Source organism: Eleutherodactylus coqui, chromosome 2 (genome assembly GCF_035609145.1).
Source record: "Eleutherodactylus coqui strain aEleCoq1 chromosome 2, aEleCoq1.hap1, whole genome shotgun sequence".
NCBI lineage: Eukaryota > Metazoa > Chordata > Amphibia > Anura > Eleutherodactylidae > Eleutherodactylus > Eleutherodactylus coqui.
Window position 1 is genome coordinate 273756149 of NC_089838.1, and position 144179 is coordinate 273900327.

Sequence of the window (144179 nt, forward strand, 5' to 3'; positions counted from 1 at the left end):
ATACAGCTCGCGCACTCACTTATGGTTGCTTAATACCCCCTCTCCTCCTGGAAAGGGATGATGTGGAAATAATGTAAAGTTTAATTTTTTGCAACATCTTTATTGTATATAGTCACACGTTGTCAATCCCTGAGGGTGCATCCTTTTTAAATGTTTGTTGATAACAGGTTACAAGACTTACGGGCACAAGGGTTAAAGGGCTACTCCAGCGAAAACACATTTTTCCATCCGGTCTTCTTCACATGATTGCCTGCTATACTCTGGAGGTCTCGTCTATGTATTACAGCCACTTCCCTGCAGTGCAGCCTCCTGTATCTTCTATCTTCACACTAGCCATCTCAAGTGGATGACGCAAGCAGCAAGGGCATGTATGTGTCCGCTAACAGCATAGACACACTGCGATGGGCGCAACCACGCTCACCGGCATGTAACATCGTCGTGCCTGAACAAGGGGGATGTCTTCTCTATCACCGGCTTTTCAAACACAGGAGTTTAAGAATAACCGCGGGAAGATAGGCGCTGCGCGATCTTCTCCAAACAATGCATTCACTACATGCGGGGAATGTAGGGCAGGTCCTAGCTTTTCTTGGCCGGGAAATACCAATAGTGAAAACGAAAACACTGAACTTCTATTAAAATCCGTAGTTTTGTTTTGTCCCGTTATACAGCCATGATTATCACAGCCGTCACATTGGCAGTTCTTAGTTAAAACACTCCTGCAACCTTCTAGCCATCTACTACCCCAGCACAGCTGCATCCTCCTTATTTAGATGCAGTCCATTGCTGCAGCCCAGTTCCTCAGAACCCATATCCTTCCTTCCTACACCAACTCTTGAGCCTTTTGCTTACCTCTAGAGATGAGCGAACCTACTCGTTTTGAGTAATTACTCGATCGAGCACCGCGATTTTCGGGTACTTCCGTACTCGGGTGAAAAGATTCGGGGGGGCGGGGGGGGCGGGGAAAGGCGTGGCGGAGCGGGAGGTTGCAGTGGGGAACAGGGGGGAGCCCTCTCTCTCTCCCCCCCCCACTCCCTGCTGCAACCCCCCACTCACCCACGGCACCCCCCAAATCTTTTCACCCGAGTATGGAAGTACTCGAAAATCGCGGTGCTTGGGTGAAAAAGGGGCGTGGCCGAGTAGGTTCGCTCATCCCTACTTACCTCCCTAGTCTCCCATTGCCTTTCTGGTGTGGTACAGGTACTATTTCAGAAGACTCAGAAACTCCCTCTGCTCCCATGCACTCCGCCGGACATCTAGGCACTGCCATTGCAGCAGTCACATTAGCAGTCATCATCTCTGATCAGGCAGAAGTCTCCTCTCACTTACAGGCGCTCTGCTTCCCCTAGTAGCCAACAGGGAATGTCTTTTGCGTCCCCAAATAAAGCCAGTAGGAGGCAAACTCCCTTTCTTTTATTGGCCCACTCTCTGAATCCCTGCTTTCCATGACTATTCTGCAGCGGCCACCGCAGTAGGGTCTATTCAACTTTCATCCCCTAGTGGAGGTTGGGTTGTTTGGGGGCTTTCCATGTGGCATACGCCACAATGCTGTAATGATTTATATGTAGCTCCTTTTCAGTATAAGGAGTTGGTAGCTAGCGCCTTGTCCTTCGCTGCTTGACAGCGTATGAGGAAGAATTCTTCATATTAGGTGGTAGAGCAGTGCCATCTAGTGGTTAGCTTTGCTTTTTACACACATACTGCACCTTTTTGCATGAGATGGGAAGGACTTGTGGCGTTGGAGCAGCAGCGTTAGTTATCTTCTCTTAGCCCATAAAGGAGCAAGCACTGTAAAGATACGGCGCTTGGTCCTGGGCTTTAATACTGCCCAATAGTAAATATATGGTGCGTTGAAAGCTCCTGCAATGAAGCAGAAAAAGGTCAGGTAGAGGAAGACGAAGTGCAGTTTTCTGAATGGGACCCGGTATCCCCTGGAATGTAAGAGCTGCATAGTGTTAGCAGACCCCTGACCAGCTCTGCCAGTGGCTACTGTCACACTAGGGGCATGTTGATCTCAAATGTTGATCCAGGGATTACTCTGGTTGCCATTATGGAGTCAGGAAGGATTTTTTTCCTCCATAGGAGCTAGTTGGCTCACTGTTTTTTTTGTTTTTTTTTGCCATCCTGTGGACCAACAAGGAGGAGGTTAAAACAGGCTGAATTTGATGGACATCTTCTATGGATGCTCCAGTTGCGGTGAAAAAAGCATGAAATAAAAAACACTGTTTGATAGTAACATAGTATGTAAGGCTGAATGAAGACAATGTCCATCTAGTCCAGCCTGTCTATCCTACTGTGTTGATCCAGAGGAAGGCAAAAAACCCCAAGGCCAGAAGCCAATTAGCCCTTTTGGGGGAAAAATTCCTTCCCGACTCCCTAATGGCAATCAGACTGTTCCCTGGATCAACCCCTAATAGTTCCTACCTGCCTATATACCCAGATTGACACTTAAATATACCAGGATTGACACTTAATATACCAGGATTGACATAGACCTCCCTAAGAAAAAATACAGAATAAAGTTAAAATAATAATAATAAAAAACATTCCTATACGTTGTTTTAATGGAAATTGTTTTTTTTTTAACTTTTTGTACACATTACCCATAATAAAATAAAAAACTGAAAAAAGTGTCAGCGAAAAAAGGTATTGAAAGATAGCCCTATATGTGATGAGAAACAAAAAGACACAGCAAAAATAATTTGAACAGGTCAGGAAAAATTCTGCAGCACATCCACATCCCATTACATTCAATAGGAACCCACGCCTAAGGCCTCATGTCCACTGGGAAAATAAGAATTAAAATCCGCAGCGTTTTTCCCGCACGCAGATCCGCGCCCCATAGGAATGCATTGACCACCCGTGGGTAGATAAATACCCGCAGATGGTAATTAAAAAATTTCTGGAGCATGAAAAAAAAATGGACATGCTCCATTTTAGTGCGGATCACGTGTGCGAGAGCTCATAGAGCACATAGCTCAATTGATCTCCCGCATGAAAAATAAAAGACAATTACAGTGCATCCGCAGCCCAAATCCGCGTTACGAATCCACAGCGGATTTGATTTTCCCCGTGGACATGAGGCGTAAGTCTATATGGCGCAGATTTTTTCTGCACACAGATTTGAAATCCACATGCAGAAAAAGAGGCGACATGTAACTTCAAGATGCAGATTCTGCAGCATGTTCATGTAGAATCTGTGTTTGGAATTCTACACATAGATTTGCTCATTGAAAAGAGCTAAAGCCTCATGCGGATCTACAGCCAAATATTTCAATAGCTGCAGCAGAAATTCACAGCTCAGCTGCAGATTTTTTCTGTGGTTTTTAGAGGCAGAATCCATATAGAAATATCCTAAACAGTCTAAAAAAATACTTTATACATCCAAATGCCCTCTAAAAATGCCATAAAGTAAATAGAAGGGTCGTATCTGGGGTCTGACTCTTAGGTGATGTATTGTTTTGTTTTTTTTTTGGGGGGGGGGGGGGTTCATGCAGCTAGGCCTTATTGTAGGGGAAGCAGGAGGATTTCCTACTGTAAAAATTGCATTGCACCACACGAAAACTGCAAGGATAATGTGCGCTTGCGATTTTTCTTCTCAAATCGTTACAGGTTTTTTTCCAGACCATGTATATGGAATATAAAATACCCAGTTCCCTTGCAGAATGTTAGCAGTTTTGATGAGGATGTTGCTTTGAAATCTGTGCTGCAATCCTCAACAAATCCTCAACGTGTGCAGTGCCAATTTAATATCTGAGTGGGTCCAGTGCATGGGAATTAAAACAAGCCTCCCCCTCTACTGTTGTCCTGCCCCTCCATTGTCATCCTGTTCCCCTCTCTGTCCCCAAATGTTTTTTGTGGCTAAAAAGCCCCTAATGATACATACCTAGCCCAGGCGCAGCAGACTGGGGTCTCCGCTCACTTCAGGGTCCAGCAGTCACATATCCATCTAAGTACCTGATCACTGAGCCAATCACTGGCCTCAATGGGTACTAAGACTAGTAATTGACCACAGTGGTCATGTGCTTCAACAGGCACGTGATCACTGGACTTGGTAGTGAGTGGAGATCAGTGTAGCGGAGACACACAATACGGGACAACAGTTTTTTATTATTTTTTAAAGGGGTTGTGGGGTTACCGGACTACTCCCCTTCAATAGCACTGACTGCATTAAAACAATAAAAAGAAGTAGACTTACCCCTTTGTGGTTGCTGGGATCCAGTGCTGTAGCCCCTTACGGTCCTGGTGATTGTTATGCCTTTCATTAGCTGCAGCAGTCATCGGATTTCCTGTGACATCAAATGTCAACAATCACTGGGACCGTAAGGGGCTACAGCGCTGGATCCTGGAGGCAGTGGAGGGGTAAGTATAGTCCTGATTATTGCTTTAATGCAGTCAGTGCTATTGTAGGGGGCTGTCCAGTAACCAGACAACCCCTTTAACCTCCTCAATACATTTTAACTGTAATCCGCAACCTGAGAACACAGATACATTTGAAGCTAGAACTGCTTATTGCTATTTAACAAGAAGAAATGCAAAGTCCTACATCTAGGCAAGAAAAATGAAAAAAGCACATACAGAATGGGAGGAATTGGGCTAAGCAGCAGCACATGTGAAAAAGACTTGGGTATACTAATAGATCACAGACTGAACATGAGTCAACAATGTGATGCAGCAGCCAAAAAGGCAAACACGATTCTGAGATGTATTAAGAGAAGCATAGAGCCTAGATCACGTGAGGTAATTATCCCCCTTTACGCTTCCTTAGTCAGACCTCATCTGGAATACTGCGTCCAGTTCTGGGCACCCCACTTTAAAAAAGACGTAGACAAACTGGAGCAAGTTCAGAGAAGAGTTACCAAGATGGTGAGCGGTCTGCAAATCATGTCTTATGAGGAACGGTCAAAGGATCTGGGAATGTTTAGATTGCAAAAAAGAAGGCTGAGAGGAGACTTAATAGCGGTCTACAAATATCTGAAGGACTGTCACAGTGCAGAGGGATCGGCCCTATTCTCATTTGTACAGGGAAAGACTAGAAGCAATGGGATGAAACTGAAAGGGGGGAGACACAAATTAGATATTAGAAAAAACTTTCTGACAATGAGGGTGATCAATGAGTGGAACAGGCTACCATGGGAGGTGGTGAGTTCTCCTTCAATGGAAGCGTTCAAACAAAGGCTGGACAGACATCTGTCTGGGATGATTTAGTGCACTGAGCAGGGGGTTGGACTAGATGACCCTGGAGGTCCCTTACAACTCTATGATTCTGCTAGAGGGCCGAGTGCTACCAAGAGGCCCACTGCAGATGTACCTATGGTTAAAGCAGACCTGAATGTGTGAACTGTTGGACCCTAGGTACTCCAATTCAACACTGGGTGCACCCATACGGATTGGGGAAGCTGATGATGGTGGAGTTCATCCAATATAAACCCAGTCTTCTAGACTATAGACCATAGCATGGATGCAAAAGAAAAAAAACTGGCTTGACCAATCATCTTCTGTATTTTTAGATAGCAATAGATGTAATATTAGCAGCCAGAAGAATTGGACACAACAATAATGGGCTTCAAATAAGTAAAATCAAGGAAGATCACTATGGATGTGACACAGAATAGCAGAATCGTTCATTTAGATTGTAAATACATTTATTCTGGCCATAAATTATCATCATGGCAAGTGAACTAACAGGACAGAGACAAAACTATAGCGTTATCCAATGCAAGATACAAGGAGTTGCATGGACTTGTGTTAATAGCTGACTGCTGTAGGCTTTGTGAGTTAATACCTCCAAAATAAAATCCACCACTCAACCCCCATACACTAATCTCCCCTTCTATTATTTCATTGAAGGGAGAGAGCGAGCAAGAATAAAAGGTTGCAAAGAATCAAATAAATAAGTCAACAACAGATTTCCTATGACATCCATGATCGGTGCCGCCCTAGGCACGGGCCTCTATTATCTATACAATAAGACCAGCCATGATTGAATGATTCTGGACCACAAGTAACCAGTGGCAGAGAACACTGACTGCAGATGGAGGATTTGTTTCTGAATAAAGAATTGCATTCAACCTTTTAGGAGAAACATACATTTACAAAAGTTAATTGTCCACAGAGCCCGGTGTTAACGCCTTTTTTTGGAATGAGACCCAGATGCTCTGTGCCACATCCCAATATAGTTTCAGGATGCGGAAGGACTTGGTCGTCTGGCAGATAGGATCTGTTATGACTGCTATAAAGTGGTTTCACTGCCCCGATCTCTAGGATTCTTCTCTGTGTCGGAGTCGTCATACTCTGAATCCATCTCGATCTTCACTTGTGGGACAGCACCGACTGCAGTTCTAGGATAGCTGATAGCTGGAGATGAAGGGCAGGAGATCTTCAGGTGTAGGGTAATGCTGTAAGAAGGAAGATCAATGGTAAGATTAGGATTTGTGATTAATTTAAAGAACACTCCTGACAAAATGTATACACTTACAGTACCAGCTTTAGGTTTGATGACACCTTGTGCGGAATTCCTTTTTGGAACCCCACCCCGTCATAAGTAAAAAAAAACACAGCGACACCTCGGCACATCAGACGGGAGGAGACAGAGCCAGGAGAAGGATGACTCGTGTAGCTCCCCAAGGCAGTGCCACACAGATAAAGAAGATCATCTGGTCAGGCGGACCTAAGTGGGAGATCACTCCCATGCCGACAGGCTGGTGGTCATCACCAGGGGTGTAGCTAAAGGCTCATGGGCCTAGGTGCAAAAGTTTATCTAGGGGCCTCCCCAAGTTCTCTTAACCCCTTAATGCAGAGGCATAGCTTGAAGCTCCTGGGTCCCAATACAAAACCAGGGCCCCCAACTATAATGCTTTATTCATAGTACTGGATTCCCTATAAGGAGAAGAGAGGCCTCATGGGCCCCCTAAGGTTCCTGGGCCTGGTTGCAACCGCATCCCCTACATCCTCTATAGTTACTCCAGTGGCAATCACCCTCTGTGACTGCACAGGTCGCAACTAGCTAAAGCCAGCCATGTACGGTTTTGCCTAGCGCAAACTCTAAGGGGAATGCTGTTTGATTCAAGGATTCATTGAATCCTTCTTGGCATGCTTTGTCCTGTACTAGGCATAACACAGTGTATTACTTTAATTACACTCAATCATAATTTACAATGTACATCATAGTTTTTGTCAAATATGTACAATTCATGGTAAACTTTAGGCATTAGCTACTTTATTAATAGAAACCATTAAGGTTCAACGCAAGCCCACTCAGCTGTTTCCATAAGTCTCAACCACCCCTGGCCACTGTATACAGTCAAACCAAGGATGGTGGGGGCAACAATAGGTGCAGGATCCAGAGTTGGATCCCAGATCTACTAGACTTTTATGGCATGCTCTGTGGATATATCACAGGATATGATTGGTGGGGGTTCCACTCGTGAGACAGTTATAGGGCAGATCCGGAAGAAGGTTGTATCATTGGATAGTCCATTTCTGCTTGCTATATTTAAAAGTAGACAATTTTTGCATTCATCCAGCCAAATTTGAAAAATTATCCTGAGTGAATCATTCTCACACAGACGCATTATATGTGATTTTGACATCTTGCGCTTCTGCAATAAACAAGAATGTTTCTATCTATTGAGAGTAAACTGAGATGGTGAGAAAAGAAAAGACTGGAAGGCCGGCATTGTTTCATTGACCACAATGCATTTAGCATGAACAACGATTGTTCTCAGTAAGGGTGCATTCACATGAACGTATATCGGCTCGGTTTTCACACCGAGCCGATATACGTTGTCCTCGTGTGCAGAGGGGGGAGGCTGGAAGAGCCCAGGAGCAGGAACTGAGCTCCCGCCCCCTCTCTGCCTGCTCTCCACCCCATTGCACTATTTGCAATGAGAGGAGGCGGAACGGGGGCAGGGCTAAGTTTTTGAATTAGCCCCGCCCCTGTTCCGCCTTTCCCCATTGCAAATAGTGCAGAGGGGTGGAGAGGAGGCAGAGAGGGGGCGGGAGCTGAGTTTCTGCTCTTGGGTTCTTCCAGCCTCCCCCCCTGCACATGAGGACAACGTATATCGGCTCGGCGTGAAAACCAAGCCGATATACGTTCGTGTGACTTCACCCTCAGGGAAACAAAGTAATCTTGCAGATAGGATATGTTTTTAATGACTAATAAAAAGAGAAATGATGTTGCAGCAAGCTTTCAAAACTACTTGGGTTTCTTCATCAGGCTAGCACAAATCCAAAATTGTTTTGAAAGCTTTTTGTAACTGTGAACGACATAACAACCATGGCCTGGTGTCAGAAAAAGAGAAGCACGGTCTTCAATAGGCACCCATTTACAAAATTGTTGTCACTTTTCTTGCATAGTTTAGTATCCCTAATTTTCCTCAATAGTTGCACACTGACTCGGGGTCCCCCACCAGTCACTGGAGCAATATTCACAGCTGCTAATGGAAGATGGTACATGAGGTAGAGGCTAAGTATGTATGCAACCCAATCCGTACAGGTCTATAGGAGACCTGGAAACAGTTTATTTAATGTCTCCATGATGAGACAAGGAGTGATGAGCTATTGTATCAATACCACTGCAAAGTGTTTGCACTCAGCTTGCACCCACCTGCGATCCATGTCAGATCCATTTGCAGAAGAATCGGAATGTAGATTTCCTGGGTGGCCAGTTCTCTCCTGTACAATAATAAAATCATGCCAAGTTAGTAAATTATGTTTGAACTGAGGATTGTACAGCTGTAGACCCATGTAGACCCATGTAGTGGTACTGCCCTGTAAGGCTACATTCACACGGGCGAGCGCGATATCGGGCCAAAAAACGCAGCCTGATATCGGACTTGCCAACTTTTGTTATTCAAAGAGGCCTTGCATCACTTCTGTAAAATTGCGATCGTCAAGTGTGTATTTCACGCACGCCGGAGGATCGCAATTGTCATGCAATGATTTTTTAAAGTCCCTTAACCCCTTAATGACGCGGCCCTTTTTTTTCCATTTTTGTTTTTTCCTCCCCCTTTTAAAAAAATCATAACTCCTTCATTTATCCATTGACGTCGCTGTATGAGGGCTTGTTTTTTGCGGGACGAGTTGTATTTTTCAATGGTGCTATTTAAAGTACCATATAATGTACTGAAAACCTTTAAAAAAAATTCTAAGTGGAGTAAAAGGAAAAAAAAAAGACATTCCACCATCTTTCAGTGTGTCTTGTTTCTACGGTGCACAAACTGCAGCAAAAGCGACATGATAACTTTATTCTATGGGTCAGTAAGATTACTACAATAACAAACTTGTATAGTTTGTTTTTACTATACTACTCTTTTTTTTTCAAAGGCATTTAATTTTTTTCAATTATTTTCTGCCGTCATCTTGTGCGCGCAATAACTTTAAAATTTTTTTTTTGTCGACGATAGAACATGCTGTGATTTCTACCAAAATTGCTTATGTGAATAAGTCCATTTGTGCGAGTTTTGTGCTTCTCAGACTTACCTCATCACTATCCACTTCGTCTTTCCCTTTCTTCTTCTTGCTTTTGTCGTCCTCCTTTTTCTTTTCCTTTTCTGGTAATATATCATCCAACCAGGCGAGGTCATGTTGGCTAAACACCCAGTCCAGCATCTTTCTCACCATCATTAAACCAAGGATCTCGGAAGAAACACAACCCAAGTTACTGTAGGATTCATATATGACTTAACTCCTATAATGTACTATGCTAAACTCAACACTGCATGTCTAAATGTTATACAATATTACACAAGATATGCATGCTTGAAAGTATGATGAATATTAGAAGACACACATACCGTGTTTTGCTGAAAATAAGACACTGTCTTATATTAATTTTTGCCCCAAAAGAGGCACAGTGTCTTACTTTCAGGGGGAAGGGCAGTCTTAATACTTACCTAGCAGGTGCCGTTCAAGTCCATCTCACTGGGCTGCGGCGCTCTGGCAGTCTTCTGTGTAGTCCTCAATGCCGACAGAGAATCTCTTACTGGTGAGGGGGCTTGAATACCCCGCCTCCAGTAAGAGATTGCTGTGATTTGTTCAGGAACATTGCCTCAGCCAATCAGAGCCGGTGCTCAATTAACCTATTACAGCCATTCATTGAATGACATCCTTGAATGGCTGTGATAGGTTCATCGAGCGCTGGCTCTGATTGGCTGAGGCGGTGTTCCTGAGCCAATCACAGCAATCTCTTACTGGAGGCGGGGTATTCAAGACCTATTACCTGGGAGAGAATGCTCAGTCAGAGCTGAGTACTACACAGAAGACTGCCGGAGCGCCGCAGCCTAGCGAGAGGGACCCAAACAAGAACTGCTAGGTGAGCATTGTTTTCTTTTTTTCATGTAGAGTTGCTAGCGCTTATTTTCAAGGGAGAGCTTATATTTTAAGACTCTTCCCCCATTCCCCTCTGAAAAAAATCTGTGTAGGGCTTATTATCAGGGTAGATCTTATTTTCAGGGAAACATGGTACATGTGTATTTTTGATGAGTTTTATAGTATACAGTGAAACCTCTCCAAAAAACATCCCTTTTCTTGTGATAGATTTCCAGTATTCCCATATATTGTGTATCCTGACCATCTTCCTTTTAATGCAATATTTGTGGTCGTCTCATAGAAAGACAATGTATACGGAGGGCCCATATAATGGAGCACATAAAAATGTTTATACATAACTAGCTGATATACCTGGCTTCGCCTGAGTGAATTTGGTACAGGTGTTAACCTGTTGTTTGCACAGAAAATTTTATGAAGTCGTGATTACTTTAGAGGAACGGAGGAATAGAATATGTATACACACAGAGGAATGTTAGATTCTCCTCAGACTGCATGTAACGATGTCCCTCTGCAGAATGTGCCACCCCTCCCACTCTCCTCTCTTAGGACCTAAAGAATGCTCATGCCAAATTTCACATTTGTATCACATCGGGAAGTTACATTACATAGAGAATAATCGAGTTGTGACCCCTTTACTTTTTCTATTTAGGACCTAAAGAATGCTTGTGCCTAATTTCATCTTTGTACGATACCAGGAAGTTATAGAATTAGATTTGGTACATTACATAGGGAAGCCGAAACTTCTGCATTTAGCATTAAATAACCAAGTTGTGACCCCTTTACGTTTCCTATTTAGGACCTAAAGAATGGTCATGCCAAATTTCATGTTTGTACGACATCGGGAAGTTGGAGAATTAGATTAGGTACATTACACAGGTATGCGAATACTTTTGCAGTTAGCATTGAATAATCGAGTTGTAACCACTTTACTTTTCCTATTTAGGACCTAAAGAATGACCGTGCCATACGTTTGTACGACACCCGGAAGTTAAGAGAATTAGTGGCAAGTCAGAGAGTCAGTCAGTGAGGGCTTACACACACAATATGTATATATATGTATATGTGTGTATATATATATGTATATATAAATATGTATATATATGTATGTACATGTGTGTGTGTGTATATATATGTATATATATATATATGTATATAGGCATATGTGTGTATACTACAAAACTTGCTTTTCTGGAACACAGGCAAAGATGTGACAAATTTTTTAAGAGCTCGGCAGTTCTTAATAAATTTCTCACATTTTACTTCACACTTTGCATTAAGACCGGCGTATGAAGTGCAGGTCTTAGTAAATTCCCTTCATGCTGTGGTGGCATGGATTTGTGTTCATCTACACCAGAGGTTCCCAAACTCTTTTGCTCTTTAGACCACTTGCCTTTTTTTTTGTTTTGTGTAGACCCCCTGCCGGCCTAATATTGAATTTTCCTTAACTTATTAAAGTCAAATGAGTTCTTTCCAGCTGACACAGCGCTGCTCACTTAGATAGAGGTTTTTGTAGAATGGACAATTAAAAAAAAAAAAAACATGTATGCCAGTATGAAAGCTTGTAAGAACGTGTACATGAACACAACAGACCACAAAGCAGATGGGTATAGTTCGTGCAAAACCTCTTGGGCTCTGACGGATCATGTGAAAACGATGCGCAGTAGAAACTTTTTATAGGTAAGTTAGATTTTGCTCAGGTCTGTTTTGTCTATCCCTGGAGCCAAAGAGGTTTTGCGCAAACCCTACATAAACAATGTTATGAAATATCACAGAGGTAAGTAATTTTTTATGTCCATTATAAGTATTATGTACACAATCTGTGTAAGGTGTAACATGTCATTTACAGAACGCCTAAATGTTGATGATGACCTGCTATTGCATCCTCCAGAAAATACTTAACGGAAAACAGGTTAAATGGTGACCAAGGTTTGCCCCATTGTCTCATTTTGTCTCTTTAAAGTAAATGGTCTTGTTTGGGTTACGCTTGAATCCCATTTTTGGTTTTGCAAACAAGACACCAGGACAGAAAGGCTCAACATAGACCAAAATGCTGTGTGAACCCAGCCTTACCTGGCTTGCTGCTTTAAGTTCCATAAAAGACAACTCATACAGCTTCTGAGTGCCCACCACACTGTTTCTCTCACGATAACCCCTATTGCAGTACCAGCCTCACAGGGCACCATTAGGGCTTACTTGCCTCTGCTCCCATGCAGTGTACAACTCTTGTTCTCTCTGATATGGAAGGTATACTGCATGCGAGCAGCCACTAGGGTACTCACATGTAACTTTCACATCCTGCACTGGTATCTGTGATGTTAATCTAAAGAACACCCTTTATGTTTAAATAAGCAATACATATAGGTTTGTTCCTTACCATGACTGGGAAAATGATGGCAGCAACTGTAGACTTAAGAACCCAAAGAACAGCAAGACAGACAATCTGGACAACGGTGAAGAGGTGAACTCTACGTAGAGGAACATGCCGGAGATATGCATAGTCAGGCTGATGCTTTGCTGGCATCATAAAGAGCTTACAGCGGTCCCAGAACTGGCAAGAAATGAAACAGGATTATTTTAAACTTTTCATTATATTGCACTAGCTTATATACCCGGCTTTGCCTGGGTTACTTTGGTACAGACGTTTACCAGGTTTACCTGTTGTTCGCACTGACAATTTTATGAAGTCACAGATACTTGAGGGGAACTGAGGAATAAAATACGTATACACATAGAGGAGCGTTAGATTCTCCTCAGACTGCATGTACTGATGTCCCTCCGCAGATGTGCCACCCCCTCCCACTCTCCTCACTTTTTACCCTTAAAGGTAACGCCGCTTTTTATTCAAATTAAATCCAGACTGGAGGTTGCAGGCCCCTTCCTAACCTTAAAGGCATGCTCTGCCTGCAGTCCATTGCTGCCTCCTTATGTACTTTACAGCCTTTCAGACTATGCACACAGATGTCAGTTAGATTCTCCTCAGTAGATACACACAGAGGTCAGTTAGATTCTCCTTAGTATATACACATTGAGGTACAGTAAATTCTCCCGAGTCTCTGTACACATAGAGGTGAGGTAGATTCTCCTCAGTACATACACACAGGTCAGTTATATTCTCTTTAGTATATACACAAAGAAGTGAGGTAGATTCTTCTCAGTATATGCACAAAGAGGTGAGGTAGATTCTCCTCAGTATATATACACATAGATGTGAGGTAGATTCTCCTCAGTAAATACACACAGGTCAGTTATATTCTCCTCAGTATATACACAGAGGTGAGGTAGATTATCCTCAGTATATACACATAGAGGTCAGGTAGATTCTCCTCAGTATATACACACAGACATGAGGTAGATTCTCCTCAGTGTATACACATAGAGGTGAGGTAGATTCTCCTCCATATATACGCACACAAGTCAGTTATATTCTCCTCAGTATATACACATAGAGGTGAGGAAGATTCTCCTCAGTGTATGCACAGAGAGGTCAGTTAGATTCCCCTCAGAATATACACACAGAGATCAGTTAGATTCTCCTCGGTAAATACACATAGAGGTGAGGTAGATTCTCAGTATATACTTATAGAGGTGAGGCACATTCTTCTCAGAATATACACATAGAGACACATAGAGGTGAGTTAGATTCTCCTCAGCATATACACATAGAGTGCAGTTAGATTCTCCTCACTATATACACAGAGGTGAGGTAGATTCTCCTCAGTATATATACACAGAGGTCAGTTAGATTCTCCTCAGTACATACACATAGAGGTGAGGTACATTCTCCTCAGTATATAAACATAGAGGTGAGGTAGATTCTCTTCAGAATATACACATAGAAATCAGGTAGATTCTTCTCAGTATATACACACAGGTAAGTTAGATTCTCTTTTGTAAATACACATAAAGTTGAGGTAGATTCTCCTTAGTATATACACATAGAGGTGAGGTAGATTCTCCTCAGTAAATACACGTAGAGGTGAGGTAGATTCTCCTCAGTATATACACACAGAGGTCAGGTAGATTCTCCTCAGTATATACACACAGAGGTCAGGTAGATTCTCCTCAGTATATACACATAAAAGTCAGGTAGATTCTCCTCAATATATACACACACACAGGTCAGTTAGATTCTCCTCAGTATATACACACACAGTTCAGTTAGATTCTCCTCAATATATACACACAGAGGTCAGTTACATTCTCCTGGGTATATACACAAAGAGGTCAGTTAGATTCTCCTTAGTATATACACATAGAGGTGAGGTAGATTCTCATCAGTATACAAATCATTTCCCTAGGTTTTATGGTTTCTGAGAAAAGAACTCTCGTATGCCTGGCAGAATTTTGCACAGTTTTTTACACGTAGAATTAAATATAGATGTTGCAACTCCTTTACTTTTCCTATTTAGGACATAAAGAATGGCCATGGCAAGTTTCTCGCTTGAGCGGTACAGATGTGTGTTATTAGTTATAATGCATAGGGGTCACTTACTTTGGCACTTAGAATTGAATAATTAAGTTGCAACCCCCCTTACGAATGGTCGTGCCAAATTTTAAGTATGTGGAGTACAGATGTGTTATTAGTTACATTACATAGGAGGTCACTTTCACACTTAGAATTGAATAATTGAGTTGCGACCCCTTTACTTTTCCAATGTAGAACCTAAATAATGGTCATGCTAAATTTCAAGTTTGTATGACACCAGAAAGTTAGAGAATTAGATTAGGTACATAACATAGGAGGGGGGGGGGGGGGGTGTCACTTACTCTTGCACTTAGAATTGAATAATTAAATTGCGACCCCTTTGTTTTTCCTATTTATGACCTAAAGAATGGTTGTGCCAAATTTCACGTCTGTATGACATTGGCAAGTTACTGAATTAGTGGCAAGTCAGTCAGTCAGTCAGGGCTTTCACCTTTATATATATATAGATTTGTTCCAGAACTATTATTTTATTAGATTGTAATCAGAATCCAGTGTTACAGTTGGCATAATGGGAAGAATGGCTGCAGAATGGATGAGTACTGGACCATTTATGGCTAAGAAACAGAAAATAGCTCTTCAAAACTCATTACAGTGCAGTTTGCTAAGGCAAACTTATGAATGACGTTCTACAAGACATTGGTCATCATATACAATTGACAAGCTGTTTTACTAACTTCTATTTATATAGTGAAGAACATATCCAGACGCTCATCATAACTCAATTCAAAGTCACTAAGTAACCGAAGATAAGCTAAAAAGAAAAAAGTTTGGCCCAGCCAGTAGAACAAAAGGTTGTTTGCTCTCAGTAAGATAAAAGAAAAACCTTGTAGATATGATCTTTTAATAGCCACTAATATGATAGCTTTTAATAGCCACTAACCACTTCCTGACCGCATCACATAAATAAACGTCATGCTGTTGCAAAGTGTGTATGGGGCAGACTCAGAAGCCGAGTCCACTTCATACCCAGTGGCTTTCAACAATTTTTGACAGTTGACAGCCACCGCCAACTGTTGTGATTATGACATTTTTATGACACCTCCGATTATGACATTTTATTAATTTAGATAGCATGGTCAAAACTGATCATGTGTCTAAACTGCCATCTGGTGGTGGTGGTGGGGGGGGGGGGGGGGGGGGCTTCTGATGCCCCATCGCCCCCTCTCCCTGTGATGCAATTGCAGGGTGCCTATGGGTTAGCATGGCAGCTCGAAGCCTAGTGAAAGTTCGCAGGGCTGCCATGCATGGATGCATTGTAATAGGCAACAATGAAAATTTATATACACTGAACTACTGGTGTACTGCAGTATATAGTACAAGTGATTCAAGTTTAACTTTTAAAAGCAGTAGAACATACATGTGAACGTCCCCTTAGGGCTGTGTGTCAAATGGGAGGAGGGCAGAACCATAAGGGCCATCATGTATAATGAAAGGGAGGACAACCATAAGTGGCATCCTCTGTCATGAGGGGGAGCCATGATAAGTGGGGTACCGCAAGAGTCCTTTTGTGTGATGTTGATGGGACAGAACTATAAGGGGTTTCAGCAGTCTGTGAGTAAGGACAGTACTGTAGTGATCTGTGATAGAGAGGATGGGGAGCAGTCTCTGTGAGATTACTTATTAGGGTTCACAGCTGGTTGGCATTGTTAAAGGGGGCAGCAGGATAAGGGGTGTGTGAACAGTGTGTGCCTGAGCTGGGAAAGCATGCAGCCAAAGATGTCTGTGTTACAAATTCTGCAGAAACAAGTGGTGGCTGGAAGAAATTGTCATGTTGGACCGACTAGAGATGAAAAGCAAAAGAGAACAAGGGTAATCACCTGTGATCACTGGAGGTAACTGCACTGTAATCACTATCACTGTATAGAGCTGTTATCTGACTATTATATGCTAATTTTACTACCAGAGGTATACTAGAGCTAAGCCACTGTATTGAAAGTTATCTTATGTTGTCTCTGCCGTGTAGATTAGTATGCTGTCTCCAGTATGTGTGTATATAATATATATATATATATTTTTTTTTTTAATAACGTATATAATACATACATATATTTATTTTTTGATATAATTTTTTGTGAGGTGAGCAGAACATTTGTCTCAAGGCTTGTGGCCTGGATCTCCATGAAATGGAGTTTTGGGGGCCCCAAGCTGAAATTTTGCACTCGGGCCCATGAACCTTTAACTACACCCCTGTTCACATGGAAATCTACAAACATCAGATATTATCATGCGGTCAGCAAATTTGATGTTGACCAGTGTAACCGTTCTGTGTACAAGGGCCCTAAGTGCTCACTCCTATTGTTGTAGTGGAACCATATAGTATCATAAAGTAGCAACAGCGCACATACCTCCATGCTAAAATGAATGTTTTATCCTACTTTTTGGTATATAAAGCTGAAGAGCTTCTCACCTGGATTCCATTGAGTGAAGCAACGCCCATGTACAGAAAAATGCCATAAAGGACAGGCATTGGAATGTACTAAAAGACAGGGTCACAATAAGGTTTGGTTACCAAGAGCAAAACACAAATCACAGTAATTACATCTTTTTATAGTATATATCCTGTAAATATCTCATTAGAAAACAGCATTTTATGGGGACATTTAAATGATATTAAAGCGGTTGTCCAAGTTGGTACAAACCATTGCCCATGCAGTAACATAAGAAATAGTGATATACTCACCTGTCCTCGCTGCGTCCTGCGCCGGTGCTCGGTCCCTTCCTCTGGTCTGTGTTTACAGCTGCAGTTCCACATGGCGATCGATTACTGAGCTCTGTTATTGGCTGCAGCCCTGATGACATCCTGTAAACCGGGCAAGACTGCAGCTGTGAACACAGAACGGAGCGGGGGACTGAGCCTTGGCGTGGGATTCAGCACGGCAATTGTGGGTCATTGTAGTAGGGCCCCAAGAATTAGGAGATCTGTGGCTGTACAGTCATAAATCAGGACAGCAGGTAATATGCCACTACCGTCATCCCCTCCAGTCCTGGGACCTGACGGTCGCTTTAAACAATTGTTAATAAAAGATGCTCACAAATGGCTGAATAGTGTGCCTGGAATCAAGCTGAAAAGTACATTTTGGAGACGCCCCCACTAATCAGGTTACTCAACAGTTACCTGTTAAATAGGTCATTTGGGAGGAGTGCCCACTAGATTATCCCTTCATAGGCATCTAGTTTAAAGACCCTTTTATCTCAAGAAAGATCTTCTTTTAGAAGGGAGATAGCATAATTTTGGGCATTATTTGACTCTTTTGAATATTTTTAGCATGTTGCCTTTTCCTGTTGTCCTATAGTTGTGGCAAACGTGCAACCAACATACTGCCATACCATATTCACAGCCTACACAAGCGGATCTGGGATTTTCGGTTTGGGTCATTTAGTTCTCTCGTAGATTAAAATTACTTTTTGAGAAACAAGTACCGTATTTTTCGCTTTATAAGGCGCATCTGATGATAAGACGCACCTAGGTTTGAGAGGGGAAAAACAGGAAAAAAATATTTTGAACTCCCCAGACCAGTCAGTGAGGGAGGTTTAGGTTGAGATGAAAAGCTTAACAACCGTCTAAGTTATTCGTATGGATTGGAAGGCTTGTGTGTTTGCATGCTTTTATAAGCACAGTCATTTCTCTATATAAGCTGTATAAAGCAGGTGAGGCTGTATTTCTGTCCATTACTTTCAGGAACTGCAGGTAATGCGTCCTGTGAGCGCATAAGATGTAGAGATGAGCGAGTATACTCGCTAAGGCACATAACTCAGGCGAGTAGTGCCTTAGCCGAGTATCTCCCCGCTCTTCTCTAAAGATTCGGGGGCCGGCGCGGGTGACAGGTGAGTTGTGGCAGGGAGCAGGGGGGAGAGAGGGAGAGAGAGATCTCCCCGCTCTCCCCCGCCGCTCCCCACCCCCCACCGGCCCCCGAATCTTTAGAGACGAGCGGTAGGATACTCGGCTAAGGCACTACTAGCTCGAGTTATGTGCCTTAGCGAGTATACTCGCTCATCTCTAATAAGATGCATTACCTGCAGCACTAGTGAAATAAACAGGGGGCAGAGGTCATCCAGTAGCTACAGCTGATTGCTAGGGGTGGGGAGCAGCAGAACTTCCATTCAGCTCACTAAGTTAGCAGGGGCAAACTGACCCGCCATTGTTCCCACACAGCAAAGGAGAAGAAGTGTCCCTGGTAAGAGCTGCTGATTTCTGAGCAGCCCGGAGGAAATTCCTGCTGTTCCCCTCCCCACTGTTAGTAGCAGTGAGTTGAGCAGGGATTGTTCTCACACTGCAGGAGAGAAGAGTCTCCCAAACAGCTGATTACTAAGTGCCAGAGGGAACTGCCACTCCCCCGCCCCACTAATCAGGTGTTCGTACGGGGCTCCCCTGCTATGTATGCAGCCGGCAGCTGTGTAAGAAGTATGTGCGATCTTTCTCACACAGCTGCTGGCGGTCCGAATTTCTGCACATTCGCTCTATAGGACGTACCAACTTTCCCCCGCACTTTGGGGGGGGGGGGGTGTGTGTGTAAAAAGTGCATCTTATAGAGCGAAAAATATGATATATTAAATTTAACTCTACAATTTGGCTTTTGAGTGGCATTCAGCTTCACTCCAAATTTGCCCTTCAAATTGACATAGTATTACTAATAGAACCCATTTTTCCACAGTAAATGTTTAAGCCATTGATGGCATATGAGGAGACAGAATAAAATGTACCTTAAGTATTGGAGCCAAGAAGACTGAGATCCCAGTGAGAACAAATACTATAATTCCAGTCACTCTTTGTTCCCTATTAAATACAGAATAAGACACGTTCAGTCCTAAAATTGTGCTTCACTTATAAGATCTGGAAAGCTTTACTTCAACATATGAGGATCCAGCATCCTGTAACCTACAAAGTTTTGACTGAGCCTGGTCACGTATCTTGAGTCACAAGTTCTAGAGACTGACAACCAAGGGATTGTTCTGAGGTTATAATTAGGCTTATATCTAAAACTGTATTGGGGCACTGCCTCCATGACTAAAGGCCTATTTAGATTGGCCGAATGTCAGGCAAACGATGCTCGACACATGTGCCCGCATACACTCACTCCCTTGCTGTTGCACGGGAGCTAGTATCACTGACTCACTCACAGAGCGGCCAGCAGAGGGTGGGGTGGCTGCAGGAGATTTCACTCCTTGCTCTCCTCCGCCCTGAGTATGTGTGGGGACGAATGTCGGGCATCGTTTGCCTGACATTCGTCACCCTAAATTGGCCTTAAGACACCTGAGAGGCAATTTACTCATTATGGAGATAAATGCTGTAAATGAGTGGTGTATGTAAGTAGTCAAGATACAGATTTCTATCTACCTCACTCCCAAGAACTGTGGTTGTTCTCCAGGGGCGCTGGTCTCTGTCTCCATTTTCAAGCTGTCAATATGAGCGATGGAGATGACTGTTGCCGCCACGTACCAAGGCAGACCCATAAAGGAGCAAACGCCCATAAGAATGCCAACCAAGAAGAGATCTAGATGATAACCACAGGCTTTCTGTAAAGACATAAAATGTTTCCAATACATGTCATTCATTATCTCACACAAATTAGGACACGTGTATATACCATAGCTGCTAACCCACCACACAGCTCAACAAGATACCTTCTGACTTGTCAATGAAAATGGTGACAGAGAAGAGAAACATTTCATATACTGTGCATACCCTTAGCTTGTTCTCCTTTCGGTTGACTATGACTGCTGTAATCTGCTCATCCATAAAGATCAGGATTGTCACCAACAGAGCAGGTAATGCACTGGCCAGATAAATCCACCAAGGATTCTTCCCAAATGGGAAAACAAACCAGCCGCGGTCTGATCTTGTTGGCTAGGGAAGGAAAAAAGTATAAAGATATTCAATGTACATTCAACTTCTAAGTATTGTACAAGTCAATATTTGAAGATGTGAAAGTTGCACTTAGTTTGATGGGGCATAGGATAAAGCATTTGAAACCAAATGTTATTCTGACATCTAAACAGGTTCAGACTAGCCCACCAGAAGACACCGTGGAAGCCAACCCCATTTGTAAATGACTTTGGAGTCAATCACTTACTACTATACTCATTTATCAGATCTTGGAGGGACACTTCTCAGTTTAGAATACATTTGTCTATCAACCATATTGCACAAACATCAGAAAATTATGGAGTTGGCATTAAGAATTCTTTTGGGTACCTTCATACATAGCAGGATTGGTGGGGATTCTCTGCAGCCGAAAATCCACAGCAAAATCTGCATCAAAATTCCACACTATCAGTTCAGATTTTGGATCTGCAGTAGACTTCACCCTTCTATTGAAGGGGTAAAATCTGCCGTAGAGCCACAGGAAAAAAACATGTCTAAATCCTTATCAATGCTGCAGATTTTTTGCTGCAAAGAATGGGCACCATTACGTGTGAATGTATCTTTATAAGCAGGGGTGTATGCAGGATTTTGTGAAGAGGAGGGGCTTATGGATTTGTATATGTAGAAGGTACTTGGATAAGAAGAAACACTGTTCAAAAATTCACATAAAACACATCTATAACAAGACGATGCTGCTCTATTGTGCAACTAAATGATTGCACCTGTAGTGCATACCAAATGTTTCCATATGGTAAACTCCAAAGTACTAACATAATGTACCAGTATTTAAAACCAACATATTGTATATTTCTAAAATAATTAAGCCAAACAACGGGAAAATAATTCCTCCACATGGGACTAGTGATGAGCGAGCATACTCGCTAAGGGCAATTGCCTGATCGAGCATTGCCCTTAGCGAGTACCTGCCCGCTCGAGAGAAAAGGTTCGGCTGCCGGTGGTGGGCAGGGAGCGGCAGGGGAGAGCGGAGAGGAACGGAGGGGAGATCTCTCTCCCTCTCTCCCCCCCCCGCTCCCCCTGCTCACTGCCGCAACTCACTGCTCCCCCGCGCCGGCAGCCGAACCTTTTCTCTCGAGCGGGCAGGTACTCGCTAAGGGCAATGCTCGCTCGAGCAATTGCCCTTAGCGAGTATGCTCGCTCATCTCTACATGGGACCCATTTTTTAATGCTTTAATTATTTTTTAGCTTTATTGATGCACAGTGGACACATGCTGCATACATACATAGCTGACCCCTAAATAAATCCAAATCTTCGACAAGTTTTTTTAAATGATTCCAGACCAGACCCATAAATTAATCGTACCCCAGTTAAATAGACTATATTAAAGGGATTGTCCAGGATTTAAAAAAAAACAAAACATGGCTACTCTTTTTCAGAAATAGTTCCACACCTGTCCATAAGTTGTATCTGGTATTGTGTCTTGGCTCCAATGTAGTGAATAGGACTGAGCTGCAATACCACATACAAACCATGGACAGGAATTCACTGGTTTTTGGAAGACTGCAGCCACGTATTTCTGAAACTGGACAACCCCCTTAATCATACCCTTAGATCATACACCTAAATCTATTGGACCCCAAACCACACCATTAAATTACGGCTGTCCCTAGACCAGGCCATTAAATTACTCCCTACCCCCCAAAAATTAATCAGACTCCAGACCAGACCTCTAAATTAATCTACACCAGACCCCTAAATTAATACAATCTCAGACAGGACCCTACAATTAATTCAGGCGATGAACTAGACCGTCAAATTAATAAGACCCTAATACAGATCGCAAAATACATTTAGATGCCAGACCAGACTGTCAACTTAATTGGAACCCAAGCTGGACCCCTAAACTAAGACCTCAGCCTAGAGATTAAACCCCCCCAGATGCCTCCAAATACTCATCAATTCTTGGGCACTGGTCTTCTTCTGCTATGCCGTGAGCAACATCCTGATGCTGAAAGGAGTAAATGCAATGTGGTGGTGGCCAAAAAAGAAGAGGACCGGGAAGCAAGACAAGCTGAGTGAAGCAAACAGCTGTGCTTACTGCTATCTGGCCTTCTTGCACCAAAGGGGTGGTTTTAATCCTTCAACTCCTACTTGCATACACCCCTGAGTCAAAGACTTCTTTATCCTTTTCTAATTTTTTGGTGCTTTTAACTTTCTAGTAGCCTATTAAATCTTTGCATATTTTAAGCTGTGAGATATTAATTATATAACATAGCATCAAGTCTGTAAAAGGAAATGGAGCCCAGACTCAACCATATCCCAATTTCCCTTAATGCATAGGACTATAGATGTCTAAGAACCCAGCATGCTTCTGCCTTCCTTATCACATTCTTTACCTTAAACTCAGTAGGCACTTGAAGTTTAGGAGTATTTAATCCAGAGAGCATGTCTAGTCCAACAAACATTAGAATGGACATGAAGATTGAGAAGTCACTAATAAGTTTACGAAGCTTAAGAATGCAGCGTGTGCAAAAGAGGAGGAAAGAAAGTTAGAAAAAAAAGTTAGAAAAGACCATAAATATTCAATTTACAGTATTTAGTGCGGTAAATGCAATATCCATCTGTCTGTCAGTCTACATCTTGTATGGTAATGCATTATCCAGCTTACAATAGGCTTACAGTAAACAGGAGGAGTGTAAGGGTTTAGGAGTCCTAAATTAGGACTGACATAGGACAGGACACCAGAGGGCCAACCTTAATTTCACTAGGAACATGCAATTTTGGTGTCTCCAGCTCAAAAAATGCATCCACACCACAGAAGAAGAGGATGGCGAAGACAATGGCAAAATCAGCCATCAGGGTGCGAAACTGAGGAAACAGGTAAAAGAGTTGGTTAACAAGAACACCATGAGTGAGGGGTCTACATGGTACACACAAAGTGAATCAGTTGCTCCATAAGAGAAAACATCAAACAATCCAGTTACAAAGACTTATTATGGTCATGTTGAATTTACTACTATATTCTTTGACCACCCCCCACCATCAAGAACATACGAACTGTACCAAATGGCTGCTATGGGATCTTTGGACAGAGGACACCCATTCCAGGTTGGTCTTGTGTTTACTCTAATGGAGAGATCTTGGAAGTTAAAACTGTAGAAGGGCCACAAAAATGAGACAGCCAACTGAGTGTGAGATGATCTCAAGAAGATCCTCACAAGCCTAAATGTTATCTTTTCTATGGGGTCCCCTGAACTCTACATTAGCCACCCAATATGATATAACCCGGTAGAAAAGGGTGTAAGTCTACTTACCTTGGTGGGAAAGTATCGGCTAAACTTGAATTTCTTCAACGTTAAGGTCATTGAATAAGTGCCAAAGAAAAGGATGAAGGACATGAGCGCCAGGTCAGGCACATAACTGCATGAGTTTCCCAGCAGACTTCCTCCATACTTCAGACATTCCTTCATACTAAGCTGGCTCCAGTCCAAAGCTGAGTTATTCATGACATTGTACTTGGAATTCATGTAGGGAAGATGATAACCAACATATTTTTAGAACAACATTACTCCTTTCTTCTATATGCATCATATTATCTCCACCATATCTATGTAGGCATACACTAGCCAATACTGCTGCCAGTTAGTGGTAAAATGCACTTATTCACGGTCATATTCAGTTGTTATTAGCTTCCCTCATGTCCACAGGCAGATTTTTGCTGCGGAATCTGGAGTGGGCGTCCGCCTCTGGATTCTGCAGCAATAACCCTCCATAAAATTCTATGGAAAAACGATTCTTTATGCACACGAGCGGAAACCAACCGCAGATGAAAAATCACAGCATGCTGCATTTTACTACGGTTCCCGCATGGATGGCTTCCATTGAAGTCAATGGAAGCTGTCTGACCCGCAGCTCGTCCGCAATGTCAATTCTGCGGGAAGAGCAGTAGATTAAAAAAACAAACTGTACTGCGCATGTGCGCTGGCCGGCACATTCATAGTGCAGAAGAAAAAAGACACGGACAGGTACACAGGGTCACTGGCTGCGGGCACCTGTGCGGGACTCCCCATGTGGAATCCACGAGTGCCGTGAACATGAGGCCTAAAGGCCCTTTAATACGGAACGATTATCGCTCAAAAAATCGTTTAAATGAGCAAAAATGAACGATATTTTGTTCACTTCTCGTTCATTTCATGCAAGCATGAAAATTAGCGTAGGGTCGTTCGCTAATCGGTTTAAATACCAATCACTCAGTTGATCTCATTCCCTTATACAGTGAACGTAAAGGACTGAACGATTTAGCGAGTGAACGAGTCAACGATTTATCTGCCTGCATAAACAGACCGCATGAGCCAACTCTGACATCGTTCGCTAATTCACTTATTTGAACGATAACTCGTTAAGGTCGGCTTCACATGGGTGTGTGCAGAATTGCGCATGCCTCAGCGTAACGTATTTGCACTATGAACAAGTCTTTTTTGCATGTGTTAGGGCTCCCGCACACTTGTGTTTTTCTCACTTTTTTTCATGTGATTTTGGTGTGTTTTCTAATGTTAAAAACCGTCGCACAAAAATCACAATGCGTTTTAACATTAGAAAGTCCTATTGACTTTTGTGTCAAAAAAACGCAAGTGTGCAGGAGCCCGTAGTGTATTCTTCTATACTTTTTTCACGTGCAAGGCATGTTTTTTTTTGCATGTGGGATGCAACCACATCACAATTTAAATGACTATTTAGTCTACGGATGTGTTTTCTTTCCATCTCCTTGCATATTGCACACGCACTTGCACCTCCCCATAGACTTCTATGGGGACCTTGTTGCGCAAATACGCATAAAAATATGGCATACTGCGTTCTTCGCTCAAAATACAGAAATGTAAACGAACCTTTTGAAATCAATGGGTTCTATTCACTGCATATTGTGAATGCAAATATGTCTGTGCAAAGCCGCGCTAAGTTTATAGGATCAAAGGTAAATCCAAAATCTGTATCCTCTCTGACACTATTAACACTGATTGGACAAAGTCACAGAATGTAGGGATAAGCCGTACTGACATGGAGAATGGTAATACACAGTAGTCAATGTATTCATGTATTCCCAGGAGGAATAACAGAGGAGTGGCACAATGCAGAGTAATAAAGAAAGATGCTCCAGAATTGTAATCTTATAAGTAATACAAGTGTTCACTAAAACAGACATGTGAGGATAGCAGACAGGTCCTCTTCAATCTCAAGAATGGTGATAAACCAGTGTAGACTAATGGCGGCTTCACATGGCGTATTTACTCACGCAATACCCAGAGAATATAACCCATTGATTTCAAAGTGTGGAGCTGCTCTTAGGGTGGCTTTACAGGGGACAACTATCGTATGAATAGTCCCTCAAACTAGTTGCTATTATCTGAGTAGTCCCTCAAAGGACTGTTGTGTTCAGTAAGGCAGGAGCCAATCAGCATTCAGTAGGAGGAGCATGGCGAACAAGAGCCCACCTCCCTGCAAAGCTATTGGCTAGTTGTTGAAAGCCAATGATTATCTGTTTACACTAGATGATAATTAATTAATCACCCGATATTTTTAGGTAATCTGAAACAAAGCGACTAGTAAACGAATTCCGTCTTTTCACCCCCAGTTGGTGGGTGTGTTTACATAGAACAGCCGTCACTTACATTCGCTTTACTGAGTGACTAGTCAGACAATAGATGTCCCATGTATCTCCCCCTAACCTATTAAAACGTCAGGCGTGTTAGGTATCACTTACTTGTGAAGCCCCCAAGAGTTCAGTAAAGCATGAGTAATGTTATTTTCATTTATTGCCCCACAATCATTTTGTGTTTCAGAATTTGTCATGTTTCTTTCCCCGTCTGTTTCATTAGTCAGATCACTGTACTTTACTTACCAAAGAAATGTTAGTATTGTTTGGTGCAAACAGAGCTGAAGCATTGAATAAAGTTGTGTTCACTGCAAGATAAAGATTTTTGTTTTTGAGTTCCCCTGTATATAAAAAGCAGTACCATCATCTGAAGTCAATATATTTTATACAATTCAAAAAGGTTATCTACCGCGATTCCCGGAATATAAGACCTGCCCCTAAAATAAATACCTACTCTGATTTTTAGGGGGGAGGGGCTTGAAATATAAACCCTACCCCAAAAATAAGTCCTAGCTACACTACATAAAAAAACAAAAAACTTTACCTAGCAGGCGCCATCTGGGTCCCTCCTGCTGGTCTCCCAAGCTCCAAAAAGCTTGCTTGCAGTTCTCAGCCGCCAATAGAAGAGCGCTTGCTGGTAACAGGGTTCGTAAACCCCGCCTCCAGCAAGCAATAGTTGCTTGCTGATTGGTTCTCGAGTGTCGCAGGTTAGCCAATCAATGCAGCGCTTGATGAACCAATGCGATGGCTGTGATTAGTTCTTTGAGCGTTGCATTAATTGGCTTTGGGGAAACACGGTAGGTTTCAAAAACATTTTCAAATATCCTATTAGTGCTCTCAGCTCTATTACCAAAGTGGCTACAAAGAAAGTGGAGGCTCTGATTTAGTACAAGGGTGAGTCAAAAATGATTCGCACTCTAGTTGAATTAAAACTTCTGTTGGCCGCACTGTCTTATCACCACTTTCCGTGATAGGTCGCTGTTAGAGATCAGTGAGTATACTCGCTAAGGCACATTACTCGAGCGAGTAGTGCCTTAGCCGAGTATCTCCCCGCTCGTCTCTAAAGATTCGGGGGCTGGCGGGGGGCAGGGAACAGCAGCGGGAGAGCGGGGAGGAACGGAGGGGAGATCTCTCTCTCTCCCTCTCTCCCCCCCGCAACTCACCTGTCACCCGCGGCGGTCCCCGAATATTTATCAAGACTTTGTGCACAGTATAGAGAAAATATTTTGTCGTGAAGGAGTTTGTATGAGTTCAAGGAAAGTCCCACAAGTGATAGCCATGAAGAAGGAGCAAGAACATTAGCAGGAAAAAGGTTCAACAATCAACAGTGCTTATTACAGTGAGCTGCTCAGTGAAGAGTTGAAGCCTAATATTAAAACAAAATGCAGAGGACTGCTATCCAAGGGTGTTGTGTTGTTGCATGACTATGTACACCGACACACCACCCCTAATGTCAACAATCTTCAAAGCTTTGTTTTGAGGTCTTAAAGCATCCTCCTAATATTGCCCCATCGAGCTATCAGCTGTTTGGTCCCCTGAAAGAAGCCCTAAGAGGATGAAGATTTATGCCTGATGAAGAGGTGAAGACAGTGATACATTCGTTGCTTGCGGCTCAACCTAAAGCATGTTTTAATGAGGGCATATAAAAGCTTGTTAACAGGTGGATAAAGTGTACTGAAAAGCCATGAGATTATGTTGAAATATAAAGTATTTGTACTTTCTGAAAGTTGATTTCAATATATTTTACAGCCAGAGTGCGGATCATTTTTAACATACCCTCGTATACAGGGCTGACAGAAAAGAGCAGGGTGCAGGTTCAATAATCCTGTCTAATAGTTAGGCAGGTTTCACATGAGCATACAGTATTGCTGAACCTAATCTATGATGCTGTGAGTTTTAAGAAATTGATTACGTTTGAACATAATTGTAGTGGATAAGTTTTAAAGGGAACCTGTCACTGGGTTCATGTTGCCTGAACCACAGGCAGCATGAACTTGGGACAGGTATGCCTACTGCCCTGTGTATTGGAGAGAGCTATCAGTCAAGATGCTGTGGGCAGGGAGAAGTCAGCGCGACCCGCCTCTTTGATTCTGTTCTGAGTCAAACTTTTAGGTGTGTCTATTCTGAAACACTGTAGCATTTCGGAATAACACATACATGGAGGCAATGAGCATACCTGCCTCAGATTCATGCTGCCCGGGGTTCAAGCTGCATGAACTCGATAACAGATTCCCTTTAACGCCACAGGGCGTAAGTGTAAGTCCTGGAAGAGTCCTCTGTGACGTCATCGGGTAATTGTGGAGGGCCAACGGGTTGCTTTGCCATTGCCTATGATTGCTATTACTAGCAATAAGGTATTGCAGGGCTTCTTTCCTGCAATACTTTATCATAGCGATCATAGATGTTATGGTACAAGTTCCCTATAGGGACATAAAAATTATTTTAAAAAGATAAAAATAGTGTAAAAAAAAAAAAAAAGAAAAGAAAAAAAACTTTTATTCTGCCCTTTTCCCTATTAGTAGAAAAAAATTAAAATCCCACATATTTCATATCGTCGTATCCATAACGACTCAAGCAACAAATTGAACACAAGTTTTAGCCTGCACAGCAAAGAGCATTTAAAAAAGCCTAAAAAACTGAGGCTAAATGCTTATTTTTTTCATTTTGCCTCCCAAAAAAAGCAATAGAAGTGATCAAAAAAGCCATATGTACCCCAAAGTGGTACCCATAAAAACTACATCTCGTCATGTAAAGAACAAGCCCTCACAGAGCTCCATCCATGGAAAAATAAAAACGTTATAGTACCTTGAATGAAACAATTTAGAAAAAAAATACAATTTCCCAAAAAATTATTTTTATTGTGGCAGACTTGATGTGATTTCTCTCCCTGCTATCATAAAAAACTTTATAAAAGTTTTACAATATAGTCCATGTGCCCAAAAGTGACAACAATAAAAACTACAGTTTGCCATGCAAAAAACAAGCCATCATACGGCTGTATTGAATGACAGCTGAGCACTGCCTCTGATTGGTCACATCACTCAGCCAATCAGAGGCAGTGCTTTCTGGAGGCAGGGATTTTTCAATCCGTGGCCAGCAGAATACAACAGAAGACTGCCGGGGATGGTGAGAAGACTCGGACAGCACTTCTGGGTGGGTTAACTTTTATTTTTTTCTACAGCTAGTGGTGATTTTCGTGGCAGGGGTTGGAGTGGAAACACTGCTCCCAACCTTGTGTGGTGGCCAGCCCTTGCAATTTCTGGCGCAGCACTCAATGAGATCAATGGGAGCTGTACCTGCAATTAGAAGAAAGGTCCCATTGATTTCAATAAATTGCAAGCGCCAGGCATTACACAGGGGTCAGAGCAGCGCATCCACTACGACCCTGGTGTATGCCAATGGGTGCTGCCCAGAAAACGTCTTTAGGTTGGGTTCACATGGGATGGATTTTCTGTCTGGACGCTCTGCACAGAAATTCTGCAGCATTTACAGTAGCAGCAAATTAAAGAGATTTTGAAAATCTTGTCCACGAGTTGCAGAAAAAATCTGCATAAAAGCTGTGTGGAAATTGACATGCGGTGCGGTACTCAATTCTGCAGCGTGTCAATTTTACTGCTGTTTCCTCTGTGGCATTCACCTCTTCTCAATGAGGGGACGAATTCCGCAAAAAAATACGCAATAAAACCTGAATCAAAACCCGCACCAGATTTTCCGCTGCGGATCTGCTGCAGAATGTCTGCTGTGGACATTCCATGGCAAATCAGCCCCGTGTGGACACATGTGGTATGTCTACACGCAGCAGAAAAGCTGCAGATTTTCTGTACTGGAAAATTCTGCAGCAAAATCCGCAACATTTCTGCAAAAGACACAGAGTCAAAATACGCACCATCGGCATGGACTTTGACTCGAAATCAGCTGTGCTTCACAGACGATTTTAGAAGATACCGTACTCCCTCTCACCTCCGAAGTCTTCGCACTCTCAGCGCCTCCTTCATTTGGCACCTGGTGGCTCCTAGCGAGTGTAGTGCCGCTGGCGAGGTGATGTGGAAGTGTCCAGTGGTGCTGCACTCACTACAGGTCACCGGGTGCCCGAAATATCAGAAGTAAAATCATACGCCGTGATAAGCCACTCCCCCTTTTTTAATATATGTATTCCATGAATATATAGCATTTCACAGTATGATGATCCACTGCACAGTAGGATTGTTCTCTTGTATGAGAGTAGATTACAGTCGCAACTGTAGCTGGTGACAGTCATACAGGCTCTACCTTTTGTATAGCTGGTGACAGTGATACAGGCTGTACCTCTTGTACAGCTGGTGACAGTGATACAGGCTCTACCTCTTGTATAGCTGGTGGCAATGATACAGGTTCTACCTCTTATACAGCTGATGACAGCAATACAGGCTCTACCTCTTGTACAGCTGGTGACAGCGATACAGGCTCTACCTCTTGTACAGCTGGCGACAGCGATACAGGCTCTACCTCTTGTATAGCTGGTGACAGTCATACAGGCTCTACCTCTTGTATAGCGGGTGACAGTCATACAGGCTCTACCTCTTGTATAGCTGGTGACAGTCATACAGGCTCTACCTCTTGTATAGCTGGTGGCAGTGATACAGGTTCTACCTCTTGTATAGCTAGTGACAGTCATACAGGTTCTACCTCTTGTATAGCTGGTGACAGTCATACAGGCTCTACCTCTTGTATAGCTGGTGACAGTCATAAAGGCTCTACCTCTTGTATAGCTGGTGACAGTCATACAGGCTCTACCTCTTGTATAGCTGGTGACAGTGATACAGGCTCTACCTCTTGTATAGCGGGTGACAGTCATACAGGTTCTAACTCTTGTATAGCTGGTGACAGTCATACAGGCTCTACCTCTTGTATAGCTGGTGACAGCGATACAGGCTCTACCTCTTGTATAGCGGGTGACAGTCATACAGGTTCTAACTCTTGTATAGCGGGTGACAGTCATACAGGCTCTACCTCTTGTATAGCTGGTGGCAGTCATACAGGTTCTACCTCTTGTATAGCTGGTGACAGTCATATAGGCTCTACCTCTTGTATAGCTGGTGACAGTGATACAGCTTCTACCTCTTGTATAGCTGGTGACAGTCATACAGGTTCTACCTCTTGTATAGCTGGTGTATGTGCTGCAGAATGAAGAGGAGAGTCGAAAAGCAGAGACAAGGTTATGGATGGACTTACTATAGCACTGTGAGATGATTTATGACTATTTTGGAATATGACTTTGGTCTCAAAATGCCCCTTTAATGTAAAATTCCTGGACTACTAGGCGAGATCTACACTTTAAGGGATCTAACTGAAATTTGCACTGACTGGTCAGCAGACCCGCTCTTGGGTCAGAACACTAGTCCACAAATTGGATTAATAAATGCACCAATGATACACTTGTGTGACAATAGTTTAAGGCCCAGTGAACACAGGCGTATTTGTACTGTGGGATCTGGAGCGAGCGTTCGCCTCCGAATCCCGCAGCAAATACTGCCCATAGACATGCTAAGCAAAATGCTTTTCCATGCCCTCGAGCGGAAATTAACTGCAATTTTTCGCTCGCGGGGGGAAATCGCAGCATGTCCTTTTTTAGTGCGAGCCTCGCACGGACGGCTTCCTTTGCAGTCAATGGAAGCCATCCGTCCCGTGGCGATTCTCTGCGGATCCGCGTCATCGCTGGCGAGACATTCTCTGTACTGTGCATGTGCAGCGGCGCGCCATCCAGCACATTTGCAGCACAGAGAAGAAGAGAACTGACAGGTACCCGGGGGTCACCACTAGGGCACAGGTTCTGATTCCGCTGCAAAATCTCGCAGTCGGAATCTGACCAGGCCATGTGCATTCGGCCTAAGACAGCATAAACTTAGACCAGGTAATCTGAAAATGCCCCACTGTCATAAATTTGGCACATGCTGGGTGATCATCTTCAGACACTTTTTTCTAACTTTACACCACTTAGTTATCTACTTGACTTGGTTTACACCGGTATTCTGTAGCAAAATTTTTGAACATGTTATTTTATTTTAAGCAAGAACTTTGGCACATTTATCTAGTAAATCTCCCCGACATGTTCTTCAGAGCACAGGGAGAAAATTCTAAAAGGTTTTTCTGGGACATTAGAAAAAAGTTCTAAGGGCTTAAAATGAAATCAAACTGAATACTCACTATCCTGGTGGCTCCCTGTCCAACACTGCAGCCCCAATATAGCCATAAGGAACACAGAAGAAATGTCGGGTGGTCACGTGCCATACATTGTGCATGTGACCGCTCAGCCAGTCACACGCTTCAGCAGCCATGGAAGAATGCCCGCTGAAGCCTGTAAGTGGCTGAGCAGTCATGTGCATATATACTCCACTTCTTCCAGTCCCGATATGGCGGGCACTAGGGCTGCAGCGCCGGGGTATTAGTGTATCTTGACACCACCGGAAGAACAGGTGGAGCCAAGATAAAAGGTGTTTGACATGGGGTTGACACCCCCTGTTCGTGATTGGCTGCACGGCACTGTCCCCTTTTTTCGGGCTCACGGGTCCTGCTTCTGGCCCTGCGGTGACTGTATTCGGCGTCCCAGCAGCCCCGCTGTCACAGTCCCTGGCGCCCCTTTTTCTGGCTGGCCTTCACAGCTTTTTCTGGTAGCCCCACTGTCACCTCTGCTGGCTTGTAGCGACGCGCTGTGACTGTCCCTGCCAATCCTCCGTCGCCGTGACACCTCCTGCTCCTGCCAACGGTGTAAGTGTAGCAGAGTCGCGGGAACCCTGGAAGTGCAAAGGAGAATATACATGGCCATCCCCAATACAGCCACCACAGCCACCGCTCAACGATCCGTAACTCGGAAGTGGCGACCGCCGGCAGCCACCAGCATAGCATTACTGTGAAATTCAGACCGGAGCCTCTCACCGCTGTGGCCCACAGCAGCGCTGTGAACTTCATAGCGGCGCTCAGTGGTCCGTCCCACAGCAGCGCTGTCGACTTCAGCAGTCCGCTGGTGAGAGCTGGCGGTCACCTCTTCCTCGCACGGCAGCACCACCAACTCCAAAGGGACGGCGTCGTCCCCTGCCCAGCAGCGCTCATAAGTCCCCACTGCCGTCTCTCACTGTCCTCAATGCCGGGCGGCCAGCGGTGGCTACAGGACCGGTGAGGGCGAGGACGGGGAGAATGCAGGACTGCCAATCATGAACAGGGGCGGCAACCCTCTGTCAAAGTCCTTGTATCTTGGCTCCACCTGTAATTCTGGTGGCGTCAAGATACACTAATACCCAGCGCCGAATGAGCAGCAGCTGGGAAAGGCAAGTATTCAATTTTTCTTGATTTTAAGTCAGTTTAACCTTTTTTGTCATGTCCCCCCAAAAAACTTTTAAGTATTCTATAAACCTAGAGCACGTTCAGCGTTCTGTTACATGGGTGACATGTGTTGAAATCTATATGGTATATACAGTACTGTATGGTATAAGAATTCATATGATAAAAAAATCTAAGGAAAAATAGGTTTGCAACTAATACTTACAGGGATTGGAGGGCAGCCAGAGAGAAGAATGCAGAGAATAAGGAGAGATGTGGCAGATATCAGTTACAATAGTTACAATGATTGTTCACAATTCACATTAACTTGAGTCCATAAGATTGTGGTTGTTTTAGAGAAGAACCCTTCAACACACATGGGTGCACAGTTTGTTACAGCACACAGGTCTAATTCTGATGCAGAAACTACTGCCCATATTGCAGAAGCCCTGTTTAGTACTACAGGCTCAGCTCTCATTCAGTTCATTGCCTGCAGTACTAAACTGGACCACTGCAATGATGAAAGCACTATCTGCATCTAGCACTGTTCTCACTGCCAGCGAGCCCAGTGATCGGTAGAGATCTCAAGCGCCGGATCCCTACTGATTAACTATTGATGACCTCTCCTAAGAATAGGTCATCAATAGTAAAAGTTCTGGACAACTCTTTTAACTGGTTCAGGACCAGAGTATTTTGGTGAACGTGATATTGGGCTGTGAATCACGGCCTGATATTGCAACTTGCTTGTGTGAAGTTAGCCTTAGGGCTCAGTCAGACGGGCGTTTTTTCGCGCGATTTGCGCATGCGCATGCGTCCGGCGATTTTTTAAAACCATTGCTTTGCAATGGTATCGGACACATGAGCGCTTTTTATGCGCTCGTCCGATAAATTATAGAACAAAAAATCGCAGATCGCACCTATCTGCGATCTGCGATTCCTGTTCTCTTCTGTATATGCGCTCAATGGGGCCGGCGGCAGCAGCGCCGACCCCATTGAGAACATATAGAAGACAAATCATTCTTCTCTGCCACAGCTGTAACAGCTGTGGCAGAGAAGAACGATGTTTGCCCATTGAATTCAATGGAGCGGCAATACAGCCGCTCCATTGAAAGCAATGGGCTGCCGGCGTGCGCGGGGTGAATTGTCGGGAAGGGGTTAAATATATAAACCCTTCCCTGCAATTCATCCTAAAATGTGTTAAAATAAAAAAAAATTGTATACTCACCTTTCCGCTGCAGCCGGAGTCCAGCCGCGGCCGCTGTCAGTTCTCCTGAACTGCTTCTCGGCACTATTCAGCCGGCGGGGCTTTAAAATCCCCGCCTGCTGAATGATCTGCCTCTGATTGGTCACAGCCTGACCAATCAGAGGCCAGTTTCACTCACACACCCATTCATGAATTCATGAATGGGTGAGTGACTGCTACCTCTCAGCGCTGAGCCAATCAGGGGCAGGTCTGACTCACATCCATTCATGAATTCATGAATGGGTGTGAGTGAGGCATGCCTCTGATTGGCTCAGCGCTGAGCCAATCAGGGGGCAGGTCTGACTCACACCCCCTTCACACCCACTGCAGGACGGCCGCACGGAGCTCCAGCTGCCGGGAGAAGGTAAGTACATATATATTTTTTATTTTTACACATTTTAGGATGCATTGCAGGTAAGGGCTTATATATTTAAGCCCTTACCGACAATTCATCCCGGGCTCGCCCGCAGCGCATTGCTTTCAATGGAGACGGCTGTATTGCCGTCTCCATTGAATGCAATGCACTGGACAGCTCCGGCCCGTTTCTAATGAAACGCGGCTAGGAGAAGATTTTCGGGCGATTTGCGGGCGACTTGCGCGCACCGGTCACGCGATTTGCGGATGCGCATCCGTCATGCGATCCGCAAATCGCGCGAAAAAACGCCCGTCTGACTAAGGCCTTAATCCTTTATTTTGGGGCTTATAGTTTGAAAAAAAATTTTTATTTGATGTGCATTGCTTAATTTAAAGGGGTTGTATCAGGATCACAAGCTATTCAACTATCCGCAGGATAGGGGATAACTTGCTTATTGGTGGGGGTCTCACCGCTCAGAGCCCCACCAATCCCAAGAATGGGAGTCCTGTATTCCCTGTCCTCCTTACTGCGGGGTTATTCTTGCATTGAGGAGGAGAGTGAATAAAGCTCTGGTCGCACAAGCGCACTGACACTCCTTTCACTTTCAATGGGACTGCAGAGATAACCGAGCAGCAAGCGCTTGCGTATTACTATCAGTCTCATTGAAACAAATGGAGCGCCAACCTTGCGTCCTCGGCCATCACGCCATTCATTCTGATGTCACTGCAGAGTATGTAGCCACCCTGCAATGACAGTAAGATGAGGATAACTTGTGATCCTGATACAACTCCTTTAATTTACTTTATTTGACCTTTATTTTCTAATTCTATGCTCTGTGTTGCAAAGCTCAGAAATGACCATTGGGGGACTTCGTTATTTTATATATATTTTTGGCGCTATGCCTTTCCACTGTGACTGGAGCTGTACCGGGAAAATGATTGTGTGCGAACGTTTATACAAATGATTGTTTGGGTGATCATCACTGCCTGTTTAAGAGGTCTCCTACTCCGTTCTTTACTATATAGATATACCGAGCAACATTGTCCTATATTTTTCCGTCACTCTCCCTGTCAGTGGAGTGAAAGAATAACATTAGGAAATAACTAATTCAGGTTACTATATACACATTAGCTTCAGACCAGATAGCAAATACTCCAATAACCCATTTGAAGATATTTCTGCATGAGTTTAATATGTCCACTGACCTGGGTCGGGCGCCACACATTCACATCTGTATGTCGTGACGTAATCAGGCTTGAAGTCAGAATTAATGGGGTAATATTTGAAGGCTCCAATCATTTTCTTGATGGCATCATAAATGAAGATGAAGCTGATGAGGGTGGAGAAGCCCTCCTCCGTGAAACGCGTAATGTACTTAATAATGAAACTGGCATCGGTGGCCACCAGGATAAGGCACTGCAGAGCTGAATGGAGGCCGATCCACAGGCGGAATTCCATGTAGTCTATATCATTACTTCTGCAATTAGATATTACTATTTGTTAAAGCATTGGAAAAGAGAGGAAACAGAAAGGCTTCTAATTAGAAAGGTAACTTGAAACTCCAGAACACCCTATTGCAAAATGTGTAATGGGGTCCTTGCCCACCATGTGCCGCTTAAAATGCTGGTCTATTCACATGAGAGAGTGGGACTCTTCGGGCTCCTTTAAACTCTAGGACCCAGATGCAACTGCACTCCCTATAATATAATTAAAGTGATCCACAGGTCCTTGACAAACCAACATGGTTGCACTGATTCTCTGACTACCTGCACATTGGTAGAGCAAGTCTACGCACTGCTCTGATTGGCAATTGCTACTCACCGCAGCATCTCTGGCCAATCAAAGCAGCATGTAGTGTCTTATACTACCAATGCTCTATCAATAGAGAGTGTGCTTCTGGTAGTCATAGAATTGGTTCGGCCATCTTGGTTTGTGGAGGGAAGGCAAATCTATTAAAAAGTTTCTTTTCAAGTGTATTCACAAACGAAAAGGAAATGCCACACGAGATACAGGGGAATAAAATAAACCCCTCGCAAAATATGTCATACCTAACGCAGGAGGAAGTGCTGAACAGGTTAAAGAAGATTAAAATCGATAAATCGCCAGGCCCAGATGGAATACACCCAAGGATACTAAGGGAACTAAATGATGAGTTAGCTAGGCCGCTATACCTAATATTTCTAGACACTATCAAGACCGGTGTAGTACCATTGGATTGGCGCATTGCCAACATGGTTCCAATTTATAAAAAGGGGACCAAAAGTGTGCCTGGCAACTACAGGCCGGTAAGTCTTACTTCAGTAATGGGAACAATTTTCGAGGGGATTCTGAGAGACGCCATCGATGAGCACCTCAAGGAGAACAAGGGAATAACTCCTCACCAGCATGGATTCATGAAGGGTCACTCATGTCAGACAAATCTGATCAGTTTCTACGATGAAGTAAGCTCTAGGCTGGACCTGGGAGAGTCTATTGATCTCGTATATCTGGACTTCTCTAAAGCGTTTGACACCGTGCCACATAATAGGCTAATATACAAAATGAGACAGCTCGGACTGGGCGAAAACGTGTGTAATTGGGTTAAAAATTGGCTCAATGATAGAAAGCAGAGGGTGGTAATAAATGGCTCGTACTCCGATTGGGCCACAGTCACTAGTGGGGTGCCACAGGGTTCAATATTAGGCCCCATTCTGTTCAATATATTTATCAACGACCTGATAGAGGGGCTGCACAGCAAAATTTCAATATTTGCAGATGACACAAAACTATACAATATAATCAATGCAATGGAGGACAATGTGCAGCTACAAACAGACCTAGATAAGCTGGGGGCTTGGGCAGAAAAATGGCAAATGAAGTTCAATGTTGACAAATGTAAGGTTATGCACATGGACAGCAAGAATGAATGTTACCAATATTCGCTTAATAGGGTACCGCTAGGGAAAAGTGATATGGAAAAGGACCTGGGGGTACTAGTGGACTATAGACTAAACTGGAGTAACCAATGCCAATCAGCTGCTGCAAAGGCAAATAAAGTTTTGGGATGCATTAAAAGAGGTATAGGGGCGAAGGACGAGAACATTATCCTCCCATTATATAAGGCACTTGTCAGGCCTCACATGGAATACTGTGTACAGTTTTGGTCACCGGTGCTCAGGAAAGATGTTACGGTATTGGAGGGGGTTCAAAGAAGGGCAACTAAACTAATACATGGAATGACTGGACTGGAATACCCAGAGAGGCTATCCAAATTGGGACTATTTACTCTAGAAAAAAGAAGGTTAAGAGGTGACCAAATAGCTATGTATAAGTACATGAGGGGACAAAACATGGATCTCTCCCAGGATCTGTTTATACCCAGGACTGCAACGGTAACAAGAGGGCATCCGCTACGTTTAGAGGAAAGCAGGTTTCATCACCAACATAAAAAGGGATTCTTTACTGTTAGAGCAGCTAGACTGTGGAACTCTCTGCCTGAGGACGTAGTGATGGCAAAATCCATAGAGGAGTTTAAAAGGGGACTTGATGTCTTTCTGGAGAGGAAGGATATTATAGGTTATAAATCTTTTGTTAATTGTTAATCCGGATATACAGACAGGTAGGAACTATTAGGGGTTGATCTAGGGATTAGTCTGATTGCCATTAGGGAGTCGGGAAGGAATTTTTTCCCCGAAAGGGCTAATTGGCTTCTGCTCTTGGTTTTTTTTGCCTTCCTCTGGATCAACAAAACAGGAGGCTAACAGGCTGGACTAGATGGACATTGTCTTCATTCAGCCTTACGAACTATGTTACTATGTAAAACCAGAGGGCCCTTTAAGCCTACTAATAAATATACTGTATTAGGTTTTGATGTGATTAACCTTAATACAGGTAGATTGGAGCCAGATTAGGGAGGCTATGATAACAGATATAGGAATTATATCCCAGTATAGAGGTAGCAGAGATGAAGTAGTCGTTGAATGGTTTTCTTTATCTGCTTACTTGAAAAAAAAATTAGTTTACTAATAGCCATATAGAAAGCTGAAATTAACAGGACACATAGGGCTAAATAACAAATTCAGCCATGGTACATCTGCGCAAAATGATTTAAACATAGACAGTCGTTGAAAAACACAACATTATATCCATAGTTCATCATCTTTATAAAAAATTCTATTCTTCTATGCCAATGATATTATATGTTGTGGCTGTTGATAGTATACTATGACATCCGCATGTTGTGGTCACATTTCACTACTTAGGCTTGACTGGTTTAACCAAATCTTCCTCTACTCTTCAAACCACACTTACAAGGGATTGGGCAAGCCGAGATCTGTGGTGTTGTTTGCAGGATCCTAACCCTAACAAAAGAGTAGCTCTGCAGTGAAAAAACAGTTGTTAACCTTACAGGGCCACTAACAAGAAAGACATTTCTTGGTGATAAACTGTTTCACTATATGTTAATTCTTCAGGTATCAAAACAACTGCAAAATCCATCAGAAGAGCATCCCAGATCAGGGTTGGCTGTAAGAGCACTTTTAATATCACTAGGGATGTGGGCACCACTGGCCTTGATGGCCTGAGCATTCAGAATTTGCACACTTGATCCCACATTTAGTGCCCAAACCTATGGAAGGGCAGCTGCAAAGGAAACGGCCATATTCCCGAGTTTGTCGACTGGACAGTGTTATTTAGGCAGTTGTTTGGCAGTATTATAAGGGCAAATTACAGAAACGTTGACTACACTATTCAGAGAAAGCAGGTCGCCAGCAGCACAAATTGTATATTCCTCCAAGGGTTGGGCATAGATTATGCAGTAGCCAAAGAGACAGGTGATTGAATCCTTATCACCAAAATCACATGTAGCAATGAAAAAAGACTTCGGCAGCATCCAGGGTGCAAATTGATATCCAAAGTTTTATTCCCCCATCACAGAAAAACAGGCAACGTTTCGGCCATGTTGGCCTTTGTCAAGCTCCAAAGCTTGTCAAAGGCCAACATGGCCGAAAGGTTGCCTGTTTTTCTGTGATGGGGGAATAAAACTTTGGATATCAATTTGCACCCTGGATGCTGCCGAAGTCTTTTTTCATTGACTACACTATTCTGTATGGCCAAAATTCTGGAATGCAATGGTAATGTTTTTAAAATGAAGACGAAAGTATGTAGCTTTGGTCTGTGTTTTACTAATAGCAGTCTCTGGCCATCTAAATGGAGCACTGAGGCAGAATTCCCGAATGAGGTCTAAAACACTGTCTGAATGTGGCCTTACCTGGGCACTGTAGTATTGTATTATTTGAACACTGCATGAAATCTGAATTTCTAGGTATATGTAATTTTGTGGTGATATACATTAACTTTACTTTGTAAGGCTGAAAAAAAGATATACATCCATCCAGTTCAGCCTATTTTCCTGCAATGTTGATCCAGAAGAAGGCTAAAAAACAAGGTAGAAGCCAATTTTGTTCCCCCATTTTAGAGGAAAAACAGAATTTCTTCCCGACACCAAGTTTAACAATCAGAATAATCTCTGGATCACCAACCCTTCTGAAGTAATTAGTGACTATGAATGTAATATTGTAACACTCAAGAAAGGTGTCCAAGCCTTTTATTAAGGTTGCCATCGCCATGTCCTCAAGCAGAGAGTTCCATAGTCTCACTGCTCTTACAGTAAAGAACCCCTTTCTATGTCGGTGTAGAAACCTTCTTTCCTCTAGATGTAGAGGGCGCCCCCTTGTTACAGCGACAGTCCTGGGTATAAGTAAATGATTGGAAAGATCTCTGTATTGTCCCCTGATATATTTATACATAGTTATTAGGTGGCCCCCTCAGCCGTCTTTTTTCTAAACTAAATAATCCCAATTTTGATACCCTCTGTGTATTGTAGTCCGCCTATTCCATGTATTAGTTTAGTTGCCTGTTCATTATTTTTTTCCATGTAAGAAAAGAATTACAAGATATTCCTCAACATCATCAATAGTATTCGGATGAGCAGCGTCATCAAATATGAAATGTGCATCACCTAAAAGAATTCAGTAGATTGGTGTGTGGCTGGAGGACAAATGATTTATAGTCATAGTCGGCACACAGCATGGTCATTAGCAGTGTTCATACATACTTGCTAAAATCAAACAGGAGCTTTTCAAAGATGAGAATGGGTCCGGTGCTACTTAAAATGATCAGAGGTTGTCCAGCAAAGAGACAAAACACGGAGCCCGTCATTGCTGTACCAAGAAAGCTCTCCATCACACCCTGAAAGAAGAAAACGCAATATAAATTACCGAAAAACCCTTTTAATTCATAGGAGAAAAAGTGAGGTGATGTCATGTCCCTTTAAATAAAAGATACAATTCGTTAATATCTGATCTTTTTATTTCAGTAATGAGCCTGTATGTTTGCTGTTGCATCAAAACATTCACATGCAAAGTTAAAATAGTTTAACCCCACCCCTCCAGTTTAGGATGAGCGCCGTTCGTTCTACAGAAAAAGGACATTACAGTTTTGGATGAGCAGAGCTCGTTCTATCTTTAATGGCTGTAGTTCCAGTTCTGTCAGGGCTACTGACATGCTTTTGATGGCATTTTGAAGCTTCTTAGTGCTATAACTGTTTAAAAAATGGTCAGGAATACTGAAGTTATAGCAATTACTTTTTAGTCACTGTGTGTAGAGGGGGGGGGGGGGGCAGGAGGCAGCAGAGATCTGTGATTCTCCTGTATATCTCTCTGTCCAGCAGAGGGTGACATGAATTTGTGTTCTTGTTATCATACCTGATGAATCAGAGATCATATTTACTCTCTGATTGTCACATATGGGTGTCTTTTTTCCCCCAGAAAGCAGTGAAATCACGAGGACTTGCTTATCTAATCAATCCTCTACATCTTTCAGGCTTCACACACAAGGGCAGGTTTTTGCTGCTGAATCCAGGGCTGGTGCCTCCAGGTTCCGCAGCAAATGATTCTTCATGTACACAAGTGGAAACCAATTCCGGTTTCCGCTCGCGGATGAAAAATGTTCTATTATTAAGGGCAACATGCTTGGCTGAAATATGCAACATGGCACATGTCATTTTGTTCCTCTATGTCTGTCTGGATCATCTAATAAAGACTGAAAACCTTTAACCCAACGCTGGATTTTCTTTATTTTCCTGTGAAAAATCGCAGAATGATCTATTTTCCTGTGGTTCCCACACGGACGGCCTCCATTGAAGTCAATGGAAGCCATCGACCCCGCAGCCTGTCCACAATTAACATTGCGGATGGGCTGCGTATTCCGCTGTAAAAGAAGAAAAAAAAATCTGTACTGCGTATGTCTAACGGTGAGCGAGCCGTGCGGACTCTCCGCAGTACAGAGAAGCCAGAAGAAGACAGGTCCGTGTGGATGCCGGTGAAGAAGACAACAGGTACACAGGGTCACCCGCCATGGTCAGGGCTGGATTCCATGCGGGATTCTGCAGCCGAAATCCGGACCTGCAGTGTGCATGAGGCCTTAACCCCACAGATACTGCGGTCATTGTTGACCATGGCATGTAAATGTTTTTACAGAAAAGAACATTTAAACACTTTTTCCCTCTTACACAAGGCTTTAAATATTTAAAAATTAAAAAGAACTAAATTAATTGCACATAATTGATATAGACACATCCATAACAACCTGTACTATAAAAGCACAGCATGCATGGTATTTTCAGCCAGATCTGCGGTGGAACGTCCCGCTGGAGGTGCCAATGCGGATGTGAAACCGGCCATAGGGGGTTAAAAGTTATTGTGCATTTCACGTTTGTTAAGTAATGCTAAAACTGCAGTAGTCGTTAAGAGTGGCATTTTGTGTTGATATGGAGAAACCACTCGTTATATTAGTTGTGTGGAGCTGTTTAAATTGTTCTTATTTGATTGTTTTTTGCAAACAGCTGAACATTTGTAAATTTGGCAAATAAACTGCATTTGCAATGTGGGCTGAGTCATGTTGATTGCAACCGTAATTTACAATGAGGCATGTTGAAGATGACACTTGGAGATGTTCAGGCATGTATGAAGTTGTTGGCAGCGCTGCAAATATCCTGGCGGTGGCCTGCTTTTCCCTCATCATCCACCAGATGGTGCCAAGTCCTATGTTAGAGAGTGAGAGCAATCTGTATATTGTCTGCTGTTAGAATGTCACTCTTCTCTCACTGACTACACCGAAACAAAATGCAGCTTCAAGCAAATAGTCACATTTTCTGGCTGTAATGTGGTTGCCACAATGTGTAGCATGGTAATTTAGTAATTTGCTACTATGATGTTCCAAGCTAAGGGGGGAGGATTGCAGATGAAATGTAACTATCCCGTAGCTTTCTCGTCTGTGATTCCATTTGCTATAGACTGATTTATGTCATTATACAAGTATTCGTGTATCTAGGGTGACCAGATTTTCCCAGGGTCAAAGCGGGACAGAGGGGTGTGGCCAGGGGGCGGGGCTTATCACAACATACGATTTTACTTCCGTTGTTATAAAATCTACAAGACCATTTCAAAAAAGACAAGACAAATTCTGCAGCATTTCTGCATCCAAAAAACAGTTGAAATCTGAAACATTGGTGTGGATTTTGACTGGAAATCAGCTGCAGGTATGCAGCTGATTTTATATTATGCTACCCTCACCTCCTCCGAAGGCTTCACGCTGTCAGCGCTCCCCGTCTTCTGGTTCGCAGTGGGCTGTAGTGGCCTCACCTGACCAGCAGTGCTGGGAACTGGAAGCCGGGTAGCGCTGACAGCATGTAGCCTATGGAGGATTTGAGGGGGAGTGCTGCATAGTATGAAATCAGCTGTGGTTATGCAGCTGATTTCCAGTCAAAATCTGCACCAGTAATAGTGACCCCCACAGTGGTGCCGGTAGTAATAGTAACTCCCACAGTGGTGCCGGTAGTAATAGTGACCTCAACAGTAGCCTCAGTAGTAATAGTGACCCTCCACAGTAGCCTCAGTTCTAATACTATTGCTATTAGGGCTGATATAGGGGACACTATTACTAATATTGGCCCCTATATTGACCCCAGTAGTAACAGTGACTCCCACAGTAGCTCCAGTACTAATAGACCCCACCTGAAACCCACATACTAACCCTCCTCCTGGTCTTCCGAGCCCTGCCGCTCCTCTTCACAGCGCTGCTGTGGGCGGAAGTGTAGGTGCCCGCAGCAGCACCTCCTCCCCTGACCTCTTCTCCTGCGGAACTAAGGAGAAGAGATCAGGGGAGGAAGATCCCGTATGCACACAATGATGTCAGTGCATCTGGCTGCGGTGCCGCAAAGCGATTACCAGTTGGGGAGCTTAGGCACCCCAGCTGTTAATCACCTTCCTGGTGACCTGGTGTCCCGAAAGCAGGAAAAGCGGGACAAAGGGTCCCAAAGCAGGGCTGTCCCAGCTAAATTGGGACATCTGGTCACCTTAGTGTATTACAACCCGGGCAACACTTTTCCTGCATTTTTCACTCAAGCATTAATATAGACCAAGAGTGGGTGTCTGACCTTTGGGACTCTCACACATCAGCACAATGAAGGGGCCATAACACTCCTGCAAGCACTGCACTTCCACAGCAGCTTGCCCTGGTGCTGCAGCTCTACCCATCCACTCAGTAGAACCAATTCAACAGCAAAATCCAAGTTAGAATGCATTGCAATCTTTGTAATAATTAAGAATGTGACTTTTAAAGGTCATTATAGGTGCTTTTAGATGAAAAAATTATCGTTCAAACGAGCTAAAGAAGATAATCGTTCGGTCAAAACGCAGCCAACAACTGAACGTTGAATGACAATCGCTCAGTTTTGGTTTGCTGTTCATTTTATGTAAGCATAAAAACCATCGTTGGCTCGTTTACTGACTGTTCGGTTTAAACAGCACTCATTCAATTGTTCTCATTCACTTATACAGCGAATGTGAAAGACTGAACCATTCTGAATGATTCTTGTTAGAAAGAGCCAACCATATATCTGCCTGTCTAAACAGGCTGAACAAGAGCGAACGAGCCAGCGATGACGTCACTCGCTCATTCAAACGCAAATTGTCTCATCTAAAAGGACCCTATAACAGCATTCTATTGAACCAGGTCCACTACATATATTGTATATAGGCCAGACTATGTGTTCATACCTGATAGTTATCTGTAGCATCACCCAACAAGCCACCGAATGTGATGGCATTCGTTATACAACCGAGGTAGATAAAAAGAATGGCGGAAATGGACTGAATGTGGAAGGCTTCATAGAAATCGCTCAGGAACCATGGTAGCTTCCTTTTAATATCCAGGTAGAGTCCTCCACAGAATCTGTGGGTGAAAATGATGCTGCCATTAGCTGGGGACACCAAGAAATGTGACCTCATAGTATTTATAGAACCATTTTATAGGAGTCTCCCTTGTAGTAAGAAATGCAAAAAATGTTGGCTGGTTCTTTCTTTGATTTACAGAGATTCATCACATTTTTCACATCTGGTAATCTTTGTCTCCAGCATTCTTAGCTGATGAAATGTATCATTTATTTTTACTTTCAATAATTTTTATTAACGTTTTTAAAACAAGTCACATGTCATAACTGATACAATCAGAGATTATGTAAGAAGTACTATTTTTAAGAAATAATATAATATTTCATATAAAAATACAGATCTTTTGTAACAAAAGGCAAAGACCAACCATGAACATGGCCTTGAGAAAATAACTAGCAGTATTCAGGCAATGACTTAGACCAGTGTTTCCCAACTCCAGTCCTCATGGAGCCCCAACAGGTCATGTATTCAGGATCTCCTATAGTAAGAACACCTGTGGCAATGTCTGAGGACCGGCAATAATTACATCACCTGTGCAACACTGAGGAAATCCTGAAAACATGACCTGTTGGCGGTCCCTGAGGACTGGAGTTGGGAAACACTGACTTAGACAAACAACAGAAAAGGGACACAACAAGACAGACAAAGGAAATAAGGTATAAGAGGAGGAACCACTGTGTCAACAACAAAGATGGGGGCCAAGACTTCATAAAATGCATATGAAAGCCGAGGTTAATAGACTGCATTAAATTTGGGCATTGAGTCATTCAGCATATTAGATAATTGGCCGCTGACCATAATCCAGCCAAATTTGTTTCTAACTAATTCTAAAGGTGTAGAGCCCAATTTACAACGTCATGCAGTTGCTATTCCAGCAGCCACAAAATAAAGCACATCAACCTCCTAGTATTTTTGGGAGTAGCCGGAATTGACACATTCAATAATGCCTGTGTAGGATCTTTTCAAAGATTAATGCTTGTGACAGAGTTAACTAAGTGATACAGATCCAGAATCTACATACTTTTGGACAATACCATCATAAATGATATCCAACTGCCCACATTCCTGAAAACTTTGTGGCAAAGCTTCTAGATAAATTCAGAACAATCTCGTGGGCACCGTATACCAACTCAACAAGACCTTACACCCAGCCTACATCAATTATGTATTAACCCTTTCAAATCCACTGTCTGACGTCTTCCTACATTCTGATTGAAGCTTGCACAGCTCCAATGTCAAAAGACGTCCCACAGGGTATTCTTACCGTCTATTGCTAGCCACTCCGCTCAAGAAGAAGTATGAACAGCACAACTAGGTGCAATAATGAAAGTTTACATCCGCATGGATGTCACTTTATTTTTCATTGGCATAAAAAACAGGCGACGTTTCGACTGCACAGCCGCAGTCTTTGTCAAGCTTGCAGTCGAAACGTCGCCTGTTTTTTATGCCAATGAAAAATAAAGTGACATCCATGCGGATGTAAACTTTCATTATTGCACCTAATTGTGTTGTTCATACTTCTTCTTGTTTGGGGGACTGGATCCAACACCAATTTTTGAACCTGCACACGTTTTTGCCAATATTGGCATACCCTGCCTGAAATTAGGTGCTGCTGTGGAACCCTTTATCTACATTGCCAGCCACTCCGCTGTTGGAGCCTCTCTGGCGCACACACTGGCTTTAGCCAGCAGATGGCACTGTTGTATAATAGCAAAAAAAGAAAGCCTTTTAGGAAACCCTGAATTGGATTGGAAAAGGTTAATAGAGAGTGGGGCTATATTTTGAGCCATACATGCCCAAACTTCTAAGTCTACTGTATTCCCAATGTCCGATTTCCAATTAATCATGTATAGTAATTTGTCGGGCAGCATAGATAATGCTTTATAGAGGGTATTAATAATACCTGACGTACCTGCTGAACTTAAACATATAGATTCGAAAGGAGCTCTTTGTGCAATGTCGACACCATATTCTTTAGGCTGTTAATAAAATGCGTTATTTGATAATATGGAAAGGTTCTGAGTCTAGCAATTTGTAAAAAGTGTAAAAGAATGAAAGAGTCTTGACATCTATCTATGAAATCGCCTAACCTTTATTGATCCACCATCTAAAATGTGAGGGAGAAAGACCTGGTAGAAAATTTGGAGTTTGAAAGATCTGTGCAGCCGGTGTATGAGTCGAATGTAAAGGAAACTTAGCCTAAAGTCTATCCCACATAGCCAATGAATGTGAAATGGATTGGAACAAAATAGCAGCCTACTCCCAGAGGGAAGCCAAGGAAAAAAGTCAATGGAGTAGTTTTGACACGCCAGAGCCTCTATTTTCACTCCTAAGACACCTATCTTGGTACATTCTCCCCTTCATATTCAGCATAGAAATAGAATTCACTAAGCTTCAGTGTCCCCTCAGTGGTGAATCATCTAAGTATGTCTATGCAGGGAATTTGGAACTCTGTGTGAAAAAATCAGAGCTCTGATGGTTGCAAATATTTATTAAGACATTTGCTTTGAAGTGGTTGTCTGGGACATTAAGTATTGATGACCTAGCCTTAAGATAGGTATCAATAGTTGATATGGAGGGGGTGTCAGCCACTTGGGATCCCCGTTGATTAGCTGATCACTGGGTGCACTGTTGGAAAGTGCTGGGAGCAGATAGAACTTTTTGTATTGCAGCGGCCCAATTTGGTACTGTGGGCACAGCTCCTATTGAATTCAATGAAAGGTTTGTTTGTAGTATCAAACCAAGCCTCTGCAGTGTTGTCAGTGCTATCTGCTTCCAGCGCTGTCCACATTAACTATGGGCCTGGTGATCAGCTGATAGGTGGGAAACTAGAGTGTTGGACCCCCCAATCAGTTATTAGTGACCTATACTGAGGATAGGTCATCAATAGTTAATGTTCCGGACAACCTGTTAAAAAGTAGTTTACTATGGATTGATAACAATTTTAAATCCATTTATGCCATCCATACCTGCCGGTCCATGAAAGCTCTTCTCCGACCTGATGTGCACCAGGTAACTCTCCATCTTCACTTCCCCCTCCACCACTTCCACCTCCTCCTCCTCCAGCTGATCCATTCATTTGTCCTGCCTCGTTCACAGAGAAGACTGATTTTCTGCAGAAATGAGTTCACAAATCATGTAGCATTGGTGAAAAGCTTGGTTTGAACCAAATGGCAAATGTATTTATATTCATTGCTCTATGTACCTTGTATCTACTGTAAGAATGCAGTACCAAATATGGCCTTTAGGGGACTTGAGAACAGGTTTTGTGTGGAAAGCTCCAGTACAAAAGGGGTTTCTGTTATTAATTAATCAGCCAACACCTAGGTGGGTTTGGCAACAGAACAGAAAGCCTCCATGGTTGCTCCGCTCTGCGACCCTCAGAGGTCCATCAGAAAGCAGTTGAAGAGCAAGCCTTGGCTAATGTGGAGCTCCTGCTGCAACTAGGAGAGCCATGAATCTGACTGGAGTGGACGGCACCTTGACTGACACCTTGGATAGGTATGAACGGATGGTCATAGTCAAAGGCATAACTTGAAGCTTCTGGGCCGCAATGCAAAATCTGTAACAGGTCCCCCAAATAAAATGGTTTATTCATAGTAATAGGCTCCCTATATGGAGAAGAGAGGCCTAATGATCCCCCTAAGGCTTCTGGCCCGGGTGCAACCACATCCCCTATAGTTTCGCCCCTGGACATAGTGTTCTGTTATGGCACCAGGCCAATGTGACAGATAGGAAGCGTAATCCTACGTGAGTTAGGATCCAGATAACTGGAAATAATGTTGTTTAATGCATGTACACTGCAATGCGTAACAACATTGTGAAGGCCGTTTGATAACCTGTGATTCCCTGCAAACAACGCTACAATACCAGTTTTTACTCAAGTTTTTGCCTGGACGTGAATTTGTGCTCTACCGCCACCCAACGGTCCTGTGAGCTCAATACTCCCAACTTATCACAATACCTACCTCTGATCTGCAGATGGGGTCTTTTTTGGAGGCTCGATTCTGATAGTAGGATCCCATTCTCCGGGTGGAAGGACAATAACTTCATCCAAGAACTCATCTATCCCTGCAATCAGATCCTCACGATCTTTTGCTTTGTACGCGACATCACTGAACAACTAAAACAAGTTATATTGTAGAGTAACAGATTCTCATTCAACCTGCAGTGGAGTCAGTTGTGGCTTCATAAATCAAGTAGGCTACTATGACTATCATTAGAAATCCAATGCTTCTCAATGCTAAATGATGACATCGGAATGGACACTTTATACAAGCACTATCTGTACTAGTTTATGTAGAAACTGTATAGCAATCACTTATGCACTATAGTATAGACTAATGATCACTTACATCGTCTACCATCAGAGTGGCAATTGCTCTGCCAATTTCAATGTAGGATTTCACTTTACCCATTGGACCCAATAGAATGAACAGGAACCTAACGGGAAGGAAATAATAATATAGTTGATAGTAGTGATATGGGCTCTATATTTCCTATGTTCACACCTATTGTAGAGTAGGGCCACTTTCACACAAGCGTTTGTAAAAATGTTAGATATTTTACTCGCCATTTTACTACGCACAGAGCTGCCTTTTTGTGTGCATTTACCTGTGCTTATACTGTGTATTTTTGCACAGTAACAGTACCGCGTTTTTACTCCGTTTTCACGCATCCTATTCATTTTAATGGGGGAAGCAGTGCGTTAAAAAATAGAACATGCAGTATTTTATTTAGCTCATGCTAAAAAACGCTGCGCTAAAACGCTCACCTGGGAGGCTCCATTGATATGAATGGAGGCTTTTTGCTGCATTTGAAATAGTGTGTAAATCGTGGAAGAAGAACGCCTGTGTGAGAGTGGCCTAAGAGAAGTTTACCACAACTTTATATAATTTAAAAACAAACTTTTCCAAACTTTGAATAACTTTATCAGGCCAGAAAAAGTGAAGAAGGAAAAAGAAGAATTTCATCCAGTTTTGACATATTTATTATTTTCAACAAATATACTGTGTCACATTCTGCAGGAGAAACAGTACACAAAAAAGCAAAATACTGAGCGCTCAACTTCAGGCTCTTGTAAAAATAGATCCACACTTTTGGGATATTGCATTCTGTTTCTTCCATTTTTCACAATACTGATTGTTCTTCTCACAAACCTGATACATGAGAGTGCGAATCACCGTGAAATGTTCCCATATATGACATGACTTCAAATATTTGTAAATTATTTATAATGGTTTGAGGCCCTGTGCATTCTGTAATAAACTATTATATAGACTTCCTTTATGCAAACCGCCAATGCACAATGTTAGGTGGAATAAGACCTCATGAACATGTGCCTTTCATGGCTGCATTGAAATGAATTCACATGTCTATTTTTTATGTTCCTAGTTTACAGTAATCAATAGTTCAATTTCCATGAACATTTTCGGCACGGACACACGCAGATTGAACAATGTAAAAATAAAATTGCAACAAGCATCATCGGATGCTGATTTATGGCTGAAAATTGCTTACCGAAGAACATACGCAGCCATATACAAACTATTACATGAACAGCACTTGTAGATGCCCATACATATGCAGGCAGAGGACACTGATGTGGCAGTCATGTGATACTAACCTTGACTAGCACCCTGCGCAACAATTGTTTACATGCTGCCCTGTCCAGATCCCGAGTCCCCACATGTTAAGAGGAAGTGATGGGTAGGAAAGATATCGTTTCTCCTTATGGAGGACATCCATGCTCCTCTGGGAAATATGCAAATGGGAAGATGGAATAATACCTATATAGCATCACCTATTGGAAGGCAGCATTCCTGCAAGTCAATGTCAGACTTTTTAACAAGCCTTGTAACAATGACTGGGAATTGTGAGCCAAAGTACGTGATGTCATGTTTCCATTTTCATGCATATGCCAACTGTAATTAGCAAGTGGCCAACCTTTTTGTGGAAATAACCTATTGCTCCATGTCCCTGCATGGGGCTGTCTGCTAGTTGGGTCTTCCTCTCATAGTGTGTAGGTCTCGACAACTGGAATATAGCATTAGATTAGTATTTTGTGAGAAATATAAGATAAAATCAACGCAGTCATCACCTGGTGGGCACTGGGACCTCTGTGACACCGCCGAGCATTAAGGATTGGACCAGTCGTACAAATGCTACAAAAGGTTTGTCTAAGAAGTCGACTTCTCCCACAAAAACATTAGAAGCTTCTGCATCCCTGGGAATTTTTTTCATAAACTTATTCCTCAGCTGAAAGAACAAAGAGGGACAAAGTACATTTTTATCAGGCGCTGTAGAGGTCAGGTGCTGAAGATTTGTAGTGTAGATTCTGCATAGAAAATCTGCAGCTAATTGCAGTACAATTTTCAAAATCCAAATATCGAATATAAATGTACTAAAAAAATCCCTGTGGAAAAAACAAGCATGCTGCGGATTTTCAAAATAGTAATAAAGAGTGTCTCTTGCTCTGGAAATCCTGTACTATTTTAGGGTTCATTCTCATCAGCATTGCAGGTTCCATTCATAAACTCTATTAATGATTTCCACTAATAACCAGGATGAAATAGCGCAGCATGCTGTGCTACTTTGTATTGTAAATGCCAGCTGGCGAATGAACAGATCCTATTATATCAATGAGGTCCATTCAGTGCAGTTCGGTTTTGTCATTATACAGACCCGTTTAGCACGGGGGTGATATTTGCCTGCTTCTCAATTGGAGCAGGAAAAGAGAAACTCCTTCTGCTGATGTGAACAAGCCCTTTTACAGACAACCCAGTTCGCATTGTATAATGCTTCATTTCCCCTGTACTGGTGCTGCAGGGAAATTGAACACTTATTGTCCGGTCTCCCTACGGATTACAGCAGATCGTTGAGTTTCCTGGAGGGGCACACTTTATGAACAGCTCATTTTCAAGGGACCCTTCTAACAAATAGGTTCAAAGCAGAGAAGCCCTTTAAATGGGTACTAACTTTTCACACAACGCCTGCTCTTCTAACAGCCTGTGCATGTATCATTAAAATTGTAATGTACTTGCATTCATTTTCCTTCGTTTTACCACTGAAAATCAAGGTAAAAGTGGCTGCCACTAGGATTCTTCCTTGCAGCATTTTTGCAATCAACTGCCTGTTATTAGGCATTTGACTTCCCTAGTAACAGGGAAATGGGTACACTGCTAGTTGCTGCATGCAGTAGAGAGTGAGCATTGCAGCTGATTGGAGCAGGACTATACAAGGCAGCATGGGAAGTCCCAACAAGTACAGTACTGGCAAAATGGCTGCATAGGACACCACCCCCACACCTTAACCCTTTCCAATCCAATTTGTATCCTGGTTTTCCTAGGGGGCTTACTCTTTTTCTGCTCTTATACAACGGCGCTATATGCTGGCTAAAGCCAGTACTGCATGAGGTGACACATTGGATAGGCTCTGACAGCAGAGAGGCTGGCAAAATACAGTAAGAGAACCCCGACGGACGTCTTCCAACATCGGAGCTGTACAGCCTTAAATCATAATGTCTTCAGAGGTCAAACAGGGGATTGGAAAGGGTTAAAGTGGATTGCAAAACGCATAACAGCAGAAAAATAGGAGCATCTAAGTGGAAAATGGAACTGATACAGTTCAAACTAGGTGCAAACAGCAGCAAAGCAGCGGACCTGGACTGCTTTGAAAAACTTTTTGAAAACTCAAGTACATTTGAAGCATGGCTTTAAAATGCAAGAAGAATACAGTTACAAAATATAGCGGACTGTTACAGTGTGTGGTGTTCAAAACATCTAGTACCATCTGTTGTCTTCCTTTGCACAAGTTTGTACTGAGTAAAGAACAAGCGGTGGTTCAAACCTGATCAGTGCTTGGGGCCTCAGTGATATCATTCATACTCCTGCTCTGTGCATGACCTAGGGAGTAAGAACACATAAATAAGAACCCGAGATACCACCTAGTTCTCACATTTCAGCTTCACAAATTGACTAATTGATTTTTTTTTTTTTTTACAGGGAAGGTTGACGGGTAAAGGATGCGTGCCACCACATCTTCTCAATGATAAACATTGGTAATGTAATATGTGGGTCTTGAAGATGATTTTAAAACTACCTTCAAAAATATGACATTTGAAACGCTTCCTGTGCTGTAGGCAAATACAAGGTGGACAATCCTATAGGAGGTCCACCCAGCAGTGTAACTTGAAGCTCCTGGGCCCCAATGCAAAACCTGTAATAGGGCCCCCAACTATAATGCTTTATTCATAGTACTAGGCTCCCTATATGGAGAAGAGAGGCGTTATGGGCCCCCTAAGGCTCCTGGGCCTGGGTGCAACCACATCCCCTGCATCCCCTATAGTTACGCCAGTGGGTCCACCTCCCACTCTGGTCAGGGCTCTCTTCTAACTTTGTCATTTAAACAAACCCTCTTAGGTCTTAATTGACGTCTCAAGCTCTGTCCACTAGAGACAAGTTTCGCCTCAAGCCCTTTGCACATGTGCTGTTGAGAAAGATCCAGTGCATGTGCAGTGACTTACTCTTTGTAGGTAACGTCATCGATGATGTCACGTGCATGCGTGGTCCTTATAATCTTCTTCAAGGCCCACATCTTATGTTACTACTGTTTATCACCAACAAGATATGGTGACGGACGACCTTTAAATCTTAAAACTTTGGGCAAAGAAAAACCATAAGGCATGAGCCAATCTGACCTAAGAAGGAAAAAGAATGACCCCTTCATCTTAAATGACAACCATACTGGATCAACATGCAAGGCTGATCAGAGCTTCTTAATCTTTTCCGACTGGGGCCTCACCAGCCAGATCTTGGTGATACAAGGCTGTCATTATTGGTGCAAGCATAGAAAAATCTGTGTGTTATATGACCACTTCTATCAAAATTGCATCTCACCAACACCTCAAAGAAGCAGTGGCGTAAACAATGGCACTTCCATACGTACTATAAGAGTTCATTGAGTGTAAATTATATCCAACAAGTGGATGCAAGAAAACGTATTCAAAGAAAATATAACAAATAACAAAATGTAAAGTTAGAGATACAAATTTAATATTTAAGCTGCCCATATACTTTAAATAACTCTTGCTCCTACCCATACATGTGTTTATTATAGGGAGAGGGGTATAAGCTGCTGCCAGACTTCTTTCTGGTAGTGGCTTATCTCCCGCAAAAACATTGGGCATGTTGAAATCCAACATTTCTGATGTTCTTTCCTCAGACATTTGCTGTAGCGGAAGAGTCAGGTGGCCCCCATACAAGCCAGATGGTTGACCGGTCCTGCCCAACTTGGCAATTAGATAGATTTTGATCTGTATGGGTGCCTGTAGGTGAAAACATTGATCATAAGGGTTAATCCAATCCGTGCTGAAAGTGATAAAGGCATGTTGTGTTTCATTACATTTCATTTAGCAACGAGCTTTCACAACTCCTAAGTTGTTTAAAATGTGCTCTATCCGGTACATTACCGCATACATTACATACATAAATAACATAGAAGGGGAGACCTACGCAGCCTTCCATAGCTAGCGTTCTGTCTCATTCTCAAATCTTCTGTAGAGCGATGGAGGTGATTACCGGCAGGAACATTTGGGACAGGAATTCGATCTACAAGAGATACAAAAATGATACAATGTTAACCTGTGACATTGTCTATAGTTGTTCTAATATATATTCTTAATGAGAATCATAAAAACTCTACACATAACTCCGTAACGTCACTCAGAGCAGATTCAGTTTGCTGTCGTAATCTTGTATCTAATTACCTTGGCCAAGGCAGAGTGCCTAGTTTGTGCCTCCTCTGGCACTCAACAAAAAGGGCTGCACCGGCCTCACCTTAGCTACGTCCCAGAAACATAAGCAGAAATAAGTTCTTCTATAATCTTACTTACAGTTTTTGTAGCTTCTCAAATAAACTTGTGAAAGTCCGTATTTCTACAAATTCTATCAAGAACTGGAAAACTAACTTTCTTATAAGTTATACAATTTGCCCTGGTACCATGCTATGGGTATCAATGGAATCTCTCCACTAACTAGAACTATAGAGGTCAAATAGTAGATTGCAACCTACAGTTGGACTACAGAGCAGAGATCAGTATATAGTCCATCAGGTTATTTTTTTGCTGACTTAGGACATAGGATAACTATCATCCGAATAGTCGTTAAATAGTACAAATGTAAGCAATAGTTCCGTTTAAACACGCCACCAACTGGGTGACAAGTGAGAATTTATTCACTAGTCGCTTTGTTTCAGCTCACCTAAAAATAGTCGCTGGTTGATTAATTATCGTCTGGTGTAAACAGGTAATCTTGGTCTTCCAACGACTAGCCAAGAACTTTGCAGGGAGGTGAGCACTTATTTAGCGTGCGCCTACCACCAAACACTAATTGGCTTCCCCCTTTTCTGGATCATTTTGCACTCACTTTTAATGCTCATTGGTTCCCGGAGATACAAATCCATGTGTGAGATCATTGACTGAAGAGTCCCCGCTGGTCTTTGAAAAAACACTTGTTGCCATGATCAATGGGATTGTGACCACCCTTTTCTGCTGGAAGACTCCTTGTCTACTCATATATGTACGTATGAGGTTTGTCCAGCACTACTAGCTAGGTGTGTGGGTCATGCACACCATGGTGACTTATAGGCAACATAGCACAGAGAACACAGAAGGAAGAAGGTCTGGAGAGGTACTGTTTTTCTTAGTGAAGAGAGTCAAGGCAGCACAGGGAGACTTATAGGCCCTACAAGGCTCTATGGGAAAAAATGTACACAAGCAAAAGATGGGACATTGCTTTTGCAGCAGCACCTATTGGAAGGTAGGTAACCTATAAGTTAATGTCCGATTTTTAACAGGCCTTCCAACATGACTCAGGGCTCCTTCACATGGGCTACAAAATCACGCAGAAGTTAGCTGCACCAAAAAATTGCGGACCACTCACGAGAAAATCGCGTGAATGGCCGATTTTCCACTATCAACTCCCAAGGTTAATTAGCGGGGAAATTGCCCATTCACGCGATTGGGTGTTGTGTTGCTTTAAAAAATTGCTGCTGCTCTGGGAAGAGAGAGGCAAATGAAGAAAAGCCCTGCGGGGCTTCCCTTCATCACTGGGGACTCCCTTAATCTCAGCGGGGAGAGAGGAGTTCACCTGCAGGGGAGCTGGAGGGATAACCCCACTGCGGGGATGGAAGAATTCCCCAGCAAGGAAGAAGGAGGAGGAATTCCTACCATAGCATTCTGTTATCTATGACAGTTTTATTACTGTGTATTTTTTTAATAAATGTTCTGTGGGCACTATTGAATATTAATTTTCCTTGAAGAAAACCCTTTTGTAGTTATCAGCATTAGTGCAGACTTACTTTTTGGTACCATAGCGGGGAGAAAGAACTCCGCTGCTGGGGAATTCCTCCAGACCTGCTGCTGGGGAATTCCACCGCTGTAGTGGAAGGGGGTGCAGCAGGGGAATCCCACTAGACTCACTGAGATGAAGGAGATCCTAGCAATGTAGGCGGTTCCCCTGGGGCTTCTATTCATCGTTCCCCCTCTCCCCCCACTGTGGTGAAATCCCGTCATATCCCTTTGCCGGCTGGCTTGCATAATCTCCCATAGGAGCCTATGGAGGCTTCTGCGATTTTTCTGCAACAAGATAGGTCAAGACCTATTTTTTCACATAGCAGGGAAATTCAGTCACTGAATTCTGCCGTCGATATCCTATCTTTTTTGGCAAAGTTTGATGCGGCTACAAATTCTCCATCTGAAGGTTTCCTTAGGAAACTATTGGTTCTATTAGACACGATTTTTTGTATGTAACTTTGCTGCAGAAAATCATCCATGTGAAGGAGGCCTCAGGATATAAGCCAAACTAAAGTCTTCTCCTTAAGAAAAAGACACCTATCTACAGACAGCTGCTTCAGGTTTCCTGCCTCCTCATCATTACACAGTGGGGTTTGAACATAGTCATGTATGAAGAAGGAATGGAAAGCATGGTTGTGGATCAAGCACAAAAAGTACTGGCTGCTATCACTACCACAGGTACACTGGGCATTTGATAGAGGGTGTAGTTTTCTAGTGTCGCATGTACTAGTCCCTGGTTTCCTAGCAGTTTACTTAACTCAGACTTCACAAAAGTAGATGACGTATAAATAAAGTGTGGCCCCTTTGATCTACACATTAATATTTTATGTACAGGAATACTCTCAGTATATTGCTTTCAATTACCTTATCCACAGAGGAATACTAAGAAGAAAAAATGAAAGATTCTCCTATGCAGTATTTATAACTAGAGATGAGCGAACCTACTTGGCCACGCCCCTTTTCCGCCCGAGCACCGCGATTTTCGAGTACTTCCGTACTCGGGTGAAAAGATTCAGGGGGCGCCGTGGGTGAGTGGGGGGTTGCAGCGGAGAGTGGGGGGGGGGGAGAGGGAGAGAATCTTTTCACCCGAGTACTGAAGTACTCGAAAATCGCGGTGCTCGATCGAGTAATTACTCGAAACGAGTACGTTCGCTCATCTCTATTTATAACCGATTTCTTCAACCTACTGGTATTGGAGGAGACGGACTTTCCAATGTCCGCCAAAGACCGGTGAATGGGTTTCTTGGTTTGGTGTCTGTGTTTCCGTAATAGAACAAAACTAACTTTCTCCCTGAGGTCAGACCTGAGCATCCCGTCTTCTACCTGCCTTTCAATGATGTCATCTGAAAGAAAACACAAAGTAGATGTCATATTCCTAGAACTAAAAGTGAGATGAGTATGACTCAAAATAACTCCATATTTGTCCTAGGGATGCATTAAGGACCACATGCAGTTCGCCAATAAATTAGGTTCCAAAAAGTTTCAGAAACTTGACTTTTCTATGAGCAAACATGAGAATATTTTGTACCTACGATCTGTGGGAGGGAGTAACCCTCTAAACCAAGCAACACAGTTCCAGTTTGGAGACACGTCCGTAGCTCGAACAGGCTGTGTAGGGACAATGTTGACACGTGTGGTTTACTCCACCTCTCTCCTCCTTCTTCTACTTTCTCTTCAAATTTTATCCACCTGATTAAAGCAACATAAAATAATGGTACAATGCAGTGTATAGAAATGCTCATGAGGTAATTTCAAGGAACCCTGTGATTGTAGCAAAGACCACAGACGCCATCTTTGCCATAAAAGTAAATAAAAAAGCAGATCTACTAGACTGTGCTTAAGTTATGATCTCTTTGGAACATTTTCTACCCAGTAAGCCTAGTACAAAAAGTAACTTAACATGTCCAAACCTTTCATCATTGGAGTACATTGCTGATCTCACGCAGTCACCCTTGCCCACTTGAAGTAGGTTGCCTAAGTGGTACCATATCTAAACTCTTGATAGCAAAGCAATTCTATAATCAAATTATACTTGTGTGTTTGCATAAAAAATTGTCACGGCTCGCTGGCTGCGTATGAGTATTGAGATTGGGGTGACTTCACGTCAGCGGCCCTGGCCCACATGATACTCATGGTGGCGCATACTCACTGTCATATCTGCACTGGATGCCGACAGGGACAACTCTCTGTTAATCTGTGGACTGACTGATTAGCTGGGAGGTTGGCATTCCAGTTAGGCCTCCCTCACACAGGGCGTTTGCAAAACTCTGCCTTTTCAGCTGAGATTTCAGCCGAGCTTTCAGCTGCCTTTTCAGCCCAGCTGAAGAGGCTGCCCATTCATTTCAATGGGAGACTCAGCTGAAAACGCCCAAGAATAGAACATGCAGCGCTTTCAAAACGCAGCGTTTTTCAAAGCAGCGTTTTCAGCCCTGTGTGAGCAGCCCCAAGGAAATGAATGGGAGTGTTGTACCGGGTTTAGCACAGGGCTGAAAACGCTGCTGAAAACGCCCTGTGTGAGGGAGGCCTTAGTGTGTGTATATTTTTTCTGGCCCCTCTTCTCAGAGGACACCAGTTGTATTTTTAGTCTGGACGTGTTTCTGGTCATGTCGGTGACTCTTGGTCCTGTCCTGCGTCTTAGTTAAGATAAGCCTGCTGTACACTTGGGGTTTTATATAGGTTGTCTGTCATCTAACCTTTGCCACTTTTCCATGTTGCTGTCTAAGCGCTCCTGCTCACAAACGGATATTTGCTGTGGAATCCGCATCGGGGTCCGTACCGTGAATCCGCAGCAAATACCACCCGTTACTTCCTATGGAGATCCGCTGCTTCTTCCACACGAGCAGAAACCAATAGCGGTTTCTGCTCACGGCAGAAAAATCACAGCGTGCTCCATTTTCATGCAGGACCTGCACGGCCGGCTTCCATCGAAAGCAATGGAAGCTGTCCAGCTTGCGTCCATTTCGGAATAGCCACGGATTTTACATCATTGCCTATTGATGGCGTGGGGAAATCTATACTGTGCATGTGCGCCGGCCGACCCATCAACAGTACAGAAAAAGAAGAAAAGTGCAGGTCACAGCTGCAGTCAGGGTTCAATTCCGTGCAGGATTCTGCTGTTGTAAATCCACACCTGCCATGTGCAGGAGTCTTGAGGCAAGTCAGGATTGAGCACTCTGCTTATTGGTAGGGTCTTCTCATACCTTAAGGCCCATTTACACGGAGCGATGATCGCACAAACCACAGTTTGAGTGACAGCTTTGAGGGATCATTTTGCATAAACTATTAAGTAGCTACTCAGTTACTTAATAGCTATTTATTGTGCAAATGAAGCCTTTAGCTGAATGCAGTTAATAGCCCGAGGGCTCTTATCTGCTTTCAGCTGCTTCGTTCTCCAATGGGAAACAATACTATCGGCACTAGCCGCAGAGAACTCCTGATAAGACTGCACAATGATTTTTAGGTTGGTCAGGCATTTAGATGCAACAATGATCGCTTAAACGATCACTTTTTAGTGATTTTTGAACGATCATTGCTCTGTGTAAATTGGCCTTTAGGCCTCATGTCCACGGGGAAAATCAGGCCCATGCAGATTTCTGCTGTGTATGGACTATAATTGTCTTTATTTTCATGGTAAGATCAATTGAGATAGAGCTCCCGCATGCGTGATCCGCGTTAAAATGGAACGTTTTTTTTTCCTGCGCATGAAATCCGCAAATCACTTAAAATACCTTCCACAGCTATTTAATTAACTGTGGATGGTCAATGCATTTCCATGGGATGCAGATTTGCGTTTTTTTCTCCCGCGCGGATTTGCTAAATATAATTTCCCCATGGACATGAGGCCTTAGGCCTCATGTCCACTGGGTAATTGGATTTAGCAAATCCGTGCGGGTGTCCCGCATGCGTGATCCTCGCCCATAGGGATGCATTGGACACCCGCAGGTAAGTAAATACCTGCGAATGTCCTTTTTCCCTGTGTGCGGATAGCAAGCGCGGGAAATCACCCGCAGCATGCTCCATTTTCTGCAGGTTTCACGCATAGACGGCTTCCGCAGGCTTCCATTGAAGCCTATGGAAGCCGTCCGTACCCACGGTGCACCCGCAGCAGAATTTCTGCTCTGCCGCAGGAGAGCAGAAGTTAAAAAAAAAAAGGGCCGAAGAAAGAAGATCCGGCCGCGACGGAGGGGAGATCTGCAGCGTCTGGCCAGGTGAGTAAATCTTATTTTCAGGCCTAGAGGGACCCGTTGCGGGATTCTTCATGGAGAATCCGCGCGGGCCCGAATTTCCTAGTGGACATGAGGCCTTAGGGTTAGTTTCCCAGTCTTTCCCATTTTGTGTTATCTGCATTTATACTGTGTGTATATTCGGCCTTTTAGGATGTAACTGATACATCCTGGTCAGACATAATAAAAATTAATTAACCTTGTATATTAATGATATTATTAATTACATGTGGTGCATACAACGACATTCATATTCATGTTTAATGTTGAAACTCAGTAAATATGAATAAACCTGGTAGATTACAAAAAAAGAGTGCCTTTAAAGAATGTAAATAAGTTACATTTCCCCCCACTAAGCTAATCCTGCTCAGTTTGTTTTCCTCTTCCTTGATTTACTAAAAGTTGCATGACTTGTATTATGGATTACAGCTAATACAAGGGGAGGCTTGATGAAACTCTCTTAAAGAGTTTAATTTTCTCAGAAAAAAATGATTTTTAAGCAGATGTACAATCAAACGGCCATCGTAATCCTAATCTTCCTAAATCATTTAGGCCTGCGACGTTTTTACCATCCTCATCATCGCACGAGTACCTGTGGAGCCCTACAATGGGAAAGGAGGGTGAGAGTAGAAACTGCAAAGATTCTATTTGTACATTAAGGGCAGCATTGTTTCTCCTTGTGGAGAGCACCATGTCGGGAGTTTTATAGGGCATGCAATGCTCCCTGGGAAAACGTATGTAAATGAGTGATGGAATCAAGTTCCACAGTACCACCTATTGATAATAGATACTCTAGGAGTCAATATTTGACCTATTAACAGAGCTAGCTACCTTCTAATAGGTGGTGATATTGTGTGGAGGATTATTTTACCGTTCATGTGCACATTTGCATCGCTCATTTGCACAGGAGCATTGCATAGCATATAAGACTCCCTACACCTTCATGGTTCTGTCCATAGGTAGAAATATTATCCCCACCCCTGGACTCACATTGATGGCCTTGGACATATCCAACCAGAACCCTACTGTGCACTAATGAGGGGCAAGAGCCCTAAAACAGCTGTATGTACATGGATACTCTGGTTTGGCTTATATCTTTAGTCAGGTTGTAAAGCCTGTCAAAAGGTCAGATATTGACGAATAGGATATCTATCATCCAATAGGTAGTGCTGTGGAGCATTATATCATCACTCATTTGCATATATTATGGGCAAACGGCAAAGTTTAAAGGAACCTGTCATCACCTTCATGGAGGTGAATGGGAGAGTGAGTACACATAGCCGTCTGAAAAGAGTCATGTTGTGTGTGCATTCCAGCTTCATGGGGACACCCCACAGGAACAGAGCCCCTGTATGAAACACAACTCCCCTTCCCTCATCTTTGAACCCCATAACCTAGGGGTCAAAGGTGATGACAGGTTCCCTTTAATTTCTGTATGGCCAAAAAATGCACCAAATATTCTGAAATATCAAAAGGTGCACATATTTCAGATTTCAGTGCTAAATTTTTCCTGTGGGGGCTTCTCAGGATTAAAGACTTGGTACAAGGTTTTCTTCTAGATTACATCTGATTTCTGGAGGTCTCAGCAATAGACCAACCTGTGATGAGCTCATCACTGAAGATCCTTCTAACAAAAAGGGATTGTCCAAAGTGAATAAACCGTTTTATCTCACAAAGGCAACCTCTTATTAAAATGAAGCCAAAGTACTGATCCTCTGATCGCCCGACTCTGGCTTCTTTGACTTCTGGCAAGCAGCTACTATTTTCACCACGTAAAGGCGCATGTAGGCATACATTTCCCATGCTATAACTAATTGAAGCCAGGTAAAGGGGGTTAAAAGTGTTTTATTGGGGGATATACCTTTAAATGTCAGTAGACTGTGAAGCGGTAGTAGAATGTATGTTAAAAAAGGAAATGCACCCAATGCCTTCTTGGAGAGTGTGTTTAGAAACGAGAGACAGAGAGACATGAAGAAAAGAGCTTCTGTGTGACAGAGGATGAAGAAGAAAAGAGCACAAACAAGCTGCGCAAGAGAAGATATATTGTGCAACAGAGTCTGGTTAAAAGCGGAGCACCGGACCAAGATTACAACTCCAATTGCTGGCACAGAGTCCTCTGGTTTGAGTGAACTCTATACCTGCTGGTCCATAACTTATTGCATCACCATCACTGTGTAACAGTTTCAGTTAAAGAGTTCATTATTAGCAAGAACTATGTGTTGTCCGCATGTGTCTGTGCCGGTGTTCCACCATGCAACCAGTTGTTCTACAAAGTTATGGTCAAAGGCAGGGGCGTAACTATAGAGGATGCAGGGGATGCGGTTGCACCCGGGCCCAGGAGCCTTAGGGGGTCCATAAGGCCTTTCTTTTCCATATAGGGAGCCCAGTACTATGGATAAAGCATTATAGTTGGGATTACAACTGTTACAGATTTTGCATTGGGGCCCAGAAGCTTCAAGTTATGCCTCTGGTCAAAGGAGATGAGTTGGTTCATTGGAACCAGTACTCAACCGCTATAGATCAAGGCTGTGCTCGTTGCTGAAACAAACACCATGCAATGGGAGCTGGAAATCTCGCCTGCAGTGAGCGAGCCGGAGGCTGCTAACGCTTCCTTGTTGATGGACGCTGAGCGTCTTTTCCCTCCTACACCATTTCCTGCATTAAGCGGAACCACTGCTGCTGAATGCTCTGCTTCATGTAGCCCACTCAATTTCAATATAGATTGAATATTTATCAATTAATATATGCTAATCTACAAAACCAAACGTCTTCATACTCTTGGTTAGCAATCATTAAGTGCTCGGTTACATCGGCATTAGGGAGATCTGTTTCCCTGCTTCGTTCAGGGACCAGAAAACCGGCACCCCCTGACCGAATGGTTCCGTCTTATGATGGGGCTAAACGAACCCCCATCCATTGTCTATAATGGGGTCCACTAGCAGTCCGGCCGGCTTTTTGACAGAAATTACAGGTCAAAAAAGGGCTGCTTGCGCACTATTCTGTCCTGGTTTTAGCGGAAATCAGCAACAGAGGTTCCAACTTTGATGTCAACGGACCCTAACATGATTGGTGTATCATCATAATTCTATTTACAGCATTGTAGTCCATTGTAGTTAAAGGGGTTGTCCCGCGCCGAAACGGGTTTTTTTTTTTTTTTTTTAACCCCCCCCCCGTTCAGCGCGAGACAACCCCGATGCAGGGGTTAAAAAAACAACCCGCACAGCGCTTACCTGAATCCCGGCGTTCCGGCGTCTTCATACTTACCTGCTGAAGATGGCCGCCGGGATCCTCTGTCTCCGTGGACCGCAGGGCTTCTGTGCGGTCCATTGCCGATTCCAGCCTCCTGATTGGCTGGAATCGGCACGTGACGGGGCGGAGCTACACGGAGCCGGCATTCTACACGAGCGGCCCCATAGAAGACTGCAGAAGACCCGGACTGCGCAAGCGCGGCTAATTTGGCCATCGGAGGGCGAAAATTAGTCGGCTCCATGGAAACGAGGACGCTAGCAACGGAGCAGGTAAGTATAAAACTTTTTATAACTTCTGTATGGCTCATAATTAATGCACAATGTACATTACAAAGTGCATTATTATGGCCATACAGAAGTGTATAGACCCACTTGCTGCCGCGGGACAACCCCTTTAACTTCTTGTAACACATTAGGTGTCAAGGTAAAGTTTGCTAAACCTGCACATAGGAGCTCCACAACAAGGATACTGATACATCTGCTGCATGGTTTAAGCCTTAATCCTACCAAAATTCTGAACAGATGATTATTTTTTCTAAATTCCCATTATCAGTATCCGCACGGAGAGATTAAGGTAATATGTGGTTTTAGAGATGTACTTCTAATTTCTAACAATATGCTAATTGCTTTTGCTAAATTGCATAGAACCTATGGACACCACATAGTGCTTAATCCTACTCCTGCGGATGGCGATGATGGAATGCTATTAACTCTACATGTGATACATGTAACCCTTGTCTTGACTTACATGTCTTCTCATATAAAGCCAGGGGCTTACAGGAGAAATATGAACTAAATGATTTTGCGAATGGTCAACATAATTTGTATGTAGTTCAATGCGGAAGTTTGTTTTCGGAAGGAGGGTGGGAGTGTTCGGGGGACTCTGTGCGCACAATAGGGCCCTACTTAGTGGATATATGTCCTAGAGAGAAAATTCCTTGTGGATTTTAGCTTCTGACTTGTTAATCTCCTTATTTATTAAAGTGAGCATTTCTCTGGGCTCATGTAATACTTTCATTAGAGTTTAAAGCGGGATTTGTTTGTGCTATCTTAATAAGGAATGCATGCAGTTGTTTCATTAGTGCGCTAATTTGTTTCAGGTTGACACACATTACTTATTGATGTCACCCCTTCCCTGATTACAAACCCATTAATTAAAGCAGCCCTAAATGCTGTTAAATGCCGAATGAAATAAAGGCTTTTTGTAGCAATATTTTTCCTATTTTAACTATTAAGTGGCAGTTGCAGTCTGTAGGAGAGCACTGAGTTGCGTGCAACTCAATAGGGGGAATTTATTATTCGATGTGCACCAGTTTTGTGGTGTGAAAAAGTCATGCCATATTTCTACAAAAATTGTAAAAATTTTTTAGAAAGTGGTGAAAAAAATAGGGGGGGGGGGGGCAGCAAGTGCTTGACAGACTTGTCTTTAAAAAAAAAAAAATATATATATATATATGCACAAATTGTAGTGCAAATATATGCTATCAGCTAATGTATATTTTACTTCCTGTCTTCAGAACCGCCCAAGATGTGCTAAGGCTGATTTTACACAAGCACTATTAACACTCGTGAAATAGCGCTAATTGCCGGGCTGCACTTCTGCTTGCAGATTCACACCGGTAATTATGCAAGTGCTGGCTGTTCATGCTAATGCTTGTGTAATAGCGGTCTAATACCTGTGAATGATGGGCAGTTTCTTCATAGCTTTTTACCCACATAGGCCAAGGACTATGAGTCAGGCAATACTAAATTCTAATTATTGTTGATCAGAGCTTTTCTTGCTGTGCTGAAATTAATTCGTTGTGTTCTTCAAAAGGGACTTTCCAAAAAACCATTTGAACAGCTGTTGGAAGGTGCATACTGGAAAGGAGTTTTCTGCTCACTGAGCAGGCACTCACTGGGGTAGACGTGGGGCTGGATAGTAGCATGGGAGAGCAGGATGAGCAGGTAGCTAGCTGGGTGACAGTTAGAAGGAGGGGTAGAAGAAAGAGATCCAGGGAGGCTAGTCTTGAACTGGCACACCCCCAACAAGTTTGCACACATGCCCTCTGACTGCCAAGGAAATATCTGCTCCAGTAAGAATGGGAATAGGAGCACAGGGCAGGCTAGACAGGTCCCAAAATTGGGAGACCAAATTATTAGGGGGACAGACAGGGCAAACTGACACAAAGACCAGGATCGTTGAACAGTGTGTTGGTTTTCTGGCCCTTGGGTTCGACACATTGCGGATTAGATTGACAGATTACTTGGTGGGGCTGGTGATGATTCAGCGGTCATCGTGTATATTGGCAGCAGTGACAAAGTTAGAGGTAGGTAGAAGGTTCTTAAAAATGATTTCAGGGAAGGAGGATGTAAACTTAAGGCAAGGACCTCCAAAGTAGCATTTTCTGAAATACTACCTGTACCATGTGCCACATCAGAAAGGCAGTGGGAGATTAGGGAGGTAAACAAGTGGCTCAAGAGTTGGTATAGGAAGGAGGGGTTTGGGTTCCTGGAGAACTGGGCTGACTTTGCTGTTGGCTACAGGTTCTACCGTAGGGATGGACTGCATCTCAATGGTAGGGTGCAGCTGTACTGGGGAGCAGATGGCTAGAAGGTTGGGGTACTGTTTAACCTTTTCCAATCCAATTTGTATTTTGGTTTTCCTAGGGGGCTTACTCTTTTTCTGCCATTATAAAACAGTGCTCTATGTTGGCTAAAGCCAGTACTGCACAAGGTGACACATTGGATAGGCTCCGACAGCAGAGAGGCTGGCAATATACAGTAAGAGAACCCCGACGGATGTCTTCCAACATCGGAGCTGTACAGCCTTAAATCATAATGTTTTCAGAGGTCAAACAGTGGATTGGAAAGGGTTAAACTACGGACTGGGGGAAAGAGAAACCAGACAGTTATCTGGAACTAAGGAAAGAAAATGGGGATGGAGCCGCAGGAGGGGTTAGTACAGTTAGAACTGGTAGAACAGTTAATATAGATACACTTAAAATAAAAAAATAAGCAAAATTTCTAAACTATATGGTGATTAATACTGGAAGTTTGACCAATAAGGTTAATGAACTCGAAGTAATAATGTCTGACAAAAACTAGAATATGGCGGTAATAAGGGAGACTTGGCTGGATGAAAGCTGTGACTGTGCGGTGAACATACAGAGTTACAGTCTGTTCAGAAGGAATCATAAAAAATGTAAAGAGGATGAGTTTGTCTTTATGTAAAATCCTGTTTAAAGCCCATACTATGGGAAGATATATGTGAGGGAGATGAACATGTGGAGTCCCTATGGGTAGAAATACATGAAAGGAAAACAATAAAATCCTCATAGCAGTTTTCTATAGGCCACCAAATATAAATGAAGCCACTGAAAATCTATTACTGTGGCAAATGGATAAAGCAGCAAATCACAATGAGGTAATTATTATAGGGAACTATCCAGATATAAACTGGAAAGCTGAAACCTGCGGATGTCATAAAGGTAACAAGTTTCTGTCAATTACTTAATATAATTACCTTATCAAACTTGTACAGAACCCAACTAGGAGGACGGCCATTTTGAACCTAGTATTAACCAATAGACCTCACAGAATAAATTGCCACTTGTCTTCAAAATGGAATTTTATCGGAGAGCTACGAAAATGCTAAGCTTTAGGAAGGCAAAGTTCAGTCAGCTCAGAGATGCTCTTAACTTCATTGACTGTCACAATGTCCTCAAAAATAAAAGTACAATCAATAAATGGGAAATGTTTAAAAACATCTTAAATACATCTTACTGTCAGCGTTTTTTACCTTACAGGAATAAAAGGCTTAGGAACAGGAGTAAACCAATGTGGATCAATAAAGATGTAAAGAGGCAATAAACAACAAAAATAAATCGTTTAAAGGGGTTGTCCCGCGCCGAAACGGGTTTTTTTTTTTTCAATAGCCCCCCCGTTCGGCGCAAGACAAACCCGATGCAGGGGTAAAAAAAAAAAAACGTCCAGTACTTACCCGAATCCCCGCGCTCCCGCGACTTCTTTCTTACCTTAGTAAGATGGCCGCCGGGATCTTCACCCACGATGCACCGCGGGTCTTCTCCCATGGTGCACCGTGGGCTCTGTGCGCTCCATTGCCGATTCCAGCCTCCTGATTGGCTGGAATCGGCACACGTGACGGGGCGGAGCTACAAGGAGCAGCTCTCCGGCACGAGCGGCCCCATTCGGAAGGGAGAAGACCGGACTGCGCAAGCGCGTCTAATCGGGCGATTAGACGCTGAAATTAGACGGCACCATGGTGACGGGGACGCCAGCAACGGAGCAGGTAAGTGAATAACTTCTGTATGGCTCATAATTAATGCACGATGTACATTACAAAGTGCATTAATATGGCCATACAGAAGTGTATAACCCCACTTGCTTTCGTGGGACAACCCCTTTAGGCTATTAAAACAAGAAAGCAGTAAAGAAGCACTAAAAAGCTATAATGAAAAATAAATAAATTATGCAAAAAGCAACAGCAAAGGTGGATAGAGAGAGACTTACTGCCAAAGAGAGTAAAACTAACTCTAAACTGTTCTTTTATATGAATAGTAATAACATTAATACTGAAAATGTTGGCCCTTTAAGAAGTAATGAGGAAAAAATAGAAGAGGCTGAAGAGGAGAAAGCAAATATATTAAATAGTTTTTTGTTCTCCAATGTATTCACAAAGGAAAATTAAATGTGAAATGAGATGCAGTGTGATGAAGTCAACTCCTGATTAAATATCACTAGTCTAAAGCCCCATTTACACACAAAGGTGATCGCTCAAAATTTGTTCAAAAGATACCTTGAATGGCAGTTTTGAGTGATCATTTTGGATAAACTGTTAATGCATACAGCAAAGGGAGGCATGCAAATGAGCCTCCCTTTGCTGTATGCAGATAACAGAGGATGGTCTGTTATCTGCATACAGCCCTATTGTTCTCCAGAGGGAAGCAGCTGAAACAATGTTATCAGCGCTCCCCGCTGAGAATCACAGTATGCAGTCCCTGCTATCAGCTGGTCGGCCGACTGATGGTTTTTATGCTGAACAAAAAAATCATTGTTTGGCAGAAAAGCAAACAATGGTAGCATTTACACGCAACGATTATCGCTCCAAAGACATCGTTTGAACTAATTTTGAGTGATAATTGTTGTGTGTAAATGGACCTTAACACAGGAAGAATTGCAAAGTTGCCTTAAAAAGATTAAAATAAATAAATTGCTGGGTTAAATAAATTCCTGATTACATAAACCCTCAGGTTCTGAGGGAATTAAGTGATGTAATAGACAGACTGTTGTTTCTTATATTTTAGGGCTCTATAGTGATGGGGTCTGTTCCACTGGATTGGCACATAGCCAATGTGGTGCCAATATTCAAAAAGTGTTACCAAGGAAATTGCCAAAGGCAAGAAATAGCTTAATGGTTACACCCTCCCAAACACAGAACAATAAACATGTATTCTTTATTAACATATCAAAGAAAAACAAAGACACTTTAAAATAAAGGAATAGGAGACTGAACAGGATCCTGACTAGGTCTATAAAGGAAATAAGTGTATATTAGGAAGGGCAGTAATCTTTAGCCAGTATTATATTTACACAGCATGCAGTATTTGGGGAAATTATGTCACTGTATGCCGCCAATACTGGAATGCATAAGGTGTCAGCAAATTAGGTTTAGCACTGATAAATGTAAGGTTCTGCACATGGGCAGAGGAAAAAAGATGTCACCACATTAAATGGAAACCACAGGGTAACACTGACATGGAAAAGGACTTGGGCATTTTAGTTAGCTGTAAACTTAAAGGGGTTGTCCCGCGAAAGCAAGTGGGTCTATACACTTCTGTATGGCCATATTAATGCACTTTGTAATGTACATTGTGCATTAAATATGAGCCATACAGAAGTTATTCACTTACCTATTCCGTTGCTAGCGTCCTCGTCTCCATGGTGCCGTCTAATTTTCAGCGTCTAATCGCCGGATTAGACGCGCTTGCGCAGTCCGGTCTTCTTCTTTTCTCAATGGGGCCGCTCGTGCCGGAGACCGGCTCTGTGTAGCTCCGCCCCGTCACGTGCCGATTCCAGCCAATCAGGAGGCTGGAATCGGCAATGGACCGCACAGAAGCCCTGCGGTCCACCGAGGGAGAAGATCCCGGAGCGTGGGGATTCAGGTAAGCGCTGTGCGGATTTTTTTTTAGGTCCCTGCATCGGGTGTGTCTCGCGCCGAACGGGGGGGCTGTTGAAAAAAAAAAAAAAACGTTTCGGCGCAGGACAACCCCTTTAACTGGAGCAACCAGTGTCAGGCAGCTGCTGCCAAGACAAATACGATCATGGGGTGCATTAAGAGGTCTAGGGGCACATGATGAGAACATTGTTCTTCCTCTTTACAAGTCACTGGTCAGACCACACATGGAATATTCTGTGCAGTTTTGGGTACCGGCACTCAAGAAAAGCATATCTGAGCTTAAGCGCGTTCCAAAGTGGGCAACTAAATTAATAAGCTGAATGAGAAGACTACAATACCCAGAGAGGTTATCAAAATTGGGGTTATGCACTTTAGAAAAAAGACTGCTGAGGGGCAACATGACAACTATGTATAAGTATATCATGTGACAATGATATATTTAGGATTTATTAATAACCAAGACTGTGGCCGTAAGAAGAGGGCACCATCTACATCCAGAGGAAAGAAGGTTTCTACACCGACATAGAAGGGGGTTCTTTACTTTAAGACCAGTGAGACTATGGAACTTTCTGCCTGAGGAACTGATGATGGAGAACTCTATAAAAGAGTTCAAGAGGGGCATGGACACTTTTCTTGAGTATTACAATGTTATAGTCAGATATTTTACAATGTTATAGTCAGAAATTACTTTAGAACGGTTGTTGATCCATGGATTATTCTGATTGCCAAACTTGGAATCAGAAAGAGATTTTTTCCATTAAATTAGGAAAATTGGCTTCTACCTCATTGGGTTATTTTTGCCTTTCTCTGGATCAACCTTGTGGGGGAAATATAACAAGAATCATTTTAGCAGGGTAAGATATAATGGTGAGAACTTGTATGCTTAAAAATAGCTCTGCTCATTGGGATGCAAGCTACACAGTAATGTCCACTTTCAAACATGGAAGTTACATCAGGCAGGAATCTGTGGAGCAGAGAGCGGAAGCAGGGGAGCATCGGAGGCGCACCAGAGCCACCAGCCGCTAAGAGAACCAAGAGACCCACTGGAGTATCGGTCCAGTGGGGAGAAGAGGTGCAGGTCCCAGTGCAGCAGGTGGAAAGAGAGTGCGACTGGCCAGACACTAAACATATGCCTGGCGAGTGATGTTATTGACAGCCTGACCAGGCTGAAGAGGAGCTGTGAGGGAAAAGACTGCTGCTGACAAGGGCTCATAAGTATATTCTGTGCATAAGTGAGTGTGTAAAAAATTAAACAATTTTAAGGCGGGAACGGGCGGAGGCATGTGAGTGGTTGCGAATGGACGGAGGCACGTGAGTGGTCACGAACAAGCGTTGACAAGTGAAGAGTGTGATCTAGTTGCTTTTTATTACTTCTGTAAGTAAGCTTGTAGTTCCCCAATAGAATGTGCTCCATGCTTGACAATGCTGTGCAGTGTGCTACTTGTGCAATGTATTTGGTCAGCTGATCGAGGGTGCATACTGTTGCCCAAGATGCATGCATGTCGCACATTTGAAAGCCCAGATCCTAGATCTAAACGAGCAGCTGGTAAAACTGAGATACATTGGTTCCATGGAAAATATGGGAGTGCAGGATGAGCAGGCAGTCAGCTAGGCCACAGTTAGAAGGAAGGGTAGAGGGAAGATATCCAAGGAGGCCAGTCCTGAACTGGCACACTCCAACACGTTTGCACAACATGCCCTCTAACTGCCAGGGAAATGTCTGCTCCAGTAAAAAGGGGAATAGGAGCACAGGGCAGGCTAAACAGGTCGTAGTATAAGGGGGACAGATAGACCGGGATCGTCAAACAGTGTATTGTATTCTTGGTGCTTGAGTTCGACACATTGCAGACAGATTACTTGGAGAGGCTGGTGAGGATCCAGCAATCATGGTACACACTGGCACAATGTCAGAGGTTGATGGAGGACCCTCAAAAACAATTGCAAGGACATAGGATCTAAGCTCTGGGCAAGGACCTCCAAGCCAGTTTTCTCAGAAATACTACCTGCACCATGAACCACACCAGAAAGGCAGCAGGAGATTAGGGTGGTAAATAAGTGGCTACAGAGTTGGTGTAAGCAAGAGGGGTTTGGTTTCCTGGAAAATTGTGCTGACTTTGCTGTCAGCTACAGGCTCTACCATAGGGACGGGCTGCATCTCAATAGGCAGGGTGCAGTTGTGCTGGGGCAGAAGATGGCTAGAAGGTTGGAGGAGTATTTAAACTAGGAACTGGGGAGAAGGACCAAAGAGAAAGGGGGAAGACAGTGTAGATAGTGACCTGGGACCAAGTAATGGAAATTGGGGTCGAACGGGGGTTGGGGTTAGTACAGTTAGAATTGACAAAGCAGCTAATAGAACCCTAAGTAGCATAATGAATACAAATAATAATAACCAAATAAATTGTATGGCAACAAATGCAAGAGGTCTGATCAGTAAAGTGGATGAGCTTGAAGTGAGAATGACTGAAGAAAATTACGATTCAGTAGAAATAACGGAAACATGGCTTGATGATAAGTGTGATTGGGTGGTGAATTTACAGGGTTATAATATTTTCAGAAGAGACTGTGGGAACCAGAAAGGAGGAGGGGTATGTCTGCATATTAAATCCTTCCTAATGCCGAGGCTACAAGAAGATATAGATGTAGGAGACTAAAACGAGGACTCTCTGTGGGTAGAAATACAGGGAAGGAAAACTAACAAAATCCTGCTAAGCGTTTTCTATAGGCTAACAAAAATAAGAGAAGAAACTGAAAATTTATTACTAAGACAAATAGAAATGGTGTCAAACCGCAAGGAAGTAATTATTATGAGGGGCTTAAATTATCCGGATATAATATAGGAAGATGAAACCTGCGATTCTCACAAAGGTGATAGGTTCTTGAGAACAATTAAAGATAACTACATTACACAACTTGTGCAGGAGCCAACGAGAGGGAGGGCCACTCTGGACTTATTATTAACTAACAAACCTGACAGAATCACAGAGGTGCAGATTGAGGGACACTTGAGAAATAGTGACCACAATATAATCAATTTCCAGTTGTCATTTAATAGGAAGCCCAATCGGGCAGTGACAAAAAAACTGAACTTTAGTAAGGCAAAATATGATTCGCACAGAATTACTCTTGGTAACATTAAATGGGACAGCGTCCTCAAAAATAACAGTACAGACGACAAATGGAAGAAGTTTAAAAACATCCTAATTACCTCATGTGAGCAGTTTATACTCTTCAAAAATAAAAGAACTACAAGTAGAAGTAAACCAATATGGCTTGACAAGACTGTAAGGGGTGCATTAAATGAAAAAAAAGAAAGCGTTTAAATTATTAAAACAAGAAGGCAGCGAAGAAGCGCTGAAAACATACAGGGAAACAAAACAAATTATGTAAAGAAAAGATGAAAAATGCCAAGGAGGAGGCTGAAAGGCTGATTGCCAAAGAGAGCAAAAATAACGCTAAACTATTTTTTAATCATATAAAAATAAAATAAAAATCTTGTTATTTGTATAGCTTCAACTTATTACGCAGCGCTTTCAGGTAATTTTTATTTATTACCCCCCACCAAGCTGGGTACTCATTTTACCAACCTCGGAAGGATGGAAGGCTGAGTTGACCTTGACCAGGCTACCTGAACCATTCGGGGATTGAACTTGCAACCTTCAGGTTGTGAGCAAGAGCTTACACTCTGTGAAAAGTATCTGCACTGAAAGTACTGGCCCTTCAGCAAATAACAGAGGAGAAACCATATAAGATGATTGGGGTGTATGGCAAATCTATTAAAGGGGTTGTCCCGCGGCAGCAAGTGGGTCTATACACTTCTGTATGGCCATATTAATGCACTTTGTAATATACATTGTGCATTAATTATGAGCCATACAGAAGTTATAAAAAGTTTTTTACTTACCTGCTCCGTTGCTGGCGTCCTCGTCTCCATGGTGCCGACTAATTTTCGCCCTCCGATGGCCAAATTAGCCGCGCTTGCGCAGTCCTGGTCTTCTGCTCTCTTCAATGGAGCCGCTCGTGCAGAATGCAGGCTCCGTGTAGCTCCGCCCCGTCACGTGCCGATTCCAGCCAATCAGGAGGCTGGAATCGGCAATGGACCGCACAGAAGAGCTGCGGTCCACGGAGGAAGAGGATTCCGGCGGCCATCTTCACAGGTAAGTATAGAAGTCACCGGAGCGCGGGGATTAAGGTAAGCGCTCCGGTAAGCTTTCTGTACGTCCCTGCATCGGGGTTGTCTCGCGCCGAACGGGGGGGGGGGGGGGGGGTTGAAAAAAAAAAACCCCGTTTCGGCGCGGGACAACCCCTTTAAATAGTTGTTTTTCTCAAGTGAATTCACAAAGGAAAAATAAATGTCATGCAAGATGCAAGGGGATAAGGTAAACCACCCCCTACATATTACCTGCCTAATGCAGGAGGAAGTATAGAGTTAGTTAATAAAAGATTAAAATCGACAAATCGCTCGGCCCAGATGGAATACACCCAAGGGTTCTAAGGGAACTACGTGGCATGATAGATCACTATTTCTTATATTTGGTGACTCTATTGAGAGCGGGGTTGTACCACTAGATTGGCGTATTGCCAATGAGAGTCCAATATACAAAAAGGGGTCTGGAAGAGAGCCTAGTAACAACAAGTCACTAAGTCTCACTTCAATAAATGGAAGAATATTTGAGGGGTTTCTGAGAGATGTCGTCCTAGAATACCTAAAAAACCCCCAACAGTATAACTCCTCATCAACATGGGTTCATGAGGGGTCGATCATGTCAGACCCACTTGTTCAGCTTCTGCAACGAAGTAAGTTCTAGGCTGGACCTGGGAGAGTCTATTGATCTTGTATATCTGGATTTTTCTAGAACATTTGACACTGTGATATCTAAAAGAGACTGCTCGGACTGGGCGAAAACTTGTGTATCTGGGTAAAGAACTGGCTCAGGGATAGAAAGCAGAGGGTGGTAATAAATAGTTCATACTCTGATTGGGCCACAGTGACTAGTGGGGTGCCACAGGGCTCAGTATTAGGCCCCATTCTGTTCAATATATTTATCAATGGCCTGATAGAGGGGCTGCACAGCAAAATATCAATATTTGCAGATGATACAAAATTATTCAACATAATTAATACAACGGAGGACAATGTACGGCTCCAAACGGACCTAGATAAGCTGGGGGCTTGGGCAGAAAAATGGCAAATGAAGTTCATTGTTGATAAATGTAAGGTTATGCATATGGGCAGGAGAAACAGATGTCACCAATATACACTAAATGGGGTACTGCTAGGGAAAAGGGATATGGAAAAAGACCTGGGGGTACTAGTTGACAGTAGACTTAACTGGAGCAATCAATGCCAATCAGCTGCTGCAAAGGCAAATAGTCTTGGGGGGCATTAAAAGAGGCATAGGGGCGAGGGACGAGAACATTATTCTTCCACTATATAAGGTACTTGTCAGGCCCCACATGGAATACTGTGTACAGTTCTGGTCACCGGTGCTCAGGAAAGATGTTGCAGTGCTGGAGGGGATTCAAAGAAGGGCAACTAAACTAATACATGGAATGACGGGACTGGAATACCCAGAAAGGCTATCAAAATTGGGATTATTTACCCTGGAAAAGAGACTGTTAAGGGGTGACCAAAAATTATGTATAAATACATGAGGGGACAATACAAAGATCTCTCCCATGATCTATTTATACCCAGGACTGCGACGGTAACGAGAGGGCATCTGCTACGTCTAGAGGAAAGCAGGTTTCATCACCAACATAGACGGGGGTTCTTTACTGTTAGAGCAGAAAGACTGTGGAAATCTCTGGTGAGGACGTGGTGATGGCAAAATCCATACAGGAGTTTAAGAGGTAACTAAATGTCTTTTTAGAGTGCTATGACATTGCAGGATATAGACAATAAATAACCAGTGGGGTTATTGATCTGAGTCTTGGAGTCAGGTAGGGTCTTTCAAACATTCATCCAGGGATTATTTTGACTGCCATTTTGTGTTTTTTTTTGCCTTCCTGTGGATCAATAAGGCGTGGGTGGGGTGTGGAAACAGGCTGAACTAGATGGACATTGTCTTCTTTTAGCCTAGCATACTATGTTACTATGTTCAGAAATGAGCATATTAAGTACCATGCATCACATTTCAATGATCAAAATGCCAATCCAGTATTGGAATGTGCTATACAAGACTCATTAAACTTTTTAAAGCTTTGGTCGTTTATGTCATTGTCAACAATGCTTGTTTTGAATTTCACAAATTCATCCAGGGATTATTTTGACTGCCATTATGTGTTTTTTTTTGCCTTCCTCTGGATCAATAAGGCGTGGGTGGGGTGTGGAAACAGGCTGAACTAGATGGACATTGTCTTCTTTTAGCCTAGCATACTATGTTACTATGTTCAGAAATGAGCATATTAAGTACCATGCATCACATTTCAATGATCAAAATGCCAATCCAGTATTGGAATGTGCTATACAAGACTCATTAAACTTTTTAAAGCTTTGGTCGTTTATGTCATTGTCAACAATGCTTGTTTTGAATTTCACAAATTTTATCTCTTAATTCTTTTCCAGCACACCATTGGGAACAGCGGCAATAAATTGTTTCTACATAACCTAACAGGTAAAAAAAGTGTGAGAACTTTTTATCACTCTGGAAGCTACTGTAGACCTAAACTATGGCACAGTCTTAAAGGGAATGTTATATTAGGGAATATATATTATTATATAACTCACATATTTTTAAAGAATCTTTGGTGAGTTCTTTTTTATTGCAATCACAATCTGTATTTTAAAAAAAAACACTAAAATCCTGCATTTTTCACACTAACCACAGAACCTTATAGCAGACTAATACTTCCTGATGTGTATGGAGAGCTCTGCAGCAGTCATCTCACTAACATCCCAGGCAGGATTGCACTGAGAGGTAACACCTATATGTAGATAACACAGGATCCACCATTCACAAAGGTATAAGCTGTGACTATCTACTGCCCCACCCTGTAAAATGACTCCTGAACAGGTCATAGAACATATCTAGAACAGTCTTCCATACAAGTCAGTAGGTCCCATTTTGTCTCTTATGTGAATGGCCTATAAGGCTGCTGCAAAGCACATCTCTAAATGCTGTTAAATGCAGCTCAGGAAAGATGGCCATCCACATAGACATATGTAGGCAACAGAATAATAAAATCTACAATCAGAAAATAAAAGCAGATGAGAAAAATGGAAAATGTTTCTCTGTCTGGTTATTTAATAAATATAAAAATGTTTTGGTGATATGGTCCCTTTAATTTTATAACTTACATGTAATGTCTTATTCTTTGCAGTACTGTCCTGAGAGGCAATATGAAGCATTTCTATGCAGTTTTTTGGGTCCTTGGCACATAGTTGGCTATGAACAAGATGAACTGCCAAAACATGAGTTGATCGTCCTTGTACTGATATTTTTAATCAATTTCTATTAAAGACATCATAGCCCATTCAGAGGTCACTGCGCATGCGCCTATTTCAGTCTGTGGACTGCATAGTATCTGCAGTTTGCAGCTGGAAACGTCAATCATCAAGCATCAGCCAAACGCAACCCATGTAGTTGCGCAGTGTGCCAGCCACCAACTTGATTGGGGGCACTAGGCGGACATTGCCTTAAGCCGACTGCCCCACTTAGATCTGCCCAGCCAGATGATCTACCTTCATGATAATATACCTTATTGGGTGACTCTGCTCTAGCATACTTGCAGTGGACCCTGCTCCATGGGCTTGTCCATGTGCAGGTGGAGAGTCGTTCTCTGGAGGCATTAAGCGACCTGTACTTTTATTGTAATGTTAGCCGTTCGCTTATCCACTCTATACTACGCTACGATACTACCACCAATGTTCAAAGCGTAAATACAGACTTTTGACATATCAGAGCGACATGTCAAAAACAAGGGCGACTGCAGCACTCACCTCAACACTCTTCAGCTGTCTTCACTGCCCAATGGCTCCTCTCGGCAGCTGAAGATGGATGCATGTCTAGATGGATCTATGTATCTGTCTTCAGCCGCCAAGAGCAGCAGATAGGCAGAGATGGCCAAAGATGCACAGCGCTTGGGAGAGCCCTGCAGCCCCCTCATTACAGCAATTACTGGGGGTCTCAGATGCAGAACCCACTACTGCAGGGGCGTAACTATAGAGGATGCAGGGGATGTGGTTGCACCCGGGCCCAGGAGCCTTAGGGGGCCCATAAGGCCTCTCTTCTCCATATAGGGAGCCCAGTACTATGAATAAAGCATTATAATTGGGGGCCCCGTTCCAGGTTTTGCATTGGGGCCCCAGAAGCTTCAAGTTACGCCTCTGCACTACTGATTAACACTTTTAATATGTCACTCACACATGTCAAAAGTTTGTAAAAAGTGTAGTTATTCTTTAGGAAATCAGAAAACACCTTTAATACCTGGACCAAAGTTTATAGCCAGCCCAGTAAAATTCAGCATCTATAAAAATCTCTTCAAATGATGGTTTAGTGCACTACCTGGCAGTTTCTTTCCACTCCAGCTCATCGCCGTCATGCTGCAGAGTGTCCATCTCTGTGAATAAGGTGGGATTTGGTGCCTCTTCATCTTCTCCCAGAACGTATCGCAAGCGTTCAGCTGCCGGAGACACTAGGAGTTACATACAACCAGCGTTAAAACAACATAGAATCCATGGACTTCATATAAATAACAGCATTTTCTACCAGTGCCCCTTTTTTGATGCCATGGTGCCCCCTTACCTTTTCCAGGAGCACTTTGCCACTTTTTATACAAACCATTTTCGGATACATATTGATTAACTTTTGTCATTTTTTTGAAGGCATGGAAAAAAAATCTATTTCTTCATTGTTTTAAGAGATTTATTTTTAAAGCGTTCACTGTGCAGTATAAATAATATATTACCTCTATTTTATGGGTTGTTATGATTACGATGACACCACATTTATATAGTTTTTACACCATACAAACACTTATTTTTTGACCAAATGATTTGTTTCTGTGTCGCCATATTCCAAGACCCATAGCATTGTTACTTTTCCCTTGACACAGCTGTATGAGAGCTTGTGTTTCACAGGCAAATGGTAGTTTTCATTGGTGCCATTTTGGAGTACATATGACTTTTTGAATAATTTTTATTCCTGGTTTTGGAAGGTAAAATGAACAGGAAACAGCATATCTGGCATTGTTTTTTTGTTTCTTAGGTTTTTTTCATTGAGTTTACCGCTAATGATATAGTACATGTGGTATAAATACAATCAATTGTGTCTAGTTTTTTCTTTTCTTTTTATGCTATAAGACTGTGTAACAAAAAAAAGTCCTTTTTTTCTCAGTAAAACAACTTGGGTGCTGCGGTCAGAATTAACAGCAATGTCTGAGGAGTTGAGCAGCTGAGTCACTGAGTCAATAAATGCCCTAATTAGGCTGTATTCACATTACAGCCATAGTGCATTTTGCCATGGTTTTTCATAATTGCTGCAAGACTGCAGTATTTTTGCTGTGATTGTGGAAAACTAAGGTGAAAACTGCACTGTGACTGCAATATGTGAACACAGTTTAATGCACAAAGGAGTGACTAGATGAGAAAATGCTCATATTTTCACTTCATTTCTGGGGAAAAAAAAGCCACCATACAATATTTAACAATCAGCGATCAAGCATGCTTTTTAATTGATAAGGGGGAGGGGAATTACATAAACAAAGGTCCATTTCATAAACCCTTTGGATAGGGGACAGAAAGAATAATCACATCATTCTCCTTGTCTCCATGATGTCTGCTCCTCCCGCAATGCCCCAACTCTCCTCCTCTGTGCAGGCGGAAATTAAAGCTCAGTACATGCAATTCTCAATTCAATCTGCTATAACTTCGGTTAGGATGAGGCTAGATCAGTGTTCTGGTCTTGTTTTAAACAAGAATCAAGTTACAGTTCTAGCTTAAATCTAGCTGCAATCAGCTAGAACTCAGGCTGTCCACATACAAGACAGATGTCGACTGAAAACTTGTTCTTCTGACAGCTGTATAAAGTCAGGGGAGAAGCCTGCTTTCAGACACCTCTGGCAGCAGCTTATCTCCTGAGAATATAAGGATGGGATAGATGAAGTCCAATTACCCATTACTTATTTCCCCTACATCTGCTGTTAGGGAAGAGTTATAAGGCCACCATACGCAGTAGATAATCATCTGCTGAAATCAGTGATTTTGGCCAATATATATCTAATGTTTTTGCCAACCCTAAAATAAATAAATGAAATAATGGGTGTATAAAATGCATATTGTATAATGTGTAATATTGGTGCTACAGTTATTATAAGGATCTATATGGAGAACTATACGAAAACAAGGTTGAACAATAACCGTCACAGACAGAGGCACATTTGTTACTTTTAAACACAAATATATTATCTTATATAAAAACAAAATGTTACAACATTTTATAATTTGCTTAAACTTACAGTCAATTCAATAATGCAAAAGTTACCATTCATTTACTCAGGTCCATGGCCTTAGCTACATGCAACCCATGCAATCACACAGGGCACCAGCCACCACCTTGTAGGGGAGGCACCAGGCAGATGTAGGCTGGGGGCGATCACCTCCCTTAGGACCAACTAGTAAGATGACCTTCTGCCGTAGCATCTTGTGGAGCTACATGAATCATCCTCCTCCTGGCTCTGACTCCTCCCATCTGATGTTCTGAGTCACCGCTGTCAACCCATTGGTTCCCCATCAACCTAATTGCTTAGTCCTGTAACTATATTTATGTTGTAAGCTTATTTCTGGTATTGTATCTATGTTTTGAGATTGCTTCATGCTGTATCTATGTTATGAGCTTGGTTCTGATGCTGTTTCTATGTACTGATCTTGGTTATGGGGCTTTTTTTATGTTATGAGCTTAGTTCCATTATTCTATCCCGATACTGAGGTTAGTTCATACTGCATTTATGCAATTTTTGATTCTGGTGCTGTATGGATGCACTAAACCTGGTTCTGATACTTTATTTATGTTATGATATTGGTTCTGGTACAGTATTTATTCACTGAGCTGTTCTAATGTTGATATGTTGCTTATATAGCCATTTTTGGTAGACTGCCTATCAGTGCAAAATATATAGTTTGTTTTCTTATGACTTGGGGTGTATATTTCCCCATTCTGGGCTATGCCTCTATCTTTTATACCTTACTGCTATAACAGCTCTCCTACATGGGCCAATCGAGGCATTTAATTAAGCGCCAAGCACAATGATTGACACTTGTCTACCTGTCCGACTCTATGTGGGACAAAGGATCATTAATGAGATATGGGATATGCACCTGACAATGATGATGCATTTTGGCATTCATAGGACAATCTCCTAATTGTCAGCCAGTGTAAAAGGGCCTCAACTGTTTGCTCTGTCTCTTGCCTGGAGCCAACCAGTCTCACCTTCATGAGTAAATACAGTTTTGATAATCAGATTGTGTTTTTACTCTCATGCAACATGCAAAGGAAGAATGATGGTGCTCAGGTGTTCCTTATCCTTATCAACTAGTTGTAGCCTTGATGGAATCCTTCATTTACACACTATATTGTTTACACTCCCATTTAGTATCTGGAAGGGATGTTGGACATACTCAAAAGACAATCAGTGTAAACTATGAGCATTTTGCATACTGATGAGATGCATTCCATTCGGACCTTCCCCCAATCCCATACCATAAATGAAATACCCTATATATCAAATATAACATAGTATATATACCAAGGTCCTAATGTCTTACAGCCTCAGAATCCCTTGTTAGATTATGTTCAGCTGACAGTTTGCAGTGGCAAAAAAAAAACAGACCAAATAGAGCGGTTTTGTTGTGGGTTTATTTGCAGAAATGCTGTGGTTTTGTCTCAGGTTTCACCCTTTGATTTGCCAGTGTCAATGTCAATGCAGCCGAAAACACAGTAAGTGCTGCGTCGAAAAATGCGATTTTACAAGCGCCTGTGTGAGCGTGGCCTAAGGCCTTTTTCACACACAGCATCGTCGGAACACTGCGAGTTTACCGCCGTTTTTGGGCGCAGGTTACTGCATCCAACAGCGGTTTTTAATGCAGCCTATCATTGTGATGGGTGATTTGCGTTAAAAAGCGCTAAAATATGGCAAAATAGAACAGACAGCTTTAACGTTGCATTTGAAAGCAGGTCTGCGAGGCTCCATTGAAATCAATGAGAGCATTCTAACGCCACTACCATAGCGTTCAAAATGCCATGGTAATAAGCGCATATGTGATAGTGGCATAAGTCCCTCTTTTATATTTCCCATCTCTTTTGAATACTCTTCTGGCTTTGGCCCAAAGAACTGCCGCAAAAACTGTGTCAAGTCACTTTTAGGCTTTTTCACACAGGCGGAATTATACAGAAATCCGCACAGCTAAATGCAGATTCTGATACGGAATTGCGGCATACAAGCAAAGCACAGTCAAGAAACAAGCCGAGGTCAGTACTGGTGAGGTCAGGAAAGCTGGGTAAGTTCAGGCACAGATCAAATACCAGGAAATCAGACAGAAACCTCCTTTCACAAAGTATACAGACTGATTGCTCAGACACCTGCTGATGGGTGTGCTGATGGGTGAAGTAGCCCTAAACACACCAAGAACTGTCAGGATTTTTGGGGAACTGGAAAGCTGTGTGTGTGTTGACCCATTAAGAGGCAAGCAGAGACAGCTGGATGGGTCCAAGGAGGCCACAGCATCTGCCACAGATAATAGGGCCAGAAAGATGGGCACCATGGTGGCTGGTAGCAGCAGCTGAGGAAAGTCAGGGGCATGACATTCATATTATGGTATACCCTCAAAGGTTCCTATTGTATAGGATAAGTAGGTATTCTTTAAAATCAGTCCCCAGGTAGAGTACATAAGGTCAGAATGAAATAACTTTATTACATACTAGAAATAGAATATCTACACTGCATAAAATGCAGGTAACTTATTTAATCAGTATCAGTATCACTGTGCATGCGAATTCATGAGCGGTGTAACCTCAGGATTTCGTACATTCCACGAATTACCCGGATTGTAAGAGTTTAAGCATCCTGCTCCTTATTGTGTTCCACCCTAGTGGGCACATAACAGAATGTAGCGGAGGAAAGTGCCCGGCTGATCCGCCTGGCTGGGGATGGCACTTCATTACTCAGACACGCAGAGCACTGCTGGCCTATGTGTATTCCATCAATGTACAGCAAGATGTGCAAAATTGTCAATATATCGTTAAGAATATTGTCCAGCCATCTCCTTTTACCTCTCAAATAGAAATGATTGTTTTGTTCTACTGTAAATCAAAAAGTGGGCGTATTCTGATAATAACATTTTAGAAATTTGACATGTGTCAACTTAACATAGAATAACTCCGCAAATTCTGACTTTGTACTTCATTTAGGTGGTATAATTTGTATGACGACTCCGCTGCGGTGCCCTCCACTCTTAATGCTTGGGCATTGAGGATAAGGGGATTCTGCCAGATCTTCCCTGCCTCTACTTCCGCACCACGTGGTGCGGACCCAGAGGCAGGGAAGCCGCTGCAGATTTTTGGCGTAATGTCTACTGTAGACACTCTAACAAAACTCTGCCCCGTATGGGTATAGCCTTACTGCGCCTGCCATTTTGCTAGTGGGGGGTGGGGGTGGGTGGGGGGGACACACATTGGCGATGGGGGGCACCTCTTTGTTTTTGCTTATTTCTTAATTTAAAATGTCTGTCGATCTGTGTATGATTGATGTTATCACAGGCCCTTTAGCGCTTGCACTACAGGACCTGTGATGATGTCACTATTGTTGAACGTTTTTGAAATTACAACTTTTTTACTACAGTATTAGGTTAAGAGCTGGTGACGTCCGAAGTAGTCCTTCGGACAGCGATTTCATATAGACTCTATGTTCAAGAGGAGAACACACATCTCTTTTCTCAACCTCTTAAAGGGGTTGTCCCGCGCCGAAACAGGTTTTTTTTTTTCAATAGCCCCCCCGTTCAGCGCGAGACAAACCCGATGCAGGGGTTTAAAAAAAAAACGGATAGTACTTACCCGAATCCCCGCGCTCCGGTGACTTCTTACTTACCTTGCGAAGATGGCCGCCGGGATCTTCACCCTCGGTGGACCGCAGGTCTTCTGTGCGGTCCATTGCCGATTCCAGCCTCCTGATTGGCTGGAATCGGCACACGTGACGGGGCGGAGCTACGAGGAGCAGCTCTCTGGCACGAGCGGCCCCATTCAGAAGGGAGAAGACCGGACTGCGCAAGCGCGTCTAATCGGGCGATTAGACGCTGAAAATTAGACGGCACCATGGAGACGAGGACGCTAGCAACGGAACAGGTAAGTGAATAACTTCTGTATGGCTCATAATTAATGCACAATGTACATTACAAAGTGCATTAATATGGCCATGCAGAAGTGTATACCCCAACTTTGTTTCGCGGGACAACCCCTTTAAGGACCAGACTGTTTTGTACCTTAAGGGCTTATTTAGACGACTGTATATCGGCTGGGTTTTCACACCCGGCCGATACACTGTGTCCTTGTCTGAAGGGGGAGGAGGATGGAAGAGCCAGGAGCAGGAACTGAGCTCCCGCCCCTCACCACTATTTGCAATGGGAGGGGTAGGGCGGTACTTAGCTCCGCCCCGTCTCACCCCCTCCTATTGCAAATAGTGGCAAGGGGCGGAGAGAGGGCGGGAGCTCAGTTCCTGCTCCTGGCTCTTCCATCCTCCTCCCCCTTCAGACAAGGACACAGTGTATCGTCCGAGTGTGAAAATCCAGCCAATATACGGTCGTCTAAATAAGCCCTAAGGACCAGACAATTTTTAGGGATTTTACCGATGTGGTAGTTTTACTGCCCTATATTTTTTCTTTAGCTACCAAAATTATTTTTGCTCCTTTTTTTTCCCCGTGACATATAGGGCTATTTTTAAAATATCTTTCTCACTGACTTTTTTCCCCGTTTTTTAGTTTTATTGGGTATAAAAAGGTAAAAAAATAATTTTAAAAATATTTTTTATTTTTTTTCAATTAGTAAATTTACGCTAAAGTAAAGTATGGGCACGGATCCGTCATGCATGGTTTTGGTTTACAGGGCACATACGGCGACTGTTTTGGTTGGCGACGGCTTTGAGTTATTTTCTTTCTTATTTTCTTTAATATTGTTGTTTTATTCTGTAATTTTTATTTACTTCTGTATGTAATTATGTTTTTTACTATTTATATCCCCCATGATGTCATATAAGACCTCTGGGGACATTCATATGTTTTTTTAAATTTTTTATTTGACATTTTTCCACTGTAGCTGAGGCATCCATAGGAGCCCCAGTTACAGGGAAAACATCCCCTGTAATGACAATAGTCACTGGCAGAGCTGATCTGGGTCTGCTAGGACCCTGTAGCTCTGCTGTGCCAGAGGTCACCCAGCGGTTACTGACTGCTGGCTCGCGTAGTGAAAAAAAGATTTCCACTTTCACTTTTTTAGTACATCATTGAGCGATGTGTACTAAATAAAGGAGGCGGCAGATAGGGTTAAAACCCACTTCTCCCTCCTCCGCCGGGTTATGAGCTGTGACTAACAGCTGACAATCCATAGTGCTTCTGATTAATTGCAGAGGGCAGGAGGCTTTAATCCCCACCGTAATTTTACATATGGCTGGGCTTTAAGCCTGGGACTAGGCGCCGGTAATTCACAGTGCTTGGTCCTTAATGGGTTAAGTATGGCATAAAGTATCAATGGCGAAATGTCAAATGTCTTACTGGACGAGGAAAGCAATTGGCCGAAATGTACACATCTGTACACTTTGTGTATCATTATGCTTGAAAAAGGCAACCTTGTTTAAACGTCGCTCTTTATGTATCTGGGAATGATTTGAATAAAGCTGCAATATTTTATGGCCCTCTTCTGTGATGTTGTGATCCTCTTTGCACATGCATGAAGTTTGGGAGTTTGTGTTCCATGATCACCTGCATGGCTGGAGTTTGTTCTTGTGCTGACCTTTACACCTAGTAGTGTTTCCAGACTGCTGGTACCATTAAAAGGTACAATTCATCTTGCAAAAAAAGAGCCCTCACACAGCACCTCTGACAGAGAAAATATGTTAGAGGTCTTGAAATGCAGCGATAGAAAAAATAATTTTTTATGGTTGCAGTAAAACCTAAAAAAGACTATAGAAATTTTGCATCAACGTAATGGTACTAGCCAGAGTATGTGTTTAACAATATTATTTATATAGCAGGGCTTCGTTTTCACTATCGGGTGTCGCGCATGTTATTACTACACATGAGAAAAGTCAGGACTTGCCCTGTCTTTCGTGCGCAAAATCTGAATAGTCAAAAAACCTCTAAAGCTTTCACATGCTAACACGCTCAGTAGTGCATGCGCCGCGCCATGTGTTTTTGTCCTGTGGGCAAGATTTTGAAAATGTCATCCACTTTGCTTTTCCATGCAGGGGGAATTATTATTGTAATGGGTGCTGGGGTACGTTAAAAATCACTTAAATGGACAAAAACAGAGCAGACAGCATTTGAAAATCGCGGCGTTCAAAACGCCTTATTCGAATACTAGTCTCCATTGAAATCAATGGATCCTTTGTACAGTGTTTAGTGAAAAACTGGTTGGTCATTAGGGCCTAAAATGGGCCTAAAGTGGTTAAAGCAAGCAGTCCTGGACAAAGGAGGGCGGCCAAACAGCTTCTCTGACTACTGGATGCCCACTGTGCATAATATGCATTGGTAGTCTAAAGGCCCATTTACACGGAGCGATGATCGTTCAAAGGTTGCTCAAACGACAGTTTGAGTGACAGCTTTGAGCGATCATTTTTGCATAAACTATTAAGTAGCTACTTAAGAGCAATTAAATGTGCAGATTAAGCCTTAGCTGAAAGCAGTTATTATCCCAAGGGCTCTTATCTGCGCTCAGATCCTTTGTTCTCCAGCGGAAAACAATGCTATCAGCACTCTCTGTGGAGAACTGCTGATAAGGCTGAACGCCGATTTTTAGGTTGGCTTGAATTTAACGATCAGCTAGCAGTGCATGAAAAGTGCATGATGGCCGTGTGTTTAGACGCAACGATTATCGGTCAAACGATCGCTTTTTAGCGATTTTTGAGCGACCATCACTCTGTGTAAATGGGCCTTAACACACTGCATGCTGCTCTGACTGCTAAATACTAATAAAAATAATGTTGTGTGAAAGTGTGAAGAGGATCTCATTGCCGGTGTGGGTTATTGCAAAGCTGGAGCAAAGGTCAGAAAACTTCTCCCTGTGAGTGTACTGCAGTGGAATTACCAGTATACTGCTTATTACTTTACTGCTTTTGAGGTACTTACCTCATTTAGCTCTGTCCTTACTTTGGAAGACAACAAGTTAGGAGTGAACTTTATAGAGCTTTTGAAACTTTTGTAATAATACAGGTCATCAATTTACTTGGACCTGGTAACATGACTAAAGTACACGTGACCTGAGGCTGTAATAAAGAATAAGGCCGCCTGCAGATGACCGGGTCGGATCCGGCTGCGAGAATTCTCGCAGCGGGACCCGACCCGAGCGTCTGCAGAGAGCAGCGCGTCACTCACCTGCTCCCGCGGCCCCGGCTGTTTGATGCGCCGACTGTCGGCGCATACGCAGACCAGAGCCGAGAGCCCCGCACAGAAATAGAGCATGCCATGATTTGTTTGCCACGTGAGAAATCGCGCGGCCAAATCACGGCCATCTGCCTAGGATTGCGGAATTTCCGCCCGTCTGCAGGCGTCTTAAAACAGCTAAGAAATAGTCTTGGCTAAAACTAAAACCCTGCCGTTTTGTCTCTACAGCTTGTATGCAGACTCCTTTGTCTCCATGATTACAGACTACGAACCCTGTGTAGTCTGATTCTGTATTCATGTGTCGTACTAGTTCTTCTCTTCCCTTTCTTTGCAAATGTTCAGACAAAATACCTTCACTAACGTTTTTTGTGTTATCTTCTATTATTTGTCAGTATGTCAAGTCCAAAAAAAAAATGCTACCGGGAAAACATCAACAGCCAGGCTACCAGCTGCTGATTGGTCTTATTACTTTAGTACTATTATGGCTTCTTTAAGATAACCAAACCCAATAAAAAATGAACAACTAAGGTACAATCCCTACTGCCCAAAATCAATATTTTAATATATCGTGGGATTGAATACAATTTTAAATGGAACATCTCACAGGTTCATACTTGCTGGCCTCTTCCCGCCCACTTCATGTAGACCAGTGATGGGCAACCTTTTGAGCTCGGTGTGTCAAAATTCGCCCAAAAAACTAACATAACTCGGGTGGTGTGTCACTTCAAGAAAAAAATCACAAATTCGCGATATTTATAGTATAAATAACAAAAATGTATAATTGCATTATATAACTGTATTTAATAAACCCCAAAAACCCATAGCACAGGCCCTCGCCTCTTGCTACCTCCCCCTCACTTATCTTAGTAATGGTGAGCCCCCAGCAGTGACAGCACCCCCCACAGCGGCCACCAGCAGTGACAGCGGTGCCCAGCAGTGACAGTGCCCCCACAGCGGCCCCAGCAGTGACCGCTCCCTCACAGCACCCCTCCAGCAGCAACAGCGCCCCCCCCACAGCACCCCCCAGCAGCAACAGCGCCCCCAGCGGTGATAGTGCCGCTAACATTGGCCCTTAGCAGTGACAAGCGCCCCCCCCCCACAGTGGCCTCCAGCAGTGACAGCTCCCCCCACAGCGGCCCCCAGAAGTGACAGCGCCCCCCAGCAGTGACCCCCAGCGGTGATAGTGTCCCTCACAGCGGCCCTTAGCAGTCACAGTGCCCCCCACAGCGGCCCCCAGCGGTGATAGTGCCCCTCACAGTGGCTCTTAGCAGTGACAGTGTCCCGCAGCAGTGACAGCTCCCCCCAGCGGTGATAGTGCCCCTCACAGTGGCCCTTAGCAGTCACAGTGACCCCACAGCAGCTCCCAGCAATGATAGTGGCCCCCAGCAGTGATAGAGCCCCCCACAGTGCCCCCCGAGACCCATGCACTTACCCCCTCCACGTCCAGGAAGCTCTGCTCCTCCTCTGAACGCCACGCCCTCCAGCAGCGATGATTTCCGGCGCACACTGTGACGTCAGTGTGCTGCTGGACGCCTCCTCCCCCGGACGCTCTCGCGGAACCAACAGGTAGGAGACGTCAGGGCAGGGGGAAGGAGGATCCCGGCTGCACACTGACATCACAGTGTGAGCCAGGATCAACACTGCTAGTAGCGCTGGTTAGTGAATACTAGCAGGGGAGCCGCGGCCCCTGCCAGTATTCACTAACTGGGTGAGTGGCCGTGTGTCAGCGACTATGGCTACGTGTGTCAGTGCTGACACGCGTGTCATAGGTTCGCCATCACGGATGTAGACTGACAGCTCTTTGTGCATGCTGCAGTCAGGAAGGAGCCGGCTTGGCCTACCCTTTTGATACAAAGCTCTGTTCTAGCTCCCTCCTGAGTCATACTTCAAAATATGTTTATTCTGAGATGCCTTAGCATACAAGGACCAGCTGTATATACCGGTGTTCCCTTTTACATTATGACTTGTATCGCTTCACACAGATTGAATGCAATAGCATGGACATCCCCGCGGTGTCTTCATTGCCTCTTAATCTCATGATCAGCTGGCCCGCTCTCTTCCACTGCCAACTGTTTTAGGAACAAGATGCCTATTAGGAGTACTGATTTTGTTTTACTTGTATATGTTCCCTTCTGCTATCCTATCCTGTTCTACCACCCCTAACCTCCCTCCTTTGTCCGTTTCCTCCTTTTCATTTTATATCTGTATACTCTTTGTAATGTTTTGTATTTTTATACATTATCTTCAAAAAACCCTAAAGGTAACTTGTAATGTACTTTATGTTGTCCTCGCTGAGGGCAGTATAAAGTAGTGACAGGCATGTTGATTTAAGCAGTGTGTCGCTTATGAGGCAATGTGCAGTAGTTTTTAAGAACTTACAGGTTGTTTCTGCAGCTCCTAGCAAGAGATTAGTCCAGTTTATTCATGAGGGGCTGTTAGACTGACCTATCCACCCTGATTGGCAGTTTTCTCATTACATAGTGTAATAGCTAGAGGGCTGTCAGTCAGGACAGATGGACACGGCTACTAAGTCCTCACAAATAAACTGAACTAATCTCTTGCTGGGAACTGCAGAAACAAGTTGTAAGTTCTTAAAAACAGCAGATTACCTATAAGTGACACACCGCTGAAATCAGCATGCCTGACACTACTTCTTTATGCTGCCTTCAGTGAGGACAGCATAACGTACATGTCAGTTTCTCTTTAAAAAACATTGAATTGGAAAAAAAATTACAAATATTTTTCTGCATCGGGGGTTCCGGTTTCCTGCTCCATTATGGGAGCAGGAAAGGGGAATGCCCTGGCTAAATGGATCTGTTTTATGACGGAACCAAACCATACCAAATAGACCCCATTAACTATAATAGGGTCTGTTTGGTTTCCGCTCTGATGTCTGGTGGTTTTATTTCCTGTATTTCATCGGAGATTCCAGCTCAGATGTGAAAGCGACATAATAGTTATTTTTGTCTTCTGAAGTTATCCATATGGGCGCATCAATGTAACGTAATGCAACGCTGGTTTTATGCCACCTAATGCAGAATGATTTTCTCCCAGTAGGTGGCACTACTTCTGCATGAAGACTAAAAACAAAATACTTCCCGCAGGGGTTCTATTATTTCTAAGAGCCATTAATAACAAATCTAACAGTCTCCTCTTTGTTTCTCTGACTGGCTTACTCAGAAATGCAGTTTTTCGCATTGTATGTCAAAAGTTAATCCCACATTATTTCTGTAGAAGAATTCCTCTTCGTTTTATACCTACATTCTACAGAGGTTTAATTACCAAACACTGACAGCAAAGGGAAAAATCTAATAATGTTAATTTGTATTGGAAAGAATCGGAGATGGCAGATATATATCTAGTGAATACTGTGGCACCTGAAATTTGAGCATTTGTGAAGAAAGGTGCCCGAAAACCACACAAGATATGATAATAAGTTTAATTGTTTGAAAAAGAAGAAAGATGCCCTTTTTTAAATGGATTATGCCCTTTGAACAATTACGTTTTGCTAGAAGAGTTCCATGAAAATAAGTTGATCAACTGTGATTGTTAGAGGAACCCTGCAGCAAGTGTGTGATTCTGCTGCGGTGCCACCACAGGAGAAATTAAGTATTACACAGTTCTCATTAAAATCAAAGGACTGTCCGTGTAATACATTGACACGTGGGGTCCTCCGGAGCAAGATGCTTTTTGTAGCCTCCTTTTACACTGATTTATAGATGAAGGTCCTGAAAAGGCCACTTTACATAACATAATACTGGGTTCTGTCCCTATTGGGGCTCTCGATCTACTGTATGTTTACCTATCTGTATGTTTTTGGAACGTGCCTAGAGGAAACCCATGCAAACACAGGGAGGACATACAAACTCCATGCAGATGTTGACCTTGGTGGGGTTTGAACCCAGACCCAAGCAAGACAACAGTGCTAACCACTGCCCCAATGGATACTGTAGAGGTGCATTATAGAGAATGGCCTGTAGGGGGCAACACACAGGCATTCTGGTGCTGGAGGAAAAGGTAAAACACCCACAGGTATGGTATGAAATGGAAGATATATGTCACAGAGGTTGTTAGCTTCTGTGATATAGATTGGTCCAATATTACTCCAGGCCAGATCTTCCACCTGAACAAGCAAGCTATGTAAAGAGACAGGTGGAAGTGAGGGAGGTGTGTGTGTCTGGGAGAACCAGACTTCAGTTGTAACCTGACATCCGTTGTAGGTAGAGAGACGCTGTGGGCAAAGGGAGAGCTACGTTGTTCCAGCTGGACTCTTAGGGAACTCCGGCCCTAGGACTAGGGTCTGGAGATGCTACGACTTAGAGACCAGCTGCGCTTCTGACAACTACAGGTCTGTGAAAACAAACAAACTTATTAATGTTCCACTCAGCTGTGCACTTAATTGCTCCTCCTGGGGACTGCGGAGGATTAAATTGAGAGGACTTTGCAAACGTTATCATTTTTCTGGAGACCCAGTCGTTTCTGCTCTGCTAAAACGTATGTTGAATAAACTGAACAAAAGAAGTAAAAGTTACCGTTGGCGTACTCATTAACCCCCGTGTTGTTACAATACCTTATTATCCACCAGACACAAGTTTCACAAATGTTCTGCTACACGCTTATACCCCATTTACACTGCCAGATGATCGCTCAAACGATAGTTTGAGTGTCAGTTTTGATCGATCATCTTTGCATAAGTCTATAGTAGCTAAGTAGCTACTTAAGAGCTATGCAGGCAGAGCAGGAGACCAAAGCTATCACTCGGCGAACAATATAGCTATTCTGCATAAGCAAACAGCTGTATTGTTCTCTGCACTTACAGCTTGCGTCCTGCTGTGAACTACCAGTGGGACACGAGCTGAAAAAATCTTACTAGTGCTGCCGACTGTGATAGCCTGCACGGCTGATAAACGTTCATCACTCAACTCAAGAAAACTAGAATTGAGCAAGGAACAAATCGTGCACGAAAACTGCACGATGTCCGTGCATTTAGACGCAACGGTTATCCCTCAAAAGACGGCTTTGAGCGAAGTTTGAGCGATAAACATAAATGGGCCTTTAGTTACAGAAGTTATACCTTGTTGAAATGTGTTTTTTAATGGAATTGAGATGTTTTTGTCAACAATGCTGTGATCAAGAAGCTTTAGAGCTTTGCAATGTATGTGCTGTGGGGGCATAAAGTTATTTGTGGATACATTTTATCATGAGGTTTTAACAAATATATAAATTAAAGGGGTTGTCTCGCGGCAGCAAGTGGGGTTATACACTTCTGTATGGCCATATTAATGCACTTTGTAATATACATCGTGCATTAAATAAGAGCCATACAGAAGTTATTCACTTACCCACTCCGTTGCTGGCGTCCCCGTCTCCATGGATCCGTCTGATTTCGGTGTCTTCTTGCTTCTTTAGACGCGCTTGCGCAGTCCGGTCTTCTGCTGTGTGCTCGCGCTGGAGAGCTGGTCTGCGCGTCATCATCATAGCTCCGCCCTGTCACGTGGTGCCGATCAACCAATTAGGTGGCTGTAATCGGCAGTGGAACGCAAGACATCCACGGTGCACCATGGGAGAAGACCCGCGGTGCACCATGGGAGAAAACCGCGGTGCATCATTGGGAAAGGACCGGCGGCCATCTTTAAAGAAGAAATTTTAAAAGTTCACGAAACGAGGTACTGGTAAGTAGAAACGCTCTTTTATAACGCTTTCCAAGGGTAGTGTACTATGTTTGCTTTAGCAGGGGGACTGGGAGGAGAAAAAAATTTGATTTCTGCCGCGGGACAACCCCTTTAAGGAGAAGATTCTTTTAGATGCTGGCCCAGTAATTTTTATTTCTGGATTATTTGCCATTGTCTACAAGCCGAGTGTATTCCCGCAGCAAATAGGACCAGAACACAGTATGAACCAATTTCTTGTTTGAACAAGCAAACGAGCAAATGACATTAGAGTTCGCTCAGGCGTATTTGTACAGGCAGACACATCATTGGCTCGTTCAAACGAGAATCGTTCAGTCATTCATATTCGCTGTATAAGTGAATAAGAATGACTGAACGATTGGTATTTAAACTATAGTAGGTCAGAGCCAAAAGACCCCATGCAGTCCAGAAGAAGTTAGAAGCAGTGGCAGCATAAACCGGAGTAAATATTTAAAAAGCAACCTTTTTATTTCTCCATAGTCTTTATAAAATGGTAGGCTACGTTTCGGCACATAACGAAGCAACGATGATTTTAATTCTGTATAAAATGAATGAAAAGTGAACAATGTATGGTTCATCGGTCGATCATTGGCTCGCGTTTACACTGAACGATTATTATTCACTTTCGCTTGTTTGAACAATCGTTCCGTAAAAAAGGGCCTCAACACCTATACGTAGATAATGCAAGATTCACCATTTACAATAGGTGATCAGCTGTAACTATCTACTCCCTCTCCCTGCAGAATGATTTCTGCACAGGTCACCGAGCATATCTAGATCAGTCTGCCATATGAGTCAATGGTCATCTTCTGCCCATTGTGTGAATGCCCATGAAGCTGCTGTAAAGCATATCACTAACAGCTAAAATGGACAAATACGCTCGCTGCTACTGAGATAAAAATGTTTTTGGAATGTTTAAATTTCACGGTATTGCGTGCGGGTAAAACAAAAAAAAGCACCAAGGTAGGACCTGCCCTATCTTTTCTCGCATTGAGAAAAAAAAAGGTGCGAGAAAGATAGGACAAGTCCTATCTTTTCTCACACATAGTATTAACGCATGATTTTCACAGCCACAAAAATGGCCGTCTGAAGAAGCCCTAAATGCTGTTAATTGTAGCTGAGGAAAGATGGTCGCCCCCATAATCATGTATATGTAAGAAGGTAACTCAATCTTACTAAATATCTTTGTCTGCTGTGACATGTGGTTCAACGGATTCTTTTATGGATATAGATCATAGAGAGAACTAAAGAGAAAGCAGGGCCCCCTGGGGGTGTTCTCTGGGGTCCTGTGCTCAAGGACCAGAGTCCAGGGAAAGGCTGTGTGTGTGCAGCGAGCTGCATAAGAAGGAAGGAGGCTGCGTGTAGAACAGCTTAGGAGGCTGCAGAGGGACTGTGTGCTGGATAAAGTAAAGCAATCACATTATAGAACGGTGTGTGTTGATTAACCCTGCCTGAACTATAGTTGTCTCCATAGTGTAACCACAAAGGTTACAACCAGAGAGATCACTGCTGAAACCACTATAGGGAGGGACGCACCATTTCACAGTTTATCAGCTAGGAGATACCAAAGAACTTCAGGAATCTCCTCACCTATATCACCATATAGAGTACTCCTAGAGGTCGTAAGTGAGGTTGGACTTCAGTAAATGCCAAGTGTACACAGATGCGTAAAGACTGCCAATCACATATTATCATTCAGGGAAAGAGACTGAACCTTCTCTGTTTACAGTACAGACTTTTCTTCAGGGGATCTTTAGCAACTTCATACTTTTCGCTTAAGGGCTATCTTCCAGACAAACGTCCATTTACTACAGACTATGTGCAGCAAGCCGCCATTGTTCACATATTTACCATTTATTCCTTGGTTGAAATGCAGGAAGAACATTGTGGCTACAAGCAATTAAGCTGTCAGGACAGTGTCCGGGATATGGGGTTCCCTGAGATATCCCGCAACCCCTGTCCCTGCCTACTTGCCCCCCTGGGCTAACCCCCAGGGCGACAACTGGGCGACGGTCCCTACCCTCACTAGGGAAGCGGGACACGGAAGACAAACAGACACTGAGACAAACAACGGTAGAATGGTCAGACAATCCGGGTCGGCAACAAGAGGGTACGCAGTACGGAGGGGTCAGGCAAAAACGTAGTCAAGTCCAAAAGCAGGTGTCAGGAAAGCCGAGGTCACAAGAGCAGTCAGGATAAACGCGGGTGCAGCTGGAGAACCAAACTAACACTGGCAAGGCCTGAGAGGAAAACACACCTATAAAATGCTGTCAGCGCTCCCGCCCCAGAAGCTGATTGGGGCGGGGAGCCTGACAGCAGCAGGGCTAATCAGGGCGGTGCTGGGGACACGCCCCCAGTCTATCTGCACAGACAGTTACTAGGGAAGCCAGCCTGGTAGTCAGGACACTAGAAGCACCAGCTGCCTCCCTAGCAACCCGGCGGCGACCAGTCTTACAGCGGCCCGGGGAGATCACAAGAACCGGGGTACCTCTGCGCCGCGCTCCTGTACCCCGGGTGGCCGGACCGGTGGTGCGGGCACGGCGGCCCCGAGAGTTGCTGGTTCTGACAGTACCCCCCCTTCTACGGGGGGACACCGGACCCCCATGGCCAGGTGCGGGCTTAAGCGGGAAAGCCCTGTGGAATGCCTGGACTAGGCGTGGCGCATGAACGTCCCTGGCAGGGACCCACGTCCTATCCTCAGGGCCAAATCCTCTCCAGTGGACCAGGTACTGCAGCCCACCTCTAACCCGTCGGGCATCCACAAGCCTTTCTACTTCATACTCCAGTTCCCCCTGTACCAGAGAGGGAGGAGGCGGGTTCTGGGTGGGGAGAACTGGAGTCACATACTTCTTAAGCAAGTTCTTGTGAAAAACCTTGTGGACCTTCCAGGGGTCAGGAAGTGCCAACTTATATGACACCGGGTTGATAACCTGAGAAACCGTAAATGGGCCAATGAACCGAGGAGCAAGTTTCAGGGAGGGAACCTTAAGTCTCAGATTCTTGGATGATAATAAAACCTGCTCCCCGACCACAAAAGGTGCGGAGATAGTACGTCTTTTATTTGCGTATTTACGCAGTTTCTCTTGGGAACCCTGAAGGTTCTTACGAACCTGGGCCCAAACTGTGCACAGTTCTTCAGCGGATATGTCGGCGGCCGGATTGTTCGAGACCAAAGGAGTAGAAAGCGAGAACCGGGGATGGAACCCATAGTTACAAAAAAAAGGTGACAGTTGGGTCGACGAGTTACCATGGTTGTTAATAGCAAATTCGGCGAGAGGTAAGTAGTTGGCCCACTGATGCTGGTTATCAGAGACAAACAGTCGCAGATACTGGATGAGTTCTTGGTTCATCCGTTCCGTTTGTCCGTTACTCTCGGGATGGAAAGCGGAGGAAAAGGACAAATTAACGTTTAGATTTTTACAGAAGGCTCGCCAGAAGCGAGCGACGAACTGAACCCCTCTATCAGACACAATATCCTCGGGGATCCCATGTAACCGAACAATCTCCTTGATGAACATCTCAGACAAAAGTTTGGCGTTAGGCAACTTGCCAAGTGGAACAAAATGAGACATTTTGGAGAAACGGTCAACTATTACCCAAATGACCGTATTCCCCAGCGAGGATGGCAGATCAGTAATAAAATCCATGGACAAATGGGACCATGGCCTGGACGGAATGGGCAAGGGCAGAAGAGGCCCCTCAGGACGTCTCCTGAGGTTCTTCCCCCTTGCGCAAACCGGGCACGCGGACACAAATACCCGTACATCCTTGGCCATGTGCGGCCACCAATAGAGTCTGGCCGCTAACTCCAGAGTACCCCTGATGCCGGGGTGTCCAGCTAGGACTGAAGCATGTGTCTCCTCTAACACTTTCAATCTCAGTGACAACGGGACAAATAATTTGCCTTCCGGAAGGGCTTCAGGAGCAGATTGTTGAGCGGCGTGAATGAGGGGTGAAAGGTCGGAGGAGACAGCAGCGAGGACCACCCCAGGGGAGAGAATGCTCTCAGGTTCCGGCTCGGAAGGTTCCGGAGAACCAAAACTCCTAGACAGGGCATCAGCCTTGACATTCTTAGAACCGGGTCTATAGGTAACAACAAAATTGAACCGAGAGAAAAACAAGGCCCAGCGGGCTTGCCGAGCATTTAACCTCTTAGCGGAATCTAGATAAGTGAGGTTTTTATGGTCAGTGAGCACCGTGATCTGGTGATGGGCTCCTTCCAAAAAATGCCTCCACTCTTCGAAAGCCCACTTAATCGCCAGCAATTCCCGGTTGCCTATATCATAGTTCCGTTCGGTGGACGAAAACTTCCTAGAAAAATAGGCACACGGTCTAAGGTTGGTGAGAGTGGAGGGACCTTGGGACAGTACCGCTCCCACACCAAACTCAGAGGCATCTACCTCCACCACAAAAGGGCTGGATAGATCCGGTTGTACTAGGACAGGTGCAGAAGAGAACGCCGCCTTTAGGGTATTGAAGGCCCTCAGAGCCTCAGAAGACCAGGTCCTCACATCTGCCCCCTTTCTGGTGAGGTCCGTTAGAGGTTTAGCCACCACGGAGAAGTCTTTAATGAATTTGCGATAGTAGTTGGCGAAGCCGAGGAAGCGTTGAAGGGCTTTCAACGACCCTGGCTGGGCCCACTCCGTGATGGCCTTCACCTTTTCAGGATCCATCTGGAAGTCGCATGGCGTGATGATATACCCCAAAAATGATATCTTTTGTACCCCGAAAACACATTTCTCGAGTTTAGCAAACAGCTTGTTATGTCTGAGTCGAGCTAGCACAGTCTGAACGTGAGTATGGTGACTCGGCAGGTCGGAGGAAAAAATCAAAATGTCGTCTAGATATATAACCACGAACACCCCCATGATATCCTGAAACACTGAGTTCATGTACCCCTGAAAAATGGCGGGGGCGTTACACAATCCAAAAGGCATCACTAGGTATTCAAAATGCCCAAGGGGCGTATTGAAGGCGGTTTTCCACTCATCCCCCTCCCGAATGCGGATGAGGTTGTATGCTCCCCTGAGATCAAGTTTAGAAAACCATCGGGCACCAGCGACCTGGTTGAGGAGGTCAGGAATGAGTGGAAGAGCATACTGGTTTCGGACTGTGATTTTATTTAGCTCTCTATAGTCAATACAGGGCCGGAGACCCCCATCCTTCTTCTCAACGAAGAAAAACCCGGCACCCACCGGGGATTCTGAGGGCCGGATGTGCCCCTTGGCCAGGCTGTCCTGGATGTAGTCCCTCATGGATTCTCTCTCTGGAACCGTAACGTTATAAATGCGGCCCTTAGGAAGTTTGGCCCCAGGAATCAAGTCTATTTTACAGTCCCATTCCCTATGGGGGGGCAGAGCTTCAGATAAATGTTTGGAGAACACGTCAGAAAACTCGGAAAGGTATTCTGGTAGGGGGCTCCCCTCGCAGGTGGAGATTCCCACCTTCACCGCACAAAGGTGGTTGGCACAGCGGGGACCCCACTTTACCAGTTCCAACGTGTCCCAATTTACTACCGGGTTGTGCTCCCGGAGCCAGGGGAGGCCTAGGACGACGTCCACAGACAAATCTCTCATCACTAGAAAGGTGCAGGTTTCCACGTGTAAGGCTCCTATAGTAAACCTTACTTCAGGGGTAACCAGATTAACCACCCCTGCTTGCAAAGGAGTGGAGTCCACTCCTGAAACCAGAATCGGAGTCTCTAAACGTAACAACACCCCGGACAGTTGAGCAACGAAATTAAAGTTAACGAAATTAGCTGCAGCCCCAGAATCAACAAAGGCTTGCCCAGTACGGTGGAAAGCATGAAATTCTAGGGTGCAAGGCACTAACATTTTGGACAACACAGGGAGTACCTTGGCTCCTAGACAGTTCCCCCGACAACTGCCTAGGAGCGGGAGTTCCTCCTGCCGTGGCTTCTTAGCGCAGGTAGCAATGCGGTGACCCGGCTCCCCACAGTAGAAGCAGAGATTCTTCTTCAGGCGGTGTTCCCGTCGTTGCTTGGGGTTCACGGCTCCCAGCTCCATGGCCTCGGTGGTGGGAGGGTAAAAGGTCGGGTCAGTCGAAGAAGTAGACGTGGGGAGTGGGGTGGTCCGAGCGGCGTGTCTGGCCCTCAAACGTCGGTCGGCTCGAATAGCCAGCGACATGGCTTGCTCCAGGGTTCTAGGCTCTGGGTGGGCCACAAGTAGGTCTTTGAGACCCTCAGACAGACCGGTCAAAAATAAGTCTTTTAGGGCGGCATCGTTCCACCGGGATTCCGTACAATGTTGACGGAATTGGGAACAGTAGTCCTCCGCCATCTTACAACCCTGGCGCAGGGCCAGAAGTTTGGAGACTGCGTAGCCCGCCCGGTCGGGTTCGTCATAAATTTGACCCAGGGCGGAAAAAAAGGCGTCAAGGGATAGTCGGGCTGGAGAGCCAGCTGGTAGCGAGAAAGCCCAATTTTGGGGCTCTCCCCTCAGGCGGGTAATTACGATTCCCACTTTCTGGTATTCAGTACCAGAGGAGTGGGGGCGGAGATCAAAGTAGAGCTTGCAGCTCTCTCTAAATGCAAAAAACTGATCTCTCTCTCCGGAGAAGCAATCCGGAAGCGTGGCTCGAGGTTCTGACATCGTACCTGGAGCGGACGAGGGCTGCATGGGACCTGCAGCTGGCACTTGTTCCCGTGGCTGCAAGCGGGCTGTTAGGTCCTGGGCAAGGGTCGTAAGGACCTGGACCTGGTTCGCTACAGCCGCCACGGCCTCCATCGAGGGGCTCAAAGTTGCCGGGCGGATGCAAGGGTCTGACCTTAGTTCGGCCAGTGTTACTGTCAGGACAGTGTCCGGGATATGGGGTTCCCTGAGATATCCCGCAACCCCTGTCCCTGCCTACTTGCCCCCCTGGGCTAACCCCCAGGGCGACAACTGGGCGACGGTCCCTACCCTCACTAGGGAAGCGGGACACGGAAGACAAACAGACACTGAGACAAACAACGGTAGAATGGTCAGACAATCCGGGTCGGCAACAAGAGGGTACGCAGTACGGAGGGGTCAGGCAAAAACGTAGTCAAGTCCAAAAGCAGGTGTCAGGAAAGCCGAGGTCACAAGAGCAGTCAGGATAAACGCGGGTGCAGCTGGAGAACCAAACTAACACTGGCAAGGCCTGAGAGGAAAACACACCTATAAAATGCTGTCAGCGCTCCCGCCCCAGAAGCTGATTGGGGCGGGGAGCCTGACAGCAGCAGGGCTAATCAGGGCGGTGCTGGGGACACGCCCCCAGTCTATCTGCACAGACAGTTACTAGGGAAGCCAGCCTGGTAGTCAGGACACTAGAAGCACCAGCTGCCTCCCTAGCAACCCGGCGGCGACCAGTCTTACAGCGGCCCGGGGAGATCACAAGAACCGGGGTACCTCTGCGCCGCGCTCCTGTACCCCGGGTGGCCGGACCGGTGGTGCGGGCACGGCGGCCCCGAGAGTTGCTGGTTCTGACATAAGCCACTTAACGGAAGTAATCCTATTTGTGCCATAAGTTAGCAATAATTAGGATCCAGAATCAGAACTGCATCCGTTATGTGATTTTTCTCATCATCTGAATATATTAAACCATTTTCCTTCCATAGCTACCTATTACAATAAAAGTTTCTATATTTTTGTACCCTGTTCGCATTGTATCCTGGAACCGGTGTCGCCTACTACTTCCAATGACATGTAGACAACAGAATTGAGAAAGATTCTATAATCAGAAAATAAAAAACAATTAGAAAAATGGAAAAGGTTTCTTTACCTGGTTTTAATTAATAGAAATACGTTTGTGGCGATATTGTCCTTTTACGGGCCTTTTACACAGCAAGATAAATTGGAAGGATGACGCAATCAGCGGTGAACTAGAGATCATATATTGTTCACATGGCATACATTTACACTGAGCAATAAAATTGGGTAGTTTTGGTTGCTCTTTGGACCATAACCGCACCTCTAGTCCGCCCTTCTGCCGCTGCTTTCTAGTCAGCAAATTTTTAAGACGCCCATTTATACCATAAGATTTGCAACGGACGATCAATGATTTTTAGGTCGACATGAAAGATCCAATCAGCAATAATCTAACAATTTATTGTAACAAGGCCTTTAGTTTCCTTGCTCTGGTAAATCTCAATGATGCATCACCCAATGTACATGGTATGGATGTAGCATCATTTATATTACTGTGCTTTTCATTTGTTAGATACCTGATGAAGGAGCCTCTGAGCTCTGAAGGCTCACAAACATAACTTTTCTGGTTAGCTATTAAAGGTGTCACTTCTATAATACTTTGTCTGTTTTATACAAGAGTATTTAACACCACATTGATTATATAGTGCTAACAGATTCCACATCGAAATCATCCAGACATATGACACGTGCATTGAGTATTACAGGCGTTGCGCTAAGATGTACAACCCCTTCCAAAATGCAGGGTCTGGGGTGAACATCTGATCGCCCTGGATGCCGGCTACATATTGCCCTTGCAGCGGCTGCCACAGGGCCAATGTAATATTATAGAACAGCCATTCACATGAATGGCAGTCCTGTAACACCATGGGCAGCAGAAGGTCCACCAGAACCGGAGCTGCTCTTACTAAGTGTCTCTCCGTTCTGGGTTATAGAAGGGTCTCCCAAACATGGCACCCCTGTGAGGGTCATATACCTTAAAAGGATATATGAACAGGGATTGCGATCTTGACACAACCCCTTTAATGATAAATAGAGCTCACAATTCAATTTCTATACTGCATGTGGACACACAAAGTATCCAACAAATTAACCTATCTAGATGAAGTACTTACAGGAAACCTACATAAAATATAGGGCAAGACTACCTACAGACTTGGTCCTGGATTGGATTCAGAATCTCAGTGTTGTAGGGCATTAAAGGGATTTTCCAGTTAAAAACTATTGACGACCAATCCTCTGGATAGCTCATCAATAGGTGATCGCCAGGGACCCAACGCTCAGGAAACCGCAGCGATCAGCTGGTATGGTGCCAGTTGTCAGCTTGGCAATACACAGGGGTTGGAGTGGAAGCTGCCGATGCTTGTAACTTCAAACACCGCTCATTGATTTCAGTCAGAGTTGCACCTGCAGTTACAAGTGCCGGCCACTACACAGGGGTTGGAACAGCAGCTTCTGCTCTGACCCATGTGTATTGCGATGATGATCAGCCGGGATCCCAAGCGGTGGACCCCAGACGATCGACTATTGATGACCTATCCTGAGGATAGGCCAGCAGTAGTATTTTGCCTGGAAAACCCCTTTCAAGTTAACAACCATCATTAGTGGTAAACACCAAAGAACTATTGAGTTCTCGATACGGAGAGGTGATTAAACCACCACCAGACACCTCTTGTCTCTTTCAGAAGAAATGGACTGGGCATGTTGCAGTGCAACAGCTCGATCCTCCTTTACCCCAACATTTCCAGGGTGAGAGGTCCCCATACACCACTGACTGGACCCACCAAGATTGGCAAGTTCGGCCCACATTCATCTGATATGTATGGTCACTGCAAAACTTTGCTGGGGCATCAAAACTACAGTAATTAATAAGCTGTTTGTTATAAGTCTGTAAATCTTTTTACCAAAGGCCACAGTGCACCAAAGATGCAAATTTATTACTTCAGCGGGTGATATTAAAATTTCAGCTGTAGTACCTTTTTTTTTAGCATTTTTTCTCTACAACTCCATAACAAGGAATCAGCTCTTCCCTTATATAACAGTTATTACAAACCTGGTATCATTTTGCCTTCTTAAATCCAATATTAATCCTGATTTGGACCAAGAACCGTAAATGTACAGCGGTCCTGGGCTTTAAACCTGTATCATTGTAACTGTTCCTCATAGGTTTAATGGTCCTACAGTTTATCAGAAGCAGGTCGGGTGATGCACTGTCAGAGATGGCCGGGGACCTGGAGGAGGCGACAGAAGGAATTTTTAACTGCTTCTGTCTTCCTTTTTCCAGCCTACATTGTGCTCACTGACCGCTATGAAGGGAATAGTAGAAGCGGCAGTCCTGTTTCCTCTATTCGACACGTTGATCAGAAGATCGCCAGCAACCCTTGGCATGGCAGAAGATCGCCAGCAACCCTTGGCTGCTGATTATTAGCAGACTCAGGTCAGCTCCGCCAGTGGCTAAAGTCACCATAGCGCAGGCTTTCCCAAAGTGTGCCAGGGGCTCCGACCAAGGGTCGACGGGCTATACTGAGCACATGAATGTCCAGGACCTGTGGTCGGCATAGCAACATGGATCACATGAGCAACATGTTTATTTACATAGTACAGTCTGTCTGGAGACTGCTACAGCGGTGAGTAGAGAGGGGACCAATGGCAGATTGTGATTGGGGCGACAGCCCCAGGCCCGAGACTCCGAAGAGGCCCACGGACATCCCAATCACCACTATTGTAATATGCTAGACCTCCAGCTTCTGGTAGAGGAAGGGGTTAAGCAATTTCCTATTCTAACAAACTTTCATCTCTGCTGCCTGCAATCTCACTCCTGTGCAGCACAGACAGGGAAGGCTGTGTGTAGTAAGTAATTTAACCCCTTCCTCTCCCTACATCTGAAGAGCATAGCAGCAATAGGGGACCCTATAACTACTGGGGTGGCAATGGGAAACCCAATTCTACTGGGGCAGCAATGGGGACCCTAATACTACTAGGGTAGCAATAGGGGACCCTAATCGTACTAAGGGGCAATCGGGGACCCTATTACTACTGGGGCAGCAATGGGGGACACTATTACTACTGGGGACAATATAGAGTATGCTATTTCTACTGGGGCTGAAATAGGGGGCACTGTTACTACTAGGGCTGTAATAGGTAAGACACTGTTACTACTGGGGCTGCAATAGGGAAGACACTGTTACTACTGGGGCAGCAATAGGGGTCGCTTTTACTACTGGGGCCAATACAGATAACATTATTACTACTGGGGCTATATAGGGGGTCACTATTACTACTGGGGCCACCAATATAGGGGGTTACTATTACTACTGAGACCACCAATATAGGGGGTCACTATTACTACATAGGGAGGATTTGCTGTGGAATTTACAGTATCAGCAAAGTGGATGAGATTTTGAAAATCTCATCCGTACGTTGGGGAAAAAATTTGCACAAAACCTGTACTGATATTGTGGTGTGGGATTTAATTCCGCAGTATGTCAATTTTAAATATAATGTATATCAATAGCCCATACAGCGCTCCAGCGTTCCTCCCTGTTTTTTTGTTTTTTTTAACGGCCCTGTCTTTTTTATAACGATGGGAGGTAAAATCACATGTTGTGATAAGCCACGCCCCTAACCCTTCCCTTGACCACACTTTCTGTCCTGCTTTGGGGCTCCACAAGAAACTTTTGCTACAAATGGCCATAGGGAAATGTTTTCCCCTGTAATTAAGTATTTTATGGATACCCCAGTTATAGTGGAAAACTGCAAAATAATAAAAAAGTCACTGTGAACGTCCTCAGAGGTCTTATATGATGTCATGGTGGACATACTGGTTAAAAAGTATATACAAAAACAGGCAAAAATAATTACAGGATAAAATACAAATATTTAAAAACAACTGCCCATGCCAATGTAAACTATCACCAGAGCTGCCCTGTAGTCCGAGACTGTACAAGTTATTTATCAAAATGTTCAAAACAAAATGTTCAACCAAGTACTGCAATGCATGAAGAACTATAAGTGAAAAAATGAAATTTCAGTAAAAAGGGTATTAAAAAAAACAGCCCTAAATATCATTAAAAAAAAGAATACAGTAAAAATAATTTTGGTAGCCAAGAAAAAAGAGCCATGAAACCACCACAAGCATGAAATGAATACATAAAAGTCTCCGGTCCTTTAGGACTAAAACACTCTAGCCATTAAGGGGGTTAAAGCAGCCATAATACAAAGGTGATTTTCATTTAAAAAAAAATGTTTTGCAAATGAGTTTGTAAAAGACTTCTTAGAAAAGTTTACATGATGGTAAATACTCTTGTCGAAAAAAAAGCTAAAAGTATGATACGGCACCGCAATAGTTTTGCTGCACAAATGTTTGCAAAAGTTTTATAAAACTTTTTACAAAAATGAAGCTGCACAAAAGAGCAAATCTACAACCAAACCAAAGCAGTCTATGAACTGAGTTCATGGAATCAAATAAAAAGTTGGTAGATTTTGTGATACAGTTTTCAGTTCTAGAAAATGGTGGAGTAGTGTCTGCAAAGAGACCGTCTAGATAGGTGATCTACATAGACATATCCAAGATCCAGAAGATTATATCGAAGATTAATTAAGTGTTGGACATGCAATCCTATTTTAGCATTTTTTCAATATATATATATATATATATTAGTATATATATCTAATGTTATCATTTTCTTTATGAGGTAACATTTTAGTGTCTTCTATGTCACTGTTAAATTAGTATGATAATTTATTGCATAAAGTGTGAAATATAGATAGATAGAATATAATGTGTTAACGCACATTACCTTGAAGTCTTGAACACGGAACATGGCGGTAAATATGGACAGCATTATCGGATGTGAGCTGCAGCTACTGAGCCTCGTACCTCTGCGGCCATGTAGGCTCACCCTATACTTAGGTTCCCAGGTCTTACCTCCAGGTGGTGACTGCATGCTGCCCCTCTGTCCTCTTCTCTAATGATTGAAGTTTCTGCACTTCAGTTACACAGCTTAGTGAGCAGATTACAGAAGGTTTCAAGTACTTTACCATAGACAGAGGCTTTCAGAGAGTGAGGTCACAAAATCCTGTTTCCAAAGGTGATATGACCCTGGCGTTACTCAATGCAGTTCTGTATGTTGTCTATGCAATTTAATGAGGAATATCTTAATGACTTGCGTCACCTTTATTCTACATTATGTGGCTTTTGACACTGATTTTTGCAAATATAGGTTGTATATAAGTAAGAGTTGAGTTGGTATTTTAGAGCTGAGTTTCAACAATTCAACTAATATCTAACTATCTTCAAACATGAACCAGGAATTTACAGGACTAATCAAAAACTTATGCTAAACACCCTTATTTCTTAAAGCAAACCCCTTTTGTTGATAAGACTAATCCTTACTTTTCAAGGATGCATACAAAGCAAGATTGGATACTCAAGGCTAGAGTTAGATTATTTCGCTAGTTTTTTTCACTACTTGGGATGCATACAGGAACATAGACATATTTTATGTATTTAAAGGGTTGTGCCAAGAACCCTGATCAAATGTCCTTTTAGAGCATGTGAATGTCATAGAGCAAGGTCCCCGTTTGAACCCTTTCTATGATCCTGAACGGAGAGTTACTCAGTAAGAGCGGCTCACGTTCTGGCAGACCTTCGGTTACACTGGTATTGTGAATGACCAGTCAGTAATACCTCATTTCTGCTGTAGAGAATATGTAAAGATGTCCCCCTTCAAAATCAGATGTTTTCTGGGGGTGCCAACAGCTGGACCCAGGGTGATCAGCTAATTGCCCTAGGCCCCTCATTCTAGAAGGGGTTGTGCATCTTTAAGGTTATGGTCCTATTGCCTTTTTGCTTTTCATTCTTCTGTTCTGTCATAGGAACAGAAAAATAGAAAGCTAGATACGTCCTATGATGGAACCAAACGTGCTAGAAAGAACCCCATTGAACATAATGGGTCCATATAGCTTTGTCATGACCTCCAGAATTTTCCTGAATGCATCTGCGCTGGTGGCTCTGAACAGAGCCTCCAATGTAGATATGAACAGACCCTAGCGGTGAGTGGAATACAAAAATGGGGGCAGTGAATCTGAACAGATACTTTGTGACGCTGTTACTCTCCACATAACAGAGCTCCACCCCTAATTGACTTTGTCTTTCTAAACTTATTTTATATCTAAATGGGAGATGGTAGAACGCCTCTGCAGCCCCAACTATTAGAAGGTAGCTTCCATATAGGTCAATGCCCGACCTTCTAACAAGCCGTGCAACATGAATAAGTATATAAACCAAGGATATCCTTAGACATGATGCAAGGTCTGTTAGAAGGTCGGGCATTGGCCTTCCCGCCTCCACACCATGATGCCTTCTGTATCTCCATTTTGCTGGAGATACGGGAGAGAACGTGGTACTCTGATTCATCTCTTTTGAGAGTGTCCTGTATTGGCCGACTTCTGGTCGGAGGTCTGGTGCATTACATCCAAATTTACAAATTTCCTATTGCCTAAATCTTCATAGTTGTTTTTGCTGCACTTAAGTGACATTCCAATATCCACCTATAAGTGCTTTATGGTGTGTCATCTGGTGAATGCAGCTCGGGCATGTATACCGAAGCTTTGGCATGAGTCAGGGCCACCTCGGCTCTCTTTATGGTTTAATATGATACAGGAAATCAGAGAGATGAAAAACCTTAAGGCGTCTCTTAAAGGAACACAAGAAAATGTCTGAAAACGTGGTTTTATTGGAACAAATTCCAAAACTCTCCTGAATATAGATATTTACTTTGTGCCTAATAGGCATATATAACTGTTAGTCCTCTTGGCTACCTACCGGTATTTTATTTCTCTGTCCCTGTACACCCCTAACCTTTTACCTTAATTCTCCTTTGCTCCTCCCCTATATCCCCCCACCCCTCCACGGTTCCTGATTTAGGTTACTGTTAAAGAAGAAAATATTGGCATGCCTGCAAATAGTGTTTTCATGTTGATTCATGGATATACCGCATATTTTACTCCAATGTCGTGACATGATAAGTGCTAATTGTCTGGACATGCGTGCCACTCCATTGATACCAAATTGCAAATGTTTCTGTTAAGTGAAAATTACGAATAAAGAATTTATAAAAAAAAGAAGGTTGGGCATTGAGTTACATGGAAGCTACCTTCTAATAGGTGGCGCTGAAGAGGCATTGCACCATCTCCAATTTACATACCAAATTATCCAAAGCAGCATTGTATAGTCTGTATGCCTACTTGGTGCTCTCCACAATTAGATACAGCGCCCCTCCTGGTCTACTAATGTTATGTGCTTACTTTGCGCTATATGTTTATCTTCTATGTCATATTGTTATGGACTTCGATATTGTTCTTGACACCTTTATTTATACAATTCTTGAATCCACTGGATTACACGGCAATACCATAAAATCAGTGTACCATCATGAAAATTATAGTCATCCCAGCCGTTCCATAATAAATTAAATGTTGAAAAGATGGCTCACTGTAGACTCTCCCCTTGCAGTCTGTGTATATATTATGTATCGCAAGCAAATGAAAAGATTTCCAGGGTCAGATGTAATTGGTAGAAAATTATCGTCCTTTATTCAACCGAACATCCAAACATAGGAATGCACAGCCTGCCTGGTTTACACGTTTTTACTGTAGTCATAACCTCTCCTCGATCATATATTTGGGGCAAAAGGTTATATTAAAACCAGCTAGATGAATAAGCTATATAAAAAACAACAAAACAAATCAAAAGGAATATTGGAAAATAAGAAGCTGCCAATGGGATGTTGGCTACCTAGAGCAAAAAGCCAATAAGACTCCCTATTTATAACCATCTCAATTACTCTACTACATTTCCGGAGTTCTGCAGCATATTATGGACATTGCAGAGTCAATGTACCATAGGTGTAAAAGGATATCTCCATATTGTACTCTTAGAGGTCCGCAACATAACACAGACATCGTAGACTAATGCACTGTAGGGGCAAAAGTCTGCACAGAATGCAGACTCTGGGCCTTTGGCCAACAGGGCCTGGTGGCCACTTGGCTCTTGGCTGTTCGCCAGTATGGAGGCATGACTTTTACACATGGCAGTCTCTCTCTTAGGCCTCCTTCCCACGAACGGATTTCCGCCACGTAATTCGCGGCAAAAATCCGCTGCGTTGTCCGCAGCTATTAGATTCTATTGAACCTAATAGCTCAGGGCACACGGTGCGGAATTCCACCGCGGAATTCCGCACCGTGAAATCTCCCATCCTCACCCGCGGCATGCTCTATTTGCCGCGGGTGTACGCGCTGACGGCTTCCATTACAGTCAATGGAAGCCGTCCGTTCACGCTATCTCCCGCTGTAACACAGCGGAAGATAGCGTGAAAACGCTTTCCCGCCTACCACCGCCGCGTCACATGACGCGGTGGGCGTGTCATGTGACACGGCGGCGGTGGGCAGGGAAGCGTCATGTGGGAGCGAAGAAGCCGGATCTGCTGGTAAGTATGGGGTCTCTGGGGGGCGCCGTGACGGGCTTCGCGGCGGAGCCCGTCACGCTCGTGTGCAGCCGGCCTTAGGCCGCCTGTACACAAACAGATTGGATTCCACATGTGGGAGCCCGCAGCGGAATCCGACCCTGACAGCAGCTTTTATCTGTACTGCGGATAGCTGCGTCGAGCGCTGTCAGACATGCGCAGTACAGATTTTCTAAATGAAATGCTTATTTTTCCCATGCCGTCACTAGGCGATGATGTGGAATCTGCAACATTTAAACAATGTCAATTGCAAAAGGGCCACGGGTCGGACGGCTTCCATTGACTTTAATGAATGCCGTCTGTGCGGAATCCACACTAAAATGGAACATGCTGCGATTTTGATTCCGTGAGTGTGCAGGAAGAAGAGCTTTTACATAGCATGTAATGAACAGTATTTGCAAATCCGTTCATGAGCCGGCGGCCTTACTTAGGATCACTCCCTGGAGGAGAGGCAGCCCCCTGCAGCCTCTGCCATTTCACAACTGCTGTCCTATGTGGGATGCATTGGCAGCTGGCACCATTTCTCCACACTTTCTAACCGGCCTCTGCCACTTCTGCTGTTTGGCTCCACTGCTGCCTCTCATGATGCTCTCTTTCTCTTTCAACTTGTGGTGTCTCACAGGCCCAAGATGGCCCCTGGCCCTTCTTCCACTAAGTCCTTATCTGGAAACTTCCCAATGTGCATATTTTCCAATAGCTCCACTCACTTCTATCAGCAGTGCTGGAGCTCGCTCTCCTCTTGTGGCCGAATTTAATAGTGCAGTCTGAATCACTGTAGGTCAGCCCATTGTGCCGCAGAGTGGCAAAGCCGCTATCATAAGTAAGAGGGGAGCAGGGCACTGCTCGGCCCTCTCACATACCAATATTGCATCAGTTTCTTCAGAATATATGTCACTTTGGAAATCACATGTTCAGTTGTTGGATCATGGCAACTTGAGAGTTGTGATTGCATTCACTTATATTAGTGAAGCAGTGCAGCAGTGCAGCGAACACAGTTGTTACATGTGCGTGCACTGATTTTTTAATGCACATTGCCAGGAAACAAAGACAGACGGATGGCACACGGACATAAAAAAAATGCACATACGCAACAATAAGCCATGCAACATGTACATACGCACACTGTGAAATCAGTAATTGCATATATCTGTGAATGAGCCCTAACTGAAAAGTTTCTCTTCTCCATTTTTGAGTGTAATGCTCCTGACCATCAGTCAAAGTTGCATGTGGCTCACAAGGTACAAGAGGCTGGAGAGCGCTGCTGTAGGAGGAGCTGTTATATGTCATGCATAGTCTGACAAAGGTCTTCACAGAGTACTGTATGTACTGTTTGAACTGCTGATATATTGCCTGATATCATCACCCTGTGACATTGTTTCCTACACACGTAAACCCAAGTGAGATATATACTCCCTGTTTATTGTATAGCCCTGTGTTCTCCTTCTTCAAGGGAATATGTCCCTATCTCTTATTGTCCTCTCTGAGGACAGTCATTGCTAACACTGATTGATAAAAAAAAAATCAAGCACCTTGACGAATTTGTGAGAATTGAATGAAACTTTCTAGGAGTGATTGTAACATTGATATGTGATTACAATGTAGGAGCAAAAAGAGAATTTATTGCAGAAAACATGAGGGGAAGTTCTAGCACCCCGTTGTACCACCTCTAGATACAAGATGTGATACAGTTGGGCATTGAGGCTCTACTACGCTGTTGTACCACCTCTAGCTTGGATACAAGATGTGATACAGTTGGGCATGGAGGCTCTAGTACCCTTTTGTACCGCCTTTAGCTTGGATACAAAATCTGATACAGGGGGGGGGGGGGGGGGTGCATGGAGGCTCTAGCACTCTGTTGTACTGCCTTTAGTTTGGATACAAGATATGATATGGGCAGGCATGGAGGCTCTAGTACCCTGTTTTGCCACCTCTAGCTTGGATACAAGATGTGATACAGGTGGGCATGGAGGCTCTAGTACCCTGTTGTATGCCTCTAGCTTGGATACAAGATGTAATATGGGTGGTCATAGAGGCTCTAGTACCCTGTTGTACGGCCTTTAGCTTGAATACAAGATGTGATACAGGCAAGCATGGAAGCTCTAGTACCCTGTTTTGCCACCTCTAGCTAGGATACAAGATGTGATACAGGCGGACATGGAGGCTCTAGTACCCTGTTGTACCGCCTCTAGCTTGGATGCAGGATGTGATACAGGCAGGCATGGAGGCTCTAGTACCTTGTGTGGCCGCCTCTAGCTTGGATGCAAGATGTGATACGAGTGGGTATGGAGGCATACAGGCTCCTTATGGTATCTTCTGGCATATCAGTTGATATTTGCTGTAACTAAGCCTCTAGAGTGTGGGAACTCGTAGGCTGTCGAAGCTGGCATCCCAGATGGTCCCATACATGTTCTATTGGTGACATATCTGGTCACTGGTCAGGCCACGGAAGTGTGGCAATGTTGTGGAGACATTCCTGTGACCCCCTTGTGTGTGCGGCCGAACATTATCCTGCTGGGAAATGCCTCTTGAAAGCTGCCATGAGAGGAACACATGTGGCTGCAGGATGTCCTGAACATATCGCAAAAAGATGGTGACAGATTCGCTTTCAGTCTTCCTGCAAGGCCCTTGCCTCTCTGCATTATTAAGCTGATGGCCCATCCACCTCAGTTGCGAAAGGTGAAAAGTGGGCCAGACTTGAAGCAGAGGTGAATGTGTGCAACACAATGTAATAACTAAACAAAACTACAAGTTTATTACCAAATAGGGCACGACTACAAAATCAACACCACACTGACATCATTATGCTTGAAGGACAATATTTGGGAGCAGGTGTAGTAATATGGAGAATGAAACAAACAGAGAACTGCAGTTAGCAACAGGATGGGGGGGGGGGGGCGTTATGTCATGGGAAAGGGAGGTGCTAAAGATCTTTGGTTTGCCAACTCTACAGACACAAATTGTGGCTGGAATAAGTCATCGTGTCGGTCTGGACCAGATGGAAAAGTCAGAAAAAATTAATAACTTGAATTAGAAAAGATGTTATCTGGGAGTAATTGGATTTAACAGTATTCTAAACGCTTACACAGTCTGAAGAGCAAGTGTGGACAGTAGAATCAGTGTTAGACTGGGCCAGAAGGGGGGTGAATATGCTGACTGGGACGATCACCTAGTGGACATTCATCGCCACAACTCCAAAATAGAACCTGCACTGATAATGCCAGCCCTAATGTAACAGCGTGGAGGGCTTGATGCTCACCAATACACTGAAGATAAATGGCTCTGCTGCTCAAACAGTGAAGAGGACCTTTAGAGAGGTCATATGACTTACTTAGTCCACAGCAACAAAATAAGAGTGAATAAAGAGGAGCTTTAGTTCCATTCCTAGATGTCATCACTGCTGAGCGGAGTGAGGAGGTTGAGCGCCGTCCACTAATGTGACTCTGCAGTGGTGGCCATCTTGGAAAAGGGCATAGGTCCCAAAGAATATAAAACGCAGAGTGAAACAGCAGTTTAGGTAGACAGTATGACACAGCAGCAGAATGTGTTCCCATGTTGGGGACTGGTCTAGGGCTGAGTGACCAGGAGCCTTGAGTGTCCAAGGGCACTACAGAAGGCCTGCAGATGAAGGAAGGGCCTGTTATAGGGGCTGCTACAGCAGATGGAAAGGTGGTCACGGAGAATGCAGGAGTGACCAGGCCATTGGGTCCGAGGACCCCTCTGCACATGCGAAAGAGAAATTGTCACTCCTCAGCATTTCCAAGGTGGCGGTGTTGAAGTTAGAATACTGCTAGACCATCAACGTGAAAGCCAAGGCTAAAGACCAAGTGTTGCGGAGAAGGCCCATATATGTAAAGTAGAATCGTGAGTGTACACATTCTCCGGGGCTCTGTTATGTAATAAATTACTGGCCAGGGTAGGGGTTTTGAGTGTACTGGGACTTCCCTTAAGGGTCAATGTTGTGACTGTACGGAGTTAAATATGGCACCATAGACAGTGCAAGGCTGTGCAAAGTGAAGTATGGGAAGGCTTAATGTGATATGTTATGATGACTTAATGTGATGTTAGTATTACATTTATTATGGCGCAGCAAAGCACCCGGTGTTAGGAACATGGCACATTTTGGCATTCTCTGTGCCATTGTGATTATGCCACGGATAGCAATAACCAGATGAGGTTTCCGTGTATGTACTATAGTGTTCCAATGGTTACTTACGGGAAATGTGGGCTTATGTGTAAACCAAAGAAAGTCACAAGAAGCTTACATTTTAGGGAATGATTTCGTTGCATGGTGATGAAATGTTGGCAGGGACGTGTGATGTCTAGCAACTGCCAGGAAGAGTGAAAGAGTCTTGTATGCAGATTTATCTGAACCATTTGGAAGGGTGTTGCAAAAATTGGTATAGATCAGGCATATATGAAGAAGGGCCAAAGTCACATGTGCCCTGCAGCTGCAACTTGGAGAGCTTGAGCGGTGAGGTAATGGCAAAGGTTATGCCAGATAGTGTAAACTATATTTGGTTACTATTGCTTAAAGAGTTTGGGACCGAAACATAATGTATTAGGCCTTAGTCACACGAGTGTTTTTTCGCGCGATTTGCGGATCAATGACGGATGCGCATCCGCAAATAGCGTGACCGATGCCCAAAAATCGCCCGAAAATCTGCTCCTAGCCGCGTTTCATTAGAAACGGCCCGGAGCTGTCCAGCGCATTGCATTCAATGGAGCCGGCAATACAGCCGGCTCCATTGAAAGCAATGCGCTGCGGGCGAGCGCGGGCTGAATTGTCGGGAAGGGCTTAAATATATAAGCCCTTCCCTGCAATTCATCCAGAAATGTGTTAAAATAAAAAAAATATATATATACTTACCTTGTCCTGGCAGCCGGAGATCAGCGCGGCCGGCCGGCAGTGGGTGTGAAGGGGGTGTGACTCAGACCTGCCCCTCATTGGCTCAGCCTGAGCCAATCAGAGGCAGGTCTCACTCATACCCATTCATGAATTCAGCCCATTGCTTTCAATGGAGCCGGCTGTATTGCCGGCTCCATTGAATTCAATGGGCAAACATCGTTCTTCTCTGCCACAGCTGTTACAGCTGTGGCAGAGAAGAATGATTTGTCTTCTATATGTTCTCAATGGGGTCGGCGCTGCTGCCGCCGGCCCCATTGAGCGCATATAGAGAAGAGAACAGGAATCGCAGATCGCAGATAGGTGCGATCTGCGATTTCTGTTCTATAATTTATCGGACGAGCGCATAAAAAGCGCTCATGTGTCCGATACCATTGCAAAGCAATGGTTTTATAAAATCGCCGGCCGCATGCGCATGCGCAAATCTCGCGAAAAGTCGCCCGTCTGACTGAGGCCTTAATGTAACGTTTAAGTGCACAAACCCTCCTATGGAGCGACAGCAAGTAAAGAATATTTTTTCAGTAAAGTTTTTTGATATAATGAGCTGCCGCTGTCTCCATCTGTCACCAGCTCCATCACCTATCATCCACCTATTTCAACTTAGCATTGTTGAAACCAGTGGCAGGCACAGTGCAGCAGGAAAAAATACCCCCAGGGACTGTGCATGGACTTTGTTAGGTTGCCGAGGACGGCAACCAAAAAGTAGGGCAGAAAGTAACAGAGTGAAGGAATTAACACTCACCTCTCCACTGAAGATAAGTGGCTCTGCTGCCAGAAAAGTGAAAAGGACCTTCAGAGAGGTCAAATGTCTTTATTCAAGCTGATTCTGTTGCTGTAAACCGAGAGTACCTTTGGCATGCCCCACTCCTCTCTTGGAAAGGGGCATAGGTGCCTGAAGACTATAAAAAGCAGAGTGACACAGCAGTTTAGGGAGAGAGTATAAAAGAGCAGAGAGGAACAGCAGCAAAAATCAGCTCTTGAAGTGGCGGAGGCCAAGTTTCAATGCTGGGGAGTGTTCAGGGATTGAATGTCCAAGGGCACTGCGGAAGGTCTGCGCCTATGAGTTTTCTGTGTTACTCAGTGCGGCTGCTTATTTGCTCCTGAGGTCTCCCAAATGCCACGCACAACCAATGGCTTTGGGATATCTCACAGGCTGCTCTGGTTAATGCTCTCTCCTCTCACCAGTGCACTGTTGCACCATTCTGTTCACCAGGCCGGGTCCCTTGGGCCTACAGTTTGCTCCTCAAGCTTATAGGCCTTCCAGTCAGGTCACACACTGGAGATCTTCCTGTTTGTCTCAGCTCGGTGTGAGCAAGTTAGTTGTCATGATGGAAGAATCAGTCACCTATTTGCCCACACAGCACTGAGTGCTAAGCAATTGTTGACGAAAAATGGCCTGACACCCTTGCCTTCACCCTATCTTACTCAGTGCGGCTTTTATTTAAGAGTGCTTTGAAAGCACTCTTAAATTTAAAAAAAACAACAACTTCACAGCTACACATTGTACGTCTGAATCAGTCAGCACAAAATAGGCGAAAAACTGAACTTTTTTGAAAAAACAAAACACAACCTTCCCCAACGTCAACTGGCGTACCGCCTCTGAAGGGTTCCGCAGACATTCACCAGCAACAGAAGCCTGCACTAGTAACATCCCACCCACCAGAAGACTCATATATATGCACACTCTAGTCACTTACCGGTTCTGCTGATGTCATAGCTCTCATCGTCATAGTTGAGTCTTCCTCCTTCATCTGTATCTGAATGCTCATCCCTGCCATAATGCTTCTCATTTTCACTGCTCCTATCCCGGCTGGACAAAGACCTTCTTCGACGTCTCTTTCTTCTGTAACTCCGTGGAGCTGGCACTCCGATGTAGATAGAGTGGTAATCTGGAGAGATGCCAGAATAGGATGGTAAATCCCCATCAGCAGTAAACAATCTACCATTTACTACAGGGTTAATATTAATCTGTATCCATACCCTCTTCATCTTCATATCTCTTCCTGGAGCCGTTGAAATCATCATCCATTGTATGATAAAAGCTAAAATAGAAAACACAGGACAATAAATCATGATGACATTGTGTATAAACTAAGTAGTTTACCTAGCATTTGGAAAAAACCCAACATACAGTTATTGTATCATAGGGGATTTATGGTTTTATAGAGTAACTGCAGGTTCTTATACATTTGGTGGTGACCTGTCAGATGTTCTGTTCGATGGGGATCTGGGTGTTGAGACCCCACACTGATTGCTGAAACAAAGGGGAAGAAGCCTTCAGCCAAGCTCTGTGACCCTTGGCTGTGATCAGCTCTCCTTGAAAGCTAAAATCGGGCTTATAGACGTCTATGATATAATTGAGGAGAGCTGATCACAGCCAAAGTGGTATATCAGTAGACTAAGCGTTTCTGTCCCTTTATTTTAACGATCGGTGGGGGTCTTACCAACCAAACCCCCACTGCTTAAAACTTACACTGTGATGTCAAAAACTTTATGAAAGTGCAGTTTTGTTTTAGGATTTTGTATTATCTTCTTAAAGGGGTTAGCCAACATTTAACAATTGCCAAGTATTTCCATCATTCCCATTGAAATGAATGGAGCGTTGACCACACATGCTTGGCCAACGCTCCATTCAGAGTGACATCACTGCGGGGGGAGAAGCAGTGAAGCGCTGAGTGGGGAGCATTTACACTGAATAGCAAGCCCACGATCCAGCAATACTTTTTACGCTGACTTAATTTCATTAAGAACTCCACTTTCTGACTACACAAATGCAATACATTATCACAACAAGCTAACAAAGCCCTTGAAAGCCTGCAGTCCATATCACAAACACTGAGTGGCCACATATTGAAACATATTGTATATATACTTCCCTACACAGTAGTGAAGCACCATGTTTTTTTTTATTTTTAAAGCTGGTCACCTTGCTAAACACATCTCATGATAGAGAAACAAAACTTTGGCACTTCAGATATATTGAGCTAAAGGGGAAGAAGCCCAGTTTTCACAATAGACTATTTACTCTTTTTATCACTTTTCAGCTTTGCCATGTAGACTGGGACAGGGCCAGCAAAGTCATTTTATTATCATTAGAGGATTTAATGACAGATGAAAGCTCCGTACTGATGATGATCATGATATGCAAGGATATGAACACTGTACATATAGGTAAGGCTGTGTATATCTCCACTATCCACTGCACCCCTCCACAGCTGCACAGGTTGCACATACAGTAGGGTATGTCCACCCTTGACGTGGTCCCATATCTATTAGACAGTGACATCATAGCATCTCAAGAATTTGCACACCCACATCAGGATGCACTATGCATTGGCATCAAGATGTGGAACAGTGTCCACAGCAGAGGAAAACCCAGAGGTCTGGAGTGTTGGGAGCAGCGCCTGGACAGAAGGAGTGAGGAGAGGTAAGTCTTTTTTTATAGTCTGAACTGCAGTCTGAAAGAAGACTGAGGCTATATTTATTATGCAGTCTGACTGGGATCTCTTTTAATTATGGCATGTGAACTGGCCTAGGATGTCTATTAATTGTGGGGTCAGATCTGGCGTCTGTATTAATGATGGGGTCTGTAATAATTCATTCTAGGGGTTGCAATCTATGTCATTGTTTGAAAATCTCCTAAAATCTTTATGCTTTTCCAACTCCTCTGCTTAAGCCCTTTTTGCCTATAGGCTTTCCTACAAACTCCTGTTACATACAAGTGAAATGGTAGTCTTGGTTCAACTGATATCCTCACACATATACAGTAACTATAGTATCTTCATACATAGCTGGACCTTACAATAAATAATAATATAATATAAGCAGAAACCACAAAAATTGAAAAGCACCTCACTTGTTCAAAATGAAAAGCTCCTCCTTAGAACTATTGCTAATGCAAAGACTAGAGCTACTCTTGATCATGTTTTATCATCAACAAAACACCTAAGGTGGCCTTGTTGCCTTCCCCATAAAACCCAGCAAACTACCTTCCCTTTATACCCAGGCATGATTATTCAGATGTATATGGGATGTGGAACCTTCTTAGCAAAGTTCTGGTCTCTGAACTAATAACACAAGAGCGCATAATGGATATTGACCTAATGAGAGAGAACTGGTTCAACTCATCTCGACTCTATGCAGTACCAACATTTCCAAATATTCCTCTCAACCTACTCCATCAGTCAGGATAATGGAGTGTGCAAAGTTTTCGATTACTGAACTGAGGAATCTCCAAATGCCCCTCATCCACTCTTGAAATAACAATGATAAACTGGAGCAAGTTCAGAGAAGAGTTACCAAGATGGTGAGCGGTCTGCAGATCACGTCTTATGAGGAACGGTTAAAGGATCTGGGAATGTTTAGCTTGCAAAAAAGAAGGCTGAGAGGAGACTTAATAGCTGTCTACAAATATCTGAACGGCTGTCACAGTGCAGAGGGATCAGCCCTATTCTCATTTGTACAAGTAAAGACTAGAAGCAATGGGATGAAACTTATTGACAGTGAGGGTGATAAATGAGTGGAACAGGCTACCACAGGAGGTGGTGAGTTCTCTTTCAATGGAAGTTTTTAAACAAAGGCTGGACAGACATCTGTCTGGGATGATTTAGTGAATCCTGCACTGATTCTGATCCTGCAATGTTTTTAGGTGAGGGTGGTTCTTCTTCAGTAGTTGCAGCTCAGTGGTTAGCACTGTTGTTCTGTAGTGCTGTTGTCCTAGGTCAAGTCCAACAAGGACAACATCTGAATGCAGTTTTCTAATTCCATGCAAATATTGTCCTTGGTCAGATTTGAACATAGGACCCCAGCACTACAAGGCAACAGTCCTAACTATTGAGCTACATCTACTAAAGAAGATCCACCACAATGATGCTCTTAGAACGTGTTCAATACTATCTTTATAGACTTTTGAACTTTTGGTTCCGCAGAAATGAACTGCCTGAAGTTCCGTTTCTAACAGAGCCGAATTTTTAGAAATGTTCGACCCGATTTCAGGTTCTACAGGTTTGGCTCTCTTATCTCTAATGATGAACATCACTGTGCCAGATGATACCCTACGAAGTTTCTCTTTTCATACACTATGTAATGACGCATGGCAATTCTTTTTTCCAATAGTCCCCTCAATTGAAGGAAATGTAACAAGGGTATTCATGCAATTGTGTGTTGAATCCCTTAGTGACAGACGTACAGTACTAAAACGGATACAACAGGGTTAACAAACCGCATATGTAATAGAGGAAGTGCAAGTAGATGAACGTAGTGTTAAAAAAAATCAATGCAGATTACCACGCTGGTACAATGCCTATTTACTTCTCAGGACGTGTAATTAGTTTCTGGAAAATGTATATTGACCTTCACACATGACTGCTGGTATATAATGTTGACTGGCTGAGGCACCATAATCAATGTCCCTCAGGGTGACATTGAAGGGTTCCTGTCTGTCGGGCATCACATGCTTTTATTTGCAATCTCTCTTTCATTGAAAAAAAAATCACATGTTTATTGAAGTAGTAGGAACGTAGAACAATCCAATCCTGAAGAGGGATGCTGAATGACCATGCAAAAAAGTTTTTGAACAACTAATGAATGACTTTCACAAGTCATGTGAGTAAAAGAAATGAAAAAGGAGGGTGGAGCAAGACCCAGTGAGGGTAGTGGAATATTTATGGAGTACAAAGAGTTTTCAATGATTGAGTATTTTGAATGGTGGAGGTGCTGCCAACCAGATGACGCTCCACCAGTGTGGGCGTAAGTGTAGCGAAAAGGAAGTGAAAAGAACTGGTATGGAGGCGCAACACTCTAAGCTACTGGAAGATGTAGATCAAAGTCCAATGTGTGATGGTGAAAGCACTTCTTTTTTATTATTTTTTCAGAAATTAAAAACCAGCAATGGAATACGCGTTTCGGGGAAGAACCCCTTCGTCAGTTCGGCTGGATAGGACAACAGGATGCCTAGGGGTGACACGATTTCAAAGATGTATAGAATGTGTCGGAGGTCCTGTGTGCAGGAGGACAGGGGAGAAAAAAAAATGCTTTAACGCATTTAATGCTTTAAAGCATTTTTTTTTTCTCCCCTGTCCTCCTGCACACAGGACCTCCGACACATTCTATACATCTTTGGAATCGTGTCACCCCTAGGCATCCTGTTGTCCTATCCAGCCGAACTGACGAAGGGGTTCTTCCCCGAAACGCGTATTCCATTGCTGGTTTTTAATTTCTGAAAAAATAATAAAAAAGAAGTGCTTTCACCATCACACATTGGACTTTGATCTACATCTTCCAGTAGCTTAGAGTGTTGCGCCTCCATACCAGTTCTTTTCACTTCCTTTTCGTTTCACAAGTCATGTCAGGGTACATACCTGGATATCTCTATTAAGCAGATTTTATTTGGCACTGTGTCAGAAACCTAGCTTGTGTGTATCAGGTGCAGGGATGAGCACAAGCTCAACAACCAGCATTGCAGAAACCTCTGATCCTGGCCCATTAACTCTTTAGATGCTGCACTCAATAGTGACCGCGGCATCTAAGTGGTTTACAGAAGGAAGTGGCTCCTTTAGTCACCTATCAGCCCCTGAGAATGTGATTTGTGGGCACCCAAGGGTTGCTATGGTAGACGGAGGCCTAATAATGGCCTCTGGGTTTTCCACCTATGTAAACCTAGTAGGCCCTTCCAGAGGCAGGGTCTGCTAGGCTTATAGAATACACCGCGTTACTATAAGTATTGCGATGTATTCTATGGACAACCAAAGTAGATGAAGTTCAGAGACTAAATTAATGCTAAAAAAATGGGGAAAAAAGTTTAAAAATAAAAAAAGCTCAAAAATGAACTCCTTTCTTTTACCTCTAGCTATGCAATTTTTTTTAAAAATAACACCACAACATTGGTATCACCACATTTGTAACAACCTAAACAAAGAAAAATTATCTTGATATTTAATCTGCATGGTTAACGCTGTTAAAAAAAAAAGGATGAAGAGATTGCCAGTCTTTGTGTCCTGCCTTACAATAAAGAGCCAAAAACATCTATGTTACTAATGGTACCAATAAATATTACAGCCTGCCTCACAAAAGAAAAGCCCTCACATAGTTCAGTCGATGGAAAAACGCAAATGCTATGGGTCTTTGAAAGCAGGGATACGAATTTTATTTTTTTTCAAAGTGTTTTATTGTGCGAAAGTAGTAAAATATTAAAAAAAAACGATGCAACTTTGCTATCAACTTAGTCGTACTTACCCATATACTTCAGTTACTATGACATTTAAACTGCACATTAAGGCCTTAGTCACACGGGCGTTTTTTGCAGCGATTTGCGGATCGCATGACGGATGCGCATCCACAAATCGCATGACCGGGGCGAAAAATCGCCTGAAAAAACTGCTCCTAGCCGCGTTTCAATAGAAACGGGCCGGAGCCGTCTAGCGCATTGAATTCAATGGAGCCGGCAATACAGCCAGCTCCATTGAAAGCAATGCGCTGCGGGCGATCTCACGATGAATTGTCGGGAAGGGCTTAAATATATAAGCCCTTCCCTGCAATTCGTCCAGAAATGTGTAAAAATAAAAAAAAATATATACCCACCCGGTCCCGGCAGACGGAGTTCAGCGCGGCCGGCCGGCAGTGGGTGTGAGTGGGTGTGAGTGAGAGCTGCCCCTGATTGGCTCAGCGCTGTGCTCTCACTCACACCCACTGCCAGCCGGCAGCGCTGAACTCCGTCTGCCGGGACAAGGTGAGTATATATATTTTTTTTCTTTTTACACATTTCTGGATGAATTGCAGGGAAGGGCTTATATATTTAAGCCCTTCCCGACAATTCATCCCGCGATCGCCGGCAGCCCATTGCTGTATTGCCGGCTCCATTGAATTCAATGGGCAAACATCATTCTTCTCTGCCACAGCTGTTACAGCTGTGGCAGAGGAGAATGATTTGTCTAATATATGTTCTCAATGGGGTCGGCGCTGCTGCCGCCGGCCCCATTGAGCGCATTTAGAGAAGAGAACAGGAATCGCAGATCGCAGATAGGTGCGATCTGCGATTTCTGTTCTATAATTTATCGGACGAGCGCATAAGAAAAGCTCATGTGTCCGATACCATTGCAAAGCAATGGTTTTATAAAATCACTGGACGCATGCGCATGCGCAAATCGCGCGAAAAAACGCCCGTCTGACTAAGGCCTCACTATGTAAAAACAAGTAAACCAAAAACAAATGCCAGAATTGCAGATTTTTGTTAATCTTGCCTCCAAAAAATGGAATAAAACTTTATCGAAATGTCATCTGTATCTAAAATTGGTCTAAATGAAAACTACAGCTCAACCTGCAGAAAACAAGCCTATGGCTATGTTGACAGAAAAATAAAAATGTCATGATTCCTGGAATGTGACAACGCAAAAGAATATTTCCTTTCCTTTTTAGGTGTTTTTAATGTACAAAAAGCTGCATAAATCTTGTTTTGTTGTGAATTATGCTGACCCAGATATCATATTATTTATACTGCACAGTGAACACCGTAAAAATAAAACCTTAAAAAACACAACGGTGGAATGTCTGTTTTTTTTTTCTGTTCACCGCCAAAAAAATTAACAAAAGTTATACAGTACAGTGTTTGTATCCCAAAATGATGCCACCAAAAATATACCTTGCCCCATAAAAAAAAACAAAAGCTATAAAATCACTCATATAGCTATGTTGACAGAAAAATCTAAATGTTATGCCTCTTGAAATGTGATGGAAAAAAAAAAAAAAAATTGGTTGATTATTAGGGTCTAAATGGGCAGGTCATTAACTCCGTCCCTCCCCATGACGTAAGGGTACGTCATGGGAGCGGGGTACTTCCCGCAAAATGACGTACCCTTACGTCATAGGAATAGCGCGAGATCATGACTAATCTCGCGCTATCCCGCAGCGGGAACCGGCTTTCAGTGATAGCCAGCTTCCTGCTGCAACAGCGGGAGTGCATCGGAGATGCGCGCCCCGCTGTTAACCCCTCCCCTGCCACGATCTACACAGATCGCGGCATTGGAAGGGTTCACAGAGGGAGCAAGCTCCCTCTGTGAAGCTGCCAGGCTCTCCCAATATAATCGCAGAGAGCCCGGCCTGTGTTGCCAGTGCCTGGGATCGCTGTATAAGCAATAAGGCATGGCAGGACAGAAGTCCTGCCATGCCTTATCACAGCGATCATCTGTGCTGTGCTTTAAGTCCCTCAGAGAGACATAGCTGGTGTATAAAAAGATAATAAAAATGCGAAAAAAATAAAAATAAAAAAAATTTAAAAAAAAACTTTTTTGTGCTTTTTCTCATATTAGCATTAAAAAGGTAAAAAAAATTAAAATGGCACATATTTGATATTGACGCGTCCGTAACGATGTGTACAAAAGGTTGAACATGCTTTTTATTTTGTACAGCAAAAAGCATAGAAAAAAACGCTAAAAAACTGAGGCAAAATGCTAATTGTTAGCATTTTGCCTCCCAAAAAATTTAATAAAAGTGATCGAAAAAGCCGTATATTCCCTAAAATTGTACCAATAAAAACTACAGCTCGTCTCGCAAAAAATAAGCCCTTACAGAGCTCCGTACATAGAAAAATAAAAAAGTTACATGACTTTGAATGCAGTGATATAGAAATTAAAAAGATTTCCAAAAAAAGGGTTTTTATTGCAGAAAAGTGGAAAAACCTAAAAAAAATAAGAATTTTGGTATCGTTGTAATCGTACCAACCCGCAGAAAAAATGTATTGTATAGTTTATGCTGCATGATTAACGCTGTAAAAAAAAAAACCAAAAAATCTATGGCAGAATTGATGCGTTTTCACTCCCTGTTATAAAAAAAATAATAATAAAAGTTTTACAATACAGTCTGTGTACCTAAAAATGGCACTATCAAAAACTACAGTTCATCACGCAAAAACACGCTCTTATACGGCCGCGGTGACAGAAAAATAAAAAAGTTATGGCTTTTGAAAAATGGAGATGAAAATCCGCCAAAAATCGTTGCGTCCTTAAGCCCAAAATAGGCCATGTCCTTAAGGGGTTAAAGACCAATTTACATGCAACGATTATTGCTCACAATTCATTCAAATGAATGAATTGGCGCGATGATCATTACATGTAAATGCGAAGTCATCGTGCACTATTCGCTAATTAATCGTTTATCGCTGAGTCTCAGACTGCATAAAAAATGGTCGTTGGTTTGTTTGCTTTTCGCTACATTTAAATAGCATTCCTTCAGTCTTTGAAAGACTGAACAAATTGAGGTCAGGGATGATTGTTTGCCTTGCTATAGACAATGACTACTTGTTTACTCTTCGGGCAGAAGACAATGGCATATCTTCACACTAATTAAAACCCTACTGGCTAGAGATTCCCCGCATAAACACCCACCTGAGCAAACAACATGTACAGTGTTTACTTTAGCCAGAGAGGGAAATGGAGAGGATTTCAGACGATTATCTGTACAATTAAATGCTCAGCATTCTATGCCATAAGTCGTTAATTCATTCAGTCGTCGTTCGTTCAAACGATAATCGTTGTGTTTAAATGGAGCTTAAGACGTTAAATAATAAAGAAGACCAAACAAACAAAAGTGGCTATTCAAAGAGAGCTTCACAATAACTCACATATATACCAGCATACTAGCTGACAATTTACTGCAGCTTCAAAGTTGAAAAGAAGAATTTGTACTGGGAAGGTTGAAATATTAGGAGTTAGGAGGCTGCATAGTGGTGAGATAGGGTGACTGTATCTTATAGATTCTGTCCCTGGTAACAGAAATAGCAGCTCTGATGTTTTAGTAAAGCATATTATTAATGCCCTGTAGAACAGCCTGGTGTGATAATATTGGAGCGTTACACTTATGGGCTATATGTCCAGATATGTATACAGTAGGTACAGTCATCAAGATACATCGCATGATATTTTCCATCACAGACCTAAACTTGTGTAAATGCCCTTGAGAGGCACTTCTAGGTAGGCGGATTTCTGATATACCTAAACACATATTTAGATGGGTTTGCCTGTGTTTCTTCGTAGAGCAATAGCTGGATACTGGAGGAAAATATCTGTCAGTATTGACCTTGTTAAAATGAAATGGTCATGCATGATGGTTAATGAGGAGCTGGCGGCCATCCTTACAGTCGGGAGGAAAGTTTTGAAAGTACTTGGGTCTCCTGGTACCAATATTCACCTCCCATGTGGCTATGGAGTCCTTCAACCAAATCCCATATTCTCCCAATGAACATTAACCAGTTTGTCAGTATCTCTTCCAGTCCTCCCATTTAAATTAAAATCCGGTCTACTTTTTCCTATGATCAAGGACACGGATAAGTTACACAGTCTCCTTTTATTATTTTTCTCTTAGTTACTTTTCTCTTCCCACCCATCACCCCCATACACTCCTCCTTGTGTCCATCTTGTTTCCCCTAAACTTCTAGTTAAAACCGTTTCCACGTTTTTTTCCCCCTTTAACCCTTTGCAATCCAATTTTGGATTCAGGGTTTCCTAGGGGGCTCTCTCTTTCTGAAATTATACAATGGCACCATCTGCTGGCTAGAGCCAGTACTGTGGTATGGGACATGCTTGAGAGGCCCCCTGACAACAGAGTGGCCAGTAATCTACAGTAAGAATACCCTGCCAGATGTCTTCCAATAGCTGTACAGCCTTCAATCAGAATGTCTTCAGACGTCAGACAGTGGATTGGAAAGGGTTAAGGGACCTTCCACCCGCAGTGTACATGGATTATGTTAAAGTATATCTTTGTAGCTTATTATCTTTAAGACTTGGTCCCTAATACTCCTATTGATTGAACTGCAGTGGCCAGGCTTGGTATTGCAGGCAAGGTTCCCATTCCCATTTATATGCCCGGCATATAAGTGTTAATATCAATGTCACAGGTTTCCTATCCACTAAGAGTATGATCAGACATTGCGGGAATGCTGTGGATTTGTGGCAGTGGAATTACTTACAGGAAATCTGTAGGATTGTACAGTACAAGCCATGTTGATGAGATTTAAAGAAACCTCATCCATACGCAGCAGAAAAAATCCACAGCATGTCAATAATAGTGCGGATCTTTACCATTCATTTCACTTCTTTACATGAGGGTGTGAAATTGATGGAAAATCCACACTAAAAATCCATATTTAACAAGTAGATCTGCATATGCTTCCACAACCAAACCACTGCGGAAATTCCACAACATGTGGATGTACGCCATCTGAACCTTCCTTGTGATGGGATCTACTATTCACAGATTCTTACATCCGAGATGATGACTTGTACGTGACTAAGGTTCTCTTGCCACTACCCAACACGTCACATGAATGTAAATATTTACCCGGAGATGAGATAAAGTAGTGATTACACGGGCAGGAATTAAATGAGCTTCCCATAGTTCGTAAGGATGAAAAAAGTCAATGGGGTCCATTTGGCGCTGTTTGGCTTTTCTAAGACTGAGCCATTCAGCCACAGGCGCTTCCCTTTCCTGCTCCCCTAACGGAGCAAGAAAGTGAAACCCCCATTAAAGGCCATTTACACAAGACGATTATCGCTCAAGATTCGTTCAAACAAACGAAAATGAGTGATAATTGTCCTGTGTAAATGCAAAAAAATCATTTACTATTCGCGCACTTTTCGTTATCGCTGACATTCAGTCAGTATAAAAATCATCGCTGGATCGCTGGCTTATCGCTCAGCATTTAACATAGAATGGGAAGCACTGAGTGAGAAACCTGCAATCCAGCGGTGTCCTCTGTCAGTCTAAACGCTCTGCATGAGCGCTAATGACCTTAGCGGTGACTTCAACGCTCATGCAGGCGTCTAAAAGGGACTTCAGACGGTCGATCAAGTTCAACCCATAGGCCTACACTGTTAAAGGCAATCTGTCCACATCTTTTTACAGCCTTCACTAAGAAGAGCATAAGGTAGTGACAGGCTCGCCGATTACAGTAATAGTTTGCTGTATGTATCTATGCAGTAGTTTGGAAGAAACTTGCATTTTATTAGTGGCAGACAGACACAGAGGACTACAAGAAGTAGTCCTCCATATTCATGAGCTGCAGCTATCTCCACCCGGCCCACCCTCCAGCCACTGTTTAACGGCTGTCTGCTTATTACTTTGTATGTAAAAATAGCTGTCAATCAGTGACCAGAGGGAGGGGTTGGTGAGGCTAGCTGCAGCTCATAAATATCAAGGACTAGTCCTCTATATGTGACTGTTACTAATAAAACGGAGCTAGCCACACTCACACTGCCCTCCAGCCACTGATTGACTACTGTCTGCCTATTACTGTGCATAGAGAGCGGTCAGTGATTACACACAACAATTATCACACAAAAGATGGCTTTTGAGCGATAATCGTTGCATGTAAATGTGCCCATCTTTCACTTCTCTGCCGAACAATGATTTTATGTTCGGCATAAAATCCATTGTTTGGTAGAAGAGCTGATAGCAGCAACTTCACGCTGTGTTCTCCGCAGGGAGCGTTGATAACCTTGTTTCAGCTGTCAGCCCCACAGCAGAACAAAGGGAATGTATTCAGAGAACAGACCACCCACTGTTCTCTGAATATAGCTCCCAGCAGCTCACACGCATTAATAAGCTACTAATTGGCATTAGTACCAATAAGTAGTTTATGCAAAATGATCGCTCAAAAGCCATCTTTTGAGCGTTCATCTTTGTGTGTAAGAGGGCCTTTACTCTGCAGCTCATGAATATGGAGGACTACTTCCTGTAGTCCTCTGTGTCTGGCTGCACACTAATAAAATGCATGTTTCTCACAAACTACTGCTCAGATACATACAGCAGACATATCACTGTAATCGGCGTGACTGTCACTATGTTATGCTGCCCTCAGAGAGGAGTGCAAAAAAATGCTGACCAATTTGCTCTTAGGCGGAACGACCTCTATGAGCCATTTCCCTACAACTTTACATTAGGGAAGACTGCTAAGCAGTATAGCTTCCAGCCAGATATAGATGACATAGTTTAACTTGACTTTTAACACATTATGATAACTTTCTGTGCCATCGTTTGTTTACCCTTTTAATTACTTTGCAATGGGTTATGTTGTGCTAAGATAAAATAACTTCTCAAAGAATGTTATTACAGTCCAGTTAAAGTTTGCTACATCTGTAGATTGACCGATAACATAAAATAATACATAGTGTACAGCTGCATAGCAAATAGAGACACAGCAGGCTTTAGCTGTACCTCTTAGATGCAGTCCTATCTATAAATTGTCATGCGATATAAGCAAGGTATTAACCAGCCCCATTGTTTGCTAATTTCTGAATTCCTACTGTAGCTCCCATTATCCTGTTATAGTATACACTTGCAGTTCCATTGGCTCACCTCCCAATGATTTCAATTAGGGTCTAGTAGAAGCAGAAAATTATATATAGATAACTTCCTTCCCTGAAAGTTTGTAATGAAACGTGAAAGAAATGCCGCTAGATACAATGTTGCATGTTACAATATGATTATATAAGCCCCACAACTGGTTTCCCAGTATTCCCCCCAGGCTCATATCCGTCTGTGACAAAACTTACTTTTCCAGGCAAGTATAAAGATAGTGGAAATCTACATTTACAGTAAAAAGTGGTGTGATCCATAGAGGAAAACCAGGGATTACTTACCTCAGTGCCCGCTGTAGGGAGGAAAAGATGATCACAGCACTGGCAGAGATAGTTTGGATGCTCTGGGCATGAAGAGCAGGGACTTGCTGGGAGCCTGGTGACAATAGATTCAGGCAGTGTGAGAATTGACTGCTGATGCCAAAGGTCTGTCACTGCCCAGATTACAATTTGGTTTTGGGGCATTGACTTTCAGAACGTATCCCATCATGCCTCTGGCCAGCATCACATTTAGAGATGAGAGAAAAATGCAAGTGACTCTTATACAAACACAGAGAGAGGATGGAGAACGCCAGCACCCCATAACCAGGGGTGGTAACAAAACAGTGATGCCATATGGGCTTCCCCAGTTTATTCAGTTTGTGGAAATATTACAGTTACACGAAAAAGTATTTGAACCCTTTGGAACTTCCTGGATCTCTGCATTAATTCCTAACAAAATGTGTTGTGATTGTTATCTAAGTCACGGGCAACCGTGAAATACACAGCATTTTTACTGCATGTATAGATGCGTATTAGGAGTGCGTGGGTCCTTTTTACGCACATATTCGCTGTGTCCTTTCAATGGATGTCACTATTTTTTTAACTACTATCTCCTGCCAGCATGCACACACAACTGTGTATTTCTTGTGATCCCATAGACTTCCATTGGTGTTTTCAGTATACGGACAAAAGTAGGACAGGCTGCGTTTTTTTCACGCTGTCAAGTCGCATTAAAAATTCACTCGTGTGAATACTTCAACACAAATCATTAGGGTTTATTCTGTCCACATTATATGCTGAAAAATATAATATGGAATAGGGAGCGTACATACCCTCGTGTGAATGAGCCCTTATGGATAAACATTATCTAAACTATTAACACAAAGAGTTGTACTGTTCATGTCTTTTATTTAGCACAGTGCAAGGAGAAAAAAGGAAATAAACAGCTGTGTTAATGACTTCTCCAAGAGCTAATTGGCAAAAGGTGTTTTAATTATGGAGGTCAGATTGGTTTCACAGATGCTTTGCCTATTAAATAAAGACACACAAAGCCTGGTTACTGACAAATCTGTTTTTTTTTTCAATAACAATTGGTTACTGTTAACCATGGCTCAATGCAAATAACTTTTAGAGCTTGGACACTTTGAGATTAGTGATTATTTAGGGAACAGTGGATGCCAATGTACTTTGAAACATTTTGCGGGAGAATGTAAGGGCAGCAGTCCAGGACCTCATGCAGAAGAGACTTTAGGGATGCATGAAAAGAATGACCCAAAGCACACAAGTAAATCAACTAAATGGTTTAAAAGTAGAAGATTTGTGTTTTGCAATGGCTATGTCAGAGTCTTGACCTTAACTCTACTGAAATGCTCTGGCATGAACTGAAGAGGTCTGGGCACACAAGGCATTCCAGAAATATTGATGAACTGAAACACATCTAAAAGGAGGAATGGTTCAAAATTCCTTCTTAACATTGTTCAAATCTTATTTGTAGCTAAAGGAAAACTTTGATGTAAGTGACTGCTGTTACAGGGTGATCCACTGGTTCTTAACTTCCGGGGTTGACTTACTTTTACTCCCTGACTATGAATGTTTATTCAATGAGCTCAATAAAAAAATGGGACAAATGTTTGTGTTATTGGTTTAGTTAGTTTTTGTTTGTCTATAATTGGGACTTAACTAACAATCAGAGGACATTCTTTAGTGATCAATGCAGAAATCCTTCTTTGGGCAATACAGGATGAAAAAAAATGATGTCAAGGCATGGTTTGCAGATAGTCGTGGGTCCAGGGTGGCATTGTTGTGTTAGCCTTGGCCCACATAATTTTCCATGTTGGCTCATGTTCATTTTTTGTTGGCACACTACTATTTGCTGTTACGTTGTTAAATGGCTGGCTGAGGTAATAGGCTGCTGTGTCAGTCAGATCGACTGCAGTGGTGAATCGGGGCCTGAAATCAAACGAAGAATCTGCCTTTGCTGTAGCGCAATGCAAGGAATGGCGAAGATATGGAAGTGCAAAGACATCAGCATTACAACATATGGATGCGAAAGCTGGACACTCAAGAAAGTAGACAGAAGAAGGATCGAGGCCTTTGAGCTGTGGTGCTGGCAGCGTATGCTGCGCATACCATGGACGGAGATGGTCACAAATAAGGTGATGTCAGACCAAAAGTATCACTAGAAAGCAAAATCACCAAACAACAGCTTTCATACTTTGGTCATGTCATACGAACCAATTCTCTGGAAACAACATTAATGCTCGGCACAGTCCGTGAGTCCAGAAGAAGACACCAAAGAACACGGTGCTAGATACAATCAAGGTTGGCATGAACATGACCATGGAAAATCTGAAGGAAACAGCCAAAGACGGAGAAGCATGGCGAATGCTGATCCACAAGGTGGCCGAAAGTCTGCAACAACTAAACGGATAAATCATCATCATCAGTCAGTACCGTTTGGTTATTTAAACCAGCTCTTCTGAGCAGAAGGTGCTGGTTATACTCTTTGTCAGAAGGTGTTCAGGTGCTTTTACATGGAACAATAATTGTCCAGATCCCTGTGATCCAGCGAGAATCCGAGTAAATGCATGCACCGACTGAACAACAAACGAGAACTCTTTTGCTTCTTGTTCGCCGTTCAGTTTCTGCATGCAGAGAACTGAACTATGGATCATTCAGTGTAAACAGGCAGTCATTCACTTATGAACGTTTGCCTGCTTACTGTAAATAGAGGCGGGCAGGCTGGAATGATCACCGGCCCGCTCCGCCTCCATTCAGTCAGCAATGCTCATTCCTGAATAGAATCACTGGAACTATTATTGCTGGGACGACCTATTGGACATCTGTGCCCGACAGAGCTTCCCATGTAAAAGCACCCTTACTGGTCTTGTCGAGGCCCCTGGGTTTGACCTGCTTCTCAGTTAAGATAATCTGCTGGTGATCTACTATCTATCTGGGGTATTTGTAGGTCTTTCTCCTTGTACTTCAGTGGTTTTATATACATTGAGTGCCATCTTACTTCTGCCACTATTCCCTCTCACCATCTAGAGAAAGTCGGGTTTGTGACATGGGGTCGCCCTCATCAGGGTGAGCTTCCTACTCATAGGTAGGGCTTTCATGTATTAGAAGGCTTAAGGTTAGATTCCCAGTTTTCTTGTTTGGTGTTCCCTTATTACAGATTTATTTTAGCTGTGTTTATACTGTTTTCTATATTCATTCATGCTTTTAGGATGCAACCAGTGCATCGGATTTGAATGTAACAGTTTATTCTATATGTTAATTCTTATCCAGGAAGAAACTGAATATTCATTGGTGTCAGGATCCGCAAATGACTTTGATAAAGACGTTTGCAGCAGGCACCAGCTGGGAGAAACCCATGGGTTACATCCTGTATCCCCCAAGGAAGGAGTCTATGTCCAAAACGTCGCCACAGCTCACAATATATCATGTAAAACTAAATAAGAATTAATCTATTTTAATTGCATTAAAAAAGTCTGTGATACAGCTCTCTGCTTCTTGGAATTCTGTCATATGAGGATCCAAAGGCAGTAAGGATCTGGACTTGCACACAGCACCCAACTTCCAATGCCGCACAGACGAATGTGGCCAATACAAACATGGTTCGCCACTTTCCACAGTTCATGATCTTTTCCTGTTTTATATAAACTTAGACCAGTAATTAAAAAAAAAATAGCTTTTTCTCATTCTTATATAGCCTTCATTTATAATACACTGTAGTGCTCCAAACGATACTGTTTGTGCACAATCCAGAATGGAAGATCCTCACAAGATCCTTGGTCACCCCTGCATCTATTGTTTTTAAATGACCCTGAGGCCTCATTAACAGAGTTTGGTTTTGGTGTTTTTTTTAAAGGTGTTTTTCATTTGCCAGAAATCGGGGTTGGATTCAGAATAAGGAGAGAAACAAATTTTGAATTTGCCTTTTTCCATATAGATTTGGGTTAAAAAAAATGCACTAAAAATGAGCACTGTGTAACTGAGGTCTAAAGTGGAATCAACATCAGAGAACCGAAATATCACACATGAAATTGTAGTCCTATATTTTTCTATCTTGAGCAGTCTATTTACAAACTGTAGTAACAAGATAATCCACAAGATGGTGCTATTTACATGTCAAAATCTACCCTGTATTAATTCACACATCCTATTGGAAGTAATTATGTTACAACTGGAATAGATACATTGTATCAGTAATTCCAAACATGTTAGCCATAAAGCAACCTTTGAGAAATGCCCCTCCTGAAGTATCCTAACATCAGCTCTAAACCTACTTTAATAGTTGTCACTCTTGTGGTCTTCCAGGATGCTCAGGCACCGGATAGGGGAACTATATATCACTATATAAAATGCTTGTATATTCTTCTTCCCTCAGATACAATTTCCTAGTAGCACTATTATTTTCATCATCATTATTACAATATAGAATTCCTATGCTGGAAAACAATATTTCTTAAATGTCTTAGAAGTTGTGCTCATACGTTTCATCTTGTGATATAATGAACCTGGTGTCTGGCTTGCATGAAATAACCTGATTTTAGTTGCATCATAACCTTTGTTGTTCTCTTTATACACACAGGATATATCACTAAAGGGGTTGTGCCAAGTTATAAAGTAACTTTATGATTGGTTGGGGTCCGACTGCTAGTATCGAACCAATCCCGAGAATGGAGGATCCAAAGGTCCCTACATCAATTGAGTGGAGGTCGCACATGCATGCCACAGTTCCATTCATTTCAATGATTGTGCTGGAGATTGCCAAGAACTTGTACTTAATTTCCGCACTCCCACTAAAATGAATGGAGCCGGGGTACACATGTGCAACCTACACTCCATTCATGTAGTGACCAAATAAGTCATTTAGAGCTGTAGACATCAAGACTGAAGTCTGAAGCAGATCATTGAAGAGTGCAGGTGCAGCATGGGAGAAATCCTGGAGAACGGGAGATGAAAGTTTGTGATTACATAGGATGATCGCTGTAGATCACTGTCTGAACAGAAGTGAGATGGTTGATTCATAGTTTTGGAAACTGAAAGTGAACCCCGGGTCCAAAAACAAAGATGGCCACACCAGCTTTGATGACTATTGTCTAAGACAATACACACCTGCTTTCATTGACCAGGTGAGCAGCACTGGCCAGTCACATCAGCATGTAGTGTCTTAGACTACTGATGCATACTAATGCACAGTGTACATCAGGTAGTCAGAGAAGTGGTGCGGCCATCTTTGTTTCTACAGGACTGGAGGGTCACTTTAAGGAAATTTCAAGTCTTAGAAAAATATGGCAGCTTTGTGGTATGTATTGCAGCTCACTTTCATTCACTTCAATGGAGCTACAGTAAACTGCAATACCAGACCAAACCCATGGAGTGGGGTGGAGCTGTGTCTGGATGAAAGTAGCCATGTTTTTTTTCTAATCTTGGATTCTGTCCCGTAACATGCCTGACATGCTGTAATCACTTGAAATTTCATTGGTTTCTAGAGAAAGGGTTAAACTGACACATCTCCAGTTTGGAGCGAGTGAAGCAGAGATACATTATGTAGAAGATGAAACAAATTAGTTTTAATAATCTCAGCCATCACATCTCATACGGCTCTACACAATTCTCTCATTTCCTTCTCACTGATGATATTAATTTTCAGATTTGTTTGGGACACAAACACACGATGCAATTACCGCGCACTCAGAAATGTGACGACCTCATCTACCGTCAGAACGACGCATCCGCATGGATGTAGCGGAGTCAAGGACAGAAAAGTTAACTCCTTCTACATCAAAGCAGAGGTAATATGGAGAAGCACTGGCTACAGTCGTGTTCACAATATTACATTATATGTAGAGATGAGCGAACGTACTCGTCCGAGCTTGATGCTCGGGCGAATATTAGGGTGTTCGGGATGTTCGTTATTCGTAACGAACACCACACGATGTTCGGATGTTCGGGTTACTTTAACTTTCTTCCCTGAGAAATCATTTCTATATGCGCTCAATGGGGCCGGCGGCAGCAGCGCCAACCCCATTGAGAACATATAGAAGACAAATCCTTCTTCTCTGCCACAGCTGTAACAGCTGTGACAGAGAAGAACGATGTTTGCCCATTGAATTCAATGGAACCGGCAATACAGCCGACTCCACTGAATGCAATGGGCTGCCGGCGATCGCGGGATGAATTGTCGGAAAGGGGTTAAATATATAAGCCCTTTCCTGCAATTCATCCAGAAATGTGTAAAAATAAAAAATATATATATACTCACCTGGTGCCGACAGACGGAGTTCAGCGCGGCAGGCTGCAGTTCTCCTGAACTGCTCTGAACAGCTGTTAGTAGTATTCAGCAGCCGGGGATTTAAAATCCCCGCCTGCTGAATAAGATGCCTCTGAATGGTCACAGCCTGACCAATCAGAGGCCAGCCCTCACTCACACCCATTCATGAATTCATGAATGGGTGTGAGTGAGGGCTGGCCTCTGATTGGTCAGGCTGTGACCATTCAGAGGCATCTTATTCAGCAGGCGGGGATTTTAAATCCCCGGCTGCTGAATACTACTAACAGCTGTTCAGAGCAGTTCAGGAGAACTGCAGCCTGCCGCGCTGAACTCCGTCTGTCGGCACCAGGTGAGTATATATATATTTTTTATTTTTACACATTTCTGGATGAATTGCAGGAAAGGGCTTATATATTTAACCCCTTTCCGACAATTCATCCCGCGATCGCCGGCAGCCCATTGCATTCAGTGGAGTCGGCTGTATTGACGGCTCCATTGAATTCAATGGGCTAACATCGTTCTTCTCTGCCACAGCTGTTACAGCTGTGGCAGAGGAGAACTTGCTGTGTCGTTCCCATCATTTTCTTGAATTGCCAAGATTTTCACACATGAAAACCTTAGCGAGCATCGGCGAAATACAAAAATGTTCCGGTCGCCCATTGACTTCAATGGGGTTCGTTATTCGAAACGAACACCCGAACATCGCGGGAAGTTCGTTTCGAATAACGCGAACCCGAACATTTTGGTGTTCGCTCATCTTTAATTATATGTAAGGCCTCATGCCTACAACCGTGTTGCCAGCGAAATATCGCAGCGGAGTCTACCACGGCGCCCCACAAAACCCCATACTCACCACTCCGGATACGCTGTACGCGTCCTGCCTGGCGGGCTCGCGCGCATGCACAGTACAGCGCGTGATGCGCCGGAAGTGTGGGATGACGCGGCCGGCGGTGATGCGTATTCACGCGATACTATGGCTGTGCTACAGCAGAAGTATAGCGTGACGGCCGGCTTACATTGACTACAATGAAAGCCGTATTCCGCAGCGTGAACATTGAGCTATTAGGTTCAATAGAACCTAATAGCTGCGGGACAACGCCACGGATTTCCGCCACGTAAAACGTGGTAGAAATCTGGCCGTGGGCATTAGCCCTAAGACTTATTGTATGTAGCTACATAAACAGCTGTATGCAACTATTCCCATAATAAATGACCCTACACGGTCTAACACTGTCCAATCAGTGCTGGCAGTGTAAGAGTGGTTTGACATTTGAGTTGGCATCTCTTCAAAATACCAGGCAGCTGAGTGGGAAGCAAACGGACCTCATTGTAGTAAATGGGGTCCGTTCGGTTCTGCCATAAGGCAGAGTGGTGTGGCCAGGGAGTTCCCCTTTCTTGCTCCCAGAACCCCAGACGCAGGTGTGAAGCCACTAAGAGTGTGTAGAAATGCACATTATAAGGGTGCCTGCACACGAGCGGAATTTTCGCGGCGGGAAGCCTGCATAGGCTGCGGCAAACAAACTGCGGCATGTTCTCTGCAACCCCCGCACAGAAACGTCACTCACCCGCCGCCGGCTCTGGTCTGCGCATGCGCCGGCTGCCCGGCAAATCAAACAGCCAGAGTCGCGGGCGAGTACGTGCTGGTCTCTGCAGGCGCTCGGGTCGGGTCCCACGGCGAGAATCCTCGCCTCCCGTCTGCAGGCTGCCTTAATAAGGGGAATAGCAATCTCTAGGTGCCAATTCATTCATACATTTCCAGGAGGAATAATAGAGGAATATCATAAAGCAAAGTTCAGTGAAAAGATGCACCAGAATGGTTATTTCATGAAGTATATAAGAATTTTATAACGCATACAGTACCGTACAAAAGTTTTAGGCAGGTGTGGAAAAAATGCTGGAAAGAAAGAAATAAAGAATAAACTACTTGTATTAACTAGAGATGAACGAGCACGCTCGGTAAGGTCAGTTACTCGAGCAAGCCTCGCTCATCTCGAGTAACTGCCTTCTTCTTCGAGCGTGCTCGGGGGGGGGGGGAGTGGAGGAGAGAGAGCTCTCTCTTTACCCCCCCCGAACACGCTCTCTCGCTCATCTCGAGTAACTGCCTTCTTCTCTGAGCGTGCTCGCTCCTCTCTAGTTAATACGAGTAGTTTATTTTTGTCAATTAACAAAATGCAAAGTGAATGAAAAAAAGAGATATCTAAATCAAATCAATATTTGGTGTGACCGCCCTTTGCCTTCAAAATCAATTCTTCTAGGTTCACTTGTACAAAATCAGGGATTTTGTAGGATTATAGTTAGATGTATGATTCACCAAATATACCAAAGAAGTGATAATGATCATTTTTATATACTGAACTAGAAACAGTTGTGTAGGAGGTGTAAAACCAGGTGAGAAACAGCCAATCTCTGCTATAAAGGTGAGGTTGTGGAAGACAGTTTCATACACCATTGCAAGACTGAGCACAGCATAAAGATACCAGGTAGTTATTCTGCATCAGCAAGGTCTCACCCAGGGAAGGATTTAAGAGCAGACTGTGGTTTCAAGATGTGTTGTTCAAGCTCTTTTGAAAATGCATAAAGAAACAGCCAATGCTGAGGACTGTAGATGCAGTGGTCAGCCAAGAAAACTCCGTGCAGCAGATGAGGAACATCATGCTTACTTCCCTTCAAAATCGGAAGATGTCCAGCAGTACCATCGGCTCAGAACTGTCAGAAACCAGTGGGACCCAGATACACCCATCTACTGTTGCCAAAAAGCCATACCTTTGACTTAGAAAGAAGCCAAATGTCATGAAGAACTATCTTCAGCGTAAAGAACAAGAAGTCCCGGAAGTGATGACACGGCCCCGATCTCATCATCTAGTCTGTCTAGGATTACATGGAGAGACAGAAGGATTTGAGTAAGCTACATCCACAGAAGGTCTGTGCTTAGTTCTGCAAGACATCTGGAACAACCTCCTACAGAGTTCCTTCAAAAACTGTGTGCAAGTGTATTTAGAAGAACTGATACGGTTTTGAAGACAGTGGGTGGTCACACCAAAAATTTATTTAGATTTCTCTTTTGTTCATTCACTTTATTTTTGTCAATTAACAGAATGCAAACTATTAACACTTCTATTTTGAAAGCATTTTTGTCACACCTGCCTAAAACTTTTTCTCAGTACTGTATATGCCAGGGGAGCTGACCAGTCCTTTTTACAGCCCTTTTTACATGGGATGACTGCCATCCCTGCGATGATCACTCTTGTGCTTTCACACAGGAGGATGATCGCTCCGTGAATGAAGGTGAATGGGCCAGAGATCGTTCCGGCCACCTGCCTCCATTCACAGTCAACAGGCCGTTGCTCATAAATCAATGACAGCCTGTTTGAATTGAAAAATGCTGCAGCAGACCACCAATGATTTTATGGTCTGCATGAAAGATCCGATTAGCGATTTATTGCTGATTGGTATTTCATTGCCTGCATTCACACCGTACAATTATCATGCACACCGATACAAATATACTATTCGTCCCATAAAAAACAAACACTCATAGGGAAATGCCAACGGAAAAATGGAAAAGTCGTAGCTCTGGGAAGGTAGGGATGAAAAAAATCCCCACATCACAAAGGACAAAACTGGCTGCGGTTGTAAGGGATTAAAGATCAGATGTAGCAAGCATTAACTTGACATTTAAAGGCTATGTACACATTTGCACTTCTTTTTTTCTTTGATGAATGTGTTTTGGGAAATTAAGACTTTTTGTAATTGGCTTTCATTAAAAATTTCGGATTGGTTTCTATTCTAAGGCACTGCAGACTGGAGGACTGACATATTAGCAAAATCCATCAGTGAGAGTAAACCTCTCAAGCCCTCCCCTGGCCTTCTCCTCTGTTGTGAAAGAGCATGCTGAAGGAAGGAGGTGAAGATTACACGGTGAGGAATTTCTGAGAAACAACCACTCAGGGACTTTCTGCGGTAAAAGAAAGAAACCAGCAAATAGTCATTTATACGTTCATGTGAGTCTACCACAAAGGGAACTGCAGACTATAGAAAGCTCATATGTCATTGTTTATTGCAGTCACTCCAGGTCATGAATACCAAAAGAGGAAGAAAAACCTGCGATATGTCTGGAGGGAGAAACCTTATTACAGAGGGCTGTATGACAGTGCTGGAAGAGGTGCGAAGATGCACTCCCCATTCCCTAGCATGCTGCACCTTCTAGTACTACTGTTATGCTCTGCTCTGTCCAGATAATCTGCCCACCACCCATCCACCCATAGTACAATAATGTTCCATTTAGACACAACGAAAAGCGCTCAAAAATTGCTCCAAGCCGTCTTTTGAGCGATTCTCATTGATTCTAAATGCACTGACATTATGCAGTTTTCGTGCACGGGTTGTTGATCGCTCACTTCAAGTCTTCTTGAATTGAGCAATCAGCCGGCTGCACTGATAAGATTCTCTGTGCCTGTATCCTGCTGTGATTTCACAGCAGGGCATGGGCTGTAATCATGCAGAACAATACAGCTATTTGCTTATGCAAAACAGCTGTATTGTTCTATTAGCAGTGGTGTCCTGCTCCAACTGCATAACTCTATAGTAGCTACTTAGCTACTATAAGGTATGCAAAGATGATCACTTAAAACTGTCACTCAAACTGTCATTTGAGTGATCATCTTACAGTGTAAATGAGGTCTAAAGGCCCATTTACACCAGCTGATGATCGTTAAAAAAAAAAATCACTAATCGGCGATCGTTTTAGCGAGCATCGGTGCGTGTAAATGTGCGCCCATCGTCAGCTTTTTGGCTGATTGTTAAATTCAGTCCAACATAAAAATCGTCACTCACTTTTATCATTAGTTCTCCACAGGGAGTGCTGATAGCATTGTTTCCCGTGGGGAATAAAGGATCTGAGCGCAGATAATAGCCTAGGGCTATTAGCTGAGTTCAGGGAAGGCTTCATTTGCATAGCATATCTAATTGGTATTTAAGTAGCTGAGTAGCTACTTAAATACCAATTGGTTTTTATGCAAAATGATCGCTCAAAGCTGTCACTCAAACTGTCATTTGAGCGATCATCTGTCAGTGTAAATGGGCCTTTAGGCTGTTTTCAGTCCAGCTCAGCTCCCACACCTTGCAATTTGATCTAGAGATAGCATTGTATTGTAATCAACTGTACCTTGCATATCTGCTATACCAACACAGTTCTATTCACCACTAGTAAATAGTAAGGGTGCATTCACATGGACAAGTGTGATATCGATTCGAAAAACTGGGACCAATATCGCGTTTGTAAATTTGCAATGTTCACTGTGAGTGCGTTGTGATTTGCAAGAAAATCACATCGCTGAACAGGCAATTTTCATGCGTTTCTAAATTGCATGCATTTTCAATAGGAAAACTTAAAAATCGCATTGTATCGTGAAGCTAGCGAGTACAGGCAACTGTGATGGGATTTTTTTCTCACCTATTAGAAACAATAGGCGAGATTTCTCCAGGCTCGCAGAAAATTAGAACATGATATGCTTTGTCTATGAGGTGGGAAAAATCACGTTAATTTACCCATTGAAAACAGTGAGGTCTAGTTCACTGGGGGCTTTGTGCATCTCACAATGCAAAAAACTCAGTCATGTGAATGCACCCTGAAGGAAATACACAGAGAGCATTATGTAGTATTGCGTGGGCGTGACTACATACCTTGTGAGAGAGCAGAGGGGAGGGGAACTGAGCTTGTGCATATTCATGAAAGAGGCAAGCTGATTGGTGCTGAGAACACCCCCAGCCAGAAATCTCAATTGAGCACTTGAAGCAATGCAAGTATGAGGCGTTCTAAGTGCATGAAAACAAAAACAAAGCGAAAAACAGAATGTGCATCACATATGTGCTTATTGATTTTTCATGCACAAAGGTTTCCATAGCCACTAATGTGTTATGATAACATAACTAAAGTGTACTACAATGCTTTGAATCGATGCGCCAGTCATGTTAACGATTTATACATCTGTACTACATTCTGCATAATTTCATTACGTGTCTCCTAAAAGTAGGTTAGTGCACTCCGGGGGTCATATTCTATATCCAATGTCCTATCACATCCAAAGTATTCTAGTAACTATCCGTCATTGCAAATATATTGTATGCAATCATGCACACATTTAGGCTGAAGCTATACTGAGACTTTTTACAGCGCTACTGACTGATTCAAGTGACAGCTGTAATCCACATTATTCTATCCAATTCAATATACTCATTTGGACTGCAACTGGAGCTTGATAAAGAAAAATCAGTAGCGTTACAAAAAGTCTCAGTGTAGCCTTAGAAATAAAAAAAAACAAACCTAACACTATTTCATTGAAATAAGTTGTCTACTTTGGACCAGCTAATTTTCTTAGAAGGATCCCTTGATGACAAGCTGATCACATATTGTTCCATCACCGAGATCTCTAGTGATCAACTGCAATCTGTTGGGAAGGCAGGTAGAAAGTGTTCCATTACCCCGCGGGCCACTACAGATTAACCCTTTCCAATCCAGTGTCTGACATCTGAAGACATTCTGATTGAAGGCTGTACAGCTCCGATGTTGGAAGACGTCCGGCAGGGTATTCTTACTATATATTACTGGCCGCTCTGTTGTCGGGGGCCCCTCCAGCATGTCCCATACCGCAGTACTGGCTCTAGCCAGCAGATGGTGCCATTGTAAAATGGCAGAAAGAGAAGGACCCCTAGGAAACCCTGAATCCAAAATTGGATTGCAAAGGGTTAAACGAAGCTTTACAGACTTTCCATCAAAGTCAAGGGGCTGTCTGTGTAGTGTAAGGAGGTGCCGGTCCTCTAGAGTGAGGGCTCTTTCACACGAGCGTCGTTTTGATGCTCAGATAGCAGCAGTAAAACAGCGTGGCTGAGTGTTAAATCTGGTGAGCGAATAGCAGGCACGAGCACGCCACGGCTACTATCAGCAAGTGTGCCGTTCCCCCTCCCTCTCCCTTTGCCGGCCAGCTCCCATTGGACTATATTGGAGCCACTGGTGCTGTGCTGCCAAAAGATAGGACACGTCTGCGTCAAAAAACGCAACCTTTGCACTATCGTTTAGAGGACGATTTTTTGGGTTCTTTTAGATGCAATCTTTTGACACACCTACTCAGCGTCAAAACGACGCTCGTGTGAAAGAGCCCTGAGATATGCCCTATGTAGCTGCTCTCCGCTCTGGTTATTAAGTTAGAGTCCTTAATAAGGGTATTTGAAAATGGGTTTTCTAAACTAAGACAACCCTTGTGATACAAAGTTCTAATTACTGAACTCTGTAATTTCTGGAGCGGTCATTGAAGTGAATGGAGCGATGGCGCGCCTGGGTGACCTCCATTGTTCCATTCACTCGGGGAATGAGCAAAATCCTGTTCTCGGAACTGGTGGCTGTCTCAGCGGTCAAACCCCTACTGATCATAAATGTATCCCCTATCTTGTAGATAGGGGTTAACTTTATTACTTGGCACAACTTCTTTACTGGTTTGGGGTTTGCCTAAAACCGCATGGTCATTAACCATTACCCGATACTAATCACTTATCTCATCAGAGCTGCAGCTACGGTGGTTGGAGCTTTTGTTTGCACATGGTGACCGCTTCGTGGGACTGTACCCTTATGCTTCAGTAATTAAACTATTCAGACTCTTCACACTAACAAGTGACACTCTTGCTGCTATGATGGAACCAATTTGTGCTATTAAGAATGTAACCTAATATAGTGATTAATTTATTTAATGGCTTCTTCAGTCTGAATACATCTCAGGCTCTTGAAGTAACGTTGTACTAGCTGGGCCTAATGGGAACTCTTGTACTGGAATGCTTTGAGCTATTGTCACATTACTAAATTGGATTCCTATATACCGAGCTAAAGTAGAGCTTATTAAACACAACACATACTAAATCTCAGCTCTCGTGATGAATTAGCATTTCGAGATGGTAAATGGTTTGTTAGAGTTACGAGTCGGAGAACAGTGGAGGATATGCTGGCTCTACAAATCTCCACATTACTTCTTAAGAGGTTCCACATAATTCCAAAAATTAGCGTCAAGGCTGAATCCAGCGCTACAATTTTATATGGATATATAATGTAGCCCAGGATGTAGATCATCATGGGCTATAACATTACGCACAAAGCTGCATTTGTAAATCTACTCCCCGCTATTGGATTCAGTCTACAGTTTGTCAACAGACATATCCTAAATACAGATGAGCATTGCCCTTAGCGAGTACCTGCCTGCTCGGAAGAAAAGATTCGGCTGCCGGCGGGGGAGAGCGGGGAGGAACAGAGGGGAGATCTCTCTCTCCCTCTCGCTCCCCCTGCTCACTGCCGAAACTCACCTCTCACCCGCGCCGGCAGCCGAACCTTTTCTTCCGAGCGGGGAGATACTCGCTAAGGACAATGCTTGATCGAGTAATTATCCTTAGCGAGTATGCTCGCTCATCTGTAATC

General features: G+C 43.4%; 1 protein-coding gene across 1 annotated transcript; it reads right to left on the reverse strand.

The window, feature by feature from the left end:
- Window positions 1-5738: 5738 nt before the first annotated feature.
- Window positions 5739-116864, reverse strand: SLC4A5 (solute carrier family 4 member 5). The gene is made up of 25 exons (XM_066593015.1): window positions 116816-116864; window positions 116533-116724; window positions 78956-79085; window positions 58331-58491; window positions 57990-58145; window positions 54962-55057; window positions 53298-53353; window positions 51550-51707; window positions 49805-49892; window positions 49418-49572; window positions 48419-48562; window positions 45276-45450; window positions 41273-41406; window positions 36384-36655; window positions 26534-26595; window positions 23952-24152; window positions 23392-23505; window positions 20499-20660; window positions 20151-20329; window positions 19517-19589; window positions 17223-17291; window positions 12704-12877; window positions 9481-9636; window positions 8606-8673; window positions 5739-6395 (listed from the first exon to the last, which is right to left on the reverse strand). Exons 1-25 carry the CDS (start codon window positions 116862-116864, stop codon window positions 6230-6232), a joined length of 3390 nt encoding a protein of 1129 aa, XP_066449112.1. The 3' UTR covers window positions 5739-6229.
- Between the last annotated feature and the right edge of the window lie 27315 nt (window positions 116865-144179).

Bases quoted from the DNA above. Each gene is read 5' to 3' on its own strand.
- SLC4A5 (XM_066593015.1), bottom strand. From the start codon at position 116,864: ATGGATGATGATTTCAACGGCTCCAGGAAGAGATATGAAGATGAAGAG. The intron at 116,725-116,815 runs GTATGGATACAG...GCATCTCTCCAG, and splicing joins GAGATATGAAGATGAAGAGG to ATTACCACTCTATCTACATC. The intron at 23,506-23,951 runs GTAAGTAGACTT...CTGTTTCCTCAG, and splicing joins GCCGATACTTTCCCACCAAG to TTTCGCACCCTGATGGCTGA.